General features: G+C 39.7%; 1 protein-coding gene across 1 annotated transcript; it reads right to left on the minus strand.

The window, feature by feature from the left end:
- Nucleotides 1–43925: 43925 nt before the first annotated feature.
- On the minus strand, nucleotides 43926–115378 carry wdr11 (WD repeat domain 11). Its single transcript, XM_042501875.1, has 29 exons — nucleotides 115188–115378; nucleotides 113960–114071; nucleotides 109578–109731; nucleotides 109198–109371; nucleotides 108683–108884; nucleotides 102317–102482; nucleotides 97759–97861; nucleotides 96928–97126; nucleotides 95758–95858; nucleotides 90311–90487; nucleotides 80586–80670; nucleotides 73024–73130; nucleotides 69690–69765; nucleotides 66637–66745; nucleotides 65752–65873; nucleotides 64152–64299; nucleotides 61473–61579; nucleotides 61073–61187; nucleotides 59715–59886; nucleotides 59411–59519; nucleotides 57448–57510; nucleotides 57056–57121; nucleotides 54569–54758; nucleotides 52657–52752; nucleotides 50923–51088; nucleotides 50462–50559; nucleotides 49283–49428; nucleotides 47704–47783; nucleotides 43926–45969 (listed from the first exon to the last, which is right to left on the minus strand). Exons 1-29 carry the CDS (start codon nucleotides 115271–115273, stop codon nucleotides 45767–45769), a joined length of 3732 nt encoding a protein of 1243 aa, XP_042357809.1. The 5' UTR covers nucleotides 115274–115378; the 3' UTR covers nucleotides 43926–45766.
- Nucleotides 115379–144179: the final 28801 nt, after the last annotated feature.

Below are 144179 nucleotides of genomic sequence, written 5' to 3' on the forward strand. Positions count from 1 at the left end.
CGCTATTTTTATGCTGTTTTGAGGTGTTTTCAGCTGTTTTTGGGACATGTCACTTTTTTGACATTTTTGCCTTACTATAGCCTTGCCTTTTCGGTCATTTTTTTTGACATGCATAATTTTGGTGTTTTTTTGCCGTTTTTTGCAAAATTTGTTATGGCTATGGCGTGTCTCAGCACGCTATTTTATGCTGTTTTGAGGTGTTTTCAGCTGTTTTTGGGACATGTCATTTTTTGACATTTTTGCCTTACTATAGCCTTGCCTTTTTTTCGGTCATTTTTTTGACATGCATTAATTTAGGTGTTTTTGGCCGTTTTTGCAATTTAAACTATGCTATGGAGTGTGTCTCAGCACGCTATTTTATGCTGTTTTGAGGTGTTTTCAGCTGTTTTTGGGACATGTCATTTTTTGACATTTTTGCCTTACTATAGCCTTGCCTTTTTTTTGTCATTTTTTTTGACATGCATAATTTATGGTGTTTTTTGGCCGTTTTTGCAAAAACTTTTATGCTGCTATGGCGTGTCTCAGCACTATTTTATGCTGTTTTGAGGTGTTTTCAGCTGTTTTTGGGACATGTCATTTTTGACATTTTTGCCCTTACTATAGCCTTGCCTTTTTTTCGGTCATTTTTTTGACATGCATAATTTTGGTGTTTTTTTGGCCGTTTTTGCAAAAAATTGCTATGGCGTGTCTCTAGCACGCTATTTTATGCTGTTTTGAGGTGTTTTTCAGCTGTTTTTGGGACATGTCATTTTTTGACATTTTTGCCTTACTATAGCCTTGCCTTTTTGGTCATTTTTTTGACATGCATAATTTTATGGTGTTTTTGGCCGTTTTTTGCAAAAATTTATGCTATGGGCGTGTTCAGGCATGCTATTTTATGCTGTTTTGAGGTGTTTTCAGCTGTTTTTGGGACATGTCATTTTTTGACATTTTTGCCTTACTATAGCCTTGCCTTTTTGGTCATTTTTTCAACATGCTATATTTTGGTGTTTTTGGCCGTTTTTGCAACAAATTATGCTATGGCGTGTCTTGGCACGCTATTTTTATGCTGTTTTGAGGTGTTTTCAGCTGTTTTTGGGACATGTCATATTTTTGACATTTTTGCCTTACTATAGCCTTGCCTTTTTGGTCATTTTTTTCAACATGCATTTTTTATTGTGTTTTTGGCCTTTTTTTGCAACATTCTATGCTATGGCGTGTCTTGGCATGCTATTTTATGCTGTTTTGAGGTGTTTTCAGCTGTTTTTGGGACATGTCATTTTTTGACATTTTTGCCTTACTATAGCCTTGCCTTTTTTTTTTCATTTTTTCACATGCATTATTTGGTGTTTTTGGCCGTTTTTGCAACATTAGATGCTATGGCGTGTCTCTGGAATGGGATTTTATGCTGTTTTGAGATGTTTTCAGCTGTTTTTGGGACATGTCATTTTTTGACATTTTTGCCATACTATAGCCTTGCCTTTTTGGTCATTTTTTTGAGCATTTTTTGGACATTTTTTTTGGCATTTTGCATTTATATGCCATGCGAGTTTTGCGGCCTGAGGCATGGAGTTTTTTTGATGTGGTAAGCACTGGAAGCAGGAAGGTGTTTTTAACATTCAAAGAGTTTTTGAGAATGATGACAACCAGAATGCAAAAATTTTTTGAGGTGTTTTCAGCTGTTTTTGGGACATGTCATATTTTGACATTTTTTGCCATACTATAGCCTTGCCTTTTTGGTCATTTTTTTGACATGCAAATTTTATGTGTTTTTGGCCGTTTTTGCAAATTCAGCTATGGCAGGTGTGCTTTGCTGCAAATGCAGATTTTATGTGTTTTGAGGTGTTTTTCAGCTGTTTTTGGGACATGTCATATTTTGACATTTTTTGCAATACTATAGCCTTGCCTTTTTCAGCATGTTTTTGGGATTTTTTTGCACACAATGTGCACATGGCGTTTGACATTTTTATGCCTGTTTTGAGGTGTTTTCAGCTGTTTTTGGGACATGTCATTTTTGACATTTTTGCCTTTCATACATTGCCTTTTTGGTCATTTTTTTTGACATGCATTTTTTTTTTGGCCGTTTTTGCAAAATTTTTATGCTATGGCGTGTCTTGCATGCTATTTTATGCTGTTTTTGAGGTGTTTTTTCAGCTGTTTTTGGGACATGTCATATTTTGACATTTTTGCCATACTATAGCCTTGCCTTTTTGGTCATTTTTTCACATGCATATTTTGTGTTTTTGGCCGTTTTTTGCAAAATTCTATGCTATGGCGTGTCTCAGCATGCTATTTTATGCTGTTTTGAGGTGTTTTCAGCTGTTTTTGGGACATGTCATTTTTTGACATTTTTTGCCTTACTATAGCCTTGCCTTTTGGTCATTTTTTTGAACATGCTATATTTTTGGTGTTTTTTGGCCGTTTTTGCAACAAATTATGCTATGGCGTGTCTTGGCACGCTATTTTTTTATGCTGTTTTGAGGTGTTTTTTTCAGCTGTTTTTTTGGGACATGTCATTTTTTGACATTTTTGCCTTACTATAGCCTTGCCTTTTTGCTCATTTTTTCAACATGCATAATTTAGGTGTTTTTGGCCGTTTTTTGCAACAAATTATGCTATGGCGTGCCTTGGCATGCTATTTTATGCTGTTTTGAGGTGTTTTCAGCTGTTTTTGGGACATGTCATTTTTTGACATTTTTGCCTTACTATAGCCTTGCCTTTTTGGTCATTTTTTTGACATGCATTATTTTGGTGTTTTTGGCCGTTTTTGCATCAAACTATGCTATGGCGTGTTGTCTACAGCTATTTTATGCTGTTTTGAGGTGTTTTCAGCTGTTTTTGGGACATGTCATTTTTTGACATTTTTGCCTTACTATAGCCTTGCCTTTTTGCTCATTTTTTCAACATGCTATATTATGGTGTTTTTGGCTATTTTTGCAACAAATTATGCTATGGCGTGCCTTGGCATGTTATTTTATGCTGTTTTGAGGTGTTTTCAGCTGTTTTTGGGGACATGTCATTTTTTGACATTTTTGCCTTACTATAGCCTTGCCTTTTTGGTCATTTTTTTGACATGCATAATTTTATGGTTTTTGCCGTTTTTGCAACAAACTATGTTATGGCGTTTGTCTCTACAGGCTATTTTATGCTGTTTTGAGGTGTTTTCAGCTGTTTTTGGGACATGTCATTTTTGACATTTTTGCCTTACTATAGCCTTTTCCTTTTTGGTCATTTTTTCAACATGCTATATTTTGGTGTTTTTGGCCGTTTTTTTGCAACAAATTATGCTATGGCGTGTCTTGGCATGTATTTTATGCTGTTTTGAGGTGTTTTTCAGCTGTTTTTGGGACATGTCATTTTTTTTTGACATTTTTGCCTTACTATAGCCTTGCCTTTTCGGTCATTTTTTTGACATGCATAATTTTGGTGTTTTTTTGGCCGTTTTTGCATTAAAAATTATGCTATGGGGTGTCTGAGTACATGCTATTTTATGCTGTTTTGAGGTGTTTTCAGCTGTTTTTGGGACATGTCATGTTTTGACATTTTTGCCTTACTATAGCCTTGCCTTTTTGGTCATTTTTTTGACCATGCATAATTTTGTTTTTTTTGGCCGTTTTTGCATCAAACTTATGCTATGGCGTGTCTGGCATGTTTTATTTTATGCTGTTTTGAGGTGTTTTCAGCTGTTTTTGGGACATGTCATTTTTTGACATTTTTGCCTTACTATAGCCTTGCCTTTTTGGTCATTTTTTCAACATGCTATATCATGGTGTTTTTGGCTATTTTTGCAACAAATTATGCTATATGGCGTGCCTTGGCATGTTATTTTATGCTGTTTTGAGGTGTTTTCAGCTGTTTTTGGGACATGTCATTTTTTGACATTTTTGCCTTACTATAGCCTTGCCTTTTCGGTCATTTTTTTTTACATGCATAATTTGGTGTTTTTGGCCGTTTTTGCATCAAACTATGTTATGGCGTGTCTCTACAGGCTTTTCATGCTGTTTTGAGGTGTTTTCAGCTGTTTTTGGGACATGTCATTTTTGACATTTTTGCCTTACTATAGCCTTGCCTTTTTTTGGTCATTTTTTTGACATGCATAATTTTGCTGTTTTTGGCCGTTTTTGCATCAAATTATGCTGGAGTTTCTCTAGCAGGGTATTTCCTGCTGTTTTGAGGTGTTTTCAGCTGTTTTTGGGACATGTCATTTTTTGACATTTTTGCCTTACTATAGCCTTGCCTTTTTGCTCATTTTTTCAACATGCATAATCTAGGGTGTTTTTGGCTATTTTTGCAACAAATTATGCTATGGCGTGCCTTGGCATGTTATTTTATGCTGTTTTGAGGTGTTTTCAGCTGTTTTTGGGACATGTCATTTTTTGACATTTTTGCCTTACTATAGCCTTGCCTTTTTGGTCATTTTTTTGACATGCATAATTTAGGCGTTTTTTTGGCCGTTTTTGCATCAAACTTTGTTATGGCGTTTGTCTGCATGCTATTTCATGCTGTTTTGAGGTGTTTTCAGCTGTTTTTGGGACATGTCATTTTTTGACATTTTTGCCTTACTATAGCCTTGCCTTTTCGGTCATTTTTTTTTTACATGCATAATAATTTGGCCGTTTTTTCAAACTTTGTTATGGCCGTTTTTACATGCTGTTTTGAGGTGTTTTCAGCTGTTTTTGGGACATGTCATTTTTTGACATTTTTGCCTTACTATAGCCTTGCCTTTTCGGTCATTTTTTTGACATGCATAATCAGGCTTTTTCAAACTTAATGCTGTGGCGTTTGTCTGCATGCTATTTTTTATGCTGTTTTGAGGTGTTTTCAGCTGTTTTTGGGACATGTCATTTTTTGACATTTTTGCCTTACTATAGCCTTGCCTTTTCGGTGTTTTACATGGATTTTTTTGCAGTTTTTGGCCGTTTTTTACATCATATTTATGGCGTTTTTTACAGGCTATTTCATGCTGTTTTGAGTGTTTTCAGCTGTTTTTGGGACATGTCATTTTTTGACATTTTTGGCCTTGCCTTTTTGCTCATTTTTTCAACATGCTATATCATGGTGTATTTGGCTATTTTTGTAACAAATTATGCTATGGCGTGCCTTGGCATGTTATTTTTTATGCTGTTTTGAGGTGTTTTCAGCTGTTTTTGGGACATGTCACTTTTTTTTACTTTTTTGCCTTACTAATGCCTTGCCTTTTTCGGTCATTTTTTTGACATGCATAATCTAGGTGTTTTTGGCCGTTTTTGCATCAAAATATGCTATGGGGTGTCTGAGTACGCTATTTTATGCTGTTTTGAGGTGTTTTCAGCTGTTTTTGGGACATGTCATTTTTTGACATTTTTGCCTTACTATAGCCTTGCCTCTTTGCTCATTTTTTCAACATGCCATATCATGGTGTATTTGGCTATTGTTGCAACAAATTATACTATGGCATTTGTCTGCAAGCTATTTTATGCTGTTTTGAGGTGTTTTCAGCTGTTTTTGGGACATGTCAATTTTTGACATTTTTGCCAAATTTCCTGTCATTTTTTGGACATGCATTATTTTGGTGTTTTTGGCCATTTTTGCATCAAACTATGTTATGGCGTTTCTCTGCATGCTAATTTATGCTGTTTTGAGATGTTTGTCAATTTTTGACATTTTTGCCTTACTATAGCCTTGCCTTTTGTGTCATTTTTTTGACATGCATAATTTTGGTGTTTTTGGCTGTTTCTGCATCAAACTATGCTATGGGGTGTCTCCGCAATGAATTTTATGATGTTTTGGAGTGTTTTCAGTTGTTTTTTGGACACATCAATTTTTGACATTTTTGCCTTACTATAGCCTTACCTTTTCGGTCATTTTTTTGACATGCAAAATTTTGGTGTTTTTGGCTGTTTTTAGAACATTCTACATAATGGCACATTTTGGCATGCTATTTCATGCTATTTTGAGGTGTTTTCAGCTGCTTTTGGGATATGTCATATTTTGACCATTTCACCATACTATAGCCTTGTTTTTTGGGTCATTTTTTCTACATGCCATATTATGGTGTTTTTGGCCACTTTTATAGTGCTACTACAACGAATGCCTAAACATGCTACAGTATCTGGCTTTCAACTGTTTTTGGGACACGTCATATGTTGACATTTTTTTTATTATAGTGTGGTAGTTTTGGTTTCAGTTTATTATTTTTTGGGCCATTTTTGCAATGTTCTATCCTATGCTATATTATGGTGTTTTGGGCCATTTTTTTGATAGTTTTCAGTGGTTTATCTTGACATAGCATGTTTGAAAAAAATTACCCAAAATGTATAAATATATAGTATAGTATGTAGTCCAAAATAGCACTAAGAAGTCATAGTAAAGTAAATCATTCAAAATAGCTTAAAAAAGATATACTTTAGTATGCCATCTAAGATAGCACAAAAAACTCATAACATAAAGGATGTTGTCCAAAATGTCATTATAAAGTCATACCAAAGTATAATGTCCTAAAAAGCACAAAAAGGCCATACTATAGTATGTCATCTAAAATATAAAAAAGTATTAGGATGTCGTCCAAAATGTTATGAAAGGTCAAACTATAGCATAATGTCCAAAATACTATAAAAAAAGTCATACCATAAATGTCATCCAAAATATCATGAAAAAGTCATACTACAGTATGCCGTCCCAAATATCATGAAAAAGTACAACTATCGTAAATGTCTAAAATAGTACAAAAAAGTCATACTAAAGAATGCTGTCCAAAATATCAAAAAGTCATACTATATAGTATGTTGTCCAAAATAGCTTAATAAAGTTATATTATAGTCTGTCATCTAAAATAGCATAAAAAAGTCAAAGTATAGTATGTCGTCCAAAATATCATAAAAAAAAAGTCATACTTTAGCATGTCTTCCAAAAGCGGCATTAAAAATAGATTCTGGAAGGCATCTGAATGCAGCAAAAGAAAACTGATGTCGATCCATTAACGGATTCATTTTTAATAGCTGCAACATTCATGTTCATTCATTCATTCTGTCGCTTATGTTTTTCACTGTACATTTAGATAACTCAGAACTCCTCTCCCTGATTAATATGCCAACGGAAACAACCCTTTTCCCAGTGTTTAACTAAAAATATATGGAAATGGAAGAAAATATGGAGAAATAAAATATAACTGGGGTTTTGGCATGACGTTAACCACTTATCAGGTCATTTTTCCTCTTGATATCCCTGATGTCTTAACAAAATATGGCCCAAAAATAAGCAAGAAATTAGAAAGAGTTAAAACATTTCTGAGATAAACAAAAGAGAAAAGTCAAAAACAAGATAATGTGCTGAGAAGTGCTGAAAATGTTTAAAAAAGTATATTTCTTTTTCTATATCGTAATTTTAAATTTATAATTATTATGTTTTTTTGTTATATATAGTATATAGTTTTTTTTTTTTAGTAAAGTATGTCCTCCAAAATATCATAAAAAAAAGTCATTCTTTTAGTATGTCATCCAAAATAGCATTAAAAAAAACATACTATAGTATGTCTTCCAAAGCGGCATTAAAAAAGCCATACTATAGTATGTAGTTAAAAATATCACATCATCATATTATCATACTTTTGTACCTCATTATAGTAGCTATAGTATAGTATTTCTTCCAAAAATACACAAAAAAGTCATAATATAGTATGGTCCAAAATATTATCAAAAAGTCATTCAGAATAGGGTTAAAAAAGTGATACTATTGTATGTCGTCAAAAATAGCATAAAATAGGATAAAAATGTCATTGTATAGTATATCGTAAAAAATGTCATATTATAGTATGTCGTCCATAATGGCATAAAAGAAGTCACACTATAGTTTGTTGTTTAAATAGCTCAAAAAATTCATGCTATTGTATGTCATCCAAATAGCATGAAAAAGTAGTACTAGTATGTCTTCAGAAATAGCATAAAAAGCCATAGAATAGTATGTCTTTCAAAATAGCAGAAAGAAGCCATACTATAGTATGTCATTTGTAATTTAGTATATAGTATGTAGTGTCTAATAAAAATGTTTTCATAGTATAGTGCGTCATAAAAACACATACATAGTATAATATTGTTAGTATAGCATGTTATTATAAAAAGTCATAGTTTAATATGTTTGGAAAAATTCAGTTTAGTATGTAATTTTTTTTCATTGAATAGTATGGTAATGAAAAAATAAAAGGTTATAGTATAGTGTGCTACCACGACGGCAGTGCATGTAGATGCAGCAGCTGCTATATCCTGAAATCATGCTACTTTTCTGCTTTATTTTTTAGAGTCCATGGCCTCCTATGCTGAAGCACAACTTCTACAATAACATGGGAAAAAGTTTCGAGGGTCTTGGACTGCATGCAGCAGACTGCAAGTGGATCTCCACCAATGGCACAAGCGAGTGGCTAGTCAGACCAGGGGGGGAAACAAAACCAAAAGTGCCGAACCAAGAGAAGGAGGAGAGCCGGTATCAGGGTGAAGCTGACCCTACTCGGACCGAGAGCTGTTTCTCTACCAAGCCTTCTTCTGTCACAGGAGAATAAAGTGGATGAGATGTGACTGAGGCTCACTTACAACGGGATATCAGAGACTGCTCTGTGCACATCTTATTTTAAACATTGTTTAAAAAAATGATCAATAAATCTGCCTTTGTCTGTCTTCTAATAAAAAAATCTATGTATTTTATTATATATTTGTATATCCTAGATTGTCGTAGTATAGTATGCCATTATCAAATCATCATAGTTAAGTATGTAATAAACAAATTGTCATTGTATAAAATTCAAAAAGTCATAGTTTAGTTTGTCAATTACAGAAAATCATCACGTTATACTATGTGATAAAGAAAACCAGGATAGTATAGTATGTACATTTTGAAAAATTGTCATAGTTTATTATGGCAATAAATAGAATTGACATGGTATACTATGTAATAAAAAATCATCATAGTATATGAGAAAAACATCAAAATACAGAAAGTCTGCAAAAAAGTCACAGTACAGTATGCAGCAAAATGGTAATAGTATTGTATGTTTATACAAAAAAAAATCATAGTATAGTATGTAATGAAAATGCAGTCATAGAATAGTATGTTGATAAAAAAAGCTGTCATAGCATGCTATGTTGTATAGTATGTGGTCAAGAAATGGTAATGGTATGGTATATCTAGAAATACTAGAAATAGTGTTAGTATAATCTGTGATTAAAAAAAATGGTCACATAATAGCATGTATTTTAAAAAATGTCAGTATAATATGTCTTAAAAAGAAAAGGCATCATAGTTTAGTATGTAATTAATGAAATGTCATAGCACTGCATTTCTAGAAAAACAATTGTCTTAGTATACTACATAAAAAAAAGAAAAATGGTCACAGTAGTTTGTTGATTAAAAAAGTCATAGTCCAAAATTTTGTATGGAAAATAAAAAAATTAAAATAAGAAATCTACATATCACATATCAAATGTGATTCAATTATCAAAGAAAAATATATTTATAAAAAAGTTATAATAGTGTAGTGTTTCCATAAAAATAGTATGTCATAAATAATGGTCATAGTATAATATATAATAAACCTATTGTTTTAGTATCGTATGTGACAAAAACATAATTCAAATATAGTATGTCGATAAAAACGCTCATAGTATGGTCTGTTATAAAAAACCTAACAGTATAATGTTATAAAAACAAAAATCAGTATAGTACGTCAATCAAAACAATCGTCATAATGTAGTCTGCCGATGAGAACAATAATCAATATAGTATGTCGTAAAAAAAATCTAATGTATGAAACATTGTAGTATGTCAATAGAAAATGGTCACAGTATAATATGTAATAAAGAAATGATCATAGTATAGTATGTTGTACACAACTTGCCACGTGCAATAAAAAAATAATAATTAAAAACTAGTATAGTATGTGAAGATAAATCATAATTAAGTATGTCACAAAAAATCATCACACTACAGTATGTTAATTAAAAAAATGTTTGGTAAAGTACGTCAATAAAAAAATAATCAGCATAGTATAGTTTGTTGGAAAAAAAAATGTTAAAGTTTAGTTTATGCCAAGAAAAATTATATAGTATGTCGATAAAAAATTGTCACAGATAGCATGCAACAAAAAAATTGCAAAGTGTGATAAAAAATGTCAGAATATAGTTTGTTGATATGAAAGTTAAGTATGTTGAAAAAAAAAAGGTCAAAGTACAGTACTTGATTTAAAAAATCGTCAAGGTATTGAACGTGATTAAAAAAAGTGATAGTACAGTATATATTAGTGTTTAATTAAAATGTAGTATAGTGCATAACAAAAAAATGTCATAGCATAGTATGTAAAATAATAGTCATAGTATATTTTTCAAATAAGTGGCTATAGTATAGAACCAGGAGTAGTAAAAATGTCATCATTGCATAGCATATCAATACAAAACTTTCAGAGCAGAGTAATTTAAAAAATTGTCACGGTCAAGTTTGTGATAAAAAAAATGTCACAGTATAGTAAGTCATAAAAAACATCTTCACAGTATAGCATGTAATTTAAAAAAATGGTCATAGTACAGTACATAATAAAAAATGGTCCTACCATAGTATGTTTAAAAAACTGTCCTAGTACTAGTCTGCTATAGCTTATCTTAACAAGCACTGACCCTTAATGTCCATGATTTATTCCGGCAGTGTGTTATTTTGTGTTCTTTGTGTTAATGAATTTATTCTTTCTGTTTAGCTGTACTTTTGATTACTGTCTGTTTCTCAAATCGCCTCTGTGCCATAAAAGTTTTGCCCTAACTTGCCCTGTGATACAAGTGCATTGTTTTGAGGTAGTAATGTATGGTAATAAGAAGCAGCACAATTGTGTGCAACTTATTCCATAGTACCTTGTTGTCTTTACTGATGGGTCTAGTTTTTTCAGATATGGCTTTTATTCCTAAATTGCATAAAACTGGGATTTCCATTGAAAGGATTAGGCTGGCAATAGCTTGAATTTTTGTTAATAACAAACTTTCCCCCTTTTTTTGTGGGGCTTGATGGGCTGATTTTTCTGTAGTGACTTCATGGAGACACCGGTTGATGCTTCAATCAGTACAAGTTTAATACGAGTAAGAGTATAAGTATACAATTATGATTACAATTACAAGGAATACAAGAACATTAAACAAGGACGACACAAACAAAGACAAATAAATAGATGAACTAAGATGAAGATGAGTACAACGAGCGCTCGGGTCAGTCCAAATAGAGACAAGACTAAAAGCGGACTAACTAACACAAAACATAGAAAGCTGGCTGACACAGACCACATGGAAAGGCAGCAGTATTTATACAATGCTATGACATAGATGGTAGGTATCAGTTACTAACATGTCAGGTACTAGACTTCTTTGAGAAATGAGCCATGTATTTGTGTTGCTTAATTTACTGGCACTGGTCCATCTTACGTATCCATGGTTCAACATAACTTGTAAGCACTTTGCCATATATAGGTATGTGCTTACTCGGTAGATACATACAACTACTACCTATGGAGGACGCATAATCATAAAAAATCATACTAACAGGACTGAACCCCATACCCACTCATTCCTCCTGAAAAATGTCATTAAAAACAAAACATGAAAACATAGTTTCGGTTAAAAATAAAAATTAAAAAAAGGCTAAATAGTTTTGTAAAACAGCTGCACACTTAATTGCATGAGTATATAGTGTAGGAGTAAACAGTGTATTTTTGGGGAACTTTTTTTTAAACTGTAAATGTGGTGCAGTAAGGCTGTGAATGTTGAGTTAAACTAAACTACAAAACCACATAATAAGCACAAGTGTGGCTGTTATTCATGTGGCGAGTTTTGGAACAACAGTCTATGGCACAGACGTAAAGCTGTGGATGCACGGACAAGTCATTGTTGGTTTTGGTTATATTCTGGGATTTGTTGACAAAAACAAAAATATAGAGTATCGCCTGCCTTACCCTTAAATAATGTTTATCTCTCTCTGATTACTCTGTCTCATCTGTAGGAACCTGCCAAATGCACTGCCAAAGCACAGAGAGCTATCTGTGAGCTGATAAATCAACCTGTCTCTCTATATGTCACAAGTCATAAGTCATTCCAATAAGCCTGGCTGGGCTGCTTTCAGAAGACGCTCCTAATCAGTCTGTGTGTGCTAAAGCTCAGCCTCTCTCTCACACCTGGACCAGCTCCAGGCTCTGTGCTTTAAAGAGCTGTCAGTCAAAAAGCTTAAGCTCCCGTATGCTGGCTCGGGGCACCACTTAACCCGCCCTGCAACAAATGCACCTGACTGAGCTTGTGCTGGGATGTCACCTCACCTCAGGGGCAAACAACACTGCAGCGCCTCACCCTGAACCTGCTGGCATGTGTGCCAGCCACTGTGTGACGGAGAGAGGGAGAGAGGGAGGGAGAGAGAGAGAGAGAGAGAGAGAGAGAAAGGAAAACTGGCTTTCTGTCATTCTTTATGATTTTTGAGAGTTGGATGTTAGAGTGGGAAAATGCTCGGATACAGGAACGCCTCGCACATATCTCCATGCACTCCCATTGCCCTCGCAGTTCTTGGCAGTCCACGGTGAAGTGAGATACCGAAAGAAAATAAAACACGGGCCTTACAGTGCTGGACCCAAGCCCCTCTCACACAGTCTGTACGCTGAGTGCTGCCAGAGCAAACATGGTGGCTGTTATTGTAGAGGACAATTACATACAGTTAGAAAGTATACTCCTGAGCCAGCGCCGGCCTGTTTTAAAACCCATGGTGAATAGAAGAGCAAACACTGGGAGGAGCGCTCTCTTGCACACAGTACATACCAAGTGAAAACACACAGCCACACATACACACACGTGTATCTGTGCATATGGCTTCAGCGAACCATGAACTCCCAAGCATCCACTTACACCCAGCCTGACTATTCGTCTAGCGACCCCGCTGTCCGGCATCCAAATGGCACAATTATCTGCAATTTATGCTCAGACAAAACAGATCACTTCTCCGCTAAATGAAATTCCCCATTAGGAAGAGCAACAAGAAGGAGGGGTTAAGGTTAGTAATACTTTCTCTGGTATGGCGCAGGAGAGGGCACAGTGTATGCCCAGAGTCATTCCCAGAAATCAAGCCATACAGATGCATCGGGATCGGGTGTTTTTTAAATTCCTTTAAGAGGAAAAATGAAGAAAAATGCCTCCAGAGGATGAAATTAGAAGTGGTTCTTCCATGAGAGGGCAGAAAAGCTCATTAAGAAAACCTTTAACTTGCTCTCCCTCTAGAGTCACAGCCATTACGCTCAAGCTAATATCTCAGCAAGAGACTTGAATGACTTTCTCTTAATGAGTGATGCGAAATTAAAAAGCCGTGGAAATCCAATGCTATGCTTGGATCCAACGGCATTTCCATTAGTTTCTCAGATATCCATTAATCATGTTAATGAGCCAGGAGAAGTCAGTGGCAAAAACAAGAGATCACTGAGACAATGTTTTGCAAATGTTGTTGCGGGTTATAAAGCGTCCTGGCTCGTCTCCAGCTCCGCTCCGACCAGGAAACAATAATAAGTGTATCTAGTTGACTCAATCTGTTTCATGTTGACATTGCAAACTGTGCTGAGGCGATTGTTTCGAAAGACTACAAGTGAATGTGTATTGGATTTCTTCCCAATGTCTTGTTTAAGTGTAATTTATGACAAATAAAACCGTTCCAAGTTAAAAGTCTTTTTTTCACAAAGCAGAGCTGAGTTGCTCAAGCCTCCCGGATACTTAACCAAATTCAAAGATTGTCTTGATTTACCTTTCATCTGGCTCACCCACTGCTTGCTGGGACACGTTCAGCTTTCAGCTTCTAAAGTAGGACCTATATTCCTGGATATATGAAAATGTACACAGACATGCATTGAGGCGCACACCTAACAGGAAAATTCCATCCTTGGACTCTCTTGAAGTGTTGTAAGTAATCAATCTTTTACTCAGCGCAATGTGGGACGTGTTGCAATTTACTTTTAAAGTGCTCCCACTTTCCTTCACCCTGCCTCGTCTGCAGTACCTCTACTGCTGGCTGTTATTTCCAACATTTCTGAGAATGACAAACCCTGTGTATGTCTGTAAAAGATGAATTTATAAGTGGAGGCAGAAAGAACAGCAGTGATGGCAAAAGTAGCAGCAGCAAGAGGGTGAGCTTTCCCAGCTTAGACAAAAATGGCAGTTTGCCTATAATTTAAAAAATAAAACATGCACTGTGGCTGCACTGCATTATGGCCTACATAGGTTTTGTGGGTGGAAAGTTTTGTATTTTATTCAATGCATTTCTCCGTCATTGTTCAGCATTTGTGCAAAAACGCGAGTCTCTTTGGCTACTTGGGGGCAGTGAAACAACCTGTAAACTTGACACTGACATCAGTTTATCTTATAAAGTTGATATGGCGAACTCGGTAGCAAACAGTTGTCTACATTACAAAATTAGTATTCATTTGGGCTTGTGTTGAGTTGAAGTCCACTATTCATTCTCCTTTTAGCCAAATCGGCAGAAGAAAATGTAGGCATTGTACATTTCTGCAAGCCATGGATATGTTACATTTCTATGTTTCATACATTTCATATCAATGTTTCTAAAGTGACATAGTTCTGATCACAAGTCTGACTTTGTCATGGGGGTGGGGGGATGGTTAATGGTGTGACACCTAGGAAAGGTGATTTTTTTTTCTGGCTTAACCTGATTTTTCCTAGCCATGACCAAGTGGTTGTTGTGGCCTAAGAAAACCACACGTTACCTGCAACATTGTTAAAATGTTAAGAAATGTAAAGTCTCAACATATCAGTTGTATAATAAGATAAAGATGTTACATATCCATGGCTTGCAAAAATGTACCATGACAACATTTATTGTGGCAACTGGATTGCTCATTTAATGTCTGTTTTGGTCTCCACCAACTTCTGAGGGAAATCTCTGGTTCTTAAGCTGCTAACGCTCCACTGTGTAAATCAGCTAATCATTAACATTACATTACTGCTGTTGGTAGTAAGTAAGTGGCCTACAAAATGTTTTTAGAACTTTTTCATTGAAAGCAGCTGCAGCTTGAAATAACATTGTTAGGAGCGCTGAGAGTGAAGCAAAAATGTTTTTTGAAAACCAAAAAAAATGGACTGAAAGATGCTAAAACACTCAAGCTCAAAGAGCTGAGGGAGCCAGGTGATTATTTCTTTGTGGATTTCTCACTGTAAGCAACCACTTTCAAATTTCACATAGTCTCTGGATCCATTGTTTTTATAAAAATATTGTCTATAGCTGCTTTAAAGTTCTACTAAAGTTGCAGCAGGGCCCAGCTATTACAGACATAGTGTTGTTTTATCAAAAGTGTTGTCATTTTCGGAGGGATTTTTAATTTCATTTTGAATTAGTAATATAATAAATATTCTGTGTGTATCTACATGGAGACCACAAAAAGACAGAGTCCTGTATGTGCATTCACTTACTTGGCCATTAAAGCTGATTGTTTCAGATTTTTAATTTGTAACACAACACGATTGTGAATTAGGATCACACCTCACTTGTCACAGTAAAATTAAGGTGAATAAAGTATTTTCATTAACAAAAGAATGTCGATGTACACATTCATATTAATGCCATCACCAGCCCCAGTGTGCAAACACACCTGAAGGGGCACCATCATACACGCATACACGTGGATCCCAAGGTCACCTGTGTATGACAGATTAAGGGTATAAATGGCTGCTGTGTGCAGCTCTAATGACCGATCTGTCATCAGTTTTCATTAAGTGCCATGGGTTTACCAATGTGAGACCACTCTGTCCGCACAGTCTGGATGGAGACGCCGAGCTGTGGATTGTGGACTTGAACAGAGAGAGTTGGAACGGCACAGTGACCTGAACTTCCAGTAAAATACCTGAGCTGCAAGGAAACTGGAGTTGCGTGTTTGGCATGTGCATACAGAGCCGGTGACTCGGGTCGCTGGCCCTGCGTCCTTACAGGCAAATTCCAGCAAAGTCATCATTTGGAAGAAAAAAATAACATGCTCCATGAATTCCAGAGTAGTCTACAATATGTGTTGCTTAGGCAATCATATGCTTGTCTAATCAGCAGGCAGTAATCCCAGATATGAACCAAGTTTGCACATACCAAACGATAACAACATGAGCAACACAAACATATATATTTTCCACAATGAGCCACTGGCTTAAAAGTAGTGGTGCAAAGCTGGAACCAGGGTCCAGGACAGGAACCAGAGCCTCCAGTGTGTCACCTCAGACAGAACACACAGCAACACGAGGGGATCTTTCTCTAAAGCCCAGGAACAGTGCTGACAATGTTTAGACAACTGCTTAAGTCTCTGTTTCCCGCTATAACTCACCCTGCCTCCTCTTTCCTTCTCCATCCTACACCACCAGGAAGGAAGATGCTGAGATGAGCGTCAGAGACAGAGAAGAAAGAAGTAAACACAGATGCAAACACAGATCTTATTTTGTCACTAGATGGTGCTGGAATCTCCAGTAATTTTGTAAATAACTGTCAGGAAGTGTGATTTGTAAATATGATTTAAGCTGACCGAGAGGAAAGTTTCCTATCCCTTTCAGTGCTTTTAAAAGAAAAAAACAAGCAGAAAGTCAAGGACATCTACAGATTATCTGATCTGAACTGAGGCGGAGATGTGTTTTTCCCACAGCAGTGCAAGATAACATTAGTTTCAGCGAGATTAACAGAGATTTGAGGAGAGCCATTTCCTTTTTAATTAAACATTAATATCACAGGCAAATATTCAAAATAAATGATTGATCTGGTTTATCACAGTTAAACAAACAGCACAGATAGCCATCTGGAGCAGAGACTATCCTAAAATGCCCTTTCATAACCGCGCTTATAAATAGCTTTGCATCAAATCCCTGAAAGAGCCAGTAAAAAAAAGGCAGGAAAAACAACCGGAGAGTTAACATGCTCCCACTTCCAAGAATAGGCTGTACCACAAGGTCCGGGATTGGATTTAGTGATAAGCCAGCCATATGAGCTGCATTCTCTATCTGCTCTGACCCGGCTGCATGTGAGCCGCAATAACAAAAGGCGCTCAGCAGTGGGCCCCAGGGTCCGTTTACTCAGTGGTGTAATGTTTGTGCTCTCATGGCCCTCACAGCAGCCGAGCTCAGCCCTTATCAGGGGCCCCGGCCTAGCTCGCCACGGCCCTCTGGAAGGCTGCGGCTACAGCCGCAATGTGTACTCTACCACTGCAAACAAGCCCGCGCACAAAGGAGAGAAAAAGCAAGCAAAGGGTGAGGAGGTAAAGAGACGGATGAAAAACAGAGGGATCTGATGCCTGGGGTCTTGGTTGCTTTCCATAAAGGGGCCTCCATCCCTGCTCCTCTGGAGGGAGAGAGAAGAGGAGGGTGGGGAGGCGGAGTGCATTCCTCTCTCCTCATGCCCTGGAGGGGTGTCGGCTTTGGCTGCAGAACGGGGAATGAAGGCAGGCCTAAGCCCCTGCAGACACGCAGGCCTCGGCTGGCTAATGCTCTGTTGGCTTAACAGTGAGCGGGACAGAGGGGTCTCAGGGTGCATCACTTTCGCCTTTTCCAAAGCTTTGCCGGACCAAAAGGCCTTGCTGGTTGGTCTTTCTCATTATACACGGATTTACTGTAAAAAACCAATTTCGATTGTGAGAATAAAAGTGGTGTTGTAAGAAAAGCAAAAAAACAAGAGGAAAGTGTTTATAGAAAACATGTCCTGCTGCGAACTGAGCTGAACTCATTTCAGTTGTTTGGTGACTCACAGTGCCAGTCCAGCCAGAGGAGAAAAAGGACTGTTCCATATTTTCCGTCCTTGTTGCTGCTTTTTGGGCTTTTCTCCTTGACTGGCACGCAGGCAGGCAGCAGGCTGGCATGGCTATTGTAATTTCCAGCTCTGTCCTTTCTCAAAACGCCTCAGAGAATAGTGCTTAATGTCACTCTTAGGCCAATTCAGCGTAATTGGAAATATCACATCTATAAATACCTTCCAACCACAGCAGAGAGAGAAAAAAAAGAATGGTTTTGTCGAAACTAATCTCTGCAGACATGTGGAGAAATCAATCATCTCGAAGTGATGATGATGCCACTTTGAAAAAGACTTCCACATCCAAAATGAAATCAAAATTTCCTCTGAAGAATTAGCCTCAGCTATGCGATGCCAGTGACTGATGCGGAAATCTTCCCAAAACCCACTGAAAAAACCTGTTCCAGCTTACTAGAAACCATCCCACACTGCAACCAAAAGAGGCCTTCCCTCTATCAAGCAGCCAACCCACAGCTCTCTCTGGTTTTCCCTAAAAACCAACAGCGAAATAGGATGCAGGCCTGCAGACTGTTTTGAATTGCACCCTTAAAAGGGACAGACGGAGAGATGGAGCGCTCTTTTCGGTCCCCGAAAGTAGAGGAATGTTAAGCATATCCCTAAGAAGATTAGGGGTCTCCTTGGTATACCACACAGCTTTCCCTCGATGTGCCAAAGGACCCGTGCAGATCAAAGCCACCTCGGACTTCCTCGTCATTAGCCATGGCTTATCCCCGAATGCTTTCACCCTCTGATACTGACCCCCCTCATTATCCCAGCACACCCATCACTTCTGCTGGCTTTGGAAACAGAGTGCAGGGCTCTGGCCCAGGATGTGATCCCCCCCCCAAAAGACCCCCTTCCTCTCTTATTGAAAAAGTTACACTCACTCAGTCAAATTCAGATGTAAACAGCACTGGCACAGAGGGCGGCGCACATGTGACAGTATTCAAGGGAACTGACACGCAACAAATTTAGTGTTTTGTGTCCACACATTTTCACGGGCAAAATCTATTTTCTAAAAATCAAGAATGAATATGTACGTCATTGAAGGTCTAGTGTGTGGGATTTAGGGGCATATATTGGCAGAAATGGAATAAAATAAGTATATACATGAGTATATTTTCATTAGCATATAATCACCTGGTAAAACCCTCCTGAACGCCTGGATCTTAAATTATCAGTTAAATTGTTAGTCTTAAATTATTCTGTGGGTTTATCCGTAAAAATCACTGGATCATCTTGTTTTGGAGAGAAAGACACCTCTGTGGACAAATTGGCCACCGCATATACCTCCTAAATGTCTGAATCAGAAACAAGGTGAATACACATTAGCAGTTGCTGGAATGGCAGCCTGTCTGCGACATGCCAAACAGGGTAGGAGAAACACTGATTTGTAACATTAAACTGCTTTACTCGATGTTTTTACAGGTTTTAACCACCTAGTCCTTTTGTTTTGGAGAGGAAGATACCTCTGTGGATAATTCGGCTCCTGGTAAAAAACCTTCTGAATAATTAATACTGAGGGAATTCTCACTCGGAGAAGTTTCAGGTAGTTGCAATGCTCACCTCCAGATGTCGCATAGAAGCATGTAGGAGAACTATGAGGGCCAAACCAAACGTGCAAAAACGTTAATGGCCCTATCTAGAGCCAGTGGCAGTCTCTGTGGAAAAAAAACATAAATGGCTAATTCTGAGGTAATGAACACAATGACTCTTATTTTCTGATGAACTAATGACAACATATTTATGAATATTATGTGCTGTATCTGCCAATAGATGCCTCTAAATCCTACACACCGGACCTTTAAAATAACTGATGGAAAAGATATTATGTGCTTAAGCAAACAGAAAAATGAAGTCTAAAAGGGAAACTAGTGAAGAATTGTTTGTTTTGATATTACTGCTTATTCTTTTTCCTATTTCTCTTCCTTTGTTTACAATACTTAATGTGAATTTGTTAACATTCCTCCATCGGTCCTTTGCCGTCTGGAAGCCATTAATGTCAGAGGGTTTGCTTGCCAAGAAGGTTATAGGCATATTTATACACTTATGGCTCCTAATCAAAACAAAGACTGGCCATCTGAGCCAAACATTTACAGTATATATTGTTTGTGAAATAAAAATACAAGCTTCAGCAGAGGCTGTGCGGATGGAGGGGATTTGTAATTAGTATTCAGAGCAGTCACAGGAAAGACGAAAATACTATTCACTAGCTGCCACATTGTGATCCATCAAAAAAATGAAGTAGTAATATATCGCACTGCACTCGGTTCAACCCGCCAACATCCGTCTAACCAGCCCCCTATCTCTAAAGTCAATACAGCTCGATTAGGCGTGAAGGAAGCAGGTTAAGACTGCCTTTGTTCCAACAGTTATGAATACATTCCTCCGTACTGTAGATTACCCAGCTACAACTCGGGAACAAGCCTGTCACACGGAGATGGATTTTCCTCTCCAAGTATAAAAGCATATAGTGCAGAGCAATCCAAGCGTTCAGTGTGTTTGCTCAGGGCGTGTGAGGCCCGGCCGTGACGGAGCTCGCTCAGGGGTTGCTGGGAAGGCCACCTGAGCAGCAGAGAGCCTGCACACCTGTTCTCTGTTTGGTCAACAGCGCAATCGTAGCCCGGTCACACAGCACAATGCTATCGCTGCCGATCTGGAGAGCAATCCAGCGCTTATCTCTTATTGGCTCTGATTGCAGCCATTCGGGCCAATTAGGCCTCCTGTTCGGCGAGTTCCTGCCCTCCAGCAGCGTGGCCCCCGCTGCACTGCTGCTGTAGTTCCTGGACCGGGCCGGGCCAGCCGAGGGCACTGAGGAAATTAAGATTTAAGCAAACATCACGGCACGTCAATTCCCACATATGGACGTGTTTGCAGAAAGGGAAAAGAAGGTGGAGCGGCTGCTGTCGTGACAGTGCAAACCTTGTCACAGCAATTAAGTAAAACTGTTTTTACAAAAATAAAGCTCCTGCTGAGTGGTTTGCACTTTATCATGGATGGTTGGTTTCAATTCACTATGAAGCCTAAAGGCAAAAAAAAAAAGGATTCTGGATCTTGTTTGGACTGAACTTGCAACCTTTCAGACACAAAATTGTCCAGCAGGCAGCCGTGTCTCGACAACATTATACTGTCTCTGAAATCTGTGTTGTGCCCACACAGTCACACAATGATTAAATTAAGCTCTCTCATTGCCCTGGTGAGGATCAGTCCCGCTAAATGAGGTTGTGCCAGCACAATTGAGAGAAGACAGGACGCTGGATTCCACAAAAGCTGCGAGGTGCCAGAGTTTGCCCCACCAGAGCCCTCCGGAGTGGATGAAGAAAGCAGAGTCTGGCAGTGACCCTCAGTTCACACCGCTGCCTAATTCTCAGGAACCAGGGAGAAGGAAGGGCAGAGAGGACTTTGAACACACCTCAGGATACACACACACTTGCTGTTTCCCTTGGATGGACTCACCGGTGTACGTCACCAATCTGGCGACGTTTGGCCATTGCCATGGTGACGATTCACAGCCCAGCCATTAACGCTGCAGGAGCACTGGAAATCTTGACACAAACCTGGCAACATGCACAGACTGTCCTTGCACATATCCCGCCTGAAAATCCCAAATTAGACGTAGAAAACAGAATCCTGCTTGAGAGCTGAGACTGTGCCAGTGTGTGACGCCGGCAACATGCCTGCTCTATGTGTGTGTGAGTGTGTGTGAGCGTGTGCAGGTGAGAATGTGCAAATCAGACCGGTATCTGAAAATAGCCAAGCGGGCATGGTTCATGGAATCAGGTTAATTATTATTTTGTGTCAAATAGTGTTGTTTAATCTTTGACTCTCGCTGTACTCTGCTGACACGTCCAATATCTGATAGCTGTGATGTCATAGGACAGACAAGATGAAGCGGCAGCCGCAGAATGTAAGAATTAAAGCAGAACAGCGCCTTTACACAGGACGCAGATGCAGCACCACATACATCACAGAGGTGTTGATAAAGAGGAAGGAGATTCATCTCACTTCTCGATCCTCACCTCTGCCTGGCAGAGCTGTGCAGTGTCATTCTTTGACAGCTCAGAGTGCTAAAGGAGAGCTCTGGAAAAACAAGACGCAAGCCAGAGACAGAAGGGATACTGGATATGAAGAGGGGATTTAGAGAGAAAGGAGACAGAACTCTATCTAACTCCGAATAATGACTGTGTGCACCGCAAAGGGTACATGTATGTGAGAGCATGCCCAGCAGAGCAAATGTTTCAGTTAAAACGACACAGATCGTGCCAAATGCTTAAAACTGTAGTAGCGCTTGGCACGTCCTAGGTAGTCCTAGCTTAGCATACACACTGGAAGCAGGGGGAACAGATAGCCTGGCTCTCTAGTTAAAGTGTAATATCTAATTTATCAAATAAAGACAGATATATAAAAACAACAACTGATGCCAACACTGTCTTTATTTTGTAACCAATAATAACAGATCGAGTGTATCAGTGCAATCAAAGGTCCCACGAGGACCGTGGAGTGTGCCACTAACAGGTCATGAGATTCATGACTTTGTTGGACCTCTGTATGACATTCTGTTACCATGACGGTGGCAAATCAACACTGACAAAACAAAAGCTGTGAGGAGTCAGCCACTGTCTCAGAGAGAAATTGCCAATAACACTAAAAGTGTCTTTCAGCGTTGCAGTTTAGAAAATGGAATTGTGTGGAACAAAAACAAGACTGAAAGAAATCCTGGCGGACCTATTGTCTGTTAAAAGCACAGATACGTCCACCAACAATGGTGAAGACAAACCGTCACTGTGTTGGCTGCTACAGACGCCTAATTAGAGTAACTAGATGCCATTTCCAAGTAAATCTTCTTCTTTTTTAACTTTGTATATATTTTCCCTTTTTAACACAACAAGAACACTTCCTGATATAAGACCTATATTAAATATATAAATAAAATATATAAATAAAAATGAAGAAAGAAAGAATCAGATACCTACAAAATGTCGGGATTTGCAGCAGAGTAGGGTATTTTCAGTGGTGCAACATTGTAATTGTGTTTCAGTATCTGCAACCACTAGGTTATGTTTTTGCATCCTTCTTATTCAGAGTCATATTTTTTTTTTTAATCACTGAAAGTATCAACTATAGGCCTTTATGTTTCTGATCTGTGCCATGTATCATCAACAAAAATATAAACGGATCTAAGGCAACATCCTCTCCTAAAATTTCTTCTTCAGCCCTTTTCCAGAATCCTTGAATTATTGGGCAAGCCCAGAAGAAATGTGTGTGGTCTCCTATTTTTCCACACGGTTTCCAACATTATACTACACAAGGTTCTTTAACATACGAAGAAATAATGAGACATATTAAAATATCTCATTTTCATTTCCTCTCAAATTCTTTTTATGACTATTTTTATGACAGCCTGTACACTGGTCTCTACATTTATCTTCAATTATAATATTTAATTCAATGTTTTCATGATGTTCCAGGTACTTTGTGAGTTGTAAGCCTTTTATATATATGAGAGACATGGTTTCTGGTTGGAAACTATTTTATTTGGGTTTTAACTGGCCATCTCTATTTCTATATTACTTGTTTAGTGTCTTAATTGACGATGCCTTCACAAATCCATTTCCAAGACAATATTGGGTGGATTTTAAATTTTTTGTTTTATTTCAGTGTACTTTCAGTTATCACGTTTTTTAAGAGTTTAACAAAAATGTCTAAACATTGAGTTGTTTTAAGAGTTTTGACGGACAGGTTTGTATTTCTGGGTCAGTTACAGCTATGATTCTGAAACACTCAAATGACAGGGAAGAAAAGTCTGAATCAATGGGATACATATGACTAACTGAGTGCTATGATCTGTGGAGTCATAGATCCACTCCTCTACTCATGGAAATTATTCTTGGATTGCCTTGACAGGCAGCCAAACCATGCCGCAGTCACTGAATATCAAACACGCAGGGCACGGGACATATGAAAGTCTTTATGGGAACCTATAGTGTGCCTCATTCTTTGCTTCACTCACCCCTTCCCTTTCGTTTCTCCCTGTCTTGTCATCCTCAGGGCTGTGTAAGCTCTGCGGTTTTGGCAAGCTGGTGCCGAGATCCCAGTAGTTCCTGTTGTGGAGAGAGGGACTATTACAACCCCACACTGCTACAGTTCACAGAACAATTATCATAATTATCATTTCACCGAATAGAGCTATGATGACCAGGGATGCGGCTGCCGTGGGTTTTGAATGTCAGCTTGACGTGCCTGATTTCGTTCCTATTTTGCAGTCTGTCTTTAATTTAGCGTCTTTTGTGTATTCAGTCGTGGGAAGCAGTGGCACAGAAAGAATACCGTGTGTCACTGGATGTGGCCACTGTGAGAAATTTATGAACCAACCACTTTCTAAACTGATACAAAAACATCATGAAAAAATAATACAAAAACAACCAGTGCATTCTGAGCTGTCAAATGACAATCCTTTTTTTCCTTCCCCTTCCCTCTTCACATGTGGCAGCGCAGGCTTACCAACGGCAGCCCATGCAACAAAAAATCCCAAAAACAGGGGAGTAATGAAGAGTGCAGGAAGAGATGAGGCGTCCGCTAGTCTCCCAAGCAGTGACAGGACGAGGAAAAAGTGAATTCAATAATACAGTAGTTTGTATGCGGCCAAGACAATACTCACATCCATCCTCCATCTCCATCCAGCTCCTCTTTTCTCTCAGCCACAGTGACGATCGAAGATGACCGCGACTTAAACTGATATGTGGAGCGGTGAGCATTAGACACCAGCATGTCTGCCATCGCGCAGTCAGTATGCCGCCAAGGGTGAAAGGTCACATCTGAGCACAGGGGATGGGAAACCGCTGCAGCCAAAAGAAGGGGGATGAAGGAAAAGACCAATGCAGGGTGGTTGTGTATTCACTGGCAAAATTAAATGAGAAGCAGTGGTTAGAGAAAGAAAAAAGGGATGAGATTGTAAGTAGAGGTTTAGAGTCTGTGTATGTTCATATTTCCTCTATGATTTTTGGCCTGCAGTCTGAGCCAAATCGTGCTTAATTCTTTGGAGGGATCGGCCTTCCTGTTTAGATATAAATTCAAAAACCTCAGACTCACTTTGAATGGGATTTCTCTGTGATGATTGGTTGAAAACAAGTGATGCAGTCTAACGCAAAGGGGTACAACACAGGAGCTTTGTATGGGGACAGCAGTGGAAAGTAAATGTTAAAAAAACAACACATAAATCTGTCAATTTGATATCTGAAGCATAAATCTGAACCCAAAACTGTGACCTGGAAGCTGCTCCTAAGCTGCAGTCATGAAATCAGTTCAACTCAAACTATGATATGAAATAACTGATGTCTATTCTCTGTTGGCTTCTTTTGGGTGCTTTTGCATGTTTTTCATTCTGGCTCTTTTCTCACTGCTAAGCCAGTTTTGATGAGGACCAAAGTGATCAACAGCTGATAGCCTTATCTCCTCTCTTAATGAGTTCCATAATGAGTCTGACCAAAACATTAATGGAGATGTGCACTGAAACACAAACACAGCAGACTTAACTACATGCCAGCTCGGTAAAAAAAAACAAGCCTACCGACGCTGTAAGCTCAAGAGGTGAGTGATTTCAACTGGTTTTTAACAGGCACTAAATAATTTGAACTAAGGCTGTCACAATAACGCGTTAATATCGATCACATTAAAAATAATGCTGATTGATCGCGCTCCGCAGTGTCCTTTGATCCGGTGCGTCATTGAAAGCCACAGTAGCTCTGGAATATGAGTTTTTGTACCATCGGAGTACTTCAAGCCTGAAATATCACCTCAACGCAAAGAATTTAGCAGCAAACCCGGAAGTCCAAGCTAGCACAGCCTCCGATGCTAGCGGCGCTGGCAGCCAGCCTCTTCAGGAAACACGCGACCAGCCAGATCAGACGCAAACTGAGCAGCATTCACGTGGACGCGGAAGCAGCGCGTGACGGCAACCTGGTCTTCTTGCAGTGTGTTTCTCGCTCGTGGTGTTCACAGTGGCCGCGCGCTTTTGCTATGAGTTCTGTATTTACACTTTCGTAAGCACAAACTCCATTCATTTACGAAGTCAAGGTCCTGCATTGCCAGCAACACGATCCTGCAAATATTTCAAAATAAAATGCCTTGCCAACATCTGATTGGACTGTGTTAACAGTGACGTCAGAGGGATTTTATTTTGAAACGGAAGCAGGGAAGTTTGAGTAAAACATTGTGTTTCCTCATCTCTGTGACTGAAAGACATTGAAACTGTAATAAAAGGTGGTATAGAGTCAGTAAATTATCAAAATGCCTTTTTCACTGTCTAAGTCTACCTGTGACCAACTGACCAAATCACTTTTAAAATGGAATTGCAATGGACTGCAGACCAGTTTCGGGGGTAAAGGACATGGGGTTATCAGGGGCTTTGCAGATAGCATCCTCTGACACAGGTTACAAGCCACCACAGAGATGCACAATTGTGTACAAAATCCAGCAGCTATATGGCACAGAAAAGAGGAAGATGTAGTGGCGGGGGATGAATATATTGTGCTGACTGTGGATCGCTAGACTTCAGTTAGCAATCACAGTTACTTCTGTGTTACTGCACAACTTCAGTCATATGCATTAACCACACTAAAAATGATTCAGTTATTCATTGATACACTCATCTGCCAAAATTCAGCTGAACTGACATTTTTAAATACTCCAAAGCAAAAATCGATGTATGTTAGCTTTTTTAAAAAAATCTGCATTCATATATGGATATCTGTTGATGGAGATTAGCCACACTGGGGAGGAATCAGCCCAAAATATTGGCCCTCGCCCCAAGGGCTTGCTGTCATCAGATAGATAGATTGTCGTCTGTAAATAATTCATCACCAAAAATGTTGGGTATAAAGTAAGACAAATGCCCATTTAAAGAGAAGCTCTTAAGTCAAAGGGCGTTATGTTACAAATCTGAAGTTTGTTAATGATCTTGAGCCTTAAATGTATATTAAGAGATAGTATAACATGTTTGAAGGACCACCCTGAAAGCTCTTTTGATCTTTTGGTCACTAATGTTGGTGCCTATTTGGTGTTTGACGATAAAGCCTACAACTGTCAGCAATTAAAAAATGATAAAACTTTGGAGGCCAACGTCCAATTTACAAATAGGTCGGTACAGGACCCTAAGATCTGGATTAAACAATATGCAGACAGTGAAAAAATAGACCATAGCTCTAAAACACCCATTGACAAGATATCTGCAGCATTTTTGCCAAAGAGATAGCTTCGCAAAGAATTACAAAACAGATCAATTCATTTATAATCTGTAATTACAAGACCTTAATATTACATCATGACCCCGGAAAATTCAGATGTTCATCATCCTGTCACTAAACACACTGAGTCAAAAAAGGGGCCACATTTTTGGTTTGGATATATATTTAAATATACACTTTTCTGCACTACATTTACATTACTGTGAGTGATAGCTGTGGCCTACACCTCTTAAGGTGTAGAGGAAAGTGCAGAGGAATCCCACAGTCAAGGAAGATTTATACACACACGCACACAAACACACACAATATAACACTGACACAAATCTAACGTCACGCTCACTATGCTTTCCTATTCCAACCTCTTCCACTCACTCACACTACATTTAACAGCGCACTCTCGCATACTTGTGGCAGCTGTAAGTCTCAGTGAAGCCACATTTCCTTCATTAAGATATATTTCACTGGCACACACTTCTGGGTGCAGCCTGTTTTAGTAAGACCCCAACAGACTCAACGTGGCTCATTTATCACCATTAGGAAAGTGCAAGGGGCCCAGGAGAGGTGGTGAAACCTGCTTGCACGGACTTTCTTATATTTTGACACAAAACACCATCACAATCAGTATTTTGCACAGTGGCTAAAGTATTTAGAACCAATAATGAAGTGGACAGCAGCACCATGGAGGAGGATTAGCCCTTAGCCAGTATTATTTTGTTGCAGAACTTTAAACTGTACAAAATTACCAGTGGAAAATATTTTAATATCAGCTCAAAGAGGCACACAAAACTCTGTTTTAATGATGTTGCTGAATTCCGCAGATGTAATCCTCTAAACATTATGAATCATGTGTAAACATTGTTTGACCAAGGGCTTTACTCGATTTAAAGCTGTTACCCGATCTTTACCCTCAAATCTTTTAAAAGCGAATGGCAAGCTGGTCTCCATTTAACCACTTAATTTAACTACATAATGGTTCCTCAATGCCTTAATCGCTGCAGTTCGAGATACGTTTCTCAGTTGCTCCCCAAGAAAACAAACTGACATTTGTTGCCAGGCGTTGAACTCAAATCCAACTGCAGAACAATCAGCTATGACTTTTCAAGTTTTCCTGTCGATTGACAGGATTCAGAGGTGTGGTGCAGTTCAAGGAGGAGCAGCCCAAAACATGTAATGTGAAAACCTCATGTCACGACTTGTGTCTTGTCTTAATTCTCATTATTCAAGCTTGGAAAAGTAATTTCACTGTTCGCTCTGTTTTCTTTTAGTTGAGTAGACCTGTTGAAAATTCTAAACTTGCTGTAACACCCTTGGCAGACAGTGCGTGTGTATGTGTACATGCATGTCAGTGTATTATGTGTGCAGTGTTTATGAAGCAGTGCCTCAGGCTTACCTCCAGGGCTGAATGTGAAGAATCCGCCCCCGCTTTCTCTGCAGACTGCACCCAGTGCCCTTCTTCATGGAAAAGCTCACCTGGCCCAGGTGTGCTTTCCATCCCAGAGGCCATCTGTGAGGCAGCGGCCTGCTGGGGTCGCCCAGTCAGCCAGTCCTGCTTTATAGCTCATCTCCTGGGCCTCTCTCCTCCTCCTGTCCAAGCAGCCATGTAATGAAGCCCTAATGAGCCTGTCACTCCAACTGTCACTTATTCTCACCTGATAGACACAAGGGGAAAAACCAGGGTAAGGAGGCGAGACAGGCGCAAAGCGGCAGGAAAAGAAAATTAAGACTGTAGAGCAAGCCAAATTGGAAAAAAATTACATTTGTAATATCATAGAAGACAAAAGATTATTATTAATGGATCACTTTACTGAAATACAAGAACATACAGTATTTTACAAGTTCCACACACTTACTGCATTAGGTGATTTTTCTTTTAATTTTTTTAAATCAACCTTTTCAAAGATAAAAAAAGTGATCAGTGAAATAAAGGGCAAACGAAAGAAAGAAAGAAAGAAAGAAAGAAAGAAAGAAAAGAAAGAAATTTGAAGTACTTTGTCATGAGAAGTACTTTGTCATGTTACTTTTGCAAAAGTACCAACACCACACTGTATTCAAATTTACACCAGTACAAGGAAATGTCCTGTATTTAGAGTCCCACATGCCAAAGACAAAAAATGTCCTAATTTTAAAATATTGAAAGATATACTATGCAGGAATTTCCAAAGAATTCACTTTAACTCACAATACTTTTTGCAAAAGTAAACTCCTACTTAGTATACCTTTGAAATATCATAAGTTAAAGTATTTTTTTCAGCTGCAAAATGTCCAATGACTGACATTTTATCATATATGACATTATAAGATTGTTAAGATTAATGCATCACTGTAAAGGCCTACTTTTACAGTTTTACTCCAGGAATAGATACTTTTAACTTCTCTATATAGTAATAGTAGTAGCAGCAGCAGTAGTAGTAGTAGTAGTAGTAGTAGTAGTATATAGTATCGTGGTTTCTAAACCTGGTTATCAGGCGCACTCCACAGGGTCAACAATTACTATGTAGGAAAGGAGAAATTTATTTAATAGAATTTATTTTTTGGAATATTACTTAATTTTCTGCTTTTTGTGAGCAACAACACAGAGATTAGTCTCAGTGAGTCTCAAACTGTTATTTGAATGAAACATTTTGAGAAGTTTAGAGTGGGATAACTCTTGTTGGAACAACTCAAAGATATCTGACATGTGTCAAGGAGCACCAACCAGAGACTGCTAAAGGGTTACAAGCCAAAAATGCCATGAACCACCGGTTTAATCCTTGATAATTCATTGTTACATTACTGTTGCTGTATTAATCTGAAAAGTTCTACACTTGTAGAATTAATGTTGTGGAGTATTAAGTGCATTTATTCGAATGAATTGTTGTGGAGGGAAAATGTAAATTAGCATGAAAAGGAAATGGTCAAGCAGCCTCAAAAAGTACCTCAAAATTGTATTTAAAGTAAATTTAGAGTAAATGTGCTTAGTTATATCCAACCACAGCAAATGAGGATACAGTAAGCTTGTATGAGGTTTATCTCGGCCACTGTGTGGAGCCAGTGAGCCGTCTCCTCTGCAGCAGTGAGAGAAAAAGTTACAGAGAAGGGAAGGGAAGGAGCGCGAACAAAACAGAGGAGGGGGAACAGTGTGCAGTCGTCTGGCAAAGCCAGAGGTTGCCTTATTAAAAGCATGTGCTGACCCCCGATTCCCAAGCTATGACAGACAGACCGCAGCAGACACACAGACATGAACAAAGAAGTAATGACCTCAACATACGAACGCATTCATGGTATAGATGCACACACTTGCAGAAACACATTTGGCAATGTATAGGTGGTGGTGGTGGGGGGGGGGGGCAGTCACAGGTGAGGTATTAAAATGTATTACACACCGAACGTCCACTTTAGAATTACAAGTTCTGAAATGCACCTAAATAAGTGAGTGTAAAAAAATCCTGACAGAGAAGCTCAGAGAGGATCATGTCCTCCTGTTTGGAAGCCCAGTTAATGACAACAAACACACTCTTGAGAATCAAGAGCGAAGTCAACACATTCACATGAAACCCCCGGGGGGGGGTGTCCCGTGTAAGAGCTTCACCGGCCCATGACGTGAGGAACTGAAGCGAGCCAGGAGCAAGCAAACAGGAGCAGGGAGCAGAAGAGCAGCTCATGATTCAGGAAGAACAGCACAGTTCGAACCCAGAGAGAAAATATACACTGCAGAGGCTTTCAAATGAAATAATAATATCTCTAAAAACACTAGAGCTGGGCAGCAGCTCCAAAATGACAACATGCAGAGACTCTTTTGTTCTCCGAGTGGTTGGCTGGGATGCCAAAGCTTTGAAGTTGACAACTGACGAATCCAGAGCGAAGAAACAAATTGGGGGGAAAAAAAAAATCATGACCCTAATAAAACAAATGTAGGTATTTTTTCTTTATTTAGACTTTACGTGCATTTCTGTGTTTCATTGTGATCTTTCAGCATGCTTTTGGTGTGGCCTGGCTTTGGAATATTAAATATTTATCCAATCCTTTGGAACACGTCGTTCAGTCTTTTCTCACTGGTGTGGGTTTCAAAAACACACATGCCGAGTAGTTTACCTCTAACAAAACATTTTCAGGGGAGGTTTGGGCGGTTGGTGGTATAGGAGTGTAAAAATACATCCATCTTTGTATGTCAGCACTGCCTTGGCACAATAGGGACTTCAAATGGTGCGAAGCATTAACAGCAAAATCAGAGCAGTGTTCATATAGGAGATACTGGCAGCCAGAAGAAGTGGTCTCATTTGTTTGTCTGGTTCTCCTTCTTATCTTTTGTTTATCGGGCTCTCAGAACTCACTGCCAGCGCTCACACAGACAGACCACTACACTTCCTGCCATCACAACGTATTTACGTTAGCTTTGATTAATAGCCTGTACATTTGCAACGAGACACACGCGTTGATTGAGAAGTGGAAAAGCATGACTTGTTTAATTTAAAAAGGAGCCGAATCCATCCCCACGCCTCTTGTGACTTTTCAGTTGTGCACCGTGCAGAGGCTAAAGTCTGCACCCTGCATGCTACATCTGCAAACAAGCCCAACCAGCTGCGTAGTGTATGGATCCTAAGACTCTTTAAACCGTCACGTCTCTGTTCATTTGTCAAAATTTACATGGAAACAGATTAGACATGCATTTCTGAACTCTGGTTTCCAAAATGGAGGGGGATGTTTTTTTCCCCGAAACCTTATTTTTTCCGCAAATGGAGCAAAATCCTTGTTTGTTTTGAGCACACTGTAATTATAAAATGTTTTCCAGAAAATATTATGATGCATTCAGAAGAATCATTTTTCACTGCAATGAAAAGAAGCGGAGAAAATGTATACAAAGTCTATTTATGGTTTCCAGTAAGGAAAACCAGAACGACATCTGCAAAAAATAATTTTATTGGCATCATGAAGCAAAGTGTGAAATCACAACAAGCCTGTTTCAACAGAAGCCTTGCTCAATCCCTTATGTAAACCCAGCATTCCCACAATTATGTTGCCCCATGATTGCAAGGGCTCACCTGTCCCCGCATGATTTATGCTGAGAAGAAGATTTGCCTGTAAACAATGTGCTGCTTTTACCTAGCTTTGGGGTTGGGGCTGTATATATTTTACCAATACACTGCGTTACTATGTGGCTTTGAACATGTAGCTACCAGAAATGTACAGTAAAATTAATTGCCGGGTATAGCTGTTACTGTAGGCCGTACCATGCTTCAACATGCCATGCAGGTTAACGCCTCAAACACACTGTTGCATAAGAAAGAATTTCGTCCCTGCTGTTGCTGCAGTTAGAGCAGCAGTGGCTGTTCGTGTACTGCTGGAGCTGTACTGGTCAGTGCAGCTGCACTGCACCCCCCTCATAGGGCTGCTTCACATTATGGTATTCCCTCATTCCCCATTGTGAAATTTGTTATCTATCATGCGACTGCCTGGGTTGCATTAAAGCTCACACCTCCCTCCATCCTTCCTCTTCTCCCTTCCTCTCTACCTCTGATGGGGGCCGATGCAGCATGGTGACAGATGGAGTTTCTCCCCACCTTCATGGATCTGGACTGATGTTTATTTGTGCAGCAGCCAGGCTCAGCGGGAGCCTGTCCTTTCCCTGTTAGCGCTCCCATATATAAGAGTAGCTGCATGTGACCTCCATCCCTGCATTTGCACTGTATGTCATATCTATCAGCAGAGAGTGAAAAGCCGATCAACATTGAAAAGACGTCAGCATACAGTCTGGGCTTATCTGTGGAGCCCAGTGGAGTCATACAGTAGGTATGTAGTAATGCACATTTATGATAACCCAAATGTGCATAGACCTATCAGCCTCTGTGGGCCAGATAACAAGTTGGCGCCACAGCAGAACTGATATCACATGACAGAGTGAGTGATTGTGAGAGACAGAAAGACTCTGTCAAACATATGACCACATAGATAACTCCCAGCTACACCTCAATCATTCACTCTCTTTATCAATCCCCCCACCGTTGCCCTCCCTTTGCTGCCCTTGCTCTCCTCCTCCAACTCCTAGCTGGGGGTGACCACAGCTCTATCCAGAGACTGCACTGCTCTGTTCCCAGTGTCCGCGTGATGGAGAGGGGTTATCGTCCCAAACACCTCCCTTTTTTTCCCATCTTCCAGAGAAAAAGGCCTGGGAAAAGGCACAAGGCTGGAGGGATTGAGCTGTTACCCAAGTTTGACTAAAGTGGAGCTGTTAGCCTGATAGAGAACGGGCTGTTTCTCTGTGAATGCGGCTGTCAAAAGCCTTACACTGAGACAGGGTCGAACGTAGATATCAGTCAAGTGAGTACCGTGCGAGAGGCTCTTTTACAGTGATGTATTGTGCTTGTTCAATATGGTATTAGTAGACTTTAACGGTAGTGTTAAAGCACACCCTATCCATCTGATGATGGCTGAATCTCACAGACTTGCTGTGACAAATGTTTGGGATTATAGCATTTCAAGATAAAATACTTTTTCACACAGATTCTGATGCAAGACTCTCCGCGGAGCAGAAAGAAGACAAATAGCAAGTTATTATGGATTTCTTGAGACCTCAGAGAAAAAGTGAAATACTACACCACTAATCGTGTCAATTGAAGGCATATACTTTTCTGTTGAGAAAAAGATGATGCCAGACCCAGCACATTTGGGGCCCTGGGTTTGCTTCCCTTTACTGCCCCCTCAACAAATGAGAAATCAATTAAAATAAACAACTAAGCTATCAATCGTTAACCAAAAAAACATTGAAAAAATATGGAAAGAACACATTTTTAGTAGGCGTTGACCCCCCCCCCCCGGCTTAGGAGAGAATTACTGCCCCAAGTGAAGGAGTTCAAGTATCTCGGGGTCTTGTTCATGAGTGAGGGTAAAATGGAGCGTGAGATGGACAGACGTTTTGGTGCAGTGATACAGGTGTTGTTTCTGGACTGTGTGGTGAAGAGGGAGCTGAGTGTCCATCATCTATTTTCTGCCCCTCACCGATTGGTCATGAGCTTTGGTAGTGATCAAAAGAATGACATCATGGATGTAAGCAGCTGAAATGAGTTTCTACTGGAGGTGGCTGGGCTCAGCCTTAGAGATGGTGAGGAGCTCAGACATCCTTAGGGAGATCAGCGTAGAGCGGCTGCTCCTTTGCTTTGAAAAAGGTCAGTTGACGTGGTTTGGGCATTTGATCAGGATGCCTCCTGGGTGCCTCCCATTAGAGGTTTTCCTGGTTTTCCAGGCCCCAGGGCAGACCCAGAACACGTTGGAGGAATTATATATCTCATCTGGCCTGGGAACACCTCGGGGTCCCCAAGGAGGAACTGGAACTGGTGGGAAAAGGGATGTCTGGAGTACTTTGCTCAGTCTGTTGACCCGGCCCGCATAAGCGAATGAAAATGGATGGATGGACAGACAGTAAATAGTCACGATAGCAAATTTATAAATTTCGCCTTAGCCTTTTTTTTTTTTTTTTTTTTTGCACTGTACCCCAGATGGCTTTGCCTTTTATATTTTCTTGTACTCTTCATACTCCACATACACTCACTTATGTTTGATATTTTTGAATGTCCATAAAAACTTTGGCATCTCCTCCATGTGGCCTTTTGGAAGATCCAACACTGAAAAGAAAAATATGCCAGTGTTCCTAAACTTTAATTTTTCAGAGTAATTCACCTTTTTTTCTTTTTTGTCACATCGCTCAACACGAGGGTCAGGGCTCTGGAAAAGCAAAGCTAAAGTCCAAGAATAACCACCTCTACATTTTCACACTCACACACACACACACACACACACACACACACATACACAGACACACATACACACAGACACACACACAAAGGTCGCCCAGCTGTGAAAAGAAGCCAAAATACACTTAACTAATCTGCTTGATCTAGCAATTTATTGACGATGAAAATTTCAAAGGCTTGAAACTTGAGCCACATGCGTCTCCTAAACCATAGCCAATGCAATTTCCACCGCCAGGCAGTGAGGGGGGGTTATGGTGGGAATGGCCTGACCAGTGCATGGAGCTTTATTGGTTGCATTCGCCTCAGCATAAAAACTAATTCACCCTCGATGACAACCCACAGCGAAGGGGTCGAAAGACGAGATGCATTCTTTTTACCCGCCTCCCTCAACTACCTACTTTATTAGCTTGCCTTTCTGCGACAGAGCCATTCATTCTCTGCCCTGCAATACCCTTTTCTTTCTGACACACACTACGCACATGCCCTCTTTTCCTCCTCACACACACACTTCTGCACACACTAACCAACCCAAACATGTTATATTACCGGCTGGGAATTTATATCGCTTTCAGAATGAAAAAGCAACTACGCCTCAGTCTGGGGCAGCGGGGCTCCATCGCTCATGTGCACAGGCTGCCCTTTATGGCTGCACAGTAGTGAGGCGCCTCATACACACTGGGTTCAGAAAACACGCAAATATGGGGAATTACAACAAGGCAGTTATGTCTACACACTTAAAAAAGGCCTCTTTATTTGGTTTTCTTGTATATTAATGAATGAACAGACAGACAGAGGATCCAGAGGTGGAAGACAGCAGGGTATTTGTCTTGGTTAAGTCATTTATTCATCCCGTCTGGAGCAATAACTCATCACAGATCAAAGCTAAGCTGCCTGTCATTAGTTAGCTCTACCTCCACCTCCCATTACTTAACTTTTGATAGGACCATAACTCTTTGTGGAAGAATAAAAATAAAGAGATAGCAAGAGCCACGCCAAGAATTTCACTTTCACCAACACCTTGTCCGACAGTCCGACCATCTCTCCCAGGGTTGCTCTGAGGGCCAGGAATGTGACCCTCCTCAGATCTCCCAGGGCTCCAATGAGCTCCACATTGCACAGGGGTTAGGTACCCGCAGGTCCAGCTGGGCTTTACTAGCAAGTCCTGCCTCCAGCAGCTCTGCAGGCCTATCGAGTTACCCTGATTGTGGGTCAGCGAAGCCCTCCTGGTTTCACTTAGAGCCCTGTTTCATTATTTCAGATTTATCATTGCCATGTTTGCCAGTTGCCATGTTTTCCCTCCATACGTCCCTATAAGTGTAATTCATAGCATCTCATAATGTATAAACCAAGACATTTTAAGGGACTGCATGTTGGAGTTGTTCCCAGGCTGGAGGGATTAGGGGCTCTCGAGGGGCCGCTGGGGAAAGCGGTGAAGTGTTGCCCAGAGGAGAGAGAAGCCAGTCCCAGTGGAGTGAACATTACTGGGTATTTACCGAGTCATTGCATGGCCTCAGGGTGCGGCCTGACAGCCACCCGTACTCTTCCAGCATGCCATCGTGCAAGGCAAGTCCCAGAGGATGGCACGATGGCAAAGTAGTGTCATGGATGATTTCCAAATTGTTCCAAATCTGTCACGCTATTTTCCCCTGTTGTTTACCTTACTGAGGCAGAACGTCATTATTGCATCTCATCTGCTGCTGATTTGCAAACAATGACCTATTGATAAATGTGAAGAACAGAAACTCACAAGGTTGTCATGATAGATTTAAACTGCTTGTGACTCAAATAAATATTAAAAATAAGCTATTGCACGACTCACTACATATGTGCAACTGTCGGACTTTGCATCTAATCTCCAAGGGGCCTCTAAGGGCCATTTATCTGTTGTGTTCTTGTGACGGAAACACTCTGGTGGGGGTGTGGGGACAGGAGACTTGGATGGAGCAAGAAGGGCAAGAAAGCTGGGATTCATCCCCCATTACCATAATAGAATTACCGTGGCGAACAAAGCAGGCATTAGTACGCCCACGGTGGCATTTGGAGAAGATCCATCTCTCTTTCCTCTTCGGCCGGCCCTCGCCGCTTAAAGAAAAAGAAAATCTACCCTTTGTCCCCCCCCTCCTTTCATGAGTCTTGCCAGATTGCAACAAGAGGGCTCAACAGACACACAAGCACACAGACTCACACAGCATGCATCTGTGTGTGATTGCGTGCGCGCGCTCACTCACGGCTGGCCATTGCCTCTGCATTCGGCAGGCAGCTTGACCTGCCCATCAGAAGGGATTACATCTACATAACTCCAACAAAACACTGTCAGCACCCTGCCCCTCCCTCATACACCCTTCTTTCCACTTCTTCTGTCATCCTTCTTTCCTCCGCACTCTGTCTCCTCATCACTTTAACCTTTCAATCCTTCCCGCCTGCTTCTCTTTCTTCTCCCTGTCTGCTACACTCCTGTCTAAGTCTGATGTAATACACTTTCAGAGTGCCAGCAGTTCTCCCAGCTGTGTTGCATCAAATATCACTCAAAGTCTCCTCAGAGAGATCAAGCAGGAGTGTCAGTGAACGGTGACCTCCAAATATTTATCACAAGTGTGAGCTTGGCACATCCGAGAGGAGGTTTCCCCGCACTGAGCGGTGGCTAGAAGGAATAGCTGAAACGCTGATTCCCAGATTAGGCAACAGGCAGCAGCGCTGGTGTCAGATTGTCTCGGTGATAGAGGGAACATGGCGCCGTCATGCACAAACACAGTGAGCTGTTTTGAAATGGACCTGCGACTTCTGGTTGGCTCTCTCACTGCATGACCCACTAACACACACCTCAGCCAAAGAGAAACACGCAGCAGACGCACTGGAATGTGACTGTTCAATGGGATGCGGACAAAGATTCTGCAGCCTAGTTAGTTTCCTATGAAAAACAAAAATCACATGTTTGAACCGACTAAATTAAAAAGATTAATTAGTTTACCAATAATCATGCATCATTTCTATTAATAGGGATGATGCAGTGATATAATTTGCCACTGAACTGCAGAACAGATCACATGTAGTTTTGAATAAGGTCATTGAGTGGACACAAATTTTCATCTTAATTAGCTGCATCTACAAAACATACTTCTATTGTCCAATCTATAAACAGTACATCTGGTGACTGGTCTGGGGAATTGTACATCCCCAAATTCTAAATTAGGGTTTTGGGGTTGGGAAAGGGTTGGACTTGAGGAGGAAGATGCTCACAGCCAGATACTTCCAACATCTGTTCTCCAGAGCTCTGCTGCCCCCTAGTGGAATCACAATAAAGGTATTAATCCTGCACTAATACTAATGTACAGTAAATGCCACATATGTTCATACAAATGATACTAATGTTCAGCAGTGTGGACTCAAACCACAGATTTGATGACTTTAGACTCAACTTGACAAAATCAAAAAAGACTTGCAACTTGAGTTAGATTTTTACACCAATGGCTCAACACTACACTTAGACTTGAGTCCTTTGACTTGAAAATACATCATGTCTGCCCCCAAGCCCAAAGATTCAAACTTTTTAAGTGTGCTACTATTAAAGTCCACAATATAGCTCACTTCCAGAATCAGCTGATGTGAACATCACAACACACATCTTTTCATTTCATTTAGAAATAAACAGAGGTGGGTAATAGTAAAAAAAAAAACTGCTTCTTCTCTTTATTCAAGTTTATTTCTAAGCCAGTAATCTACTTTTTACTTCATTACATTAGCCATTTATACCTGTGTTAGAAGGAGTGTAGTCTAAATTTGGGGATCGGGTGTAGGGGGAAGAGATGCAACGATGTCAGCTGCCTGGAAGAAAAAGCATCTTTGACCATGATTCGATAATGATGGAGCAAGACTCAAAACACCAGGCAGCTTTCAGCAACAAGCCCTGGCCACACTTTTCATTTTTAATTATTTTTTAATTATATCTTGCACACTGTAAGGAATAATTTTTTTGTCATATATTGTTACTCTGTTGTTAAAAAGGCATTACATTTGGTGAAGACTTGTCAGGATTTGTAAGTCTTGACTTGGGAATCGGGAAAGGGATTAGGCTTCTTTTCAACACTGAGGGGGACACATACAAAACAGGGGGCTCATGGTCCTCTGCCAGAAAATGTTGAGCATCAAAAACATCAGTCATCACTTATTTCCTGCATTCTGGTGAATTTCTGCACCAATTTTAGAACTTTTCTGTATTCTTTAACTACTATTGCACATATTTTTACAAGAAAAATATGAATGAACTGCACTTTTTTTTATTAACAGGAAATTTTCTAAATTTTCTTTTCTATTTCTATAGATTCACTTCTTGATTTCTTTGTGTCTTTGCTCTGTCACTGAAATTGTTACACCTTCGTCCACATCTGTTTACTCCCAGCAGCTGTAAACAACCTCCATTTCTATGGTGTGTTGCATTGTAGGACATCAGTGTCCATCAATGCCACATTCTGAAATTCTTTTGTTCTTCCTTTATTCTGCCATACTGTATACTCTTGACATGGTTAGAATTTGAAGAATACATCTGGGACAAAGTGCTTGTCTCAACTGAACACTCAGGAATTGCAGCCATAAAACAAAGCTTATGGCTCTGCACCCCACACTACAGATATGACTTTTCTGTGATTGATTGTCATCTCAGCTTTACGGCGTAGCGGATGTTTTCCTTTGAAAACCACCGCAGAGAGACTGAGCCAGGACCCGGTTCTCTCTTGGCAGCATAGCACGTGCTTATCCCCATGAGCAAAGGCATGCACGGGCCGCAGCATAACAGCCCGCCGCTTCTGAGCCTCCAGCGTCCCCCCATGGCCCTGCTCTCACACACAGGCAACAGTGTGTCCGGTTGGACTACACAGAGAGGAAACACACATACTCCGCTTGACTAGAAACAAAAACAGGCAGCTCTGCGAGAGAGCCGCACGCAGTAGGATAGTCTCTGTGCGCTCACAGGAAAGAGGCCGGGGCAGTTAAAGTCATGGATACACAGCTTCAGATAAACACACATACATGCACAAGCAACAATACAGGAAATGGGTCAGCTGCAGCACAGGTATCCTTTACATCCTCTACTGGCTCCCACTGTCCGCCGATGAAAGGGAATACCTCTGGTCTGTACAGCCCTGGGCCCGGCTGGCCGAGCATACAGCGGCTTATGAGAGGCCATTTCCTTCATAATCATCCCTGCCTTCCCCTGCTCTAATCTCCCAAAGGACAGTGGCAATTAGCCTGGGGAGGGCCTCAAAGTAGTAAGGGCATCTCTGGCATCTCTATTACCTCATTGAAGCACATAAAACACACACATTTTGTGGCATAGCTTGGATTTCTGGATCCCTTTTAGTGCTCTCGTGTCTGCATATAAAAGACGTGGCTTAACTTTTCCTCCTCCCTAATGTGCACGATGTTTGGTTATGCATTTCTTCATCTATCCACACCTTATTGTTTAGATAATTGTGCATTTATTAATAGGATCTCTCTGCAGTGTCTGCTATCTGCACACAAAAAACAGACACTAGAGGGTCTGGATGTGGTTTAAAGCTTTGTCAACAACAGCTTGGGAAGAGATCTTTCAGCCATGCCTTTTCAGGTTGTTGACATAGCAGCAAGGATTTACTATTATACGTGGCATTAATATCATCACATAAACTTCCTGCTCCCCCCAGTGCAACAGGTCTGTCAATCTAATAGAGTCTGCACATGCAACTGTCTGAGCGAATCATACGTGTGTTTCTCACTCATAAAACACTGATCACTCTCTGAGGATTAGCAGTGTAGAATTGTGTAAAAGCCTGTGCAGACCACGCTGCAGTAATCGACACAGGCAGCCTCATGCTCCCGTCACAATGCACTCATTGATTCCTCTTCGCTTTTGTAAATAACAAGCCCTGGCCGCAACATGCACGCGTGAAAGCCACAAAAGAGCTGTTTTAGAGATAGCAGGAGCTTTTAAAAAGATTATCCTGTTCGCAAGTCATTACCGGGGCCTCGATAAGAGTTTGTCATCGTGTGGTAATGTTCCATAAATCCTGTTGTTACCCCTATGCTGCCCCCCGTCCCATGTTTTACTCTCTCTTGCTCCTGCCTTGAGTAAATGGGAGCAGTGTGATGTTGTGGCGAGGCAAGGTTATGGTCTGCTGAACACTGTGACATTCATCTGAATGGGATCAGATAAGGCTGGGGGGCTGAATACTTTCAACGTAAACATCCCCTGGAGGCTCCAGCAAGGGCCCTCGGCGGCAATGATCGGCCAACCAGAGTGCAAACATCAGGGGGAACGGGGAGCACGACCAATAGCAGATGCTAAGAGGAGGGAGGGAAATCATTCTTAACCTATCTGAGGAGGGGGCTGGCTGTGGATATCAGATGAGATCAGGCCTGTGGGTTCCTTCCACAGCAGGCAATACCCCAAGATGCGGGCGAGGGGAGGTGATGTCGGGGTGAGACATACAGATATGACCTTTACATGTGTAGATTGGGTTTCCTGTGAAGTGGACTCGGAGCAAGAAAATGTAATAGTGCCACATTTACAGTAATATAGAGAAGATAAGGATGCGAAAATCTAACAGAGTGCAAGTTCAGTTGACCTTAGTTTCAACACAGGTCAAAAGGACAAGAGTGAAACGGCAATCAACATACTTAGACAAATAATTAGCCTCAAAAATGTTGCAGGCACCCAACCCAGATATAATTCCACTACCTGGGGTGTGAGCGCTCCAAAACGTCTGGGGAGGGTGTTGAGAAAACAATGGAAGGTGTGGATAATTACAGAGGAAATGAGGAATGAACTCAGTGGTAACCCTGAATGAGGAGGAGCAAAACAAAGTGGAAAACAACACAAACGCAGAGGAAGACACGGTGGGTTTTCAGTAAGTAGTGCGAGCAGGCATGGACCTGCCCATCCTGGATAAAGCTATCTGTCAGCACCGCAGGAGAACATGCTCATGGGAACTGGATGACCTGTACTGTCTCTACCACACAGGCCGCGCAGCTCTGGCTCTGCTTGTTGCACATGGAGGCCCCTGCTTGGACGGCTGCTTACACGGATGATTGAGAATGCAGCGAGACTACCGTGTATGATTGATTTGGAGCCGGCTGTTAATTCTCGACCGTATGCGGTGTGAAAACAGTGACGGCCAGTGATTTCCATCTGAGAAATGAGCATAAGTGCTCCTAACAGCTCTGGATCCAAGTTCACTTAATCTTGTGTTTCTGACTTTGAATCTTTATTTCAGGAGGGGGAAGAGGTGGAAGCCAAGCAGCAGATGGAAACAAGGCTTCCAGGAAATCAGAGGAGGTGGGGCGCAGGGAGAACATGAGTTGGCATGGTATCTGCCTGGTTTCCTTAGGTGGAAGAAAAGGAAGGACGGACAGAAAAAAGAGGGATTAAGTACATATAAGATGGGGAAGGGGAGTGACAAGTGAGGATGGGAGTTGTTATCAGTGCCATTTGGCGAGCTGGGTGGTAGCCTTGAGTATAAGCAGCGGGACAGAATAGAAATCCCGCAGTGAGGCCCTGCATACTGATGGCCTGGCTGTTAACGGCTGGATCGGCTCTCCGGCAGTTATTCATTAAGCCATTAAAGGAACACAATCAAGTCATTTGTGTGGCCCTCTGTTTCAGACTCTTTTTCTTCTCTTTTTGCAGGAGAGGGAGAGAGAGAAGAAACAGAATACACGTCAATGAATAAATCTGAGGCAAAGAAAAGAGTGAGAACGGTTACGACCTGGGCAGCGAGCTGAAGCCAGCTGTTGGCCCTCCTTCTGAGCCAAAAAAGAGGTAATTAATGGCGGAAGCAACTCATGCAGGAACCAATTCACTTTCAAGACAGTTTGATAAATGGACGAACATTCAAATTCAATCTACCTGGGTTGAAATTAAAGGAGGATAATTGCAAAGAGCACTTGCTATAACAGGTTCTTTGCTCACAATGTGGCTGCCGTTAAACCCCTTAAAACCTCTGAAAATTGGCTCCATTTCTTTCAAAAACATGGGAAGAAGGCGATGAGCAACTAAAAAATATATGGCCACAAAAATAACAAGGAATTAGTAAAAAGCACAAGAAAATTACGTGAAACTTGGCAAACAAACAAAATAATCAACCCAAAAAACAGCAAAGGAAAAACAAAAACAAGGAACGGACCTAAAAACTGCTTAAAAGTTATAATAATTCTCTGAAAATAATTTCAAATATTCATCCCCAAATTAGCAAGAAATTTGTAAAAAGTATAGGAAAATTAGCTGAAAATTAACAAACAAACAAAAACAATGAACCAACCAACCAACCAACCAACCAAACAAACAAATATAAAAACAAGATTCAATATTATAAGAATTCTATTACAATTCTAATTACAAAGAGAAATTTCTTTAACAGGTCTTTGCCTGAAAGTTGCTGCTATTATCCCTTCAAAACTTGAACAAATTGGCTTGATTTCTTTCAAAAATATGAAGAGAAGGCATTTCTATAAAAACAATTTCAACAAAAACAATTAATCAGCCAACTAACCAACCAAACAAAAAACAGCCCATCATCCAAACATCAAAAAATGAACTGACCAGAACAAAACCCCATTTCAATACTATAAAAATCATTTCAAATATTTTTTGGGAAATTGAAAAGAGCACTCTCGAACTGGCTGTCATTAACCCTTTGAAATTTGGGCAAACTGACTTGATTTCTATCAAATTTACCAAAATATGGCAATAAATAAGTAAAAAGTACAAAAAAATTAGCGCACGCACACACACACACACACACACACACACACACACACACACACACACACACACACACACAAAATTTCGACACACACACACACAGAAAATTTCGAAAAAAACTAAATAACTAGACTAAACAAACAACAACAACCTGCTTAAAAATAATAATTCTAAACATACTTCTCTTTAAAAACAAAATTCTAATTTCACAAATTTCTTGCAATTTATGGGACATTTCTTACCAAGTTGCTTATTGCCTTTTCCTATGTGTTGGGAGAAACCAAACCAATTTGCTCAAGGTTCCAAAGTTTAAATCACTGAGAAAGGCATCTGAATGCAGAACAGTGATGTCAAACCAGGTTTCAAAGGGTTAAACCTAAAAGAGCCACTTTGCCTCCAACTGAGGGTTCACAGCGCCCTCTTGTGTCAACATCTTCAGGCAGAACCACACACTAAACAATATTAAAGTTAACATTGATTTTATTGCCATTCATATATACATATATCTTTTCTTTCTCTTGATATATCACTTAAAGCATCAGGATCACTGTAAAAACAAAGAACACAGAACAATGAAAAAAAGGCTAAACTTTGTTAAGTTCTAAGTACAAAGAAAAGCAGCTAGTGTTAATCACACTGATTCCTAATCAAAACAGGCAGTATGGCACATTTTGCTTCCACAATACTGCATGACATGATTGGAGGAAGATACACAGCATTAGGTAAACTACAGCTGATTATCTGCTGGGTTGTGTGACTCTATGCCGACTCTTTACAGTATGTTAGCAGAGCTCTGTGAAATGGATCTACAGGAACAACATGTAGCCCCTTAAAATAGGCCTGGGTTGCCATAGTGACACTGCCTAAGGGTTAACACAGAAGAGAAACAGCACTGACGTGTTTATGAAACACAATAACACGCTGAAAGGTCCCGTGAATGGAGTTACTGTCTTGTTACAGGACAACTAAACACATTACAAGGCAATTAAACACTCAATCACTAAAGTCTTTGCATTGTCACAGGAATGATTTGGATGATCAGTAGATATTTTTAAGGAAAACGTGAGGCAAAAGCAGAGCGGAGGAGACGTGGCAGCAAGTCTAAAACTGTGCGTCAGGCTTTGTGATTGTGACGAGCAACAGTGGGAGCAGCACAGATTACAGTTTGTTTATAAATGATCCATCAGAAGTCTGATTAAAAATGAGTTACAACACGTTTTGACAGCTCTCCCTATGATACACACACCACAGAACAACCTCATTATGCAAACATCAAGGGACACAGGGAGCAAAGTATCCTCTCATCTTCATAAAAGTAGGAAATTAAAAATTCCATTTGGATCAATGGAATGGATTAATGAGCGACCAGCATCTATTTAACTGAACTGAACTTTACACAAGCTAATTAAACAGTATCACGCAGGTGGCAGCGGTCAGATTGCGCTTCCCTCTGTGTGTGCAGGGAGATAATACACTATTAAGTGTCTAATAAGTGCAGGGTGGCCAGGCTAACAAATTTGACAGCAATCCAACAGTTACAGCTGCAGAGAGTGGTGCAGTAGCAAGCTTTGGTCACTCAATTATACAGCACCACCTGCTGTGGATGTTGCGTCCAGTCTGCTATGTGTCGGTCTAGAGCAATACTAGGACACTACTAAGGAGGAATCATTCAAATAATGTGGTGTTTTTTTGGTTAAATTCAGGAGTGCAAAAAAATTTGGAAGTCAGTCATAGGGTGGTAATGGAAACCTTCTGTATGGGGAGTGCATTTTCAAACTCAAAAAAGGAAGTTATTATTTTTGTGCCACATTTAATCTCAACAGCGAAAAGGCAAATTAAACCTGTACGGCTACAACAGTACTTTAAAGTTATTAATACAGGCACACAAAATAAAGCCTAACAAGAAACCATTAAAAAAATGTAATGAGTTTCATTAAACAACCAACGAAAACAAATGTGCATTACTGCATTTGTTGGGGTAGTCGGGACAAAAGTGTTTCTTTTGGGGCTGGACATGCATACACGTACGTGCACAAACACGCACTGGTCTTACCAGACATCAAGAAATGTCACACTCATTGATCACAGACAGGCAGACTCCAGTGACAGACTGACAACTTCACACGGAGGAAACTCCTCATATCTCCTCTTCTCGCGGTGTGGAGATGATGATCATGATTCCCCTGGATGCCCACACAAAGTCATTTAACAATGGTCATGTTATTGAGTTTAGAATGAATCGCAGACCCCTTTTTCTGCACTGAAGAGCATGTCATCTCTTCCAAACCTCTCCTCTTCGGGGGTCACTCGGTGCTCTCCTGGCCCAGCTCCACTTCATCTTCGCCAAGAATGGCTTCTGGCGTGCCTCCCTCTCCCTGGAACAGCTCCTCCATCAGCTGTTCCCCAGCGCTGCCGGCCCGAGATGCCCACAGAGCAGCACCCTCCCGCAGGCCCAATGAACGCAGCAGCCGTGCGTAATCCAAAAACGCAGCCTTGATGAGTTTATGTGCAAACGTAGGTCAAAGAGAACTTGAAACAGCTCATGGGACAAAATTAACAAAAATTCAAATGTGCAACACATAACCACCTTAAAAAAATAGAAACCAGTGTTGATTCGATTAAGCTGATTAGAGGCTCATTTAAACAACATAAATAAAATCAAAATGTCCACAAGAAATGAAAGGAAACACCTGGATAACTGAGTGAGTAACTGAAATGAATGCAGGCGCTTCCATATAGGAAAAAAGAGATCACTGAGCAGTTTGGTGAGGAAAGGAAATAATATAAATGAAATGTGGTGATGTTTAGAGCACATCTGAAAGAGCCATATTTTCCTGCTAGTACAACGCCAGCAGTATCCTACATTCAGTCACACTAAGTTTTGGCAGTGCTTGTGTGGTATTTTCCTGGCTCCATATGGGCCTGCCTGCATTGAGCTGAGAGGTGTGGCTAAATAATATACGCACTTTTCAGCATAAAGCAATACTATAAGATAAATTACAAACGGCAGCATCCAAAATGACTATAAGGATCTCTCTAAATCAGCTCTGACATAAACTGGACATTTTATTGCAGGGATGTTAGGTCAGCCGGGGAAATTGAATGTTTATAGTCTCTGGGTCGATGGTCACCAAAATTGCAGGGATTAGCTGGACAAACACACCAGCGCTTGTGCCCAAACACTGCATCTGAGTGTGTGTTTGCACCCAGTTTATGTTGGTTTAAAAATAAATCTGTCACTCACCTGTATTTCTAAAAAAAAAAAGTAACAACAAAAAACAAACAATGGCGGATATGATGTCCCGTGCTTGCAAATCTGAAAATGAGATATTTTGATTTCTTGCAAGGCAGTTTGGCCACGCGCAGTCTAGTCTGCTCCTGGTCTGGACTCCATAAATCATAAATAACAAAGTGGCTACAAGCCAGTTCTAACCAATGAACAAGCTAAAAGGGGATGTCCTCAATTTACTGTACACATAACAATAACACTTTTCTAGATTAAATATTATTTTAGGATTGATCTCATTTTTTCTTTTTTTCCCCTCTTCTCTTTTTCTCTGTTGTCTTTTGTGTGTTTATTGCTACATGTTAGGGCGACACAATTGATTGAATATCAATCGCAATCACAATTTTGGCTTCTCATAATTAAAATTTACACAATGAACTATGATATTCACATTTAAATTGCGTGTCCGCTCATAGAAAACTCTGCAGCATAACAAATCAAGCGATTCCCAGAATGTTAGCCTTGCAAAGCAGCACAACTAACTTATTAAACCAACTGTAAAGCCCCATAAACTGCAGCGTGTCACCATATTGATCCAGCTCCCAAAGACAGACTGAAGTAACCAACGCAATCGCATGTATCACATGTTCATAAAATCAATTCCTTACCCCGCTGAGGAGTCAACGAGATTGTCTCTGTCACAGTGACAGTAAGACACTATGCTCTATCCTATAACTTTCACAGTGAACATATTTATGATCAAAACTGTAGAACTAGTACTTTTCCGAAGTCTAGGTTCTGAAGGTTCTCTTATGAGTCATCGGCATCACTGCGCTTTTGTGATAAAAGTGTGATAGGATGTGCTCCGTGGAGCATTTAAATTGTCCTTCATTGTGTAAAAGCTCTCTGCTACCCAGTGCACGTCTGAGTTAGAGATAGACAGGGTTAGCAGGGGAGCTAACTCTAGCTGTAAATGGCCCCCAGAGTGCAGTAATGGCTTTTCAAAAAGGATATTGGAAGAGTCGTTGGCCTCCATCACCCCGTACTTCAGACAGGCTTCGATGAAGAGGGCGGCACGATCAAAGTACCTCATACTGCCCAGGAGACAGAGGGCGGAAGAGAAAGACAGAGGCAGAAGGAGGTGAGAGCTATTGTCAGAAACCAGCCTCATCCCTGCCTTGATGTCTGTGATCCTAAAGCATACATCAGCCCTGTCATCCCGATGTCGCTCTAATTCTCTGCGAGAGCTTCTACTGCCAAAGGCATCTCATAACACGAGCTGTCAAAGAGGAGGATGAGTAGACTAACAGGGAATCAATGATGAGGTAAAAGAAACAGAGTCGGACCATACCATGCACTGTGCCATACAATGCTTAGTGTTTATGATGGGGAATGAATGAAGAGGGGGGGCAAAGGAGAGGAGGGTCAGGAAGAAAAAAGTTGCAGGGCAAATACATTTTATGAAGAGTCATAGTTAAAAGGGGAACCCTAATTTCAAGAATAAAATGTAAGACTGGATATTTGCATGCATGGTTTTCTGTGAGTGGCATTAGTGCAAGACAGAGAAAATTACAGGATCTTCGTTTCTCTAATTAAAATTTAATACTTCTTAGCCCTATTCCCCCCCTCAGTCTGTGCTTCGTGCAGCACATTTACACGGGATAAGCAAAGTTTTTATTTTATTGGAATTTACTGACATTATTACCCAGATATGATGCGCACAGCCATTTGTAACTCACACACAGAAGTAGCATGTTGTGTAGCGAGATAAGCCTCCTGCACCCAAAAGCTGTCAAAACTTTCAGTTATAATTGCCAACGCAGCCTCCGTAACGTTGATTCTCAACCAAGAAAGAGTTAGAAATGAGGCACAGAAAACCTAAATACGAACCCAAATCACAGAGGTGTTGATTCACAGACATCAGACGTGGCAGATTCCCGTGCAAGTAAGATCACAAACAATCTCCGCAAGTATTTAAATTGACCAGAGGTCAATATTAGTCCCATGTGAATGGAGCTTCAGACAATGAAAAACTGTTCTTATATATGTACAGATAGGGATGTGTGTGCATGTGGTTGTGTTTCTGTTACTGTGTTTATTTTAAAGGATCCCCATTAGTTGCTACCAGGGCAGCAACCACAGGACAACTATACACGAGGTCACATTACCCCAGAGCTCTATATCACTCTATCCCTAATAAACACCAGCAATTTACTGGAATTATTCAATGGCAACAACAAAAAGTAAAACAGATTCAGATTAAATTAATAAGAATTACATTTTAATGAAGCGCGTGTGTATAGGAAATATTTAAGTATATGTATGTGCAAATATGGTAAAGAGATGAAGTTCATGAATTAACTGACAAGTATCTGAGAGGGAGTAAAAAGTGATACATTTATACTTCATCCTACTCCTCTTTGAACATGTAGGATTAAATATTTATTGTTTATCAAAATCTATTCATTGAGTTTATATAGAGGTTATTGTCCCATGTGTATCTTTTGAAATAAATATTCTACCAAAATCAAACATCTATCAAACACCTGAATACATAAACTCTGCTCACCACAGCATCAATCGTGGGTCTTACCTGTGGAGCATCTCTCCTACTTTGTAAAAGCAGCCGAGGGAAAGCAGCACCAGGATGGCTTTGGATTTGTGGTTGACCTGCGGGGAGCACAGGTGCTCTGCCCAGCGCTTCAGCACATCTGAGCTCTCTGCTGGGTTCAGACGCACCTGGAAACACACACAGCAGCGAGACACTGAAGCTCCAACTGCTTCAAAGGAGCTCTCCTAATGGCAAATTGATCTACAGTGTAAGAACATGGTGCTGTGCAGCTCAAAACTAAAACGTGTCTGTGTTTCCAAGATAGTAATTCTAGTAAGAAATAATTAAATTATACTATCAAAACACTTGATACTTAAAATGTAGTTGCAAGGAAGTAAAAAATGTGTAATGAATCCATGCAAATACATTTTTATAACCTTACAAATTCCCAAAAGAAAACATGTAAAAGTCAAGCATACATGTAGACATTAAGTGCACACTTCAAGAAGAATTTCACCGATATAAAGAAAGTCCTCACATAAAACCAGGCTGTTTCTGCAGCAGACAGAAGCAAATACTACAAGAGGTAGAAAACCTGCAACTACCAGAATGCATTGTGCCTTACCAGACACGGCCACTGGTAGGTGAAGTAATGTGGACTAGTCTGTGTGAAACAATGGTGGCTGGCGATCTCATATTACAATAAACGATATGTGAATACGTGTTTTTTGTAAACATTTCAGGCGAGAAATAGGCAACTCAGTAAAATAATCTTGGTTCATATTTGATCAGCGCTGCTTAGGTTTTGCCGTCTTGTATCAGTTTTTTAAGCCCCCGTTTTCACTGTGCAGGATGCAGAATGGCGCCCATTTCCTGTTCACAATCTCTTGCTAAACAGGGCATTTAAATATGTTTCTGGAAACATTTTAGGAGATAAACAAGCAGTGCAGTAACATTATCTTGATATATATTCTGTCTAGTTTTACCGTTTGATCAGATTTCAGTCCAAGGAGGAATATCTAGGCACTGGTTAGATGGACGGAAGTTTACCACAGTTCATTTACACATAACACTCACATTGTTATGATACAAAGCTGGTTGAAAATTGGTGAAATATCCCTTTAACTCCCGCACACCTACATGCCCACACACTGTCAACCTATCCAAACATTACACAGTATCAGATGTTTCCTGTTGATGGACGCTGTCATGCTGAGTTACCTTAGCCAGCCAGGCAGCCCGGTTCCACTCCCCGTAGGTCTGCAAGTAGCGGCAAGCATCCGCTGCCTTGTCAATCAAACAGAGCAGCTGTACTCCCTCTGACAGACAGCAAAAGGAGAGAATTTGTACATGGAGAAATGATGGCCTATCGCTTGCAAACTCTGCCCAGACACCAGGGTGATGATTTCTTTACACACTGAATCCGCAGACAGAACCACACTCATTATGGATTGTGTTGTTGGAGTCCACACAAAATTTTATAAGAATCTACAGCTGCAACCTTTTCAAAACCGTTATAAAACATCATATATAAATGTGTCTGGTTCATTTAAAGGCCTAAAGACTAGATGAATTATCTAGAAATATCTTTGCAAGGCTGCAGACATCCACATTATGAATGAGGATGATTTTCATTACAATAAGACTGGAGCGGGTTTCCGTCAGACACGCAGTAACACTACCTGCGAGCTTGCCGTTGGCGATCATGTTGGTGGCCACTAGTTTGATGGTGGATTGCGAGGGGCCTGAAGAGGTGATGGTGGTCACTAGGCAGGCCTTGAGTGAATCGCAGTAGTAGCTGCTGTTGTCTGCACTCGTCTCCAGCAGTAACTGCACCGCTCGGTCCGTCTGAGAGCAACAACAAAGAGATGAGCATACAATGACCATGGCAGCTAAGAAACGAGCCATCGGCAGCTCTGTCAGGTAACCACCGTGCGAGCTGAAGAAGACACAGTAACAAGGGGAAATTATGTTTATTATCTTGCTTTTCATCTGGTGTAGATGAAGGCTCAAGCTCACGCTGGGGTCAGCTCTAGCCGGCCTCGGCCCGTCTGCCTATTGGTGGACTGCACCTCCAGCACGCAGCGTGCTGATTGCAGCCTGTGATTAGAGGGAGAGTGGTGACATTGAGAGGGTGGAGAGGTGACTCCAATCCCCACAGGCTGAGACACCAGAGAGGAGAGAAGCAGCACTTACAGTCCATCTTGCTTCATTAGGCTCCACAGCACCAATATGACCTATTTACCATTATGGTAATATGCACGTATGCCCAGCTATGAAGGTGTGAGTGAGTGTGTGAGAGAAAAGGGTAATGTGTAGTTTGAGAGCTGTAAGAAAGAGGGTGAGAGATTGCCAGGGTGTCTAAAGGTAAGAGACACTTTAAGTAAATGCTTTTTAAGACCTTTTCAAGATATTTTTTAACCAAATTCAAGACGGATTGTTAGAAAATTATCTTTTTCTTATTCAAGTGTTGCAACTAAGAATAATGTTTATATGTGGTCCTGTGCAGAGGTAGGTTTTATGTAGGAATACAATTATTGTCATTGTCATTTGAATGCAATTTGAATGTTTTCTCAAAGTACTGCATTTAACATATGTCTATGCCCAGTGAAACACTTATGTGTGAATGGAATTTCTAAAGAATTGTTACATCAAAAAATGTGGACTTCCACACAGCAGACCTTGACTGATTTTTCACTAAAAGCAAAAGCAAAAATAAAATTAAATAACTTGTTTGCAATTAGGATCTCACAAATATTATAAAAGACTATTTAATGACTCTTGGTGTCTAATATTTATAAAGTTGAATCAAGGACAATTAAAATTTTCAAGGACGGGCAGACACCCTGACTGCACAATTTGTTAGGGCCGCACAGTTAATCGAAATATGATCAAAAGGGCAAAATGGCCAAGTGCAATATCCCACTGGCATGAGCTATTTTTTTGAGAAAGTAAAATATGTCACAACATGCCATTATAAATGAAGCACTGTGGTGTTACAAATCATATTCCAGATGTAAGGGAACATCCTTGTCATCATTGTGTGCTTTTTAGTGAAAATGAAATGCAAAAATGATCATTCCCACTAAATACACGCCTTATATCCATCATATTATTTACATTATGTTGTTTTTTTTGACATATCATGCATCCCAACAATTTGTGCCAGATTTTCTTTTTGATTACTAAAAGGATGTGACAGCCAAAAAGAATTAGGCCATTCATGTATAAGGGGGGGATTATGTCACAGGAATGCTAACTATTGTGATTCAACCCAAAGAGACATGAGGTCATTTTGTGTATCTGAAAACTGGAACATCTGAGCTGAAACTTATATCTATACGATAAAAATGCAACATGTATCTGTAACCTCCTTACAGACACCGTGTGTGCAGTGTGGCTGGTGTAATACCCACCTGACCCAGCAGGAGGAGCTGGTCAGCACATTTCTTGGTGTGTTCATAACTGGAGCGCTTCAACTCCTGCAGGTGAACGCGATCCAACTGGAACTTCTGTTGAGCAGTAAAGGTGAAGCCACATGTTAGTTTATTTTTTTACATACCGCTTCCATAGATCCATGGTCACATGTGCATGTGAGAGACAGAGACAGATAGGTTATTGGACATGATTAATGATGATCAAAAAGATATAGAGGAAAAAAAAAAAGAAACACAGAGTGCAGAGATGGAGAGTATAATTATAAAGTCTTTAAAATATTCAGGAGTTTTCACAGTGTTTCTGGTGCCACAGCACCCCGCACTTATTATTGGTGCCTTTTTTTGCTCATTATTTTACTACATTCACATGGGACTACTACATTATGTTCCCTAATGGGAGATCTGACTTTTTTTCCTCAGTGAGCAAATGATGGGCATGAATCATGAAAACAGCAAAAGATATTTAAAAGTATGGGAGCTCGTCAGTTTTTTATTAGAGGGGGAGAAAGATACAGTGAGGGTAGAGATAACAGCATAGTATGAAATTAGTTACATGGGTTGTATGTGTGTCTGTGTGTGTGTGTCTATACATAACACAGAAGCTTGACTGTTTTTTTTTTTATGATGATTATGTCTGAGTCACAGCCGTGGGCATAAATCCTCACAGAGAAATGAGTTTAGTAACTGTATGCTCTGTATTGGAGTCTAGGATATTAGCAATTATTGTCAAACTGCTGCCACAGAAGCTGTTTTATGACAACAGGATCCAAATGTAGCTGCACACAGTCTGGGTAGCACTTTGGAAGTCTTAACTTTGTGATCACTGCATGGCCCCTCATTAACAGGGAGGAGAACTTTCACAAAATCTGAGTTGTGCATTAATGCATAAACTTAAAGGGGAAAAAAAATACAGACTTATTTGAGACTTTTCAATAAGACATCTTCTTACTCAAATTAGACAGTCCATTTACATTCCGCTACTTCAAGCATTAATGCTAGCTAAAAGCTACTTGACATTTTTCTAATCGTCTTTCATCAGAGAAGGTACTCTCGCCTGCTCCCGAGGTTATATTGATGTAGCCTTGTGGTAGAAAAAGACCAAACCTACCGAAGAATGTCTGTCTTCACTTTCACAGCGTGCCAACTTTTTAATTACTCTCCACAGTTGTGTTTCAAACTATTCCTCAAGAAATATTTTCTGCAGCCTGGACACAAAAACAATGTGTGGGTGCATCACAACTACAAAACAAAGAAATAAATAAACCTTGAACGAAAAAAAAGGCACATTCACAGTGGCAACATTAAGGTGGATGCCTTTTATTTTCAATGGGTTGTGTGACCGCCATGTTGATCGGCTGAGTGATGCCGGTAGACACAGCAGAGGAGGACCAATCAATGGGCATCTTCAGAAGAAAGTTTCCCAACACTCTTGAGAACAAACTGGGTCAATAATTAAAGTTGGGGATTCAAGGTATTGTTTATAGGAGCCATCAGTAAGACGCATTGATCCGAGCAATGACACAGCGCAAACAAGAGATTTATTTTTGGTTTTTTTTTAATTGAGCGTGTCCCTGCGTGGGCTCATTGGAGGAAATGTTGGGGAAATTAAATGCAATGAGGGCGAAATAAAAGATAGGTTTGACCTCAAAGGCTTAAAAGTGTAACAGAGGAGATACACAATGTCATTGATAATGGGATGTTTCTGTGTGTCCGGGGTGATGTTGCTGACACTGTGGATGACAAGGGACAGCCTGGCGGGGGTTGTTTGTCTGACTTGAGGTGAGTAACTGTCTCTGGATGGCTCCTAAGGGAATTCTGAAATATTGACTGCTGGGATCATTTGTTTGTCTCTGTTTACCAAAGACAGAAAAAAGCGTCTTGTTTCACTGACCTGGAAGTAGGAGCTCTCACACAGGACGTCGTGGCAGATGTCAAGGTGGTTCTGAGGTGATGGCTGGGCTCCTTCATTTTGGGTCTGACCCTCTGAAGTGGACACGCTCAGCTGGCGAGCCTGGGCAAACGACTGGAGGTAGTGCGACGCCACTGTCCAGAAGTGCAGATCCGACTCATCCCCGAACAGCCTGCGGTTTACCACAACAACGCATCAGCTGGGCCCAGAGTGGATAATGTCGTCTCTGGAGGTTAGTCATGTCGTACAGTCTGAACCAACACGCTGCGTGATCCTTCTACTAGTTTGCTCACTAATGACCACAGTTCCTGCATCTTCCAGCCCACGTCTCGCTCTCCCAGCTCCCCTCCACCCCCTCTCTGCATCCTTCTGCCTTCACTTCACTTCCCTCGGCCTCCTTTAAACATATCTGCACAGGCACACAGCTGTTGCTAGGCTACCTTACCACATTAACACTGGCATAGAAACTTGGCCGGCCGGATGTAGAGACATAATTGTGAGCTCTTGCTGTGAGCACACTCGTAGTACCCACTGTACAGAAAGGGTCTTTAGGACTTTCATGGAAATCACAGCTTTAATAACAGCGTGCAAACTGAGGGGAGATACTGCGTTTCAGCTCAGACCGGCTGCTCTAGATTTGTCAGATGCTTGAGGGAAATGAGAACTGGAGCAGAAATGCGATTAGAGTTGCTGACACCAGCTCTCATATCATGCCTTTTTGTGGAGAATCACTGAGGTAAAGTTACTCCTAAAATAAATCCGGATATTTAGGCAGATTATTTGGCCATTTAAAAAAAGAAAATTATTCAACTTGCCTCAAAATATTACATCATCTTGTTTATCTTTTTCCCCCTATGATTCATGTGCTAAACTAAGTAAAATGTAACAAATATATTAAAAAAAAGTTACATTTTGATATTCCACAAATAACAACTGTGAAAACATAGTCAGCGTAACATTAAGCACAGACTTCCGTAGAGAAATCACTCCTGATCCATCGAATTCTGTCTTGCTCAGTTTAATTACTTGGTGATCAATCAGTGAACAACGAGACTAACAAGTAGCTTGATTGCAAACCCAGTTCCACTTTAAATCATTGTAACAAATAGACCCACTCGAACGCCTAAACTTAACATTCACACAAACAGAGATTAGCAGAAAACACATATTGAGTCAAAGTTTAACGTGCTCTGTGTTTACAGTTACATTATTCTTAAAATAATAGAGGGGAAAGATGTTTGTATCCTGGAAGAATGTCCTCCTACTTCCAGGACAGCAGCTGTTTGTTTGCTTTATATTTTTTTACTTCTTATAGTGTGATGCAGGAATGAGTTTTAAAACCCTGAAATGAGTTGGTGTTTTAGCACTCCCAATTCCCTCATCTTGAAGTCAATGGGGTTGTTTTTTTGACTGGGTTTTTGGTTAGATGCCTGAAATAAGGTCTGTGGTTAACACAAGCCTAAGAGACTTTCATATTTTGTTTAACAGCATGGGTCTTTAACAGGGGGTCCACAACCCCTCGGGGGTCCTCAGACTTTTTGCACAGGGCTGCAAAATTATTGTTTGATTATTTTTTTTCAGTTAGTTTTTTTTATCCAAACTGAAATATGTCTGAAAATTCAAATTAACATGAAACCAACAAATTATTAGCAAAGATAAATCTGCCTTTTTGTAAAAAAAAAACCAAAACAAAATAATCTATTTAATTTAGAGTAAACCAAATTGATTACTGGGTAACTGTTACCCATGAATCCTTGTCAAATAAATTTATGATGTAGAAACATCTATGAATCAATCAAGAATCACTATTTTAGTAGCTTAGTACTGTATGCACCACATATTTACACAGGTATGTTTATACATGGCACTTCAGGCTGCCTATCAATGGGCTCAGTTTAACATGGAACTCAATTTCATATATGCACATATTGCTCCATCTCTCTTTCAGTTAGGGGGTTTTTGGCCTTAAAAATGTTAAAGACCCTGCTCTACAACATAAAAAAAGGTTAGTAAAAATTCCCATACATGAATTTTAGGTCTTATAAAAGACAGTTGCAAACAACTGGCTTACATAAGACAGCAAAACGCCATCACACCGAACACAGCTTTACAGCCCTGCGGTGGTTTGGACACTGAAGTCATGTAACTGTAATAAAGTTCTTTTACATCCTGACGTTACCTCTGTAATTGTCATAAATGGTTGTTCACCACTGAGCCTATTTTCTACAATAATGCAAATTCCAATAGAAAATCCCATTGGCTTTTTAATGACAGAACTGAGTGACACTAACTTTCACAAAAACCCTTCATCCCTGAAGCATTCAGTGAGTTGTTGTGAATCTTTGACATAGGTACTCTGTCTGAATGTCAACAAAACAATCATGCCAGGGTACCAGTAAACCCCTGTGGGCACAGTACAGTATGTGCAGACAACAAACGGTTGTGACCTCATGCTGATTTTTAACTCACCGTGAGACCAGGAGGCAGCGCTGCAGCAGGCTGAGCTCGGGGTCCTGTAGCACACTCTTCATATCACTGGGGAGCCAATCAGAGACAGACAATCAGAACACAGCAAGAGCCAATTACACTTCTCAGACACAGCAGGCCCAGTGTGGCTGTTACGGCAGATTCTTCTTATCTGTCAAGCCGCAGACTACATGCTCTTTGGGCCTGCTGTCTAAACACAAAAGATCCTGGGACTCCTACTGCAAGGCAAAACAACACAAACACAAACTGTCACTTGGCAAACAGACACATGCACTAACATCTGATTGTTGCTGTTTGCATCATGACATGAATATAAATATTCTACATTGAGCTGCAGTGTGTAACCATTATCATTAGAACGTGCAATAACTCACTTAGACAAGGAGTTGAGCTGCTCCTGGATCAGGCCTTTTATCTCGTCTTTCTCATTGTAGTCTCTGAAAGACAGGGATCAAGCTCAGTCAAACAGCTCCCGAAAATAAAACCTGACCTGATATTAATATGGGAAGCAGAGAATCTGCTTGTTAAGAGCAGTCTATCTGTGGTGTCAGACAATAATTGATAACTCTATTCCAACATTTATGCTGAGGTCAGGTAGCACCCTGCGAGCGCCGCTAATACAGCTGCCTGACTTACCATAAGGCAGCTGTGTGTGTTTAATAAAAGAAAGAAGTGTCACACTGAGGGCTCAGTTAAATGGGGCATAATTACATCAGGTAATAGTTAAACACAGATGTAGCCGTCTGAGAAAACATAAATAAAACTCCTCTCTACGGGCGGCCTCTACTGGCTCCCATGTCCACTTGTTTACAAAGAAGAGTTGCTTACACTCGCAATTTGGTGATCTTTTTTCTGTGAAGGTAATAAAGTGAACGCTTGGTTGGGTGGGGGATGGCATGGCAGGGGCACGGGAGAATACATCAAAGCAAGTCTTATTATTTTATCGATCTTAAGAACGATTCAATCTTTCAAATCTCATCACACCCAAATAAGTCTCTATTTCAACTATTACTAGACAAACTCGCCTTGAGACCATTCCTGCTCACAACTAAATCTAGTTTGCAAATTTAATAGGGATGGCACCATCAAATTGTGAAACTGAAAAAAAATCAGCCTGAAAACAGGTTTACATAACAAAAATACCGCTAAACATATAAGATGTATTTGGCAGCTAAATATCTCTTTATATTCATGTATTGACGTTTAAATGACATACTGTATGTGGTGTGCAGAGGTCAGTCTATTACAGATAAGTGTAAAGAAAGACTGACAGCCTGTCTTCGTTCCAAGTTCAATAATGTATAGTACGCAGGTTGAAATGCAGTTTAACCTAAAGCACCTCTGCTCAATCACTGCTGCACGCTGTGTGGACATCAATAATTGAAACTCCTGGCCCGTCGATGTGCTGCTCTGCTAACTTGCTCCCAACAGCTTGCTTTAGGGATACGCATACTGTACGTGCCAATATTTGCTTTTTATTTCAGAGCTGGTGTACCCAACTACAATAAAAAGAGGATTGGATTTGGATTAGAATTTTAATAGCTGTTACAAATATGGAAAAAATGCACTGGTTGGCCCTGATACTGATTTTGAGGACTGGCTTACAGCATCTCGAGCAGTAAAAAAGTTTGCTAACTTATTATTTTTTTAATCACTTTACAAACATTTTAACAAAGTCATTACTTTTCAACTTTGGTCCTTTAAGTGTGCCATTACATATTTACTTTTCATTGAAGTTTTTGGGTTTATCCCACAGTCTGAAGACATAGTAGTTTTATTTTCAGTTTTATCCCCACATGTACAAAGAATTTGTTGGGAGCCAGACAAGAGAGTAAACACAATTCAACACTGTCATCTTTTAAAGAAAAATATTAATTTAAACTAGTTGGGGAGTTAGCCTGAATAATAATGATTAATGGCTGCTGCTACAAAACGTGAAGAGAAAAAAACACAAATTATCGTCTCATTTATCTTTAAGTCTCTTTGTATTCAAACTAAAAAACACTCTAATCAATTGATTTAAGTTAATTATGAAATTCAAAATCTCACATACCAAAAAATACTAACTGATATTTACTGGGAATTAATGGAACATTCTTTGAAGATAAAAACTCATTTTACCGAGTCTTAGTGGTAAAGTTAGTGGACGACAGTCACATGAACTTTTCATTGCTTTATAATTCAATGCCTATTCAAACATGAAAAAAATATGAACCATCCCTTGACCTTAGGTGTAGACATACGGTTAGCCCTTACTTTTTTGATATCATAAGTGAGGGGATGATTTTATGATTGATTGGACACATATACAGTGAATGCCTCAGAGTTGAGACTTACACTTGAGTAATGTCCATGGTGAAGGTTCCTGACCAGGGCTGCAGCAGCAGGAAAGCCTTGAGAGTGAGGGCAGCTCTGGGCACCAGCAGGTAAGGACACCACACTGGATCTGAACATTTTTCCCACAAATCAGAAGGATCACAATATTAGGTCATGGCTGTTAATGCAACCATGAGCTGTATTGACATCATATGTAATTATGTAGAGCAATTTATTATCGGATAGATATTTAATAAGCACATCATTTTTTAAATAATTAAGCCTGCAATTTACATTCTTTCACACATTTTGTTCCCTGGCTCACCGGTGAGGTCTTGTTCATCCATGCGGTAGCTGGCAGACTTCATGGCCATCTCAAGCACTCTGATACAGCCATCGTCAGAGGCCAGCACCACCTTGTCTGACGTACACCAGTCAATGTCAAGGATACGGTAGTTCACGTTGCGCCCAATCCGCATGCTGCTCACCATTTGGACCTGCAAGAGAGGCCGGCAGTTCATCTCAAACTGTCACCTGAAAGCTATCAATTTTTCTGCAAAATTTTAAAGGAAGAAGTTCACAATATGAGATGATTATTGGATTCAATAAAAGCCTGTTGGATTCTAAACGAAGGATAGATGCAACTGTAAACTAATTTATGTTGCGTATAGCAGGATAGAATGGAAGACTCAGTGAAAAGCAGCCTTTTCAGAAGGTGTTCCATAATACCTCTTTCTCTCGGGCTTTTTATAGGGCATGGGAGTCCATACAACCCAGCTGTCAGCAGAGCACTGAAGCATTTCGGAGATCTCTCCCGCTCTTCCTCTCCTCCCTTATTCTCTCCTGCGCCTCCCTCTCTCTACAGTCCTATAGTGGGTGCTCACTTCCCTCTGCAGCTTAATCCATCTGTTGTCTGGCTTTTACGACTGGAGTCTGAAAACTGTGTCTTATCTCGGCTCCCCTCAAGAAAACACCTTTCTCCACACAGACAATAGCGCTCCGGTGGGACCCTATCCCTCCTCACCATGCTGCGTTATTCAAACCATGGCATCTATCAGTGTCCACATCCATCTCATTTTCAATTATTAAAACATTGCTGCTGGGTAGGCTAACAAATTTTGTGGCGTGGATACAGATAAACAAAAGAATTCCAGTCTGTGACATTAGATCTAGCCCAAAGGATTCTTAGATGAGGTGAAACGAAGACTGTGCGGAGGAGGGATTTGTGGATGATAACGACGACTTCAGCAAACAAAGTTAAAGAGGAGGCCAGGATGCATGTCGCTTACAGGAATCAGGATCATCCATCCTGCTATGGTTGTACTTATGTATGGCAGTGGAAAGCTTTTAGGGCTTCTGTATGTGTACAGAGCACTGTAATGATTCTTCAATGTAACGGGGCAATTACAGCAGAGATACTATTACCACAGCATTAGTTTGAGAGATATTATACTGCTTCAGTGATTACAGAGCTACAGAGACACATTCATTCTGCCACAGTAAATCTGTTTAAATGTAAACCACTGCTACGAACTTGCAGACTGTTGCAGATTCTTTCCATTTTTATGAGTTATGCAGCACAGTCAGGTGATGCATGCTGGAAGTTTATTACCAATCAATTTTGCCAAAATGACATGCATAATGTCAACGGCGACTGTCTAGGGCAGATGTGCGTAGACTTACCTCTTTAGTGTCCCAGACTTCTGCTCCATCTGTGTACATGACCAGCAGCTTCTGGTTGCCCTTGCCCGGGGCGAAGCGGATTTTCTTCACCCAGCCACGATGTGTCGGTATTCCCCTGAAAGCATCAACAACATCACTGATTGATTTTTTTCTATCCTACCCCACAGTCATTTCTTTCCCCCTGGTTTTCATTAAGTAAGAGACATCAGCATAGACAATCAATCAATTAACATTCTGGGCAGGTTTATTTTTGTCTCATAAAAAATGTAATCTAAATCAATCAAATATGTAAAAGCCCAAGAAAGCATCAATATATGCTTTGGAGAAATACAGGCAGTAATGTAGCAAACTGTAGGTATAATGCAATAATTGGCCTAAAACTTAGTAGTTAAGCTTTTACCTGGACAAACGAGCTTTGAGGTCCCAGAAGTTGAGATTGCCGTCAACATCCCCAAGCACCAGGGTGTCACCTTTCCAGGCAATGCAGGCGATACTGCCCATACTGCCCTGCAACACAAGAGGATTATACATATTTAGTAAGAGGAGCAAAAAGGGAAACATACGGAAGAACAGCTACATATTTGTCCCCTGTTCAAAGATTCAAAATAAAGGAATGCATTTCATTTGTTTCACAGTTTTGAAAGTAAAGCTTGATGTTAAGCAGCTTGCCCATGTACAGTAGATGAATTGCTATTATTTACAAACAAACAAAAACATTAAAAGAATGTCACTACCAGTGTTTCCCACAGAATCAAAATCTATGAGTAGCTGTAGCTGATGCCTGGGGTACAGCAAACTTCATTTTCTGTAACCTTTCTGTGCCCCTTTAAAAAATAAATAAATAAATTTCAGTGTTCACTCTTTAAATGCGGACATTTGTCCATGAACACAGTGCAGTTTGAGGCGTTAGAGTGGTGGGATGGATAATTGATCTTTAGACCTGGACAGAGCTGATTAATCGTGGCTGGATGTCACAAATGAATAAATGTGTCAGAAACCCTGACTACTATCTACTTGCGTCACCAATGAGTTACTGTAGTTGCACTCTTTAAGTACTTTAGGTAAATTCATCACAAGTCTATGATCATCCTCTTCATAATTAGAAGACAGACATAAAAAATAATGATGTTATGAGTAATGGTAACAAGTCTCCTTTTCGATACAGCATCCTAAAGTGTAGTTAAAAAGTGTAATCCCAACAGCATAAAATCTGTTGTTTTCCCGCCCATAAAAACATCATACTCTCTGGACTGAGTGGTAAACAAGAACGACATCTGAGTTTAAGTAAGGCTACACCCCAAGACAGAGTGGTGAAGTGAAGACATTAAGTGTCAGCTCACCTTCGGTGTGTACACAGTGGATGACAGGACAGAACTTTTTGGGGAGAGTTTCTGTCAGTTTTTTCCTGACAGAGATTTGAAGATCTTCTATCATCCTGAAAGAACTGTAAAACCTTTGGGGTATGCAAATCTTAGAGCAATGAATCTGTAGCCGTCACGAAGATAAGGCTTTAAAATCCCCAGGTAAACCTCCGCTTTCTGTCTGCGCGTTGTGAATAGATGCAGGGAGCGAGCGAGCAAAACACAGGCTGTCTAACAATGCAATCTGCTGCTCAGAAACGGACTTGAGAATCTGATACACTATGGGGGCTTTCCTTTAGAAATACTCTATAGAGCAAGATGAAGTTTGCCATCTCGAATGAAAAGAATGTGTGAGTGATAATGTGTTACCGCTCCGTGTTTATTGACCAAAGATGTGGGTAATCAACAACAAACAACAGAAGGTGCCATCTACTCTGTAGCATGACTCAGCTCGACAAAATTAAAAGTCACAACGAGATAATGAGTCCGAGAAAGTTCCTGAAGAGAAAGTCTTGCAAAAGACATCTCAAACAATGGCTTTAATTTCATGGTACTCTGTGGGAAATGCTTGGGCAACTAAACACCTTTCTTTAATCAACAATCAAAGGGTTCTTTGTTGGTAGTGACACGTTATATAACCAGCACATCCCGCAGTTATCCAGGTGAAAAGAAATCCTCTCTGCAGTAATAGCTTGTTTCTATTTATCATGTTGCTGTCAAAGCAAATTAATGGTTGGGTTACCGTCAGGTGGTTTACAGGTTTATACAGTAAAGAGTGTCTCTTCTCCTGAGCCCAAGTCACGCTCTGAACCAGTGAAGACAACATGTGCAAAACACTATCTGGGACAAACTGATGACACACTGATGACACACTCAAAATTACACACATCCATTTGGCTGTTTGTTCTCTAACAAAAAAAAAAGGTTTACTCTGGCCAAAAACATAAAGCTGTAGAAGCTGTGGCACATTAGATGGAACACTTTTTGTTGCGGAGCCAGCATGTATATCTTCCCCAAAAAAACTTGAAGGACATAGAAGGAAGTAATGGCTTTTACTTTACAGAGAAGGATGTTGTGCAGACGCTGGCTAACAACCAAAAAGAAGTGTTTCTTTTGAACTCCAAAATTGTTGGCACAATGCAGATGTTTGATCACAAAAACAGGGAAGTAACTGATGTGAAACACTTGGCTATCATCTTTTCATTTTCTTTGACATTGAGAAAGAATAGTCAAGCTGTAAAAAAAGATTTAACCTTTAAACATAAGAGAGAGGAAGCTGGAGCAACAACAAAAGACGACGGGGAAAAGACAAAAAAGGGAACTTTTCAGTTTTCTATCTAAAAAAAAGGGACTGTACAAGGATGGATGTGGCGTGTAAAGGTGAAACACAGTATAAAGGACAGTGTAGGTTAAAATATGCTGAGAGGAAGTATTGATTACAATAGTTGTCAGATAACACAGATAAAAACATATACAGAGAGAGCAAAGGAGAAAGTCAGAGGTAGAAAAAGTTATAGAAGACATACTGAAGTCCGAACAAAGTAAACAGGGAACAGAATAAACAGATTTAGATCTCTGTGTGCAGAAAGGTTTAACAAAAATAAAACTCAATGTAGAGTAAGATATATGACACCAGTAGCAATAGCTTTGTGCAAAGGATCAGTGAGGATGACCTTGAAGTACTGGAGACATAAAAAAGACACTCTCTCCAGACTTACATCAGGGGGAATTCGTGCACCATCTTTGACTGTGTTGCCCTCCACAGTGATGTGGTAGACCTGCCCGTCTGTGTCAGTGAATACAAAATGCTCCCTGGCTGAGATGGCCTGGCTGGTCTCTGACTTGCTCTCTGCATCCTGGAGGAGACTGCAAGGGGAGAAAAATGTCAGTTTTTTTCCCTCACTCTTTCCAGTGTGACATATTTTGGCTAGACATGGACATGTTAGTATTCTGCAGCTGACAGCGGCAAGGAATTACCACTATCTTCTAAACCAGCTATTCCCAACTGGGAGTACTAGTTCCCTAGTGAATACTTGGGAAAACTGTAAAGAAGCCCATGTAATTTGGAAAAAAAAGATGTGATTTCATTAAAAAAAAAAAAAAAAAAAAGGTCCACATAATAAGTCTGCTTCACTGGAACATTGTGTTGCAATTAAATGTATTTGAAGTAGTCAGAAAGTGACAAGCAAGGTCTTAACAGCAAGCTAAAAGAAAAGGATAAAAGGTTGATATTGTTAAATAAAAGTAATGGATAAATTGTGTATCAGTGAATAATGATAACTGGTTAAAATAGTTAAGTATAATTCAAAGATAAAAGCTTGAAAAAGTTAACAAAAAGTCATGGATACCTTTTTGCAACAGTTAGCTAAAAGTCATAAAGGCTTGAAACAGCTGGCTAAAGTTAATGGGTACATGGCTGAAATACTAAAGTTAAAACAACTAGAAGGCGTGGATAAATTATTTAAAAAGTTAGCTAAAAGTAATGGATCAGTGGTTGAAATACTTTTTTAAAAGTCATGGATAAAAGGCTGAAATAGTTAGCTAAAAGTATTATATAAGAGCTTGAAATTGATAGTTAAAAGTAATGGGTAAATAGCTGAAATAGTTAACTAAAGGTTATGGGGAAAAAATGTTGAAAGTGTTTGCTAAAAGCAATGTGAAAAAAGTTTACTTTAAGTATTGGGAAAAAAAAGGTTGAAATAGTTCATAATATGTAAAGGATAGAAAATTGAAATAGTCGGTTAATAGTGATGAATAGCGGGTGAAATAGAGAGGTAAAAGTAGGTGAAATATTAAAACAATTATTAAAATGCACAGCTAAAAAGTATGGGTCAATGATGAAATAGCAAAAAGTAAGGGATAAAGATAATGGATAACATTAGAGCATCAATATCCACTTTTATATAGTCAATACTTGTGTAAAGCATCCAGTTTAAAATTACTGAACAAGTCTAGAGCATGACTGGTGGTGTTTGGGGTATCTGAGTTCATCTAACAAGAGTGTAAAGGTTTACATCAGTCAAAAGAGGCACTGATCTAGGTTTTTGTGTCACTGGAGAATAATGCTGGATTGCTCACTTTATCAATCAGATAATCAATTAAACCTGATGAGGTGTAAAGACATTGTTTCTGAATTGGAATGATTAACTGTTAAATTAAAAAACAATCAAAATGTTAGTGCGATGATTGCTGTCTCCTAATGTGTCTCTTTTTAATCTGATTTCAGTTTCTCTCATAATAGCTCTTACTCTGCCCCAGGGCTTTATATCCTCGCAAAAGGTTTCCAGGAACAAAATTCTGAAGCTTTATAATGCTGACCTTATGACTGAGGATTCAACACTGCTCTGCTCGGCATCTGACACCGTCTGCCGAGCTATGGCCTCCCTCGCTGCCATCTGCTTCTTCTTCAGACTCTTCAAGTTGTGGGATGGGGACCATTCCTGTTTCAACACACAGGGTTGTAGTTGCAGCAACAAATGCAAACAAAAACCCAGATACAAACACATTTGCTATCACAATCCTCCAAACTATTGCAGTGCAAAAAGTAAATAGATAGAGACAGAAGGAAAGGGAATGATTTGCACATACAGTAGATGCTCACATAAATGAAAGTATGGCACGCAGGAGAGCTGTTTTCCCCCAGCCTTCCTGTCTAACTGCTGGAGCACTGTGGCTGCAGTCAGGTTGACTCGAGGTTGTAATCAATATGGAAATGAGACAGCAATATGGGGCTGGGGGAGGCCAGCATGTATTATTAAGGTTACTGGCGTTTTTTATTTGCACTGTGGAGGATTTTACAGCCCCACTGTAAAGTTTGTCCAGCATAACTCTTCTTTTATGAGCATTGCTCTGGCCTAATGAAGCCACTGTTCTTTGCTGAGCTGGGGGAAAATTTTCAGACTAATCTTTCAAATGGCCCACACAAACACAAGAGGGGAAAGGGGTCAAAAAGTAGAGACTGTTAACAAAGGGAAGAGTCAACAATCAGTGTTACTACAGCACTGACAGTGTTCTGTTAAAGTAAATATTTAATCTGGCATCGAGCATATCTTAACATGCCCCCCAACCCTACAGAATAATGCCATTTCTGTTATTTCAATTTAAACAGCAATTGTACTTTTTTCTTTGTGTTTCATTAGCATTTCAAAGTTGAGGATTGGTAAAATATGTGTTTTTTTTAATAGAATGTAGATTTGTCAGTACCAATGCAGTAACAGTGGGGAAGTTCTTGGCCATCTCTCGAAGAAGTGTCCCCGTCCTGATGTCCCACAGCTCCAGGGGTTTGTCTCTGAACACCACCACCAGGTATTGTCTGAGGATGGATATCGCAAACACACACATTAAGTCTCAAAACATACATTGCCCACTGTATGGTTTATTTTGGTTTTTGCATCCAAAAAGGGTTTCAAAATCTGGTCCATGTAGCTCAGATGTTGAGCTTGCCACCTAACTGTCAGATTACCTGCAATGACAGTGATATCATGAATTCCAGTTAATGTGTTTCAGAAAGTTCTCTTTGTTTTGTTTTCATACAGTACAGTAAAGATTTAGATCTTTGAATGTTTAACTTTTCCTCAAGAGCCTAAATGCAACTACTCCTACAACTCCTACAAATTTTTAGCCCATACTGTAGTGAACTCAGGCACACAACTTTTAACAGCAAGAAACACACACAGCTGGTACAGCTTTTTCTCTGTTGAGCTTAAAAGTAGTCTAGCTAGTAGTTTCAGGGTATGTGGGTCTAACACTGAAAGTAATAATTCAATTGTTTGCACTGCATGCATTTTTTAGTTTAATTTGATATGTTATGTTTGGTCTATGCTTTTGTTATGTGGTTGAATGTTGTGCTTTGTATATAAATTTCAGTAAAGGTAAAATAAAATCAAAATCAACTCAAAATGAACAGTGTGAGTAACAACACTTTGGGTCACAAATCTGAATATTTTATTCATTTTCTTGCACAACTGAATAAAAAATTCAGACTTGTGACCTAAAGTGAGTCAGTCTGAATCCCTAAAGATCTGGCCAAGTAACAAGCTCTACTTGTTAAAAGAAGCTACCATGTGAATGCTTAAAAACAAATATCTTAACCTTCAGCTGCTGTAGAGGAGAAACACAGAATTCAACAGAATAAACAAAAACACTGCAGCACTGGGCAGATCCTCACTAGGCTTCAGAGCATGAGAGCATGTTACCCTCTCTCTCCCTGTTACTATAACCCTTCGGCCTTTGCTATTATAAGATTGCGATCCATTGCAGCTTGGTTAAAATAAATAAGATGATATCGATACAAAAAAGACAGATATGATGCAGTGTCCAGTACTTCCATATTTTTTCACCTCGTTTTACCCCATGATGTGATGTGTAGAGTGCAACCCCTCATATATTTTACTGTTCATCTTGCTGGACTAGCTTGCTTTTAAAGTGAGAGTAATGCAACTTTTGCTGAGCAGCAGTCACTGCAGCTACAAGTGACAGTTTATGGAATAATACTAAAAACTAAACTACTGTTGAGCATTTGCATTTGCTGAAGTGCTAAGTTAGCTCAAGTGGAGACGACTCAGCAAACTGGTACACTAATGTCTATTACACAGCAGTATTCACAGAAGGTTTGCAAACAGTCAGTCGGTGTGTTACATACGGTAGAAGTCAGCTGGCACACCCTCTATATGGAGATGCATGCAAGAGTGGCGACATGTAAGCTAAGCAATGAATGTACTGCTGTGGGTATCAGTTGAAATGTATGCTATATTGAGAGTATTTTCACTGCTTTACTTATCCGTCAGACAGACTGTTTTAACAGGGAAGCCATTAACATCTTCAGTCCCCATCTAGACTCTTTTTGAAACCACCAAACTCCATTGACAAAAACAGTAATTTTAGCTTGCTGAACATGGGACCTGCTGGTCTACCACTGCTTCGATTAGCTAGTTTGTGTTATTGTGTAACTTCAGTAAATCTAAACTACACCAAAGTTGCATAATAACACAAACAAGCAAACTGTTCGAGGTGGCTGTAGACCAGCAGCATATGTGTTCCACGATGTTAAATCGCTGATTTTATCAATGAAGTCAGGCTTTGAAGAGAGCAATATAACAGTTTCATTATCTGATTGGAAATCACTGTCTGCCATTAAGGTAGAGAAGAGAAAATGCTCTTAATATAATGTACACTTAAACTGAAACTGACCTCCACAGTAGATTGCTCAGCTTCAATGTCCTGCCTTCCTCTCTGAACTGAAGTATGCTGACTGATATCTACTGTTTGTTTAATACTGTACTTTATGGAAAAATGCCCGATACAACCCCATTTCAAAAAAGCAGATTGAAATGAGCAACAGTGCTATTTATCACTGATGAATTCAACTTTTCATTTGTAAGTGTAGTTAATTATCTGCAGTTAAGAAGCTTGTAGGCTATTCCATATATAATATTTTAATGGCCATGGCTTGTGTACTGACCCTTGTGTTCATTGCTTTCGCAGCAGCCCACTCTTTTCACTCATAAGGGAACACTTGTTGCTTTTAGCAAAAGAGCAAGAGTACAGTAGTTGCCTAATGTAGGCAGAATAATAAGAGGTGTCACTTTCCAGTATAATACATGATATTCCTAATCATATTCATAACATTTGCACAAAGCTAGGACTCTCCATGGTGGCTTGGCATTGTCAAAATATGGTGCCCTTGAAATGAAAGTAGAGTTTCCCGTCACATCAAGAGGAGCAGAGTGTACAGGCGACAGCTGCTGTCTGATAACCTTATGTATATTTCAGTTTCCCCCCCAAAAAAGGGTGACTTTAAATGCATTCTCTTTTATTTTTCTGAAAATCACAGTCCTGTTAAAAGATGTATAGCAATGAAGCAATAATGAATCATGGATGATCCAAAACATTGCACAAAATGAATTTGTGAATTTAAAAAACACAACACCACAATTAATGGTGGTCTGTGCTTTTCAGATCTTTTTTCAGATTGGGACTCAAGTCTGGGTGTTACAAAACCTTGGAAAAAAACAAGCAAAAGTAACCCACTCCTTAAATGAAAATGGATTTTTATGTTCATAGACAGAAAGAGATGTCTGAAAGGTGAAAGGTGAGATTGCTCCGGGCGGGCAAGGTGAGGGCGCGTGTTGGTGCTAATTGTTTATATGTAAATGCACAGCTCGTGTTTAAGTGTGTGTGTCTCAGGTAAAAGCACGACAGACTGTGATGTTGTTAGCATTTGGTTTTGTTGATGGTGGGGAGAGCAGGCTACTTACTTAAGATGAGACACTTTAATCATCTCAATGGGTGGCTCATCGTTTCCTCGCTCGCCTCTGAAAGCAAAGCATCTTCCTGGAAAACACAACGGACGTAGAGAGAAAGTGAGCGTGAGGTAGACGATGTGATGATGGAAAGCAGAAGACGATATCATTTCCTCACACCTGTGAAGAGACTGATTGATCTCATTTCACTTTAGTGCCAGGGCGTCCTGGTTTCATCTCTTTGGCCTGCATGGGGAGAGCAAACTGCCGACAACTTACTCTCGCCAGCTGCTCTAATTCTTGCCTTTCATTCGCAAACTTTCCACCCACCAAAGTCGACATTATGCAGAGCATCAAGGTGCCCCTTTAAACAAAACAAGTATACCCTTCAGGTGTATCCTGTCATATTTGCCTGAGGAAGTGCTGATCTGATTTTCCGTGAGGACACTTAGGAAGCTGTTTAAAATGTACGAGTGACAGAGCTGTCTGTGGTGGTTTGAGGCGGGGGGGGGTGACCTCCAACAGTTTTGTTGAGACGGCAGTTGGTGTGTACCAGAGGGAATGAAATAGCTATGCATATGGTGTCGAGAAAACTTGGGAGACCTGTGGCGCACTAGAGGCTAATGGAGCCCCCTTCATCATTTCTACTTTTGTTTCCAGAGTGTCAATTATCACACTCTTCAGATCATCAGCCTGCAGGCTGTAATCACACACACAGGCATCTCAACGCCCTGAATATAGCAATAAAGACACAAATGGGGTCACAAGGGTGTGCTTTCCCACAGCAATTTCGGAACTTTACACTCTTCCTTGTGGATAATCACTTCAAAGACACCACAAAGTACTGAGCTAATAACACCTGCCATGATCATGCATGTACAAATATTATCATATGTAATCATCATCTGTAAACATGCTACGTATTCCTACTGTGAGGCAAACTGAGTTCACCGCAACTTCTCAACACCAACTTCTCCAGTTACTGCAGCACGCAGAACGTCTTCTAACAGTTAAAGAACATGTCCCTTCAGAACAGCTGCTATCATTGCTGCAGAGACCAGGTTTCACCACAATTGAGAAAGATGAGCGAGGAAGATGAGTTTTCATCAGAGAGCCTACATCTCATCAGAAAATGCTTCAGCCGTAAAGGGCACAAGGTGGCTGCCATGGTGGATTAGTCTTATAGGTGAAGGGCAGAATCTTTAAGCGCACAAATTACTTTGCTGTGCTATTTGAGGGCTTATTTATGCAAAAAAAAGGCTAATTTCCCCTGAATAAATGAGACATAGGAACATAAGCTCAAGTAACAGAAGCAAAATTGTGCAAATTTGCCAGCACACTAACTGAACGTTGTCCAGGATGTTCAGATGTAGCAGCAGTTTCAATGCTCGATGATGTAATAATCATTTCAACATTTATCATTAAAACATTATTTGAAATATACTGTAAGTTCAAATGTGCTACTCTGAACTGAAAAACTGTACTTCGCAACTGATTTCCTCTGAAAAGCGTAACATGATTGTTAAAATCGCAATGTCTTGTTTTCTCATTCCTAAATGTAGTAGAAGTTGCGACTTATGATTAAGACATCTTGTAAGTTCTTGAAAGGCACTTTTTTTGTTTTAGTTTTGGTGGAGCTTAGCAAACTGTTTCCGCTTACTTCCCTTGTCATCTTGGTGCCATGCTAGGCTAAACACGTCTCAAACCCATTGTATCTCTGTACTGAACACACACAGATTAAATTGATATTGATCTTTTCCATCTAACTCTTAGTAAAACAGCAAAAGGAAAGTTCATTTCCAAAAATGTTGTGACAAAGCGCACTCGCGCACACACACACACACACACACATGGGTGCATCCTAGCTGTGAGGCATGACACTGGGATTCCCACAGTCCTGTGAACTACCAGTTAAATTTGTAGTTAAGGACACCTTGGAGATCTGGCACAAAAAAAACAATTAAAGGGGGCCTCTATACTATCATACTTGAATTTGGGGTTTCTAGAACATTTTCTAGACCATGCAGACATGCTTCCCTGGTCAAAAACACTGCTCTGCTCTGATCTGTCAGTATTTTCAGGTCTTCTGTAGTTTACTGCCTCTGCACCGCTATTACAGCCAGGGAATGAACGCACTATAGGAGCACTTTCTACCATTAAAAATCACCATCAAAAGCTTCTAAACACGACATATTCCAGTGGAAGTACGATCAGAGATCAGAAGAAATTAACATTCGCAACCAAGTTTACAAGATGTTAGAATGTGGCTACATGTAGCAGTGTCCGCGACGTAATGTAAACACTTGCAGAAGTGTGCTTGGAGCAGATGGCTGTATAAAAAAAATCCATCAACAGTCTGAAGTTTACTCTTACATATGTTTAACTCATTATTTAAAGCTTGGTCACATTTACTATGAACATCTGACATTGTAACATTATATATGTATGACAGAAAAAAAAAAAGAAAAAGCATAAAAGGTTTCCTTTGAGTATATATGTGTTGGAAAGTGCTGGGGCCTGTAACCAAAGCTGATGCTGTGGACTGTTAACTTTGATGACTCTGGCGCTTTAGAGAGAGCCATTAAAGAAGTGACTTCCCTTTGTCTTTGTTCTCAATGAATCAGGGATGAAAGCTCTGTGAACCGACCATTTAAGTGGCCATATTTTTTGAGTCCATGCAAATTTCTGAAGGCAAAATTTAAAATTCATGACAAAAAAAAGGCAAGATTTATGAAAATGATGAAGAAAGTGCTCATCGATTATTTAAATCCAAGACAGAATATAAATTAGTTCTCATATACGGTTTGTCTAAACTGAAAGAGAAGATTTTTTTTTTCCATTGAAACAATCTCTTTCTAACCACTCAGTACCTCACCCTCAGGTTACTTTTGTAATCTTTCTTTTTCCAATCCCTTGAGGAGGTTGAAACATACAATGGTCAGCACTGGTGCAGTAACTCCACAGACCCTTCACTGGGCTCCGGCAGCAGGGATACAAGTTGCTCTCCAGGAACTCAGAGGATCTCATTTTCTCTCAGAGCTAAGCATCCTTTGGTGTTACCCTAACAATGTTCAGTTTGGACCTAATTTGGAGGAGTTTGTAAGTATCCCCTAGAGGAGAACTAGACAAGTCTCTTGGAGGACCACATAGACACAGACAAACAAAAAGAGAGAGTAAGAAGATGAGAGTCTGAAGTGTCTATTTTCTTTGCTATTTAGGCTGCAGGAACCCTGAAAATAAAAAGAAACCTCAAGAACAAAGGACATTATAAAAGTTTGGTTGCTAGCTTTAGGTACAGGTGATAATGTGTGTGCACGTGTGCATGTGCATGTGTGTGTAAGCCTCTCACCTGTGGGCAGGTCCACATGCTGCAGTTCATTTCGTACCAGGCCCATGTTGTTGGGAGCAGAAGTGGCAAAAGATAGGAAACTGGAAAGACTCACCCACTCAATCCCCCTGTGGAATAAGCGCGTGCACACACACACGCACGCACGCACGCACGCACGCACGCACGCACGCACGCACGCACGCACGCACGCACGCACGCACGCACGCACGCACGCACGCACGCACGCAAACACACGTTTTAGTTAATGAATAATATTCCTATCTAATACCTGCAGTGTTGCTGTCAAACATTCCTCCACTAGATCCTAGCGAGTGGTAAGGTAAATGAGACGCCTAAAAAGTCTAAAAAATCCATTCGGAAGGTGTAAAAAATGCACAGCAAATCAAGCTAGCGAGTGTTAGATATGAATATTTTTGAGAAGTGGGCCCAGCTCAGGGAGCACCGACTCCACAGTAATGAGATGGTAAATAGCCACATGATTAATTAGTCGATTTCCCCACTAAATGTAAATGAGATGCTAAGTAGTGAGGTCTCGTTTGGCATGGCTGTGCTTGGGCAAGGGCTGCTGGGCTCATTTCCATAAAGCACCTCTACTCTCTTCACCATGGAAAACACACAGCTTTGATCTAAACGTTCGTCACGGCACTGGAAATAACAGCATGGCTCTATAGGAGCCGATACAGGAGGAGAGGATATCTAATAGAGATGTTCTCGAGACAAAGCCCTAAGCTGATGGCATTATTTGAATGTGAATGTCTGATTCAATGAGTTCATGTATGATTGTGTTAGTCTTTTATTTTTTACATTTTTGGTCCATACTGTGCATTTGATGATGGTCATTAAAAAAATCATGACGGTTCTCTGAGTACATTTGTCTAACACAAACCATAAACATTACAATGACACATCCTCACCCCACTAAAATCCTCCCCCTGTTGCTGGTGACATTAATACCTGCCCTGCTCTATCTCAGCATTTCATTAATTTCTGTGAAGATAACTAAATGCAACTGTATCTTTTTAAGGTTAGATTAATGTTCAAGATGCATTTTTTTTAAATCTCAGGAGGCGCAGTGGGGACCTGAACACAAGCTGTATTCACAGAGCCTCACTCTCTACTAAACAGCCTTGCAAGCAAAAAGGATTTCTCAAAAAAAGTCTTTAAAGAATTATGTTTGTAGATATATAGAATCATTTGAAAAGTTTCAACAAATATCAGGAAAACTCATCTCTGATGGAACATTCACAGGAAATAATCTGCTCCAAATTTATCATAATTGCTAATCTAACCTAAACTTCCTGCAGTTGGGCATTTTGGGTAAATTGTACAGTTTATCAGTTGTTCTATACTGTTACTGTTATGAATTTAATATAATATGAAATATCCCTAAAATATGCCACCAGTTTACTCAATGAAGGACAGGGGTTGGGAACCATTGCATACAGTCCAGCAAAATACCAGGATTTAAAGGTTTTAACCTCGTCTTTTTTTATATACCACGTCAAGTCCTGTTTGTCACCTTGTTTTCTTTGTCTGTGTGTGTGTTTGTGAGTTTGTGTACGCATGCATGCGTGTGTGTATTTTTGTCCTGCACTTGTATAGCCACCACTGTTTGTATTTAACACAAATAAAATGAGGGTTCCTACCACATCAAAGCCATGTGCAACTTCAGGCAACTACAACAGTGTGTAAGAGTGTTAAATATTATTTGCAGTATGAGCAGAAGGTACAGTTGGTTGAGTGAGACAAGCAAGACAAGTAAATGAGGAGTCAGCTGTTAAGTGTCATGACTGTAAAGCAAATTCACAACAACTGACACCAAAAACCCGGCAGAGAAAACCATTGCCTCATCATTCACCTTAATCGACACATATTCACAGCCTGAGGTGGCTACAGAAATGTATGTTTGTGTTGAATAGCTCATTAAAGTTTTGCTGGACTTTTGCATATGTGGATCCCAACTTCTCTCATTAAACCCAGCCTGGCTGTGTTTGAACGGATAGTGTTTGCTCCCAATCAATCTTTTAACAGCATTAATTGATTCAATCTCTTGCTTAATTAATCCTGGTGAAATAGTTTTGTTGCTCATTAGAGAGTACTAACTAATGAAGCGCAGCCTGCTCTTTGTTGGCACTTGGCTGTTGCATCGCAGGGCACTTTGTCGTTTTCTTAGTGTGGACCGCATCGCAGACCATAATTAACCGATACACTTTGCAGAGGCACAGCAGGATGAACAAATTTAATGTACGACAAAACCAAACTAAACCAAAGCAAAATTTAAGTCGAGTATATCACCACAATTTATCTTAAATAGATGAGTTTTAATTCTTAATTAGAATAAATGGCCTAAACTACTACTTGATATTAATGTTGTTTGCTAAATGAGTAAAATATTGAATGGTGTTCTTTTATAAAAATGCAACTAGATATGCAATGTTGAGTAAACCTATCAAAAAGTTCTAAAAACCAAATGAATCCATTAATTCAGAAGACCTAATTAAATGAGCTGGTCGCTTTTTAATATCTACTGAGCACACGTAGAGACAAAGGAGACTGCATACCCTCCCTTGGGTTCCCCATTTGTCCCTGTGGTAACACTACTGCAATTCTTTTTGTGATCCCGGCAGATAAAGATATTCTTCTCACAATCACAATCACTGTTGCCAGCTGGCATAGAGAACAACACCAGAAACAAATACTTAAAGATGAATCATTGAGCATTAAGTGTTCACACACAAGGCCATGGCATTAAGGCAAGACATGATGCATCACAAAATTGTAAAAATATATTTACTAAAATCTCTACAAATCTCTACAATGTATCCTTGTAATAGCTTCAATTTGTACCAAATAGAAATGTATGAGAGAGTTTCCTAACTAAAGATCATACAGCAGATATCAGTCAGCACGCTCCCAGCTTGGAGAAGCAGACCGGAGTACCACCACAGAAGCTTAGCAATGCACTGCTATGGATGCGTGTTAGCAATTAAATAGATTTTATCCACTTAAAAAAAAGGCCTACCTAAAAAAAAAATCAACATCAGTCTAAGATGACACTATATTAAGAATAATTTCATCACTGTACTTTGCCATCAGACAGCCCTTTGCCTTGGCACTACATTTTCTCCATAGTATAACTTCCATATTCTCTCGTGAAATTGTGGCTGTGTGGTGCACTTACACAGGTCTGCTGTTTGGGTCAGACTTTCAGCAATTTACAGTCTGCAGGTCGAATCTGGCCCCCAATAGGTGACGGTTGGCCCCCTAACCATTTTCTAATTCAAAATAAAAATAAATTGATTTCCACTGGGAATTTTTTTTGTATTTTCAGTAAACATAAGGTGCAAGAGTGCATAAAATAGCTTGTTTATCAAAAAAAACTGCCAGTGGAGGATCCCCTACACCCACTGACAGGTCCTAGCTAAGCCTCCGATTGATGTCCTACAATCCTACAGACATCCTAAAGTCTGAGAAATGTCCTGAAATCCTAGATATGCCCAAATATCCTACAAATGCCCTCAAATCCTGGAAACATCCTAAAGTCCTATAAATGTGATAAAACCCAAGAAAATCCTAGACATGTCCTACAATCCCAGACACATGTATGGGGCTGCTGAGACTGGCTCCTGGCCTCTTGTTATTTTGCAAAAGTGGCCCCCAAGCAAAGCTTATTGAGTATCCCTTCAATATATACAAGAAAATTAAGAGAATACAGATTATAACAGCAGCTATGAAATTGTGTTCACAATGGAAACAAAAGGATACCTTTGTGAACCAGAGTGTATATAAAGGCAGAACTTAAGCAGAGGGAGACTGAACGGGCCAAAAAAGAGAGAGAGGAAACTTCTGTTGAAACTAGAGGCCAAGAAAGATACATTTGTAAATTGTAAACACATGCTCACAGACACAGAGGGCTGCTGCTGCCTGTACCTGGTTACAACAAAACTTCAGCATAATTTTGCCTGTTGGTTGGGTATAGCAGTTTTCTTCAGCAAGTGTCTCTCTCACTTATTTGGTGGTGCTTTTACATATTCTGAAGAAGAAATGTTCCCTGCAAACGCCAAGTATCTCAGTTTTTCAGATTGAGTGTTGATATCAACGTTCAGTACAACTAGCCACTGCTGTCATCTTTTTTTTCTTTTTTAACAGCCTTGAAAAAAACAAGGAACATCATTTTTGAAATCTTTTCAAAAAGTTAAGCTTTCTTCAGTGAGATTGTGCAACAGCACTTTCTGACCGGAACAGCTGACCTGCGGCTTAATGCACAGCACAGCTGGGCTTTTGCACAAGCATACAGACGTTCTGAGGTTAAGAAAATGCAGCACTAAAGGCAAAAGCTATCTGACAGTGAAAATGCTTTAATATAGCGTCCACTTAGACTGATATTGATTTTTTTAGGTAGGCCTTTTTTTGTACGTTGTTAAAATACATTTTGCTGCTAACTCCCTCCACAGCAGTATATTGCTGAGCTTCTGCAGTGGCACCTCTGCCTGCTTCTCTAAACATTGAGCATATTGACCACTATCTATTGTATGTAAAACACTGACTATCAATAAGAACTTCATACAGCCCCACTTGTGAAGTGTTGACAGTCATGTCTCTGGCTCCTATAATGACAATAATGATCATGAACAACTCTTTTTTATTTATTTCTATTTTTAAATGTTTTGTTACGAGCAGAAGCAGAAAGCATCCTAATATAGAATTATGCTCTTCCTGAATGCCCCCTTTGATGTTTCACTGACACCTTCATAAATTAGCAACTTAAACTTGAGGGAATAGTGTTTAGAGATTAAAGGAACACTGTGAGAGAAGTCTAAACTTATGGCTCGACTTCCACCATAAAAAAACAGGAATTTATTCCAGGTGACAATAGAGAATGATATTTATATGCAGCAAGCATTTCACCTAAAAATCAATAGCCCTTGCTCCCAGCAGACATTTGGACTCGTCATAGCAGGAAAAACACAAGTGTAACTAATAACTTCAATGACGGCTCTGTTATGCTTAGGTGTTCCAGTGAGTCAGCATACACAATACCAGAGCCTGGCATTAATGTTATTAGTTACACATTTGACAAGTCCAAATGTCTCCTGTGAGAAAGATGTATGAACTTGGTAAACAAGCTCTAGGAGTTCTGTTGTGTCCTTGTGGAGGTCAGTAACAAGTCATTTCTTCTATTTGTTTGCGTTAACAAGACAAATACAACACTTCACTTACTCACTTACTGTGTCTAAGTGTTACATCAGCAGCTTTGGGTAGATATGCAACATTGGACACTGATTTTACACAGTCTGCTTCTCTCTACCTCAAATAAACACGAACACACACATACAGAGGAAAATTTAGGCCTTGTTATGCCATTTATTGGGTTGTTGCGATTAACTGATTTGCACGGTACGCAAAGCTGGTCCCATTTTTCAAGTGCATCTAAGCTCCCACTGCGTTCACCCACACTTCAGGAAAGAAACTCACCCTTCAGTTACTTGTTGGGATAAACGTATGGAAGCAGTATTTTCATCAGTTCCTCGAGACTGTAATTTTTTAGAAATATGCGCTGGCCCGAATGCATAGTTTGTGATGCGAAGATTTTCTGTTAACTTCACCTCTGTACATCATATGTATCCAGATTTTCTCTTAGCGACATTATGGATTTGTGGCCTTCATGATGTAATTTGTGTAAAATACCAATGCTACTACCAACTTGGTGTTTGGACTTTAGTCAAAAAAGTGACACAAAAATCTTAAACTTTTTTTAAAGCTAGATAATGCACACCAATGTCTGTTAAGATTCTTTTTATTTTGCTCTTGTGGCTGTCCTTATTTCTTCAAGTCAAGACTATGACACTCAGCAGATGTTGAGATAAAGCTCCCATAAAGCAGGCTTAGGAACACAAGCTGACAAGGCACTCTAATTATGTGATTGCCAATTGCCTCTGCAAACTGTAATGAGCCTGAAAACAATCAAGAGAAAATCAATCCGCCTCGAGCTGATTGACTGGCCGCTGGGGTTCATCCAATGTGTCATTTTACAGATATTTCATCTCATACGCACGAATGCATACTGACCCAGGAAGTATTCTGCCCTGTTGTAAATTTAACTTGCCTGGGACCAGCCCTTTGAATCAGCCCACTCCTTTGAGTTCCAGTTGATCGATTTGTCTGGCAGTGTGATATTCAACAGAGGTTTCTCAAATAAAACTAGAATCACCACTATTGGGTTGTATTTTGCAAACTAGTCAAGTTGCATTTACAGTTTATATTTATGTCTGTAAAAACTATTTTGATGTCACACTGAAGTTGATCTTTGTCCTTTTCGATATAAAACATCAGCACTTCATCATAACATCCTAGTTTTTACAGACATAAATATAAACTGTAAATGCAACTTGACTAGTTTGCAAAATACAACCCAATAGTGGTGATTCTAGTTTTATTTGAGAAACCTCTGTTGAATATCACACTGCCAGAGACATATGTCACAGTCAACATCTTACAGCGGATATGCATAATGTCTGAGTCTTATGAGCCAAAAACCATGTTTTTAATGAAGAGTAGCAATTAACGCGGGACCTTTTGACCGTCGCCAAATGTCTTACTCAGTTACTATGTATTATGAGTACAAAGTGAATATATGGTGGCTTAAAATTTGACGTAATTTTCATGATTAGAGCATGAATTGTTGAGTTATGGCCAAAAACATGTTTTATGAGGTTGCATTAACCGTGACCTTCGACTGCCAAATTCTTATCAGTTCTTTATTGAGTTCAAGTGGATATATGTGCTAAATTTGATGAAACACCCTCGGGGCCTTTTTGAGAAATTGCATTCACAAAAATGAGATGACAGCAAGGCCAGAGTGACCTTGACCTTGGTCCAGCAAATTGTAACTGACTCCTAGTCTAAGTGAGCATTTGTGCGTAAATTTATTGAAACTCTAAATTCATTCTGGCTATATCGCTTTCAAAAGAATGAGACAGATGCAAGGTCACAGTAACCTTGACCTTTGACCACCAAAATCTAATGAGCTCATAATTGAGTCCAAAAGGATGTTGTGCTAAATGTGAAGAAAATCCCTCAAGACATTCTTGAGATGTCGCATTCATAAAAAATGGGACAGACAGACAACCCAGCTACGGCTAACGCTGGTGCAGTGGTATAAATAAATTCAGCCAGTCAGCCAATCATCACTCTCGACTAACACCATTGTCAAGCTGTTGTCAAAAAGCGCGATGCAACCAAAGAAGAACAGTGTACAAGATAGACGCTGCTGTTAAGGCTGTTCTAAATCAACGTGTCTTCTCTCCCTCTGCTCCCCTTTTAAAAGCCCAGCTAGACAGGTGTGTTGGCATGGCTACACATTATTGAGGACATAAAAGACCTTAGTTTCAGGCTGCCTTGGTCTCTAGTGATTGGTAGGGGAACATCTTATCTCTTTCCCCTAAAGAAATTGGTTAGGGCAGACGCAACGTTAGACTGAGAACGGAAGCAGGGTGTAAAAAGTTGACAATTCTGTCTGATATTAGGCAAACATTAAATTGCACAGCAACAAGAAATCTTACCTGACTTCACAGGAGTGGACACTGAGTTCTTTGTGGAGAAGACCACTTGTCAGGTTATAGACCAGTACAGAACCATTACCGGTGCCTGAGAAGAAGAAGAAAAAAAGAGAGCAGCGCATAAGAAATATGTGACAGACTTGACACAGAAAGACGAGAGGTCACAAGGCATACAGTTACTTATCTTAGCAACGTCTACCCTCCAGCTGGATCACAGAGCCGGTGTGTCAGTGTGACACTCCTGTGTGTTCCCTGTCACTGCAGTGGGTGTGGATCGCGGCAGCACATCAAACCCTGTGTCACTCAGCTCACCGCCTGAGAACATTGCACTGTTTCATCTGCTGCTGGGAAAATAGTGCAACAGCTCTATCTTCCCCCAAACTCTACCTGATTAAATACTGCAGGTGACATTTGCCACCCTGATCAGATACTCTTAGATTTGACTAAGTGATGTGTTTTTCACATTTGTTCAAACTGCAACAGAGAAAATCAAACCAAAATTTACTTAAAAGTTGTTATTTTATGTTTAGCAATCTGGGGAAAGTTTCTAGCTATTCAAGTTAAATTAACTTGAAGTTAAATGAACTTTTTAGCATAGGTAGGGAATGTTTTTGTGGTCTGGTTGAAATTCATCTTAGTGGCTTGTTCAAGAGTATCCCGGCAGCAATGAATGATTGAATAATTTCCCATCTCCTGTCACATTTTAGCTCTGGGGTAATTTTTAAAGGTCCCCTATTGTACAAAGTCAGATTTCCATATTGTTTTTATTACAGAGCAGGTATACTAGGTCCTATAAATACTGTAAAAGTATTAAACACTTAGTCTACAGAGAAAGGCACCCACGATCCATTTTCAGAAACAGTGCCCTTTAACTAGCTGTCTGGATTTCTGTGAAGTTGTGATCTCACGAGTATTAAAACACAAAGGTAGAAACTGCAGCTACAGTGCAATTACATTCATTCCCGAGCTGCAGTGATGGTGCAAAGATGACGAGAGTGCAGATGTGGAAGACCAGGAAACCCTGACCATTAAGAACAGGCTGGGTTTCATCGGTAGAGAGGGGGATTAAGAGACAGACACTAAAACGGAGCATTTCAGACAGAGCATGAATACTGGTGTATTCAAGCAGACAGTGCGTGGAATATAAATTAAATTTTTAACATTTAAGGATGTAAACATTTTCTAGCAGAAACATAAAATAATAGTATGAACTTGAAATTTAGTAAAATACGGGACCTTTAATGTGTATTTGTATTGAGCCCTGATTTGCATGGGTGGTTATGTCTAATAAATATTTGAGTATTTCAACAAAACAAGCAATAAAATCCTCTTTTTTGCACATTCAGCCTGAAATCATAAAAAGCTGACATCCTATTTACATTATGGTAATTTCGTTTAAATGATTACAACAGCTTTTTCATGGTTTTATAGAATGCCATGGGCTAATTTTACATTAGTGGGGAAAACAAGCAGTTGCAAAAAGCACAAAGCAATTGAGGTTATAACCTAAGCAAGGAAGCTGAAAGACGCAGCAATTAAAATAATTACTCAGTTCTGAAGCATTGCAAAGAAGAAAAAAAAACTGCAGCAGATGTGAAAGCAAATCAAAAGTCCATTCTCATGATGTTTGTTAAGTGTTTAAACACTTTTTTTGCGATGAACACAAGCAGGTGCAGACACACATTTACGTCTTTAATGGTCCTGAGTCTGATTAAGCTACACTGTTGTCCCTCTGCAAAGGACTGCTCAGTCTGCACTGGCCTTCAGCAAGACGACCACATGCTGACACAACATCTGGAGGTAGTGATAGGCAGTGTCGCAAAGGCATCTGTGTGTGCGTGTCTTCCCCTCCTGCTCCCTGTTCAGCTGATAGATGGCAGGTGGAGTTGGGTTGTAGGATGTTCCAGCAGGAAGTCAAGCAAACGGGATGTGGGTGGATGGAGATAAACAAAGATAGTTCTGTCCCTGTGTTGCCTTCCAGCCAACGTTTGCTTACTTTAATCAAGATGATCATGAAAACGCTGCCCCTCCATATGGTCTGGAAACTGTTGATAAACCTCAGTTTTGATTCTCAGGCAGTTACTTCAGATATGATAGCAAATAGAAAACAGCCTCCTAACCCACAATGTAGGACGCTACAATCAAAAGACAAATTCAGGTGAGACCATTCGACTCAGATGGACCAATCAAAAAGCTGCAATCTATGAGTGGCATTGTGGATGCTGCTCAGTGTTTGGCAGTTGTTCAGTCATCCTTCATTTGTTTCTTTTTCAAAGACAAAACAGCACTCTGTCACTTTGATGCTCATCGGCTTGTTTAAAAGCATTTTTTTCTGTTGTGAGTTAGAAAATCTAGTTAGACATAACAGGTTCTAAAAAAAAAAGGAATTCATTTTTCATTTCCTTTGTCTTTCTTGCCAAAAGTTGGATTAGAAAAATGATACTCTCATATCTAGCTGTAAAACATGACACTACAGACAGCGGCTGGTTAGCTTAGCTTGGAATAGTTAAGCTTATTTCATTTTAGCTTAGTTAAGCTTATATTAGTGTAAAGACTGCAAACAAAGGAAGACAGATAGCCTGGCACTGTCCAAAGGTAACAAAACCCACTTACCTACCTTATTAAGATAACAAATAATTATGATATTGATGTTAGTGTAAAAGTTGTGGTTTTCCGAAGTGTTTTGTGCTTGACTATTTCTTGGCCCATCCCGAGGACTCCCGAGTTTGCGCGGTTTGTTTGGCAAAGTCACACTTAAGCCTCCTAAAGTCTGAGATTTTTAGCAGTCTTATACGTTTGGTGCAAGCTACGCTGTGCGACGTAAATCTAACAAACTTTGGTATGATATCAAGTTTGATGTATGCAGAATCAATGCACAAGATTAAAAAAATCATTAGCATGCATCACGCACCTACGCCGCTGTAGTGGTAAGACAAAAATGTATTATTAAATCAAGCCCTCGCTATATGGGAATTTATGTGTCAAAAAAGCTAACTGTCGATGCTAACTTTAGCAAACAAGGTTAAAACGGAATAATGCCAACCTTCAACACAACAACTCTACTTCATCAATATAGTCTGAGGAAAAGATTTTAATTATTTCAATAAATTCAACTTCTTGAAGGTGCTACACACTTGGTAAGGCAAGTTTTTAGTATATCTGTAGTACTTGGTAATAATAAAGCATATAAAAGTCTGCAACTGATCACAATAGTTTGTTTCTCATTCATGGTGTATGACATCCCATCTCAATTCCCCAATTACAAGACTGACTTAATGAATTTCATTGGAGCAGGAGAAATCCTTCCCAAAATGATAGTAATCTTTTTGTTGCATTAAAATTAAATTTGAATCCAATCCTAAATCTAATATGTTTCGACAGCGAGCACAGCTCAGTGATGGCAGAGCCGGACTATCCTGAGTTGAACCCAACTTTAGAAATAAATTGTGGCTTGAATAGACTCTTTTATGAACTGCAAATACCTGATATTTCCTTTGAAAGACCACTAGAGCTGAGAATGAGAATCAGTCCATTTGATAATTGTTTTGCTTTCTGAGGTGCATGCCTCAGTGGCTGCCTTCATATCAGTGCCTACGTCTCACATTTTGCAATTGACAAATTCATGTTTTTGCTGTGTTGCTACTTTATTCTCCTCTTAATGCTGTTTCTTTTTGCAGATCCAAACAATGAAGCAAAGAATAGCTGTCGGGCGAGCATGGATTAATAAATTAGGCACGCCACCTTCAGATGATTAGGAATGGATGTCAGTTTGTCAGTGTTTGTGTACGTGTCACTGAAAAGGAAGGCTCTGGGCCTTGTACCTATCTGTAATGGAGCTGTCAGGTCTCACAAAGATTACAGCTTTTTAGACAGGAGACCAGACAGCATCGCTTCTGGGTAGCTAGGTCGGTTGCACAGTTTCGGTAACCTTCCCTCCGGAGGCAGGGAGCACAAAAGACTGACAGAGGGGGGGAAGGGAGAGACGGAAATAGAGAAAACAGAGACGGGAAACTCAGCCTTCTGTCTAACTGTAATGAAACTGTGGCTGGCAATTTCAACCCCCAGTGCTTTCACATCATCAGCAGTGAGCTCATCGCTTGCTTTATTTTCACCTAGTGGAAGGTGTAAGGAACGGTTTCCCTTGGCTGTTCCTCTGACTGGTGTCGCATCACAGAGACTCAATGAGTCCCCCTTTTAACTCAACTACACATTGGGGAGAGACCTAATGTAGACTGGAACAGAGGCCAAGAAAGAGACTGAGCTGTATCTGCCAAGCACTCATCCACGGATCGCTCTGGATTCAGTGATCAGGTGTATTCTCTAGCTCTTGGTAAACAAGAGAGGTGACAGATGCCAACGCTGCCAAAACACCTGTCACAGTCCCAACCTTGGCGTCATTACTGAGAAGGTGACAATTGCAATTGTAAGCCAGGAATTTATTCAATTGATAAAGCTTGACATTGAGGCCAAGTGCTAGTTTAAAATGTATACGACTGTATGCAGGAATTGTTGGTTACTGTTTGTAAACAGTATTGCCAGTGAATGTGAAAACCAACCCAAGATTCACTTGTTGGACATTTTTATACCCTTGTCTTGGATTTATGCTTCTTGAAGTCTTTTGTTTGAGTAAATACATTGTTTGTCTTTAGGGAAAATCCTGCATATTATACCTTTAAACACTCCAAATACAGAAATGGCTAATGTTATTGTAACCTCTACATTTTTGCAGCAAAGCACTCACGAACAGTGCTAGGGCTTTAAAGCCAATTTTACAAAGTGGCCAAAAGTGAAATTACAACACCTGGTTCCTTCACTTGATGCCATAGGGCCCAGAAGGACATTTTCCTGTAGACACAAAAATGGGAGAGAATTTTTCATTGCATGTAGTTGCGTATAGTCATATATAGTGGGCATGCACCGTTACATGGCAAAAGAGACATCTGTAAATCAATGGATACATTTTTATGAGCGTCACCAACCCTGTGATATGGCCCATTTCCCATCGGGATTTGATCTATTCCGTCCAAAAACATTTTGAAAGTCTAGAAGAGCAGCCTGATTAAATCATTTTTATCCCTCTTAAATACAGCAGAGCACTTAATCAGAAGTTAGCCCCTTGGTTGCTGTAGGTCTCTAGCATACTTGGCGCCCACGATGTGGATGATCTGGGTTAATTAATATGGTGGAAATCAAGCTTTGTGGCTTCATGTGCCACTCACAATTTTCACAGAAACAAACAGGGCCCCACCGCCAACACTGTAGCCACTGTGTCCTTTATGCATCCGAGGTTGCAACCATACAATGTATAACAAAGATGGATAACAGTTCTCCAAAACCCCTTGATTTCCCCCAGGTGGCTGCCTGCAGTATAAGTCATAAACCAAACCCTCAATTTTAGTGGATCAGACAAGGACCACACTAAAAGAACAAAATACATCAATTTTTTTTTTTTCCAAGAGGGTCTCAGTCATGTTAGGTAGTTTTTATCCCGCTGCTGTATGTTCAAGTGTTCATTTCTCTGATGGTTGGTTATAGCTAGTTATTTGTTTGCTCTAAAAACAGCGATGTAAAACATGACTGACAGCTCTGTGTGCCAATCAAGAGCTTGCAATTATTGGAGCTGCTTGTGATTGCTCAGATGGCGGAAACTTGATGCTGTGAAGATTGCGACTGCACAGACTCTGGCTTCAGATTACACCACAAGAAAAAAAAATGGCAGCGGCTGTATCTGGGATATTCTGGCTTCATTTTTTGATTGGTCATATATAGATCGCTCATAACTGTGCTCATACAAGACATTGTCTATGAACGAAATATCATTGGAGCATCCTAAATCTTTAAAATTGCCTGGACATTGCCTCCACCCGTCAACAGAGATGTGCCCTCCATCCAAATCTTCAATGCAATTATCCAGTCCCCAAAACTTACTATTCACAAGCTAGCTCACAGGAAGTGGAACAAAAGGCACATTTCAATAATGCAGCTAGAGACTGTTTAACTACTTGACTCTGAAAGCTGACTGTGGGGACCTGACAAACGATGTGCATAGAAAACTCAATCGCCCTGTTCTAGTTTTAGATTCAGAACGCCACTGGGAACCAGCTGTGCCAAGTCAACCCCACACCATCTGCGACATGATGAGCTCCTACTGCACCCGCTCCAAAATTCATACACTGATTGAAAAAAAAAAAAAAAAAATGACAGGTCTCTGACTGAAAAGTGTTTTCGAAATGGCTGTTCTTGAGAGTAGTGGTTGTTGTTTTTTACGTAGAGATGCCTCTCACTCTAAACCAACACACCAGAGACATACCAATAAATAACAGATGGTGAACAGCAGTGGTCAACACTTTAGGCCTTTCAGAACTACTGTAGTCATTAAGTGTCAATGTTTTGTTAACTTGGGAGATCTCTGTGTCCCACCACTGTAGACGTGATGCACATGTGAAAGCGACAAAGACACCCAGTGCAAATGCTTGTAAGATGTGTAGGTTGAAGGTGTTATTATTCATCTGCTTGTCTGTAGGTCTGTGGGAGGCAATGTATCTTTGAGGTATGATTAATTTATGTGGGCTATGTCAGGGGACTGAGTGTAGCCTATTTTTCAGCTTGACAACTAAACTGAAGGTTTGCTGTGTTGGGCAGAGAACAGCAGTACGCCTGGGCCTTAAATGGAATTTGGTTGCACAGGCAGGAGTGTGTGCGCACAGAGACCAACACACATAAAGCAACAGACAGACAGACTAAAATTAAGACACATTACATACACAATTCTGCTCTTAATTTCCCATTCAAATTGAGACTTTCATAATTATATGCATTATTACTGTGGGGGAGATAGGGTAGCTTTTGAAGAAAGTGGCTGATCTAAAACAAATAAATCCAAGTTTTCACTGCCGCTCTCCTACTCTCTCACTCTCTTTCATCTATTAGCTGTCTTTGGGAAGTAATAACAGAGGCTGATCTTTCAGATTAAGTATACACCCTTTGCATCATTTGCTGAGACCTCACGGTCGGATTGAAAAGACTGCCACTCACTCACTTTCGGTCTCAAAAAAGTCAAGATCACAGCAGTCATTTGTATATTCAGGCATACTGATGTGTGCATTTCAAATGAGAATGAGAAATCAGGATATTTTTAAATTTGCAGTGTGTCAAGATGGTTCAAATAAAGTGTCAGCGAGTTAAAGAACCTTTCAACTTAAAAAAATGTTTTGCTGTAACCTAAATACCCTCCAGTAATTGGACTACAAGGAGAATACTAAAAGATGACATTTAAAACCTAGTTGAAGTAATACTGTAAATTGCGGGCATGAGGATTCTGGAGGATCGACTTTGACAGGTCCCTTAGGCAGAGCATATAAATAAACATATTTGATAATTGTGTTGCTGTTCTGAGGTAAAGATCTGCTTGACTTCATGTCTGCCTTCGTGTCAGTAGCTGTTAATTTCCTGTTTAATGATGAATCGATGTTTGAGGTCTTGCTCTGTTGCTATTCATTTCCAGTGCTTATTATGTCTTATTTTTCAAACCCAAACCACAGATGCACATTGATAAAGGGCCTGGACACACAAGCGATTAAAATGTGTGGCTGCAGCTGCATAATCATCCAGCCCTGTGCCCTCCAAAGTGCTCCTCTCTGGCTGGATGTTTTTTGCTCTCATCACTGGGCAGCAACATTTCATAAATCAAACCAGACAAGTTTCTTCTTCTCAAGCCCCAAATCTGTAGTTGTTACAGAGATGACATGATGAATGACAACCACCAAGACAGAGCGAATGGTACGGTGTTGAAATACAGATGATTTACAACCGTAAATCCAGCTCTGGCTACAGACACACCACCAAAAAACCTTGTTGCAAAATACTGAGATAGAGCTTTTTATATAGAGTAAACTCTGTAAATACTAAATTTATAAGTATGTTATTTTTTTTGTCAGTGGGGGAAGGTAACCCAGTTTATTTATTTGGGTGCTGCAATAAAAAGTGGCAACCTATAAGTGGCGCTGGGCAATACGGAGAAAATAAGACATCACAATATTTTTACCAAATACTTTGATATCGGCATTGTGATGATACCGTAGAGTTGACAATTGGTTCTTTCACAAAATATTTAAATAATGAGATTTTTTAATAACTTATCATCAGTAATGTGGATATAATGACTAAATGGGTAAAGATGCATAATAGAACGGCTAGAACAATGTAGGAAGTTTAGAAAACTGCATCACTTTAAAACTAAGACAACACAGAAAGCACTCACGATATTCCAATATCCAAAATCTAAGAAAGTATATGGTCTCTTATCACGATATTGATGTAATATCAATATACTACACAGCCCTACCTCCCAGGCTGAAAAATTAAGCCAATAAGGAAATGCCAAAACTGCAGATCATCAAATGGCCACTTGTAGCTGGCTCTAATACAGAGTAAATCCCCATTGACTGCCATGTTAAAATGCCAAACTTGACAGCAGAACTAAAGATGTTTATAGTCTGGTGCCAAAAACAGGTTTTGGTCTCTAAAGCTAAATTCCCCCTTCTTGACAGCTGTTCAGGGGGTGAATTTAAATAAAAATTAATGCACAATCTATATTTAACCAAGACTCAAAACTTTGAGTGCATCTTTGTGGGCGGGGCTGCTTGAGTGACAGGCTGTCTGTGAGGCATCGCTACATTTCATCCAGCAAGAGAGTGGAGCATTTCCAAAGCCAAATTGCCAAACTTGAGGCTTAAAACAGAAGTTCACAAAACAATGGGTGACATTAGGTAGCTACATCAACTATTTATTAAGTCTATAGTGATGAATTATACATTTAGATGGACTTCACATGGATATCTCCACTTCATTAAACTTCACCCTTCTAACTCTATTACAGGTCAAATAGTATACTTTTGACTCAACTGCATAGTAATATCTCCCACATTTAAAGGAGGCTACCATGCATAACATTAAGTAATTCCACTCTGTACTTTAACCTAAGTGAAATTTAAAAATCTTCACTTTTACTTTTGAGAGGGGCTATTTGCATGCTGTAATGCGCTGCCATGCTAATGTTCACAAAATACTAAAGCCTACTGACTGCAGAGTGCAAGTCAAAAAACTAAAATATGTCCAAAGGGGATTTTTCACTGTCCTTGTCAATTTTCATTGTCTAGAACTGCAGACAAATAAAGTACACGATATTTTAGTGTTTAACAAAGCATTCATTCAGATTTAATGCATCTTATAATATGTGATAGAATAAATATTTAGAATCTGTTCTGTTTTTTAGGTGTAATAGCCATTAATCTAAATAAGCAGCACACAGCATCCATAACACATTGAAAAAGTACTAGTTGCCAAGACTCTGACTGAGGAAAGTCACAAAAACATAAAAGCAACTCATGTATTGGGTTTCTCTATCATCTGCAGCACTGATGCAACTGAAACAAAACAACATACTGCTACCTCCAGATTACACAGAAACTAAACTTAAAAGCAGACCTTGGTTCAGACTTTGAGAAGCCCCGATGTGAAATAATGATGTTGAGCTCCATAACATTTGTTATATTTCAGAATACTTTCTCTGTGGTACAGATCGCAGCTCCTTTACACGGATTTGATATTAGTGTAGAGGATGTTTCATTTGGGAACAAACCCCCCCACCCCTGCCAGCGGGAGTGCCTCACTCTTCAGTGAGTTTTCTGTGTGCATGTGTGTTAATGGCGCATTATTAGTGTACCAACCTGTAGCCAGCAGGGGCTGGTAGTGGTTGATGTTTTTGGTGGTCAGAGGAGGACACATGCGGATGGAAAACGGTGGCAGCGGCAGACCAGACAGCAGGCCAGTCAGCAGGAACTTCAGCTGGACCTCTTGCTGGTTGGATGAAGGAGGAGGAGCCTCACCAGCTATCATGGTCTGACCTGGAGATGAACCACAACATTCGCTACTTAATTATTGGAGCAATTTAATAATCACAGCAAATCAAGCATGCTTAGCATTTCTACAAGAAGATCAGAAGGGTACAGTAAATGTTCCCTTTCTTTCCATTTTTCCCTGCATTTTAGCCCAATGTATGCAATATGCAATAAAATCAATATTACAACTTGATGTCTGTTTACAGAACAACAGAGAATTTATGAGAGTGAAGCTCCAATTCGAAACCTATTTCATTCAAGTATTTTAATATTGTGCATGTGTTGATATAACTGTGTCCAATATAACATTAAGGCATACACAAAATCAGTCGAGCTCATCCAATTTAGACGATAAGTCTGGCAGCTGAGTAAGTCTGCATTACAAAAATAAGGCCTGCATCACAGCTTTACTTTAATGGTTCGCTATAACTTTTCATACTTTGCTCTTCAGTATTTTTATATAATGTCTGTGGAGTTGCTTCATTCTGTAAATGTTTGGGGAGGAGGATTTAGACAGGATTTAGACAGCTACTCTGAAGCAACCATTCTTATGGATATCTCATTAAAACCACTGGCAGCAGTTTATTTGTCTGAGACAGAACGTTGTTCACTTGTTTGCAAGAATGTGCATTAGGAAAAGGTTACACTATTTCGGCAGAGCACAATCAGACATTTTTGAGAGCTGGCGTAGCTGAGGCTCTACAATAAACAAATATGTCAGAAAAAATCAAATATGAGCAAATTAAGCAATACTTAAGACACAAGCTAACAAACTGCCAACTGAAGCTCTTCAACATACTGACAGCAACATCAACTATTGAACAGCATCCCTAAGTAGCTCCTGCTACAGCTCCAGATGAGGCTGCACATAAATGAGACAGACACGGTGTCCTGATTTTGTGCAGGTGTGAGTCATTCTGCATCGAGTGGCACAGTGTCATTAGAACCCTGACGGAGGCATAAGTGCTCATGTGTTGAAATAAATCTAATCTTTTGTAGCTTTGGAGAAAAGAAAGAGGTTATCTCTTTTTCAGAATTCTAGGCAGCTATTTGTGACAGAGCTCATTAGCCTGCTTACCAATAAAACTTTCAACTTGGCTTTACCGAACTAATCCTAAGCTGTTCTTTGGCTGAATTGGAAAAGCTTACACAATCGCCTGCAGCTAGAGCCATCAGAAAACAACCAATATTGTTTGTTTGATTAAGGGCAGTTGGGTTCAAAAGGATTTAGTGGTGAGGTGAGACAATTAAGTCACAGATCCAAGTTTCTACACGCTTCTTCTCCTTAAAGGACCACTATGTAGGATTTAGGAGGATATACTGACTGAAATGGAATACCACATAAGTATATTTTCTTAAGTATATGAGCACCTGAAAATAAAAACTCTTGTGTTTTTGTTATCTTAAAATGAGCCATTTATATCTATATGGGGGAGCCCAGTACTGACAAACCAAACACTGGCTCCAGTTAGGTTCATTTGGGTTTTCGTATTTTTACATTTTTGGGTCAGCCACCAAAGAAGAAGCCCATCTGAAATGAGCAGTGCCCAAGTTACACTGATTTGTAACATGAGGCAATTTTTTTAGTGTGTCTAGCAGTTTAAATCACTGGGTATGTTTTTTTTTTATTATTTTTTTTTTTATTTACAGAGTTAGAGACCTCTGTGGAAGATTTGTGTCCTGAACTTCCTGAACGTCTGGATGTTAAGTTACCAGAGAAAAAATGTGACCACACATTAGCATGCCTTGGACAAGCCGCCCACAGTGCCAAGCAGTGTTGGAAATATATTATTTGTAATGTTAAACTTCTTTAATCTGTGTTTTTACCAGTTAAAACCACTGAATCTGTTTGTTTCGGAGTAGTAGACCTTTGTGGATAATTTGACTCTTGGTAAAAACCTCCTGAATGTTTTGATCATAAATTAACCTATCAGAGAAAGGGGTGAGCACACTATAGCATGGGTTTTTAGCTGTTTAAATCACCTGATGCATGGCATTTTAGAGAGGAAGCGACCTCTGTTGATGATTTGGCTTCAGTAAAAATGTCATAAACCATGAACACAGAAACAAATCCAAACGGGAGAAGTTTTAGCAGGTTGCAATCTGCAATTCACTGTCACCAAATCCCCCTAAATCTTACAAACTTCACCTTTAATTCTACTTTGCTGGTTTCATTATATTTCCAGTGCTGGGCAGTCATAAAATGTAATACCAGCTTTCCCCTTCAATATAAGCCCCAGGTCCTTTAATATTTTCAAAGACCAAAACACGCTATTTCTCACTGAAGCATGGATTTTTATGGCATTGCTTTTCACAATCAGACAGTTAATGACCACATTTTATACGTTCTAAATGGGCAATCATCTCCTTTTGTGTATTTGCTGCAGAGCTATAGGGCGCAACAGCCTTGGTGTTATAATTGGCACTGGTTGAAAAATCTATTCGCTTTTCATCTCATGCACCATAACAGTGTTCTATACATTGGAAATGTAATGTCTGTCTAAATGAGCGTCATTGCAGCTTGAAGACGTAATAAAATAAGAGCATCGGGGCATAACTCCAAACAAACCAATGCATCAATAAAAACAACCCATACATACAACAGATTGCCATTTGAAGCAAATGAAAATATGCAATGAAAGTATATGAGGTTTTCTAGGAGGTTGCTGTTACCCTTCTGATGCTCCTCTTGTGTCAGCCAATCAGCATGAGATTTTAATAACAATCTTTCTTTTCACAAAATTTTAGCAACCTGCAGGCCAGAGATGTTCCCTCATCACAAGAGCTTTAGTCAGCAACTGTCTGACAGAGCTTTTCCTCTGGGCAGTGGCTGGCTCCAATCTGTGTGTGTGTGTGTGTGTGTGTGAAGGGAGAGACAGCAAAATCCTTCTCTCTTATGCCGGCATAACTACTACTGCTCCACCTCCCCAAGGCCCACCGCTCTCTGGCAGTTTGACTCTCACTGAATACAACTGACAAACATGAAAAAAAGAACAGAAGAAAAAAGATTCCTGCATCTCATTACTATTTTATACCCATATTCATCTTTTGACAGGCTGTTCTAAATCAACAGGGAGGAGGGAGAGAAAGGGTGAGTGAAGAAGAGTTGAGAGAGAGAGAGAGAGAGAGATGGAAACTCATCTTAAGCAAAAGGACGAGATGGTAAAGAGACAAAAGTGAAAGAGAGAAAGGGCCAAGAACCCAGGGGACTCCGCTCAGACTGGGGAGTAATGCTGGCCTTGTGTAGTGTGCAGAGCAGAAACCAGAAGTTGTACATTAAAAAGCAGAAAGTGAAGGGCTGCCCCAAGGCCCACACAACTAACCGCGGTACAATAAGTGGTATAAGATGGCCTGGTTCACACAAACACTCACACAAAGTTTATGTTCACACACTCACACACAGCTGAACCCCCTTCATTCTTTTTAGTTTTTAAATTTCCTGTCAAAAATGAAAGTCATCTTTCTATGGGAGGGTGAAGAAGGTTCAAGTGATTTACCGTGAACAGAAAATGAAAACACCCCTTTTAACAGTTTTTGGATTATGTTGACCTGCGTTTTAGAACTTAATGCGTTAAAACAATGTATTTTCCTACTTATCTACACACACACTCTAAGCCATCTCAAAGTGCAAAGTAAACTATAAAAATGTCAAATTTTTGTAATGTTAAACGTTTATTAAATATAAACTAATGCAGTAATTGGACGAGGTCTGCAAAAAGATTAAAAATGAACTAACATATCGATACATTGTTTCAATGCTCATTTTGTCACAGTATCGGTACTATTGTTACTACTTTCTCACTCTTTTTTTCTCAGATACTAGGTTGACAAACACCGCAACAGTGCCCCCGTAGCCCAGCCTCCTCTTACAACATTGCTGTCTTCTCAAGTCGCGTCTCATTCGTTCGAGTTGGATGGAGCCTTTTCTGACAGTTTTGTTTACTTGCACTTTTGTGTACTTTGAATATGTGACAATCTCAGATACTGTTGAACATGTGCACTTCTGCAAAGTATTATTTTCCTTTGGATAATCTTTTAAAATAATTGTTAATGTTCTCTACAGTCATTCTGCAGTTCTCTGCTACTAAGAGCAGAAAAGCTGTTGTCACGTTGTAGCGTTTTTATATTTATGTTGTAAATAAAAACTTAACATTTCATGCCCTCAATGTCAATGTCCCCTGTGGTTACAAAAATGGTATCGGAAATCGATTTTTTTTGCAAGATATTGTCTAAAAGTTAGAAATTCCATTATCATGACAACACTAGTTGGAGATAGGGCTGGGTATTGTTTTAAAATACCACAGAGATACCACAGAGTGCTTCATTTAATACCTCATTCAATACCTATCATGTGAAAGGAAGCATTCAGTTGTGCAAAATGCCTCCAGACACCACAGATGTGTAGTACAGCCAAACTTTTGACGTTTTAGTAGCATCTTGGCAAGCTGAATTTTAACTCTATAAAACACACTGTGCTCCTCTTAACCTCATCACAGACTGTATGGTTGTAGCTGCTGCAAAATTGCCAATTTTTTTCTAGATCTGGGTAAAAAAAACAAACTCAAATGCAGGTGTTGTCTGACTGGAGAAGTTATGATAGTACTTGGTACTGGGTTTTATGGTTCATACCTTAAAGGGAATTACCAATACCCAGCCCTAGTTGGAGCTAAGGCCAAAGCTGCCATGGGGTGGTTTGCAAAGAACAAAATGGGTTTTCTGGAGTGGCCAAGTCAAGGCCCCCTGACTCCCAGTCTAACTTGAAGATAGCTGTCCATCAGTGAAAACCGAAAAAAAAACCCAAAACAAAAACAAAAAACAGCTCCCAGCTCAAACTGTTCTGCAAAGAAGAGTGAGGCCAAATCTCCAAATCCAGGCGTGCCAACCTTGTGTAGAGCTTTCCAAAATGACTGATAGCTGTGGTTACTAATAAAGGGGCTTCTACCAAGTATTGATTTAAGAGGGTGTTTACTTATCAAATTTCAGTTTTGTTCATTTCATGCAATATTTTATCTCATTAAAATGATTTTATTTCATTCACATAGTTTTTTGTCCATCTGGGTCATGGCCAAATCAATCTCAACATAATGACCTAAGTTTGTATGTATGAATTTACAGACTTACAGACAGAAGAAGATGTAAAAACTTTGAAGTAGGATGTGTTTTCTTTCTACTATTTGTGACATTTTGCGTAGAAACACTAATTGTGGGGGCGCTGAAGACCCCATCATGTGTGGTGATGGCCAGATGGTGTTGATAAAGAATGTGTGCAGTCATACCAATCATGCTGTTGAGTGAGAGATCCTGAATCCTTTTCTGGTTGGGACCCAGCGGCGCGCCACAAAATGACACTGGGGAGTAGAGTGGCGAAAGACCCGAGCTGACACAGACAGGGAGAAAGAGATTATTAATTAAAGACATTTTGAAAACACTGCACACATCAGTTATTGAGACCGAGTGAATAGGGAGAGATAAATGAGTATTGCTTGTGTGAATGATGAATATGATCTGCCTTTTAATAAATAACTGGACCAGAGGGAGACAACAGCGTACACAGAGGAAGACATGTCGACTAATTCTTTGTATTGATTAGATGCTGCTTAATAAAAAAATATAGAGATGATTCCGAGAAAATTCATTTTCATGACAGTGGCAAACTGTTATGGAGCTTATACACTCGGGACATGACCTATAATTGAACAGGTACAGCAGAGTGAAATGTTCTACTCTAAATAACTCATTTTAATTTATCTCTACAAGCTCAGCCTACCGTGACACCAGCTCAGTCAGAATGTAATAATTCATGTCAGTATATCCAACCTGGTCCAAGCCAACTTTTCAGGATTTGTTTGAGAACAGTGAGCACAAGAATATTAAAACAACCAGAACACAGCATCGGATTATCAATTTGTGTAGCACACAAGACTGCTGCCAACATTTCAAAAGTCCCAAAATAGAAACCACATCTGTCTGAATCTACAGCGCAAATAAATTCAAACAAGGCTATAAAATCATCACAAAGAGGCAAAAAAGCAAAAGCATGCCATCCCTCTTTAATTCCGTGCTGCAGATTTATCTTGTTTGCCCAAAAATAAATTCAGGTTTTGGCTGCTCAGAGGCAGAAAAACCTCTCTCTGCCTCACACGGGAAGCCAGCTGAGGAGAGAAATACAAAACTGTCTCCTCGACAGCAGCAAGGGAGTGCTCCATCAAAGGGAAGCAGAGCTCATCAACGAAAGCTAAACTCTGTGCACCCCCCCACCTGCGCTCCTCACTAAGAAGACTAAATTTAGGTCAGAGGATTATGTCGTTTAAAGTCAGTTTAAGTCACTTTACAAAGTATTCAAACTTTTAACCGTTACCTCTCTCTGTTATTTCAGGTCACCACCTAAAATTATGTAGTTTGGCAGAGTTATATGTGTGTCTGAGTGTGTGTGTGTGTGTGGGTACCTTGGATTGACAACAGCCCTTCCGATGTGGGCTTTGAGCTCCCACAGCATTACTCTGCCGTCACTGACCATTAGCGCAGCGTTGTTTTCATTGACGGGGCAGATGACCATGCGATATGGCCGCACTGTTTTGGTGACTCGGATGGCATCGCACTGAGAACGCAGGTCGTACATGAGCTCGTAGACATTCTGCTCGGGGTCTGAGGGAGAAAGAAAGTAAAGAAATATAAGGAGATAAGGGTGGTGAAAAGGTAGCTTAAGACAGAGTGAGGGAGCGGAAAAGTAAGAACAGTTGTTGGAGATAAAAACAAACGAGAAGAAAAAGGAGAGAATATGAAAGAAGACATTGAGTAGACGTTAATAATAAAGGGAACAGAAGCAGAGAGAAGAGGGGAAGCAGATAAAGGCAGGAGAAAGTGTGATTGAGAGGCCGGTGAAGACAATTTTTGAGTAAGTGTGAGAGGGAAGAAGAGTAGAGAGATATGAGGAAGGATTTAAGGAGATAAGAAGAGAAGACAGGAAATAAGCGAATAAATGACTCACAAAAGGAAATGATAGGAAAAAAAGAAAAATGAGAAGCATGGAAGAGATAGCAAGAAGTGAGGGAGAGAGCGAGTCAGCAACAATGGACTCCCACTGGCCTATAACACTAAACCAAAGATAAATGAGACAGTAAGAGGCTAAATGCCCGCTGGAGCATAGAGAAAGGCTACAGGCTGACTGCAGTGCAGTTTGGCTGAATAGATGATGACTGGGAGTTGGAGGAGTTTGTACAGTGCAGCTAGCATGTGCTGTATGCGTGTGTGCTCGTCTCTCTGGAGAGGTTTCATACCCGTTGCTTCCTCTGGAGTGGTAGTGGAGCGACACACTCGGAGAGTGATACACCCGTTCTCATGGAGACAGTAGAGGGCGTCCCGCTGAGCGCAGGGAATCACCTGCACAGAGAGAGATAGAGAGCCATGGAACAGGTGAGGATGCGTGTTCATGAGTAAGCCAACTGTCTTTTGAAGACTAAATGTTGAACAGGTGGTGCTTTAGTTTTCTCTTAGTACTGAATCAATGTGTACGCGTGTTATTTTGTAATTTAATACAAACACAAATGTAAAAAAAAACAAGATGAATCTATAAGTCATTATGTGACTCTGAAAAAAAAAAAGTTTTCTGTTTTTTGCACACAGGGATGCGCACACTTCGTCGCTAGTCAGCAGCAGAAATACTAGTGCATTTACCTATATTACTACCCTACTATAATTGAAAATAAAAATAAATCAATGCAATCAATAAATCTGTATTTCTGTCTCTTTGTCTCTGTCTACAGGTTGACCAAGAGAAGCGATTATGCTTGTAATTAGCTGGGCACACTGGACTCTGTTAAGCCTGGACAAAAACAAGTGTTTTTAAATGGAGATGAATAAATACACAGTTAATAAATGCTATTTAATAATGTTGGTTTGTGAAAAATCTCTCAATCATCTCTCAATTCTGACTGTTTTCTGAATGTTTTCTTGTTTTAATACCCCTTTTCCACCAGTATAAACATGAGGACGATGTGTACATGGTAAAACCTGCCAAATATAGGCATCCATTCCCACTGTGTACATGGCTCTACAGAAGACAAGTACGCCTTTCTGTGTGTTTTCCTCTGTGTGTTTGTGTGTGTGTGTGTGTGTGTGTGTGTGTGTGTGTGTGTGTGTGTGTGTGTGTGTGCTTGATGCCATGTACAGGCCTAAAAACAAGTTGGTAAACAGCAGAAAGCAGCATGCGACCTGTGATCTTTACAGTGGTTACTTCTTTTTCATATATCTCTTACTTATTCAGTCTCTCTTTCAAACTCGCTGCAAACTAATTTAAATGGATGTTTGAGCGCTGCTTGGGCAGGGACAGACGTTATTTTGTGGTGGTGCATCATTGCGTCTCACCATTTAGGGGGCTTAAATTGGTGTCGTGTTTCCATTGAAGGCAAATGGAGCTGGAGACAATAAATAGCTGTGACTACTGCAGAGTCATTTGACCTAGGTGTGTATGCCAGTTATTCCCATTGCATTAAAAAGCCAGATGTTAGCAGGTGTTAGTGTTTTTTTTGTGCTGAGGAGAAGGGGCTTCAGCTCGGGTCAACTAATAAAAAGTTTAAACTTTTATTTAAACGTCAAGGAAATTAGTTGTTAGGAACATCCCTATTTGTTAATCATCATAGTTGGAAACAATAACAGCTGCAAGTAATAGCTGTTTTCATAACTGAGCAATCTGTTGATTGTCTTTTTGGACAAATTGATTGATCATTGGTCTATAAAAAATGGCCAACAAAAGAGAAAAATGTCTATCACAACTTCCTAATGCCAAAGGCGATATCTTCACATTGCGGCCTACAGTTTTATTAATGGCCTACAGTTTCAATAATTGTAAAGTGTCTTTTTTATCTTATCATTTTAAACCAAAGTTTCATGAATTGCATTGGATGTAGAGCTACTGAACATGTACCTGATAAATGGAAAACTCAGTGTACATTGTCTATGTGCTAACTGCCGAGTCTGACAGTGTGTGGTTTAGATGTGTCTATATTTCCCCGTCTTTCCTTGGCTCGTGGAGCTTCTACACTCCAGCCTGGAATTTTGCTGAAGCTGTGTCATCAGTCATGCAAATTGGCTGTGTGACAAGCACTTTATAACACTTAGAGAAGGGAGGTGTTGGCTGGACAGAGCCTGGGCAGCTGAGTAATACCCCTCTACTCCTGCTCTGTGACTTTAGAACTTACTCCTTGACTTCAAAGGCTTGTTCTCCACCTTTGTACTGTTTAACCATGGATACATTTATTAAAACAAGAGCACTGACAACCAAAAATAAGTATGATTTATGGAAGATCAATAAAATATAGAACAGAGCACAATTTCACACACAAAGAAAATGTCAGCTGACTGCAGTGATAAACTGGGGATCAGTTGACTGGCCCATGCAAGCACATAGAAGCACATTTCAAGGTTATATATATGCAAAGGGAATATAATGGCTCAAATAGAGTAGAACCACCACAGTGAAAACCATGAGATCTACTCATTGTAATGACAAGCCGCCGCTATGGTCATTCATTCACAGAGAGACATAGAGTTGGGAGTGAACGCAGAGTGAACAGAGGCATTAAGAGACACTTTCTGTTCCATTACTGGCTCTGCAGCCGTGACAAATCCTCTATCTAATACCCCCACAGCATTCATCAATTTCCAATTAGAAATCCAGACTCCAAAAGAAGGGAATTGTCACCCAAAGGTCAACGGTGCTGCTGAAAGTGACGACAGAGAGGAACAATAAGTTAGACAATATGTAGGCCGGTGAGATTTCTCTGCTGTAGCTAAGGACTGCATGGCCCTGCTGTGTAGTCGACAGACCTTGATGAGGTGAGTGCTGAGAGGGAGGAAGAAAAGTAGAAAACTTTATCATTCACGGCAGGGGGAATTGGCTTCCTGAAAGAATCATCCATATAAAAACTACAATTACCGCTTTTCGGGTGTATGCCTTCACCAACCTGTCAAGCAGTTCACGTCCATGTCTGTCTAGACTTTTATAAACTATGTATGTAAGGGAGCATTTGAGGAAATTTAAATTAAAGGTATTTAGTGTAATTGGCAAATCAGCAGTTATCACTGTATTGACATGTATAATTCCAATCAATAATTTCTGGTGAGAAACATAACGTACATAAAGACTGCTTTTACAGAGGACTGATTCACATGCAACTGAGGGTGCTCATAATCATGATTTTTAGGGACAGTCGCAGATCAATAAAGCAGTATTGGCTGATACCATGTTGTAGTTGACTAAAATTTTAGTTGGTCCAGTGACCTTATTTAGAACAAATATCAACCATCCACAATTGGTGGCAGATCAATCAAAACATCCTTAGGTGGAACAAAAATAACCTTTAGTTTAATATCAGCATAACCAATGAGCTTGCGACGGACTACCAGAGGAAGAGGATATAACACAAAGCTGTGGCCATGACGGCTGACAATGCTTTAAATATGGATGTAGTTATAGTAGGATATAGTTTCACATTGGGCACCCAAGATTAATGTCGACAATCTGATAAAAGGTCTCTCCTTCTGTTCACAAGTTATTAAACTGAATAACGGTCAAAGAAGTGTTTTTGAAGAACATTTATTGTGAAGTTGACTAATGTGGCTAAGCTAAAAAACAGCCATGTCAGAATAAGCTGGTTCTAATATCAGCTTTGGGTAGCAACAACAGTCCCATATAAAATCACTTTACTGATGTTTCAACAGTATCATACATATCCTATTTTTTTATAGTGCGCTATGTTGTGCTATATTAGCAATTCAGACCAAATTCTTTTTTATTCTTCTGGCTGTAGCCCAATGCCAGCTTTCTATATAACTGTCTATCAAGGTACAAGGAGGTCCATGTGGTTTTGATCACCTTGTGACCAATCATAAAAAGGGTTACGCTTCCTTCTCTGGTTTCTGCCCCAAATGTTAAAAGTCAGATCAATTTGTGTGAGCAGAATTCATCTTCAAGAGCAGAGTTAACCTGTGAGAGAGTGTATGCGCTCCAGCGATCACCGAGCAGAGGCTCTCTCTTGCATGGTAGCTGCATTTACTTGCTCCTTAGTTCTATACACGCAGGTGCCATTCTTTCTCTCTCCCTGTTTTGTTTCTGGCTCTTAAAGATCTAGTGAACTATGTGCACGAGGACTCAATATCCATGAGTAGCATTTAACATCTGCCCCGTGAAATAATATAATTTGCTAATGAGCATGTTTGGGCCTGCGACATATGACAAATGTGACGCCATGTAATTAGTATATGAATTCTTGAGTTATGGCCAAACTGATTTTGTCAGGTCACAGTGACAAATGTCAAAATTTGAAGAAATTCTCTCCCTCCTTTCCTGAGATAAAGCACTCACAAGAATGGGACGTACAAACAGACATTAATCAAAATGCCTGTGGCCACATCTGTTACCAGCATGGATGGATAAAAAGACAAGTTTGGTAAAGCCCTTCAAGAAGTGCAATAAAAGCAGAAACTGTGCACTTGGTTCATTTGAGGGAAAGGAAAGATGGAGTGTATATGAGCGCGACACAATAGCCACCTTTTATTTATCTCACCCAAACCAACTACAATGTCAGTGCAAATGTTTTGTCTTTGTATGTATCGCCAAATGTAGGCAGGAATGTCTCTAAATCTCATTCCAACCAATTAGAGAAATGGCCGAGAGCTGACGGGTTCTGACCTTGAAAAATTAATGCAATTGGAACTTCGGCCAGCCTCTTTCCACCAAAAACTAGGTTAGATATAAAATTTAGACGAACTTAGATCCTTTCAAGCTTTCCAGAAATCATTTTTCCAACTTTGCTCTGGATGTATGCAGTGCCTCACCTGAGTGAAGGGCACCCCGGAGCGCTCGATAGCCACCACGCCCACCGTCTGGCTGAGCTCCAGGTCCAGGATGAGGATCTCTCTGGGATAAAGCAGCAGCATGTGGTTCCTCTTGGATGGCAGGTAGGACAGCTGCAGACAGTCGTTCAACGTAACCGCCTCCGCACTTCAGCGCCACAAGCCAGAGAAAGGACAGGGTGAATCACACACAAAGAAGGAAAAGGAAATTAATTTCTATGTCAGGGATTTTATCTGGAAAATATTTGTTTTTTCCCGTAAAAAAGTAAGCTAAAAGCCTTAAGCACATTTATCTATTCATTGATGAATTAATGTATTCCTACATTTGGCCACTGTTTCTCATACTTGTTTTAAACTCAATACACTGCACACCAGACATGTTGGAAGATGCTAAATGTACATTTACATGACTAGAATGAAATCTAGTTATCAGGATGTATTAAAGTCTTATTTGGCAGACACATCAGACTCTGCTGTAACAACACTCGCATATGAAATATGCAAATACACCAATGTGATGATGGATGAGGAGGTCTTAAAACAAGTTTAATAAAATACTGTCTCATTTCTAAGATCAGCTTGATCTTTATTCATGTCCTCCCATACAGAAGGCTGAATAAATTAGTTATTACTGTGGTGGCCTCTGCGAGTCAAAAGCAAATGAGGGAGAACTTAAAAGTGAACTTGGCCTAATGATGGGAGGTTGATGAATTAAGCAGCTATTGGCAGTGTCAGACAAAAATCCCTTTCACTATTTTTAGAGTCCAAAAAATGTTGAACTAAGTCTGTTTGCTGTAAGATCTTTCGTGTATATAAATTAATTACAAATGCTATCATCCATGGCAGTAGCCAGGTCAGATATCTCTATACCACAACAAAGCAGTCACAAATACTTAGCGGTTCAATCAAGAAGGAACCGAGGGCTGATTCTCACAGAATTTATGAGCAGGTCCATGACCATAACTCACTCCTACAGCTTCATCCCGTTAGGTCACCGTGAAATCAAATAAAGGAGGAACAAACTTTATAACACAATGGAGATCATTATCATCTTGGGGAGAGCGCAACAGATAAAGTGTGCCCTATAGGGGAACCTTTAGGAGCTGCTGAGCTAAATCACAGTTACCAGCTTACTGAAGTCAGGCGAGGCAGAGATAGAGGCTGAAATGTCTGAACCACCAAAGGCAAAACATCAGAAAGAAACAGTGAAAGAGAATTCTGTGTCTTAGATGCAAAAAAAGAAAATAGCGACGGGGCTACAGAGAGAAAGAGGAAAAACAGAAAAAGAGAAGAAAAAGTCCTGTAACCTCAAACCCTCACAAAATATTCTGCTGTACAATCTCTAAATCATCACACGCTCTTTACATCTCTCTCTCTTTGTTGTGAATTAGGCATGAAGGTTGCAGCCATCTGTGTATAATACATAGTTATACTTTGCTCTGTGCACACGTGCGCGCAGGCACAAAGTGTGAGGAGAGTTTAGTAGCACAGCAGGCATCAGAGGACTGAGGTTCTCGAAGAACTCCTGCTTCTATCCTTTAATTGTGTTGAATAAACACAAATGACCCAGAGGATATTAAATTCAAACTCAGTGTTTATACATTATGTACTCACTTCGGTTGGAGCTTCTGATGTCTAGACAATACAGAATAAATTCAAACAACTTGTTACTGGCAGGCAATGGTGCGTAAATCATGACTTTGGCTTGGATTTGCACATGAGCACTAAATGTGTGCATAATGAGGTTTTATAACTGAGACACACCAGTCTTGGCAACGAGAAAACCATCAGCAGCTGGTAAAGGCAGGAGGGACAGAAAACATTTCGACAACTTCCACAAACTCAGTAAACTCACTTCAGTTGGTCATGCCCTTCCTGAAATTCAAATATCTGATCTCTGGGGATTTTATTAAAATAGCTTGGTACATTTTGTGGTTTGATCAGGTGTTCTTCTTAATGTAAGTTTATTATTATTTGATTTTCTTTTACAATTTTTTTAGATTCTCCCTTGTCCTTGTCCTACTCTTACTGTTATTTAACCCTCAATATCATAACATACTTACACTGAACATAAATGTAAACACAACACTTTTGTTTTTGCTCCCATTTTTCACAAGTGTATGTTAAAGATCTTATACTTTTTTAACAAAACACATAATACTTATTTCTGTCAAATTTGGGTAACAAATTTGGGAAAATCCATGTAAATGTGAATTTTTCCAAGATGATGATTAAACAGGTGTGCCTTGGGATGGCTAGGATAAAAAGGTCAATTGAAAATGTGCCGTTTAATCACAAAACACAAATCCACAGATATCACAAGTTTTGAGGGAGTGGACCATTGGCATGCTGACTGCAGGAATGTCCTGCTGTCCTGTTGCTCATAAACTGATTATACCTTTCACTACAATTAGACATCTCCAATGTTGTTTCCCTAAATTTAGCAGTACATCTAACCGCATATGAAGTTGCTGGATCTGGAGGTCCTGGGCAGGTCTTTGGTTGTAAGGCTGGTTGGGTGTACTGCCAGCATCTTGGTAACAACATTGGAGACAGCTTATGTTAATGAAATGAGAATTCAATGTACCGTCAGCAGCTCTGGTAGATATAACTGCAGTCTGCATGCCAATGGCACACTCCCTAAAAACCTGTGACATCTGTGGCACTTTGTTAAAACTGCACATTTTAGAAGTGGCTTTTTATGTGATCATCCCAGGCCACCTGTGTAGTAATGACGCTGTTTGATCAGCATCCAAATATGCCACACCAGCCAGGTGGATGGTACTTTTAACAAATTGTCGGTCAAAATTTAAGAGAAATTGAAAACAAAGTCTTAGATATTTAACTTACACATGTGAAAATGGAAGCAGAAACAAATGTGCTTAAATTTGTGTTCAGTCTAATTAAAGTTCTTAAGGTTTTCATGAGATCCAACCCTGTTTTTGATACCATTTATGGCCTCAAATGAAACCTCTATGTATAGTTCTTTTATTTTTAGAGGCAGAGTCCATCATTCCCACACCAGATTTAAAATGTTTTCAAACACACAAAAAGTTTACAAGCGATGCTTGTATGTTACCAAAGTTATCATTACTTAGTCACTGTTGAGTGATGACTCTCTTTATATCACTTCACAGGAGTATTAAGTTACTGCAGACAAAATATCCTACTGCTGATTCACATTAAAAGTGTTATTGGTGAAACACAAGGTGGCTTTTATTGTAAAGCAACCGTGTTGCTGTGGTTAGTAAATTTTTATGTGTGCGAAAAACAAGACCACTGCCATTTTCTACATTTTCTTTTTGTCAGCAGATCAAGAATCTGCTACAGTGAGCAGTTAGATGGAGAGTAAGAGTACTGCACACCTATTACTGCTCAACAAAGTAAACAACCTCACCATCCTGCTGGGTGGAAAACTACTCTCGCAGTGTGCTGCAGGAATTGATGAAAAAAGGCTGATTATTGTCTGACTGACTTCTTTATCAAAAACAATGTGAGTTTGTTTGGTAACACCACTGACAGATTCACCAGTTGCTCTTTTGGTTGAACAAACTGCAAACTAGCAGCTAAAGGAGTTTTTGCTGCCTCACATGCTGTAACTACGGTAACCATGAGCAACTAAAATCGTAAGGATTAGTAATATTAAATTTACATATATAACATTTTTTGACAATTTAAAAAGTATACAGTTTTTCCGTGTGTCTGTGCATGAACAGGCGTGCTTGACTGTGAAGCCACTGTCTATTATCATGATAAAGAAGCCAAATCTGTGCTGGCTAGCAAATAGATTAATGGATGTTTAATGAGACACTAATGTTCGTGATATATTACTGTATTCAACATGTTTCTGATAACAGTCTGGAAGAGCAGAGTTTTGTTTAAAACGCTCATCTATCAACCTCAGGCAGACCGAGCCAGAGAGGAGAGATACTGTTACTGAACATGATAAACACCCAAAAATCCGACACACAGACAAAAGCGGACTGATGGAATACAGCATTTCCAGAGCAATTACACGCAGCATGAAAGGTGAGGAAAGAGGGTGTCAAACACCACCTGAAGACACAAAGACTGAACCGGACATGAGGAGAGAGGCGAGGGAGAGAATAAAGAAGAGTAAGATTAATGGAGTGTTTGTTATTAGAGCTGTTGAGTAGGTGGACAGAGGCCGGGGTGCTGCTGCTATAAATAAGCCTGTTTGACAGTCACAAGCGCACAGGCAGGAAGTTGCCAGCACATCAAACAAACCTTTGGTTCCTGGTCTGCCACAACTTTTTTGAAAGTAATGTCTCAGACAATTTCACAAGTTTGTCACTTAGCAGCAAAAAAATAGGTTAGTCACAACTGTTACATGCTGCGGTGCTAAAAAGATGTGAACAGTATGCCATGGCAAGAGACAAATACGTTTTTGATTTCATCTGTATTGAGCCTTAAAGGCCTGTGTTCACGTCGCGTTTTTTTTCTCGCTTCTTTTTTCAGTTGTTCCTTATGAGGAGCAGGCATCTGCGACTGCATGGGGCTGCACCGCACCCGGCACCTTTTTTAGAATGCTCAACCTTTTTTGTGTGGCCGTGTCCGTCAATTAGAGTTAAAAAATCTCTGAACTTTTTAGAAAGGCGCTGGTGATGTCACTGCCGCTTTTTAGCTTGGCTAATGTCACAACAAAGACAGAGACGCCTGTCTGTGGGAGCAGATAGGCCAGCAGACACTGGATGCTGCGGATGTGTGTTTTGCTTTTATCACTGTACTGTTGTAAATCCGTTGATACCTGTGCAGTCAACCCTCTGTTAAGATACTGTCATGTTAGCTTACTAGCTAATGCTAATGTTGAGATATCGTTGTCATGAAAACAAAACCCACGCAGAGCGCGCCGTTAAAAAAAGAGCTGGGAGCCCCCTTTTATGAAGCTCTCCCCAGCGACCTGTCACCGCTACTCTGCTGATGAAAAACACAAGGTGGACACAGGCCTTTAATTACACAAGTTTGTCAATTTAAAAGATAATTTCACGAGTCAAGAAAATTGCAGTTTTTCCAAAAACTGTTGAAGTGTAAGAAGCTAAAACCCCTGTGTGTTTTTTACTGGCATGTACTCACACAACTAACTGACAAACCTTCTTATCGCTTAGCTGCAGCTCTCAACATGGCCAGACTTGTAGTGATTTTCACCTCTTTTTATGCTTTTTTTTCATCATGTAATAAAAATGAGCCAAGGACAAGGCCATGTTGGTAACATATATTGTCCAAGATGGGCAATGTAATTAAGCAGTATCACACAAACCTATATGGTATTGCAAGAAACTGTGATTTCCTTGACTTTTGACAGACATCAGATGTGTAATTGTGGCACATTTCAACTCCTGAAGTTGACTACAGTTGATATTTTTTCTGAACATCTAATGTGAAGGAACTTTGCCTCTCTATAATGCTGTCATTGGCGGCCTTGATTTACTACCAGACCTTTGCATAATTAATACGACAGCTCTCACCCCAGGAAAGCTTGAAATTGAACTTGGTCAAATCGATCATTCTCAAATCTTGACAGAAAAAGACTCAACTGAACACCAAACTCTACATTTAGTTTAACAACCAAACAAGCTCTTCCAAACAAGTCCAGCTCAACATGATTCAAAATCCATTATTATTCTCACATATCAAAACCTGATATTTTACCCTGTTACAAAAACATCATCCTATAGATCCCTCTGTCAGATCATTCAGGTATTGAAAAAATTTTGCTTTTCTTATTCCTCCCAAACAGACAAGCTGTCACAATTCACTTTCAACAGGTCTGTTAGGTTGCTGAAAAAAAGAGGGTGAGCAGCATGAGTAACAGAGAGAGAGAAAAAAACTGTATAACTGGCGTTAAAAAAAAAACCCTGATGCAGACGAACTGATTCAACCTGTTGAGAGCTCATTCAAAAACAAATAGCACACCATTGTGCTCCCATTTTACACTCATCTATGGGATGAAAATGTTGATCACTCAAACAAGACGTGCTCAGTGCCTGGATATGTTGTCTGGCAGCAAAGGACATAACATCATTGCCACATGCTGACAGGTTCAGGTTCGCTACAGGTCAAGTAACCATGAATACACTTCACAAGGTAAATGCCCCTCAGCCTAAAAAAGTGTTTGATAAATTTGGTCTCTTCAAAATCTGTTTGAACACAAATCCATTAGGTTGACCCTGAGCAACACTTTTCAATCCCATCTGCTGGAGGAGAACTTTCACAAACCTTGCTTCAAATGCAGTTCAGGTTGTGGGAGATTAAAAACTGTGAGAGTCTGAGAGGTTTTGAACAATGGTTTAAAATATGCCTTAAATAAATGTAAATATTGCAACTTACGTGGGTTTTTCATTGGTGATGAGCACTTTGACCTTGTTGAGGGCCTTCTTGGCGCCGGTAGGAGCCGGGGCAGCAGCGGGGGCAGGTTTGGTGTGGGCAGGGCTTGCATGAGGGCTGGCGATGTAGACCTTTTTGCCAGCGCTGCCCGGAGGTTTGGAGTGCGAAAAGTCTGTGATAAAGACTATTCCTTCACTGGTAAGCACTGCCAAGAAAAATTTAAAAATCATTATTAGGCTGTATATACTTGTCATAGCTGTCAGCATTGTGTTAACTTTGCATCTTTCACTTGAGAAAATCTAAATTTCCCTTTACCTAGTATGGAAAATGAGATGTTACCACAATTAGCTAGACTGAATGCCATGTAACTCTCTAGAGGTGGTGTGGTGGTGAAGGGTAAATTTAGTAGCTCCAGTACAATATAGAGACATGTATGTGTGGGCAAGAAACTGAAAAAGTGAACTGGTGAATAAACTAAGCCTGAGTCAGATTTTTTGGACAGAGTGTTGTTCACCTACACGCCATGTTGGAGGGGTCAAAGGGGTCAAAAGAAAAGGAGAGGATGTTCTCAGCATAGCTCTTCTTCCACAGCTTGGTGCCCGTATCTCCGTTCCACAGAACGATGTAGTTGGGAGGGTGCACGGCTAACAACAGATCACGAGACGCATCCTGATTCCATAACCACTCCAAGTCTGGCAGAGAAAGAGCAAGAAGGAGAGGAGAATGTGGGAATGGAGAGCATGGAGGCGTAGTGAGCGCCAGGAGGAAAGACAGAGAGTGATGGTGAGAGCATCTTAATGAAAACAAATAGCCAACAATGGAGCAACCGTTCCAAGTTTCTACTTGGCAGAGCTGCTAAATCCAAGCAAATATGGGGGGGTCTTGGATGTTCTCTTACCCTGGATAGGTTTGGAGTGCTCCTGGATCTCACAATGGGCCGTGCCACTGACCACATCCCACACTATGATCTTCCCAGAGGCATCTCCTGAAGCCAGCCGCAGACAGTAGGGAGAGCTCATGTTGTGGTAGTAGTTCTCCCTTGACCATTTCACCTAACAAAGACAAAACACATACTAACTGAATATCTTGAAAGTATCCTAAAATCAGCTTGGTTTGTGCAAAGCCAAGGACAGGAGGGCTCTGCAGCCAGCCATGAAAACCGTCCCGAGGGTCACTGGTGTCCATCGGTGAGATGAAATACCTGAGCAAAGCCAAAAGGATATTAAAGGACAAAAACCTTCCCCATCATCTAATGTCTCAATGTGGCTCTTTCTGCTTGTACTTTCTTCCTTGCAGTATAACTAGACTTTATATTGAAGAAAAGTCCCTGACAAACTTATGTTAATTCTGTAATACACGTTTTCTTATAGATTCTCCACAATAAAAGTCCACCTATTAATTTCTGATGAAAACGTTTTTATTGTGTAACAAAAAAGAGGGAAATGTTGGGTTTTCATCAGCAGTAACTTAACAGAGTCCTGTTCCACTAAACATGAAATAGTAAAACAAAGCCGAAATCTACAGTACAAACAGGGCGCAAGAGAGAAACTAAATTCCAAACCACAGAGATTAGGTTCGAAGCTATAAAAGTACAGAGAGCTGAACACACACAGAGACTTTAAAAGATCTTCCTCTCTGTTCTCCTGCACAGACAGAGGTGTGAGTTGCATCTCCCACCCAGAGACAGTATATAAAGATGGATGACATGAAAGCTCTCCCATAGGGAAGCTTCTCGATCACACCCTGGTGTTCGGCTGCAGTACAGGCCATTAATCCCCCCCCTCCGTGTTAGTGGACAGAACATGGGCCAAACTATTCACTCAAGTACATGCCAAATAAAGTTTTCCCACAGATGGTTTGTATCATTTAAAGTGGTTCTTATCACCCTGATGTTCATTCAAGTAATTCTGATAAATTTCTTTAGATTAGGTATTTAATTCTACAAAAGAGGGATTTCTCGCCATGATTGACAGCTATGTGTGCTAATTTGTGACACACATCATATTTAATGATGCTGATGCAGTTGGACGGGTGTTTTGGCAAGAACTCCCCCATTGTGGAGATCACTATTATGCAGAATCTGGCTCCATATATGTCACCAGTGCAAGATGGCAGCAGCTGTATCCTCAATATTTTAGATTCGCTCTGGCATAGCAATGTGGGGATGTGTTGTCCATCTTCATATACAGTCTTAGCTCCCAACACACGCTTGTCTCAGTGAGAAAACAGGGGGTCGTCAGGGGGTGTCTGCGGTGAAATGTCACTACTTCACGCTTGGAGGCCATTGGGCGTCCTTTTGGCCCCACTACAGAGGAGGTCCATCTGTGGTGCCGCATGTTAAATTTGACAAAGCACGGCCAAATTTTCACGACATTTGACTCAGTGTAGCCAAAAGTGCCAACGGAAAAGGTCCCCTGTTGTACACTGCTGAGTCAGCGCTCCTCACTTAATGCTGCTTGGGGTAAAATCATTACACTATGTCAAACTGTCCCATCCACTATGTGAAGTGTGTGTGACTACAGCCAGCTGCTTACTCAGACCCAGGATGAGTCTGGGTGAGACGGAGGAAGCTGCCCAGAGGAAGAAAGGCTTTGTCTGCTCCGGCTCCTAGATAATGTTATCTTCTGCCCTCTGCTTAGAAGTGGTGAATTTACAGATCACGACAACCTAATACCACGCAGTCTCGGGCTTTCTTTTGATTTCTACAGTCAGCGAAAAATGTTGCACACTCCTGATGTGTCATTAGAATAGTTAGCACACATTAACTTGGAGGGCTGACTTGGCTTGTTCAATGTAGTAAAGTTACGTTAAGTGAATACCACTGTCACCCTGAACATCCCGCCGAACCTCATTTAAAAATCTGGCAGTTCCATTTAGTGTTACTTGACAGTCTCAATGAAAAAAGGAATAATACTCAAAAATCATTTTGGATAGCCAAATCCTACTCGAGTGAAAAAATTCGGGTACGTGCCTACTGTTCACACTGCTGCAGTCTGGCGAGCAATACAGCAGCATCTGCGGCCTTACCAACAGACTACAGAGCAGCTTCTTTTTCCCGAACTGTAAGACTGCTGAACTCACCCTCTGTTCTCCACCATGAAAATTGCTGTTTTTTCTTGTGTCGCATAAAGGGACAACTTGCATTTTGCTGTGCAGCCCTGTGTCGTAGAATTACAATGAATGAACCTTGAGTATCTGGCAGTCGCTATGGAAACATTGCACGACTTCTGCATCTTGCTATCTGAAATAGAAGAAAACTAAAGAAGAGAGACCTAACAGGAAAGGAAACGCATAACATTGAAACATAGCCAATGCTGGCTCTATACTTTAGACAAATGATTCGATGTACAAGCTGGTTTTAAATTATTGATTATGTATGTGCGCTTGTTCCCGAATGGGCATGCTCTTTACTGTGGCTACTTCTTTCCTTTTTTCTTTTCTCTTTTTTTTCAGCAGGCTCTCTTGTGTCGCACTGGGTGGTGAGGAATGGCAGGCTGCGGCTGCGGTGCTTTACAAGATTAAAGTGTTCTTTGGAGTGAGGAATGAGAGTCTCGGATTGAGCCCAGGCACTGATAATCACCTCAGAATTTATTGGCCATTATTTACCCTTCTACAAAGCACACAAACATATATACACATATACGCCAACGCGCACAATGGGACTATCCATCAATGCAGAAGAAAGCTTTATCAGTGTTGCTGGTGTTGGCTTACACAGCTGAATGTGTCTGGCAGAGAGGGACGAAAACAATGTGGCTCAAGGTTACAACATGCTAACATTAATACTGGGTGATGAAATATCAGCAGGTGTGTGTTAGTGTTTCACCTGAAAAGTAAAAAATCAGCAAAAAAAAGTCACATTTATGCAAAGGACATATAATGACACACAGTACGTGCACCGGAGGCATTTAAGACTTACAAACAATATTTCACATATGCTGGCTGTAAGGGGAACTGGTAAGATGTAAGTTTTTTTTTAACACTTTAGTCCTTATTGCTTTTTTTTCTGTCAATTCACAAGTAAAACATATCCACAACATCAAAAATAGTAATTCACTCTACAGTATTATTTGCTTATTAAAACTTTTGTAATAAAATGTGAATTATTGTAAATAAAGTTATAGAGTACCGATGTCTTTATTTCAAAACCTAATCCATTTTTCACATTTTTGTTCAGCTCATATTCTTTCACTTTTAGAGAATAAGTCAGTGTTTTTTGATCACAAATATTACTTTTACGACATCTAACCACCGTCTATGTCTCGGTGGGTCCATTTCAAGCCAGTTACTTGTAATGGCCTTCCTTCAGGCTGTGAGTAGAACTGACCAAGAAATGATCTTCCTCCAGCAGCACTTTTAGTTATATAGCCCAGATATAAAATGTAGCACTTCTCGGAGATTACATATCTAATATCCTATTCAAGACTGAATTCACTCCATCCCACAATTGCTCTACTTTTGGGCAGTTCCGGAAGATATATGCATGATTTGCATCTGTATGACTACATCTCCTCCAGCACACCTGATGCCGTAGAAGTTTTTTGCTTTTTATGTTTGGTGCAATAATTAGTTTTCCAAATAAGTTCTCTCTATTTATGTGAATTTATGATGGCATTCTTCTTCTGAAACAATGATGCAAGATTTATGTTTTTGCTTCCAAAAATCAGTTATGCAATAAATACACAAAGAGGAAAATGTAAGAAAAAAAGGAAATAAACAAATGTTCAAGAAACTGTTAGTCGAAATTATTTCTGTTGACATTAATCAGACCAAAGTGTCACAATAATTATTTAGCTTAAACTTAAAATGTTCTACACTAAGTAGTCAGTTTTATCGTGATGGCCTTTTTACTTTTACAGGTTTACTTCTCAACACATTAATTCTATCTTGCAGCCTGTGGAAAAGGATGGTACATTAATTGATAAGTCAAATGAGGGACAATTAACTGGCAACATTTTTTACAATTGCTGTTCCAACAACTTATTAAAGCAAAAGAAAACCAAACATTTGCTGTTTTCCAGTCTCTCAAAATGAAATGTTTGTATTCTCTCTTCTCTTTTTTCTTTGTCAGTGAAATTCCTTTGGTCTTGGATGGCTGGATATCATTTTGGGCTGTGGGAGATTGTGATGATATTTTTGAAATGTTATAGACTAAACAAAAATATTTTAAATTGGGAAAAAAATAAACAGAGTAATCTTAAATTAAATTAATCGTCAGTCGCAGCAAGATGGAGATTTAACAATTAACAATTCAACAGCTAAAAAAACTTAGAAACTCACCTTGACCACATTAGCTTTGTGCCTCTCCAGCACCTGGATGGTCTGAGCCGTCTTTGGATCGATGATGAGAATACTGGAGTGACATCCCTGAGCTATCAGCCCCTGCCAACCCCTACAAGAAAATGAAAGCCGGAGAGAATGATGACATGAGGAGGTTGACAGAAAAAAATGTGAGTGGTGAGGTCAGTGTGAGGGAGCTGAAAGTTCCCTCCATGTCAGGATAAAAGAGATGGTTTGTACGTGGGACACTGAGCCACATAAAGCAGATTTTGACACGTGTATTGAAACACTTTATTTTATGAGCCAACATCAGTGCTCGTCATCCATCCCACGATGTCTACATCTATCTTCATCATTCATTGTGCAAACAACTTCTGCATGTATTTATGGCCAGAACAAATCCAACCTGCACAGATATCAAAAGTCAATGTAACATCATAATTTGGAACTCCTGTACAGACTACAGCTGTTTTTTGTTTGTTTGTTTGTTGTTGTATTTTGTAAACACATACTTTGATAATGAGTCCTGATGCAACAGGGTGATGCAACTCATTACTAAAAGAAGCTTCTAACTTTAAAGCAAAACAGGGGAATAATAACAGAAATAAAGACTGGCTCCAGGCTCCAGGTTACAGTATCTACAACATAAAGCAAAATTTATCTAACACATGATTCACATCCCTTCAGTATGAGATGAATAATATCCAGATCATTTACACTTCCACTGTTTTCAACAAAGAAGATTAATGAAAGTCTATTCTTTGCAAAAATGCCTAACATACAACTGCAAGCTTCACATATGTGAAATTAAACTTTCATTAACTAGACTACACTGACACCATTATGGTAAATAGTAGCTTATATTTCTGGTTGCTTTTAGCTTGTTTTATCACAGATCAGGCAATGCAATCATTTTACGGACGTCACACTGCAGTCACAGTCTCTGAAGGACTAATATGGGAATATAAGGGTTAAAAACCTTCAGGCCCAGCCAACTGTCAATTCACATCACATGACACAAGACACCCTTAATGCTTCTTTGCTTTGTTGAGAAAAAATTACATTATCATTCAAAATTTTCACTGTCATATTTCCGGGCCGCAGTGACAGGACCAATATAATAAAGGTGCACACACGATGTAATTAGCAGGCTGTAAATCACCTGTCATCATCGACCCACGATTTTCCAGCTGTAAAACGATGCTAACGGCAGAGAAGCAGTACTCACCAATCTACAGCGGTTTTATTCTGCAAATTGAGAGTGCCAGTCAGCGTCCGAGCCGCGAGTTTGATGTTGACAGTGTACGGAATCATTATTGTTGGTCGGTATTTATGCTACATTAACATTTGTTGACGAAAAGCTGCTACAATTGTTTAGCTTCTGTGGCTCGGCTCTGTAGATAAATCTAACAGGAAGTAAAACGGTGTGTTGAAACAGAAAGCCGTGCGGGAACAAATCCCAGCGTCACAAGGTTCCACAACAGAAACCTTACATTTCTGCGGAAAGATAATGTCAAAAGAACTCACTCAACATGTCATTAAAATAAAATAAAATAAAATAATAATGATGATTATTATTATTGGTAGTAGTAATAGTAGCAGCAGTGGTATTGATATAATATATATATAGGATAATTATAATATAAATATAAAATTATAATACATTTTAAAATAGTACACATATATATAACACACAAATAAACACACACAAATAAATGTGTACACAAATAAATGGAAATTGTTATGATATCATTTGATACTGATTTATTATTTCTCTAACATCCAATAGTGCCAACAGTTAATAATAATAATAATAATAATAATAATAATAATAATAATAATAATAATTATTCCTTTTAATGTGTTGCTTGTCTGTACTTGTAAACCATCTTTGAGTATTTTGAAAGATGGTTTACAAGTACAGACAAGCAACACATTAAAAGGAATAAAAAAAAAAAAAGTTAAAATCATGAATTAAAATCACACATTATAAACAGCTCTGAAGAGATGGGTTTTGAGAAGGGATTTGAAGCTTTGACAAGGTAGAGCAGGCACGGATCTGTTTGGGGAGAGAGTTCCAGAGGGACGGGGCAGGCTCTGTCACCCCATTTAAACCAGTGTAAAGGTGAAAATAATAGGATTGGATTTTGATTTTTTCGACATACTTTGTTTTGTTTTTTTTAATATCAACTTGTGTAAGGGTTAAGATTGTATATGTCTATAATTATCTAAAAACCAGGGCACTGTTTAGTTTAAACTGAATGTAAGAAAAAAACAATCTGAAGATAATTATATGAAATAAGTTGTCTTTTTTCAAATATCAGGTAAAAAAAAAATTCATACTAAAAGTATAGTTTGATATCTTTAAATGTAGGAACTCAAAAACTCTTCTTTTTCATCACCAGAAATGGCATATTTATTCAGACAGTGTTTGTATCCCTTCATTTGAAATTGTAGAATAGCTTGATGGGTGATTCATGTGTCATGATAACCAACTGTCCCGCCAACTTCATCGTCATTAGTTTGCCCCCTGTGTGATTGCCATTAGACACTGATGATCTTATGCGCGCTGGGTTCATAAGAGTCTGAAATAGAGGAGATAACCTGCATGGTTTAGAGTGGGTATGATGCGAGGAGCAGTGTCTCGCAGGACGGTGGTGAAGTCATATTCTAATCTGATGGGCTTTGAAGCAACAAACAAGAGAAAGCAGTTTGAATGGCTTTAGGCCACCACAGCTGTGCAACTTAAATATAACAAATGTTGGCAGTTCAAACCGTCCAAATCTTTCTGCCTTTTGTTTCATGGCACTTCCACCCTGCAGTGACACAAGCTGGCACCCTGGTTGATATTGTGAAGCGCACAGTCATACCTCCAGGGGACGAACACCTGTCCTGGATTATTTTTGATGAAACTCTTTGATCTCGTACACAGTCTTTATCACATAGATTCAAACTTATTGTTGCAGTCAGATCTTTTTGAGTTCTGTCACGCATAACTCCCACTATTAAAAAAATAGGCCAAGTTTCACTCAAGACTTGAAACAATACCTTGAGCTTTTTGTTCCCACATAATGACACACTATGACGTTCAGGCGGAAGTTAGCCTTCAAGTTTGAGATTCTCTCTTCTGGTGAATTGAGGCAAAGCTTGTGGTGAAACACAAAGAAAAAAAGAGACAAATAAGACACATAGTGAGGAACTGACAGTGCAGAAAAATAAACAAATAAGAACATGGACGGGCAGTTTTTCTGTTATAATTGAGTGACTTTCAGAGAGATGTTCCATTATCGATCGATAAAAGCATTTGATGGATTCTCGTAAAACTTAAACTGGCCTTTGAGAGAGACGTTTCTTTTTTCCCCACTACTGACCATGACTTATTGAACCAGGGATGTCAATAGCCAACTATGAAGCACATTTCACTCATTTGTAGAGGTGGTAGAGACATGGGAGGTGGAAAAAAAACATGTTGTAGAGTCAAAAGCTTTTACAATCAGAAAATGTTCAGGTTAACAGCTTCTTCAGTCAGCACTGTTCATAGTGGTGTTGGGGGGGGAGAGATCATAAAAGTGAATAACGCTATTATTTCAGGCTATTTTTACAGGGAGCTGTCTTATTGTTCCAAATACTGCATTTACACTCTGTTTTATGTGGCGTCAAATCAAAAACAATAATGTTTCAACAAAAAAATGATTCTTATTCCCTAGATATATTGTAAACTAAGTCAAATATATAGATCCAGGTCTACATTGGAAAGGAATTTCAATCAACTCATATTTCCTGTGTGGCAGACAGAATGATTAACATGTTTCATGTGAGGTTATTGAAATTCTTTTTTAATCAGAATTCCCCGCAGCTCTTTTCTGATTTGCATGTTAATTGTCGATTGGTTTACCCAAGATTGCATCTCACCTCTGTCAACATTATCTTCTGGTCATGCCTTTCTGCACATTCAATGTACACACACACAGAGTCTGTCCTATTCATCATAATTACTGCAGGCCTGCTGTCTTTAGGAAGGCCGCGGAGTTGATAGAATTACTGTTTGATACTATTTCTCACTTCTCCCCGCGGGACTCATCTTTAAACTTCAGTCGGATGTGTATCCTGTTTTCCAGATGAACATTACCAAAGATGTGGATATCATTTTGACAGGTTATGACTCAAACACATTGTTGATAAATGTGATACTGCAGCTTCAACAGCAGCACACTAAATCTCTTTCCACAGTTTAAAAGTAGAGTATGTCATGCTTTTCGACTATAATGGTAAAAGTTGACTTAAAAGTTATTTAATTAGCTTTAGATTGAAGAATGAGAGAAAAGTGTCTGATGGATCTAATGTAAAGGCATTTCACGTTTAAATTACACCTAATTAACAAATACATTAAGCAGTATGAGGGTGAGACACTATAGGAATATGTTTTTTCAATACTTGTTTGATGAAAATGAAACCTCTCTGTCTATGCCAGTGCGTGCACAGAAATAAAATTCTTATTGATCTTATCATCTGAATGCATGAGACTACTACCAAGCATATTTCCCAAATGTCAAAGTGTCCCTTTAAGACTGATGGGTCTAGGTTGTTCTGGACAGCTAATGGTCTGAAAACATGTATATAGTAACAGTGACATCCCTCTGTCCATTATGTCCAGGGACTAATGTCAGTCCATGTTTCCTGCCACTTTTTTTTTACTATTTACTGTCTATTATCTTCCATCAAACTACATCCTGCATTTCTGTTATAGAGCATTCCCTTAGACACATCCATCCACTGTTTTAAGCCTTTCTGTTTGCCTCATACAGACTTTGAGTCTAATTTCCACTTGATTATAGTAATTTAACTGATCTTCAGATGTGTTGCAGTCACATCTTACATCAATATACACTACATGATTTATTTTGGATAGAATTAAGCAGTTGTGTACAAGGTTTACTTCAAAGGAATATTCCTCCCGCTCAGCAGGCCTATTTCAAACACATGCATTTTCCCTAAAACCTTACTATTAAAACACTGACACATTATCAGCCTCTGGCACAGATGAGTTGCACATCTATTCAACTACATTTAACTCTGCTCATGAATTCCATTGAAATAACCTCCCAGATCCTTCATTGGCCACAAAGCAACAAGCGTAATTGAAAGCAAGTAGAACTCCAATGAGCTGTGAGGCGAGATTTCTCTGGATTCGCATGTAGAGTTCAAACAGAAGCAGGAGTGTTTTAAATAGAAAGGTTTCAGCAAAAAAGGCACGTGTTTTGGAAGTACTGAACATACGCCTTGATATGTAAGATTTGGTTTATACTGTGTGGGAGTTTATAAATGGATGTTTTGATAGAGTTGCTGGTAAACACAGCCCCCCCTGATTTCAATTCATCAAGAATTTCATCAAGGACTTCAATGAAACATGGAATCGATAACTGATACACAGATGAACATTTTGGGGGTGAAATATTCCTTTAAACTTAACTGTAGCTGTATTGGGTCATTTTTGACCAGTGGGGGGAAAGAAAAACTGCCAAACAAACCCATAAAAACACAGGTGTGGCATAGTATTATGTTATTAAGTTGTTAAAACCAAAATGCAGCATGAAGCAACAAGAGCATCCCATCACAACTGTGTTGCCCTCCAGAGAGACACACGGCCTACAGGCATTTTCTGATCCTACGCCCCCGATGGCAGAATAACTTACTTGTCAGTGCTTTCGAAAACTGTTACAAATAACAATTGCGGAGGTTAAACCTTTTGCATACCAGCATGGTTAGAGTTTGGTTTGGCTAAGGTACATAAACAACTTGATTAAAAGAAGAGTTTGACATTTTGGGAATATGTGGTTATTTCTCCGCTAGATGAGACCGATGTAAACATTGACCACATTCTTCGACTGCTTGACGAATGCAAAACTCATTGTCCTTTTTACTCTGTTTTGGTTTCTTGTGCTTCTTCAGAAAAAAAAAAATTGCAACTTAAGCTTGCTAGATGCAGAACCTTCTCCTCCAGTCACTCGCTTACCTCAGTTCTTCTGTATCGTGATGGAAAGAAAGCATTTAGTCAGGCTACCCTCACAGGACAGGCATTATTTGACAGAGTGAAAGGTAATAAATCAGTCCTTTATTTCTCTCTCTTGTTTTTCTTCCTGCTGCCTTTAAGGTTCTGTGGCTGTGTGGCCAAGGGGCCTGGGCAGCGATGTGTAATGAAGGTTCTGTAATGAAAATGGAGAGCAGGGATAATCACACTTTGGGCCACGTAAAAACCCAATTAGAGCCAGAGTGCTCTGAGAGCACTTGACTGCCGGCTGTCAGCCGAGTGAAATATCCCCATTATTTCCGCAACCCATCTGTATATCCAGCCTTAGTTTAGATGTGTTTATGAGCATGCTGAAATGTTTTATTGATTTTACTGCATGCATTGTTTATTAATGTACACAAACTCCCCTCCTTTGTTCCCCACTGGGAATTACATAAAAAAAACTTGCCTGTGATGAATTCAAGATGTTAAAGTAAATGTTGCTGGTTGTGAGAATTCCCATACCTACAGTATGGGAATTCTCTAGTTAAAGAATAACATAAATATTTGGAGGGTGGTTATGTAACATTAAAAAGAATTTATAACAAAACATACCATCAGGCAATACACTCAATACACTCAAGGGTTTTGCTGCTACAAGCTTACTTGATGTATTGGTTTTTCTCATCTACTTATGTATTTTTAAATGTTTGTCATGGAGTTTGTGTAATGTTAAATATACGTTTCCGTTTGATGTATTGTATTATAACTTTGATGTGCAGTCCCTCGGCAGGTCACAATGTGCTTTTGTTACACTAAGCTGTAGCACTTACAGTATCATTACCCATCATTCTCACCTGCTGCTGTCAAGCAGAGAACACACAGGTTGCCATCAAGGGTTGAGAAATCTCAACCACCCATGGCGGTCTGTAAACCTTTAAAAATCCATCAGATCCACTTGATAAAGTCAAACATTGCTGTCATAATAAAAACGGCTGATTTCTTTCATGTTACTGAATTTCTCTGGACAGCTTGCTTGCACAGTGGACATATTTCTCAATTTCACATTAAAAATACTGGGCAGGTAATTTGTCAGACTTGGATCACATGACTCAGACTCGAGTGAGACTCAGGCAACAATTTTGATGACTTTAGACTATACTTGACAAAACCAAAAGACACTTGCAACTTGACTTTGGGTTCTAACACCAGTGACTTCATTTGGACTCAAACCTTTTGACTTGCAAATATGAAACTGCACGCACAAGGATTAAAAATATGTTATTTAAAAGTGTGCAACAAATCAATTTATTTCAACTTACAGTAACACAATTCATCTCAGCGAGTTGACACTTAACTTCCCAGATGCACTTTGCTTGAACCAATCTGACACCATCCAATCAAGTTGAAGGATGTTATGGCGTACCAGTTTGAAACAAAGATAATATTGTTCACATACAAAAACTATGCAGTGATCATCAGTACACAAGTCGTGTGTGTTGAAAATTACACACACAGACACAACAACTACCAAATTTGCTCAACATTTGAAGTTGCACAATGAATGCTTAGCTAATGTAAGCTTAATAGCTAAGTGAAATTTTTGCTTTCCTTTTAGGAAATAAATATTTTTGTAAACGGAATATACTATATGTTGTTAACATGCTATTACAATTGGTGAATAGTGTAATAAGACTTGTTTAACACTCAACAAAACTCAAAGTTTAGGACTTGGGATTTGACTTTGGACATTTCAGTCTTGACCTGAGACTTGGGACTAGAGTGCAAAGATTTAATTAGTACTTGCAAGGCAATGACTTGGTCCTACCTCTGGAACTGAAAGTTTCAAAATTGCACATGTCCTAAATATTTTGCAAAACATGTGTACAATGTTTTGCAAAAAAATTAAAACCAAAACCTTACATAACAACAAAATAAATCTGGGTTAAAACACAATGAAAGAGTAATACAGATGTGCTCTCAGAGCTAAAAAAAAAAAAAAAAAAAAAAGGCCAAGGCTTGTGTGATTCCCTTTATCATCATCATCATCATCATCTCTCCAAACGTTTAACTGACACACAACAAAATCCAGCTCTGTAATGTGTGTATTTATGATTCTCAGAAAACAGAGAATTAATGACAAGCTCCCACCAAATCTGTATGCTCTCATTTCTGCCATCCTGCCTGCCATCCTCTTGATCTTCACATCAGCAGAATTCCCCGCGCGAGCACAGTGGGCATAGCAAAGATGAAACAGAGGCAACAAGGGCATGAAATTCTCATTGATTTCTCTAAACCCACAGCAGTCCATATGGGAGTTTCCAGTAAATGTTTTACTGTGTCACGTCTCCGTTCACTTGAAAACTTTGAGATAGCAGAAAAAAAGTTCTCATCACCAGAGACCTTTTGTTGCTCATGAAGCATGTCAGACTCACACGAACGGACCAGCCCTTTGAATCATGCGTCCAGAATGTGTTAACAGCTCTCTTCCATATTTCACACAGTCTCGATTGACGGTTACAGCACAAGATGTCAGGATGAGTTATGATGTCACACTTTGAGAGGAGAGGTCCCCACAAGATACCCCTGATTTACTTTCATCACCCAGGCAATTGAACATCTACCATATGAATATTAATGAAAACCTCAATGAGTCGTAAAGTAAAGGCATTGTCATCTGTGTAATTGGCAGCACTGTGTCTATTACTTCTGCTGGCATGAAATTGATTCTACATTGCTGGCTTGTAAAACCAAAATGAGTCATCACTTTATGCTCAGGCTGCATAATTTCTTCACACTGGGAAAATGATCCATAATGGACACATTCTATTTATCATAAATACAGTAGTATCAGGAGCGATATGAAAGACATAAATGACATAAAACATAAGGGTTATAATACACACTATTACCTTGTACATATAGATGAGGAGGTAATTGATAACCTCTGGGAACTGCCATTAGATTGCATGTGAATACTCAACATCCATTCCACCGTCACTACAGAGAAACAGGCTTGAGCATAGGTTTTGGCTGGCAACACATATAATGAGGTTCATTGTTGAGCTTTATCATTTCACTAAAACCCACAGAGAGGATGCTGCCCCTGCACTGCATGCATAGATACATTTTACCTTCAGAACTGTCAAAAATGACCCATACAGGAAGGTGATTTTCATCAACTGAGTGCAAATGAAAGCCATGTATTTGTACAATATCTCTGCTGAGCAATAAAAGTGTCACATCTGAGCGCAAAGTAGGAGGTGAAAATGAAAGGGCTTTTATAGGATAGCGCCAGTGGATTTACATTACTGTGTTTTTCACACAGGGAAAAAAAATAAATTTGAAATACACATTTAAAGAGTTCCAAAGTTCATCCTTGGCCTTAAAAAAATCCTAAGTACTTATAGGACTTTTAACTTTAAGCCAGCACGGAGTCTATAGAGTGTGTGGAAAAAACAAGTTAATATTTGCATTTCCATGACAACTGCACAGATAAAGTTGGCTCATGAAGATCAAATGATACGAAAAGAAGCTCACATACTAAATAGACCTTGGTCAACATTTGAACGTGTGTATAAAGAAAGGAGACAAATTCAATTCAGCTGCCAGAATGAATGTTGGCAATGTCGTTTCTGTAAACCATAGACATGTTACATCTAGAAATTTCTACTGAATGTTGAAACATAAGGTTTCTTGAACTTTCAATTTTCATTTTTTTTCAGTTGTGACAACACTGTGGTTAAGGTATGATGATAGGTATAAGCACAAAAATGACTTGGTTTAGGTTAGGAAAACATATTGCTGGGGGGTTAAAATGCCTGGTTTGGTCACAACAAAAACATCTGAAAATGTCCACCTCATAAAATGACCTCCTTATAAAAATACCTTATTTTGTCACCACAAATTTGGCTTGAAATTTCCCAACATCTCGTTAAAAAATACCTGCTTTTGTTGCTATTAAAATATCTGGAAATGTGTATCTCATTTAAAAAATATCTGCTTTTGGTACTACAAACTCAAAATGACCCAAACTTTCATTGACAAATACCACCTTTCCACTACAAATATTTCTGGCAATGTCCCGATGTCTTGTTAAATAATTCCCTGCTTTTGCTACTTCATATACAGCTCAAAATGCATATGTCGTCAAGAAATACCTGCTTTTGTCTCTATGAACTAAGCTAGAAATGTCCTAACCTCTTGTTAAAATATATACATTTTTTCACTACAAACAAGGCTGGAAATGTTTGGACCTCTGGTTAAAATATATCTGATTTTGTCACTATAAACATGGCTAGAGATGTCCCAACCTCTCGTTAAAAAATACCTACTTTTGTTGGTCTCAAACAGTGGTGTGCTGCTGTCTACTGCTTGGCAACCTTCTCAGCTTGGTGTCACACCATCCACTATGTCTCCTCCACTCACATACATGTAACCTAAACCACATCACTTATGTGTTGTTTATATGATAGGCTACATATGAAGCATTTAAATATTACATATCCATGGTTTAAAGAAATGTACAATACTGACATTTTATTCTGCCGAAGGGCTGGATATACTATAGCAAAAAACTGAATCAACCAGTTGAGAAAACATTTTTTTTTAAAAACTGCTGATGCTTACATGGCACAAAGGTTCACTGGTGGTTTGCTGAATATGAAAATGATAAAATATATATATGTATATGTTATGGCCTTCACAATCACCAGATCTCAACTCAGATAAACAACTATGAGAGATTCGGGGGCCAAAGTCTGTTTTTACCCTTTTATTTTTCTACCATCTGCATTTATTTCTCTAACATCAGTGTGTGATTAATTGCACAGAAGCAACTGAGAATTAAAATTAATAGACATTTAGAAAGCCGTCCAGTTTTTCTGTATGCTCATGCGTTCTCTTTCTTAATGGTGGCGATATGAGTGGGATAGAGCTTAGTTAAAATATGCATTATACTGGTCATTAAGCCCTCTCTGAACCATTATCTAAAGACTCAAACCATTTGAATATTAGAGGGAATGAGTCAATAAACCACTAAGCACTCAGCAATGAGAAACTGTGTGATGAAAATTAAGACATTAAGGAAAAAACCCAGACAATTCATGACCATGCATTGCACTTATACCTTAAACCAACATTTGTCAGCCTCATTCTCCAGCGACTCTGGGAAGGATATTTAATGTAGCAGTAACACAGTGTCACATAAACCTGACCCCGGGAGAACCATAAGTGGTGGCCGCGCTCGATGCCTCATCAACACAAACCACATATGCTGATGTGGCTGTCAGTGGTACTCATTACTCCTCTTGCTGTGGCCTCCCTCTTGATGTTTTATTAAGGTCTAATAAATGACAAGGTGATGAAACGGTCAGACACAGAATGCTGTTAAAAAAGACGAGCTTTTCCCAAGAGGAGTGTAAACAAAATGAATTAAACCTTGGGTGTGTGATGTGTCAATAAAACAGTAAGACTATATTCAACATGCAGGGCAGACGAGGCTTCACAGCCTATTAGTTTCACTGAGGAAGAGTCGCGTGGGGATGGTGTAAAGGCCTTGAGAGCACTTCTGAAAGTATTTCACCAGCTTAATGTGATGATGAAGCCTATAAATCTACAGCAGCATGATGAGCTTTAGACATCTTACAGTCATGCAAATCATATTTGTTAATCACTAGCATATTTCTCTGAAATAAATCCAAATTTTGCATATAGAGGAGAGAGTGCAGCTGTGATACATTCATTTACAGCCTTGGGCACACACATATGCACTTACACTAATATGAGTTTGGATGTATGGATGTATGGATGTATAGACAGATAGATAGATAGATAGATAGATAGACAGACAGACAGTGTTGTTCAACTGATGTGTGAACTTCATATAAAGTGACATTTTCTAGAGTTAGTTTCTCTTAAATACCTAAAAGAAGAATGTATAAGTGCGTCCCTGGCAACTATAATGGCAACAATAAAGTCTCAGTTTCCAGGGATACACTCACATCTTTGCCAGATAAGGTGGCAAGACAAAGACAGCAAAGGCAAAGTGAGAGATGTAAAGAAAGAGAGTTTTCAATCTATCTCGATGGCATCTCATTGCATTCTGACACTCTGGCGCTATTGATCGCGTGGGCTTTATAATAATCAAGAATATTGATTTTATGCACAATTGAATTGAGAGTAAATATAATGTTGGGAGTTAAAGTGGGTTGGAAGGCAGAGAGTCAAGGAGAGGCTCACAGAAAATGAAGGAAGCTCAAGGTTGATGCCTGTAAAGGAGGGGAAAAAATGCCAGAAATCCACAGAAAGCTCAGATGCTCATTATCACAACTTAGCTGCACAGCGAGACACTGCTGCACTCTCTACACTCCACTCTCTTTCTCTGCCAACGTAAATTCACCCAACCTATAAAGCATGGAGAGTTACAGCTGAACTCACCTGTGCACCTCTTAATTGTGCAATATCTGTGCTCATATACAAATTATGCATACTCGTGTTCACTGGTGCATGTATGAGGCTTGAATTAGAGGCACTGCATCTTGGACCAGCAATGAGTTGTGTGCTAATTATCCCAGTTTCAATTAAGCCAGATTACTTTCCAAAAGCAAGGATGCATGACAGCTCAATGTTAATTGACCAATGCCTCAGTGCAAGTGTGATTGTGTATGTGCGTCGACGCCAGTGAATGAAATACTGATGTGTGGCAAAGATGGGCAAAGGCCACTAGAAACAACAGACAAACAGTGGAAAAGTTTGCTTACAGTCCCTAAAGTAAAAGTAAATCTTCACCTCAGGTTGTTTGTGTAACTCCTCTATCTTGTGCGCAGACATGTTGTCTTTGCCAGGTCAAATCAAGATGAATAGAGCTGGAAGGCTGAATGCATTACAGTATGGACAGACAGAAAATAAAGGTTTGGAAAGCATTCTGGACTATTGTGCATTTGATCCCTGACCAGATGAGAGCTTCACTCTCCTGCAGGCCGGCAATTTCTATATGTTTACGACACAGTGTGTTTTACTCTCTGACTCAAATATTAAATCTCTGCTTTAACCGCTATACTCTGCATGGCTGACAGCAACAGAATTACATAATCATTCTTCAAAAAAATAATCTGAAGCAAATTTTCCAAAAAATACAAAAGTATGCAAGTATGCATAACAGATTGAGGAAACTTGAGGATTATTATCTTATCTTATTATCTTATCTTATCTAATTCTGAGAAAAGCCATCATGTGGAAAAATACTGTTTGTTTTTCAAAACTAATAGGATAATAATCTCATAAATTCTCATTTTCTGAATTACTTTGATTGTTATCTTACCATTATTATCATTATACTTATTATTATTTTATTATTATCATTATTATTATTATTATTAATGAGAGTTGTATCAATAATTATATTGTTAATTCAGAAAAACAGGGTATTTTTTTCTTTCTGAAGTGAAGGCATTATGCTTTTGTAAAGAAGCCTATATTGTGTCAGATATTCTTTGCTAAACTATAATAATTATACTGGTATTATCTTGATCATCATCTATATATCAAGCCAAAATGTACAAATAAGTTCAACTAAGAAGTCCTACAAATTAAACAACATAATACACATTTTAAAGAAGTCTTTTCAAATCACATATTGTAGCATTTCCTAATCTGACACCCCTATCAGTAATACTACATAATTCCAAAATGGTTATAAATCTACAATGAAAAAAAAATCAGCTTTATTACGTTTCAGCGTTATGGTTAAAGTTTGTCTAGGTTTAAGCAAGAAACAACTTGGTTAGACAGGAAAACATCATTGCATCATTGCTTGCATTAAAGTAAGCACCTTGTTAAGGTTTGGAGATCTTCATGGTTACGATACGAATCACATGGTTAAGGTTAGGGAATAACTGCAGGAGAAACCAACTTTGTCTGTTGGTACAGGAAACAGGAAACTAGCAGTCAGCCTTATGTTTAAGCCTGAAACTACAGTATATTGTATTGTCCTTCCATCCACACCTCCTCCATCTGCAGACTTTGTTGCTCGATAAAAACGGGACTCATTTACTAACCATTCATGGAGATTCTGACATTCACCATTTTTGCAAAAAACAGTACACTAACACTTTAATTCACATCAGTTATGTTAATGGGAACCATACTATCTATTTGGTTATTCATCATGGTAGATAATATCATTGGCAGTGCAGGCGGGCAGGTCAAAAAGTGACAAGGCAGCGTGCCGGGTAAGTTATTTATAACTTACAGAAACACTGTGTGAAATAGTGTCTTCATCTTCTCTTCTCCTCTTTTTGTCTCTCTCAAAAACACACACACACACACACACACAAACACACACCTTGGAGAGCACCAAGGTCCTATCTCTGCTGTCCTGATAGTTGTGCTACTACAATTATGCATAAAGTTTGCAGTTTGCAAGTTGGGTCGTAGATTAAGGCATATTTTTAGCACCCCATGCATCATTCTGTGTTATTTTAATTCCACTCCCTATCTTATGAAATATGCCTGCCTCTTTGGCACTCACTTTCCTCAGAAGCACCTCCACCTCAAAACAGAAGGGTTTTTTTATGTTGGGAGTCCAGTGCTCCACCCTCTCTGGACCGTCAGTTGGACATTCTCGACCTAATTCTCTTAACTTCTTCTTCTTCATTTTTAGATTCAGAATGTGCACACGGCCCTGCGGTGTTATGTCCTTTAATGGGGATTTGCAGGGTGCACCCGTATGTTAATAAGGATCAACTCAAATCACGTCCAACATACAAGGATGTAAACAATTCTGGGGTTTAAGTTGACATCATGAATCTATCAGAGACTTTTCTTTTGACCTTTCTTAACAAAAATACAGTAGAAACTTGAATGAGGTCCCAATTTTAGCTGATTTCCTTCCTTGCTCTGGAAGGACAACAGTCATAATTCATACAGCGGCTAGTTAGCTTTGTCACCTGAACATAAACTTGTGTTGTTCTGGGTCATTTGTTGAAATGTCACTGTTCTTGGGAGGAAAGTCTCAAACTGTGAGGTCTATAACAGAAAGACAATATCTGCAAAAACTAGCTCACTAGACTGGTATCACTAGGATTTAGGCCCATGCACTTAGTGCCAACACAGGAAGCAGTGTGCCCTTTATGTAGCTAATCGGATTATAAAGTTTTGGAGGACAGAGTGGCTGACGGGGATCTAGCATATCTGACTTTCATGGAGGAGATAGGAGTTTGCTTTCCATCACAAACCTGCTTCCAACATTTACCTTTTGACTGTGAGCATTAGGTTTTTCTAACCCTAACCATCTGCAGTAGCCATGCAAATATGCTATAGAAAACAAGAATTTTAAAAACATCGGTGCTGAATGCAAAAAAAGTTGTCATTAAAAGTTATTCAGGATCATTCTAGATCATCAGTCATACTCCCTACAATCTTTGCTACTATGTAAATCACTGACAACTGACAACTCACAGCATCATGCCTTGATCCTCCATAGTTAACAATTCAGTCATCAAACTTTAAATTCATCTTCAAAACAACCACTTCACTTATTCACACAGCAGAAAGGATCCATCCCTCAAGCACCCAACACTCGCACTATAATTTCAGTATGATCTGTATCATATCATAGCTAACTTCTCCTTCCCACACATCAATATTACACATAAACAATTTCAGCTTTAAGGATGTTCTGTAACCAGTGTCTTTGTTTATAAAACTTTTAAAAGCTATCAGGATGAAGTGAGAACTGTGAAAAGAAACAGAATACTGGATTAAAGAAGGAAGAATTTTTAAAGAGAGTCAAAAGAGGAAGTACAGAGGTGAGAATTCAACGGCATATGAGAGTGTGATGCATTCAAGACTAAAAGATGACTTAACTACCTGATATGGATGATGAAAAATTACTTTGATCCCTCTTACAGGAGCAGGGAGGTCATTCAGCTCTTGGAGAGCCAAGAGTTGAAATTGGTTAAAGTAATGACCAATATTATAGACGTTTTATAACACTGGAATGAAATCAAAGTCTGTCACACCCTTGTTTTTGGCTTTGGCGACCTGCCCTGACCAACGCTAGCCTTTAAAAAATGAGCAGTGGCAGCACAGCAGCAATGGTAAAAGTAGATGAGCTTGGGTGCCGATGGGTAATCAATCATCCTCACCTCAGTGCTAAGATGAGAGCAGGTTCCACTGCAGTGAACGCGAGGCAGTGACGAGGAGGGAGGAGAGGGGAAGAGACACCAGGGTGGCAAGAGAGAGGAGGTTAGTGAGATAAAGTGCAACAGAGTGGAAAAGACAAAGGCGAAGTTTGATCACGTCCCCACAGGCAGGGAACTGAGACCTGACCCACACAAAGGGGGGACACTACAGGGCGAGGGGCTTAGCAGGGCCTAAGATCTTGGTTTAAACTTCAGCCTCAAAATTTGAATCCCAACACCGTCTCAGATATTAATATTAAAAAAATAGGCTCCTACTTAACAGAGTTGCGTTTTCATTAAATGTGAAGAAAAATGTGATGTGTATGTTGTTGTCTAACAAGTGATAAATGTATTGAACTTTGCAAACAGATGATTACAGCTCATGTCTGTTACAGCTATTCAGGAAATGATTTGTGTCACCCAGCTATTCATCACCTGTCAGACCGTCACCTGCTCAGGGGCTTAATGACTTCATAATCAGGTGGGAGACTAATAAATATGGGTGTGTATTCACTGTTAAAAGGTCTTTAGCTATATAGTCAATGAAGTGTCTGTGTAATGTGCAATAAATCGACAAATGCATACATTCTTATTCAAATGTGTGTCTAGGCAGCGCTATGATAATTGTGCAGAACAAGGCATTGCTAAAACCTAGTTCTCTTCCAGCATACCCAGCCTACTATAATATTGTACTGTAATGTTGACTAAACCCACTTTGATTGCCTTAAAAAGGGATATTTGAACAGGAGTACAGTTTAAGCACCCTCAGCCATGAATAGATTACTAAACTGGCCTACCAGGCACAGACTCAGGGGTCAAAAGTGTCAGGGGCACCCCTGGCCTTCACTTGCAAAGAAACTCAAAGCAACCACTAAGAGATGCATAACAGCTGCAAAGACACAAAGACACTCGCAATGACTACAGAAAGAGGCAAAACATTCAAGACACAACATGACAACGAAGAAATGCAAAGCAACTTTGAAGAGACTCAAAATGAGACTCAAATACTCAAAATGGCTGCAAAGAGACTCAGAATTACCACAAAGAGACACACAATGACTACAGACTCAAATGACCACAAAAAGATATTGATTAGACAAAAAATAACAACAAGACTCAAAAACTCAAAATAATGACACAGCAACACTAAATGACCACAAAGAGACAAAAACTTACAACAAAGAGATGAAAAATGACCAGAAAGAGACAACAAGACACAGTAGGACAACAAAACAACTCAAAATTACCACAAAGAAACACAAAATGACCACAAAGTAATGCAAAACAACTTCAGAGACCCAGAACTACTACAAAGAGACTCAAAATGACCACAAAGAAGCACAAAATGTCTCCAGAGAAATGCAAACCAGCTTCAGAGAGACACAGAATTACTACAAATACTCAAAATGACCATAAAATAACACAAAATGACTACAGAGAGCCACCCGGTTGTCAAATAATCGTCTGAGTTCTACAGTCAAAGTCGTTCACTGCATTACATGATTGTTCAACACTTATGCTGTCGCAGTGCTTTGGTGTGAGATTGTCTTTGGTGTCATTAGAACATGAGACTGACAGTAAAAGCATGTGTCACATGCCAGGAGCATGAGAGTTGGCAACCCTGAAGTATGTTAACATGCAGAACGATACACTCAGCGTGAAACACAGTCACGCAGCAGAGGGGAGCTGCTTCCTCTGGAGCCGTATTGCTGATCATTAACATATCTCCCTCTGCCACTCCGGTCGGACCTGGGGATGAACGTCCCTGTGTGACCGGCAGAAGCTGTGCTGCCTGCAGCCTCTATCAGAGCCAAGCCTCGCTAATACCGATAGTTTGTGAATCTTCCTATTGCCACTGATTAACAAATGGAGAATTATGTCTTTGCGGCGGCACCCAGTCCAACATTGTATGATGGCTCGTTAGCTGTCTATCTTGCTATTTTTCCACTGCTTACAGAGAATGAGGAATAACGTGACAGTAACACAGGACCCTCAGCGTGTCCACCGTTTTTGCCCTTATTTACTAAAGTACAACGGCCAACACGAAAACAGCTACATCGTATCCTTAGTCATACTGACCAATGGAACCAACTCTTATCACTCACTCTCTGAAAACCCCATGTGTAGCACTGCGACCGCATGCTGCGGTCCAGCCAAAAAACAGTCTAGACAACTTAAAAGTCTGTGTGTCTTGCTCCTACGTAGAAGAGGTGGTGGGGCCTTCTGCATGTCTGGGCCCAGGGCCCCGTTGTCTCATAATCCGCCCATGCCTTCAGTTTGAACTGCTGTCAAAAAGAGACACATTTTTTTGCTGACTCCTCCTTGCTCTCTCCTGCTTTCCCCGTCTCTCTCTCAACCAAAATGTTTTTATTATTTATATAGGTGTTTTCTTTTCAGGAGTGTTGAATAAAACATGACACCCAACTTAGCAGTGTTGCTGATGTACTTTCTATACAGTTTTCTGTGTATTGCACATTGAAATGTGAATCTGTGTGCACCTCAAGAGGTCACTGCCATCTGTACTTTTGAAACCTCACTATGGAGAAAACATCACTGGAATAAATAATGAGAAAAACATTTGGGCTGTGTAGACTTCCAGTAAATCACAACATGTTTCAGCCTCAGTAGGCTACATGGATGTGTTTGCCCCTGATATACTGATTTTTTTGTAGATTTATAGATGTTTTAATAAAAATCAGGGGTGCATAACCTTCTAAAAGATAGGGATTGAATGAAAACACATTAAGACAGGATGTGGGCTGACACTGTCAGTACATATTAACACATATATGCAGTATTTTCTCCCTGAATGCTGGGTTGCTTTTAGTAGTACCCATTAACATGCTGGAAAATATGGCAAAAAAGCATTTTTATATGAATATTTTATGGCACAACCGCTGTCATTCAAAAAAGTTTGCAATTTTAAATAGCTGTCATGGAGAGATGAACAAACTGAACATTTAGACAGCAAACATGAAGCAGTTCTGTTGAAATGTGCATGGGACCGCTGATAAGCCAAAGAAAAGGAAACTGTTTTCCCTATGCCGCCCATACTGTATACATCAGTAAATCCATGTTTGACTTTCATCTCAGCAGAGTGCTTCTAAAAGTGAACTTTGGAACTTTTTAAGGACCAGGCTGCAGCAGGGAGACATTTCACAGCAGCATGGTTTCACAGTGAGCTCGGCTGAGTCAGACATCTAACTGGTGTCAATGGGAGATGCAGCACTGACCTTTTAGTCACTCAGTGGGTGGGGAAGGAGTTCACAAAGACATGGATCTCTCCTCACTGCAGCTGATAAAAAGGAGCACACATTATTAACTGATTATACAAAAACAAAACATTGTGGGAAAATGCTACAACCAACAGAATGTGTTTCAAGCCATAGTAGTGGCAAGGCTCTGGGGCGGGGAATGTCATTTGGTTGGTGCGCTTCTATGGACAAAAATCATATGGGTTGCCATGATATTTTGTACAGATATATCCACACTGGATGAAACCAATTGATTTTCCTGACTTTTCCTATGACATAGACAGCAGGTCAAAGTTTTACATATCCTGGGAAATGTCTCAGCAACTACAGGACAAAAATAATACAAAATATGGTACAGACATTCAAGGTCTCCAGAGGGTAGATACTGCTTTCTTTTTACTCACCTGACTTTTCCAATAGTGGCACCATGAGGTTGACTTTCGTGTTTTCTGAGTGAAATGAAGTTTTGAATGTATTTGCAACAATTTCAATCCCTCCTGAATGGTGAATTGTAATCCTCTGACTTTTAATCAGTCTGATCTCACAGAAATTACCACAACCAGTTAACACCAAATTAAACTTAAACAATGTTAAACTGACATGCTGGCATTACAGAAACAATGCCACTGGAAAGTCATTTACAAACAGTGTCAGTTTTAAACAGGTGGTTAATGTTGTGAAATGGTCTTGTGTTGGGTAGATTCTGGGAGAAAAATCTTGATTAGATTTAGAAAAGGACTGTAGTTTCAGTCAAGAAAGTGTGTATGAGGTGTAAGGAACTTGTAATGTTGTCTAATTATATCAACATGGCATGGTAACAATAAGTAAATAACTGTGTAAAATACAAATAACTCAACGAAGACCAGTTTCACAAGGGACACAAACATTGGTTTTCTGAGTGAAAGTCCTGTGATTGTTAGATCCAATCATAGACTTTTGCACTCTACCTATTACATTATGTTTTCTGGGGGAATCTATGTGTACACCACAACAATGAATCCTAATTGGTATTGTTTCCTATGTGCCTGCCCAAAATTTTACCACAATACATGCCACCACCACAGAGTTAAGGGGTTGTGGTAATTTCTCGTATTTCTGTGAGACCAGCTTGCTTTTCATTTACCTCTAACTCAATAATTAACAGCAAAACTCAAGACATAACCGTCTGCCTCAGCTGTACTTTTTGATTATTGCTAATTAGTAAACATACAAACATACAAAATTAAGAGAACATGGTATAAACATTATACCTTAAAACCAGTACAGTCGTTTTTTAGCCAGTGTCAGAAATAAAATCTTTTTTTGTCATCTATGCGCACCATGAATTTAAAGTAGTCTAATATTTCTTGCCAGCTGAAGCACTTATCGGGAAAAGCACCTCATATTTAATGACGTTTCTGTCTCAAGTGTTGCTCTAATTGCTTCTAAAAACAAAGGCGTGTTTCTGTGACCACTTATACATATGGCAAAAACTTTTTTTGAGTACTAATGCTATACTGCAGTGCACAAACTGAACAACCACATATACCCTCAAAAGGGGGCAGAACAAATGCCAAAACTGTGTGTTTGTGATAAAGCTGGCATCCTTCAGTGGAAAACAAATGTTAATTCAGCCATCCAGATGCTGGAGAGAATAATGTAATACTGAAACTGTCTCCCTCTGCCAGAATGTGTGGTGCTATTTTGCTTTTTATGTGTCCCCACTGTACGCTCACTAATGGCCACTCTTAATGCTTTTGCTCTTAATAGCAGAGTCGTTTCCCATACATAGGGGAGCAGGATGGACCTAGGACACTGTGTGGCCGCATCTCCTCTAATGAGCAAGCAATTTCGCCATTGCACCAGCTAGAGCAGAACAAAGAAAATTAACAAAAAACATTTTGTGCGCTGCAGTTTCTAGGCTGAATACATTTTCATGGCTGGTACTAGATGCAGAGGAAGATGAAAGAACAAGGCCGGCATGTTTTCATGCATGTGTGCATGTGGATACATCTTTGACAGGGGATACTGATGAAGGATTGTGTCCTTGCCAGTTTTGAACACACTCTGAGAGTGATGTCTTTCAATCAGCTACTCGCAACAGTTGCTCAGCGAGCAGAAACAAAGACAGGCGTTACAGAGCAGCTGTGAGAGGCCATTTGTAGTACTCCAGAAGGCTTTGCAATAATTAACACTGCAAGGTTAAAGTCATCAGAAATATCCTATTCTAAATTATGCATGCATGCTTAATTTAAAGAACAAACACAGCACTGTACGATGTAGGAGATTATCCATCCCTGCAAAACGTGTGTAATTATTATGCATTATCAGTTTTTGCAGGAATGTCTCACTCAAAGCAAACAAAGCTGAGGCAGAACAGAACGTGTCCATGAATGTCTTCAGATAGTATTCATGGCGGGTATAAGATGGAATTTCTGGATATGGTGCAATTTTTGCTGTGCTGCCATCTGCAACTAAATGATTACTGGCTGCATCTTCTGTCCGGACACACTCACAAGATAAGAGAGCTCGAGGGAAGAAGGAGAAGGAAAACACATGGAGGTTTATTCAACATATCAGCAGTCAGGTAATCCGACTGGCAGTGGAATAAGAAGATTAGCAATACACACTGATGAGTGTGAACTCGCAGGAAATATTGCTGAGGTATCTGCACTGAGTGAAGCTGTGAACCTGGACAGGCTCTGCACCAGCATCCAGATCAGGGACTTAATATTGCTCGATGGAAAGGTGGCAGGCGGAGAGTTAGGTTTTACAAATTTTCTTACTCTTTATTACACGGTTGGATTACTGAAGGGCACAGGCAGGGGCCCAAAGTGTAAGGGGGGGCACCCTGGTGTGCACCTGCAAAATGTCAAATGTCAAATTGACAAGTACCAACCAGGAGGAGTCATAAAATAACAAAATGACAAAAAGACACAAAATTACTCCAAAGAAACACAAAACTGCTAAAAGATGCATAACGACTACAAAGACATGCAAACTACCACAAAGTCTACATGTCCTGCTCCTATGTAGGAGAGGTGGTGCGACCAACTGCATATCCCAATATGCATAATATCCAAGGGCCCATTGTCTCATAATCCGCCCATGTTTATTCACCTAGGCATGTTCAAGTGTGTCATGACGGGGTATTTAAAAAGCATGCAACAATAAAATACTCCCTTTTGTTTCTCCAACCAGCAAGTGCTTTGCTGCATGTACTTCAGGAAAATGTTTGTTACTGTATCTTCATAGCTGCACCTTGATTGTTGCAAGCCTGTGCCAGTCACGTTTGCTCAGCCCCTGCTCATTACAAAGTCATCAAACACTGTTGCTTTTGCAGAGCTTTCGGCATAAGATCCAAGACCAAAAGTCACTTTTTGCATCCGCGTGATATGCCACTGGATGGCATCAGCTGAGAACACAGCATGACAGACACAGTAGCAGTGTTATTGCATGCTGGTGGACGGTACCTGCCATGGCAGAAAGACATGCACATGGCCAGAACCTGTTCTATCTGCATGATATGCTACAGGACAGCATCAGGTTGAAACACTGCTGGTGACAGCTGGGTGGGAGGTGGGATGGATGGATCCAACAAACCCCAGACTTTTATGCAGGAGACCAGTGTTCGCTTCTTGTGTGAATGTGATTTTTTTTCTACACCTTACCATGTGCCTCCTTCCCCTAATCCTAACCATCCATGCCCTTGTAGCCTTACCCAACTCCCCATGCCAGCATGTGCATTTGTTGATGTCCACACATTAGTTGCCATCTGCTTTTGTTGCTTAAACATAATCTATGACGGCTTGGGATGAGAATGTGTTGGTTTGCCATAGGCCAAGCTGTTTACTGGTGCTTGGGTGCGTTGCAGATGTGTTTATTTCCATGCACCCATACAGCCTGGAATGTTATTGCCTTCAATTAGTGATGATGAAACTGGGGAGCTGAAGCACCTTTAGTGGATCCTTGATTACAAAACACATGCTGATGTGATATTCATGCATCCAACTAGAATGATGACAGACTAAACAACACAAGTCAAACCTTAGTTTGATATCTGTGCTTGGAAGAAATCTAGCACAGCCTTAAACTGGCACCTTTGAGGATACATTTACGTGGGAGATGTTACAAGAAAGACAATGAGGCTACAGGGTGCTAAAAAAAAGTAACATGTTTTTCATACTGATTAGCAGAGGAGTTGTTTCACTTGCCAGATGACATAGTACAAAGAAGATTCATAGACAGGAAATCATCTGTAAATCACTGTTATGATTCATGAATATTTAATAAAGCCTCATAAGCAGTAAAAAGCCTGAGCTTGAGTGTAGAGCCAATACTTCGTCTGCTTTGTATGATAATGAACATAGGTGCTCTCAGCAGCCAGAAACCCATCGACCAGCCTGGAGGCATCATCATTCACTCGTTCTTCACAAAGCCTCTCAGATGGATGAGAGGCATGCCGGCCTAAATGGAAATGACTGGATAAACAAACCTATCTCTTCCTGTTTGCTAAGCAAAAGGAAGGAATCTTCTACAGCTAACAGTGCCCTCTCCATTAGGAAATGGACTGAGGCAAGCAAATTAAGAGACATTAATTCAGAGCAGGTTTGATGTCTCATAGCCTATTACTCTACAGTAACCTTCTTAAAGGTTAAGCACGGTGGAAATGGTCTTTCTTCTTAACACTATTGTAAGGAATACCATTATAGAGGAACAACAACACGGAGGCAGATGGAGTGGAACGGCAGCTCATTACCACTGATATAGAAGTAACCAAGGCAACAAGTAGACGAGCGCCTCCTCAATTAATTCACAATTAATTGGTAATGATAAAAATTTTATCCATATTTTGTGGATGTATGTCTGCAGGGTAAAAATCTGGGGAAAACAGCATTTCATTAGAAGCAAGTCCAGTCTTGTGTACATCACTGGACTACAAGGAAAATTTGTAGAGCAAGTACAGCTTGTTATGAGCACTGGCTTTCATGCCAATTGACCTTCCTGCGTGGGAGGCATAGCTTGTCAAGAGTTTTTATTTTGATATACTATATGATTGAAGTGAAGTCCTCTAACTTTGTAAATCAAAAGCAATATATTTTATTTCCCTGCAGACAGAGAGTGGGGCCAAGTCAGTCCAATGGACGGAGAGAATTGTTTTCTAACTTTTTCACCTTTCCAGGAGAGCACATAGCAAACACTGGTCTGCCACCTTTATTCCAGCAATGTCACTTCCTCGGTTTCATACCTCATTCCTGAAAGCTACCCAATATGAGCACAGTTACTCCTTTAATGGCCGTTATAGGTGATGTATGGGGAGACACCTGCAATCCACATGTTTCCATCACCCCAGTGTGCACAGAGGTCACAGGCTCTCTTTTAATGACCTCTGGGCTAGTGCTTTATGGTTATATTTTAGCCACAGAGGAACTAGTCAGTGTTATTTGTTGTGCTCACGTAAAGCTGCCAGGCAATATTTTTTATATTAAGAGTGTGTCACATCACTCCTTGTATGTGAAAGTCACTAGTCAACGTATCCTTATATAATGGTTTGCATGATATCTTACGAATTAGCGCCCCATGAATGCTGTTATGTACTCAACATAAAGGTACAAACCAAACATAAAGTGACGTAGGTTAGGTTTAATAAAAGACACATGGTTGAGGGTCTTTAGGTTTAGGCAAAAGATTTGAGTTAAGAATTTGTTATTACAATGGGGACAAGGGGGAATGTTGTTCTTATTAAAGTTGCTGCTAACCAACACCCTAATGCTCCCAAGGAAGTGCTTTGAGTAACCCCTAAGCCAATGCACTAAAGAGGGTGCTGGTGGCTTTCTCTATATGCTCCGGGAGTGTTCAGATTCTGAGGAAGCATATCAGCTAGGATTTATTCAGACTTCTGCACGTGTGTCCAACCTAATTTTTGGAGAAGTCTGTGCCTGCCTGTGTCCTTGAAATAAACTTTGGTGGACATTATTTTGTCCTGGTCGCTGGAGTCACAGAAAAAGATGTGTGTTAAGGAACTTGACAGTGGATGGTTGTAAACTGTGTCTAATTTTTTTGATGGTGTGAGTTATGTATGTCCAAAAAAGTCAAGAATTCCTGTTCTGTATTGTTGTAGAGGTCAAAGATGTTGTTTGCATTTAAGTACTTAAACTTAGTTTTGGGGCTAGGGGTTAGGTTAGGGGAAGGTTTATCTTAAAATATCAAAGTTCACTTGGTGTTACACCAGGTTTGAACAACGTTCTCCTGGCCATGTGACTGTTGCCTTCCCTTTCACACGGGTTATACATGAATTACTAGCTCATGATAACGGGGGATATACGAATTGTGGTGCATTAGTTTTTGTAGATGCATATATACGCATATACAGACTCCTAGTAGTGACGAAACGATCAATAATCATTACTCAACTCAACAGTTTCTCACAGCTTTTTGGAGCATTTTGGTGCATCTCACTATTCAGCCCGCAACTTTACTGTTTCACTCTCACTGCTATCTTCAGTGTTACTTCCAGCTGCAGCTAGGAAGTTAGTGTCTAACTGATGAACATAGTGAAACATTTTATTAGTTAAAGAGACAGATATTTCCCTCAGGAGTTTGTGAAAGCCAAAACAGCGCTAAAAGAAGGTGAAAAAAAAGTTGCTTTATGCCTCCTAAGGGGGTATATCATCACCTGTTTGCTACACTGTTCCTTTAGCATTTCATCTCAAAAGGTAATGTATGTTTAGGCCTTGTACCACTGCTCCCAAATGGTAAAAAAAAAAAGCTGTGTTGCTATAAGATGAAAACCTGCATGATGCTGACTATTGCCATTTCAGAAGCCCTTGTAAGCAGACAGGAAATTGATAGTGTCGGAAAAGGGGACTTGCATTGTCTTAGGGCCTTATCTATTACCATCCGGGGAGAGTCTGAAAGAGCAACACTTCAACAAGTACCTGCAAGTGTATATCAGCAACAAATAGGGCTGAAATAAAAGTATTGACAGGAAAGAAAAGAAAGAGAAATCACGCAAAAGATTAATTGTGTGGGCCAGGATATTGCTTTAACAAAGAGGTAGGTAGTACAAAGAGTTGGAAGTAGAGGAGGAGAACTTATCCTGGAAAGCTCAGCAGACTTATTGATTTTGAAAAACACACAACCTCTCACAAACTTTTCTACATTTGTTCACACTAAATGAGTAAGCAATGAAAAGTGGCTTTTACCTTAGGCTACATCTAAGAAAAATCCTTCTTGGTTTGGATACATGTGCTTTCTATAACCCATTTACCAGTATAACAAAAACTGAGACCAACAGCCAGATTGACCTCACTGTGAACTTATCTCTTATTGGCTTGTTTTCATTGTTAGCATAAATCTGTGGTTTCCACACACCAAAGCAGCTGTACTCAGATGTTCAATTAAAATCAAACAATATCAGACTTCCTCAAATATACTGGGCGGCAGTATTGTAATCAAGCAAGCCTTAACCGAGATCAAGTCACGACCAAGACCAAGGCATGGTGAGACCGAGTCAAAACCCTGACCAGACAAGTGCAAGTCCCGCAGTAGACCTCTTATGATAAAATGTGAAACATGCAAACCTTAGGGCACTCCTCAAATTGACTGAAAGATCTGTGTTGGCATAAAAATACCCACAGAAAACAAATTAATATTCCTCATAATTCATTTCTTTTACTGCCATTCAGTATATATGGGTGTATGTATAAGTGTACCATTAGAAATGTCTTGATAAAATCCAAAGGCTTTGCAGAGATGAGTTTTATGTGTAGGATTTTTTTTGTTTTCTATGAGCAAATACAGGAATAAACATGAAAGAGCAGAAATCTCCTTAACCTTCTTTATTCAACACTCCTTTTTTGCAAAGACAATTTAGTGATATCCCTGATGTTGTGGTCTTGACCAGTCTTGAAATAAAATTCTAAGAGCTCTTTGTCTGGGACTAAGCCAAGGCCGTAAAAAAAGGCAGTCAAGTTTAAAAGAAGACCTGGACCATTAAGAAATGGTCTTTAGAAAGATCTCAAGACCAAGACTTCTCCTGAGTGCTGAAACTCTTGTGAGCAGGCCATTGTTTCCCACACATTAATTTATTTGTAGCGGGCCACCACAATTAAAACCCTGTGCTGAAATATACAGTATATACTGTACAGTTATTCTTATACTCCACTCCCAGACTGCAGAGCGCTCTGTTGTTACTTATGGAGCAGTAGAACACGCAGGCACAGTGAAAATGAAACTTAACCATTCATTGTGCTGGGTCTAAAAGTTTGCTTTCACTCACTCTGCGCTCTGCTTCTCCTCTCATCCATCAATCTAATCAGCTCTGACCGCAATAACCAATTCATTATCCATGCCACGTCCAAATTTTGAGAGAGGGCACTGAATGATTTTTTTCTTCAATAAAGGGACACAAGCACACAAGATAAAGAAAAAAGAACGAATAAATAACACAAAGTTCCTACTGCAGGCTATGTTTGAATCTGTAAACCTCCGTGCTATAACCACATAATCTTAGCTGACCGTTTGGCCCAGATCAAATCTCTGATTTGGATTGCTTAGTGCATTTTTCAGTTGGATAAATCTGCTGTAACTGATTCATATAGTCTAAAAAGATCCTTTGGGATGTTTCTAAACTCGCTATTTATTATATCTTTGTCTCATTCATATTTCACTTACAGTAGACCTTTCTTTACTATGTCCTTACCTAATCCCCAGATTGCAGTGTTCACGAAGTTAAAGTCATTTTTCAGAGAATTTCACAGAGTAGAGAAGACAGCAGCATCAGCATCCTCGAAGTGTCCCAAGATGGCCTATGTGTTCCTACTCCCACAGAAGCCAGGTTGCTGTCATTCTTGATGGAGAATCTTATCCAGGCCAGCTGTAGCCCCTCTCCTCTGCCGGGCGCCTTGTGGGTTTGGCAGAATGGCAGTGCCAATGCCCATCAGCGCTGAACATCAGTCAGTTCATGCCCCAGATTCACACATCATCTCCACTTCAGAGGGCTGGCCGACTGCTTGTATGTCTCTGTGTGTGTGGGTATCTGTCTGTGTCTGTGTGCATAAAATTAACTAAGCGAGGCAATTAGAGATTTCATGAATATCATTTTTGTGTGGAAAAAAGGCCCAACGCAAACAAACCTGATACAATTCTGCCACCTGAATAATGCAGAGGAGATGCAGTTATCTCTCTTGAAGTGAGAAGGCAATTTAATCTGTGAACTCATAAGGTTGCAGGTCCATAAACATACGCTTCCTGTTTCTCTCAGTTGGCCCCCTATAATTATTTCTATTGCACACTGTGCATGGTTATGGCTATAGAACAACACTTATTAAATAGGGGCAATCACAGACTCATACAGACAGCAACTGCTCACAAGATGACATGAAAAGTTTTCAAAAATACCAACAATTGGAGAGAACCATGGTTTCCTCAGTGGAAGCAAATGCTGTAATGTCTTTGACAAACTTAACTTCACAAGCTCTTCAGAGAAAAAAATAACAGGCTGTGATTCATCAACTGGAACTAGGAAAAGGGACTGAAAGCCAATTAAATAGATAAAATGAATAAATAAGGAAAGAAGGGAGACAGTTTAAATATTTATCCTGTCTGCTGAGTCCCTTTGCTCAACACATCTCGCTTCAGAACTGATGTGTAGCTTTCATCAATGATCTTATTTCTTGAATGTCATCTTTGCTTTTCTCTTTTGCTGATTTGTTTTGAATGGTACACATCACCAGCAACAGTGACTGAAAAAACATAATTTATCTATAATTCATCATAAAAATATGTGCATCCCTCAATGTGATATTTACCTTTACGTGTGAAGTCGTGTTTCCTGAGAGAAAGCGAGAGAGAGAGCGCTTCAGGGAGCCTTGGGGCAGTGGAGCTGGCAGGCTGAAATGAGGCTCTTTCTTTCAGGGACAGACATTTTTGAGACATTTTTTGCGCCTGGGGCAAGATGAGGCTTTGTAGTGAGCACAAGACTTTTTGGGGGTTTATTAAAATACAGTACAAATCAAAAGAAATCTCCTTTTAGGCTCTTTCTAGTCATGCTTCGTGAGCGGGGACCATTAAACACACAGTCGATTCTCCATCATTTTTTTGTAACCTCTCAACTCAAGTGTTTCCGAGGTCGGGCGAATTTATGGCTGCCTTCTCAGGCCGCTTTTTATCTTCTAAGAAATAGTGACAGTTGCATGAGTGCTGAATGTGCTCCGTGTGTCTTAGTGAGCATAAATCAGACTTTGGTGTAAGAAGTTGCAGCGATCATTGTCATTTCAAGGATGTGATAGGACCCATTGTTGCTTTGAGTGGGCGCAAGTCAGTTCACCAGTTAAAGATATATTTATTTTTGCTGCCTCACTGGCCGTGGGAGGTTAGCAGCATTAGACAGATAAATTTACCACTCAAAGCAGCGTGGTACGAACCACCAGTGCATGATAGACTGTAATCAGTGAGTGAAAACCTTTTAAAGCCTTTCTACAGGCCCAAAGTCTCATCTCAAACCCATTATCAGCGCACTGATGAAGTCTGACATGGAGGTTATTTCACCTTTTCACCATTATACTGTCATTACTTCTAATGTCTCAACCCACAGGTGTAGGACAAGGCTAAGTGTAGTGTTTTAAAACACAGTATCAACAATATGTCACCCTGTATTTCACTGTAGGGGCATGTGTCAAATCAACCCTTTAAAGCTTTAGGAGAATATTTTTAAAGGTATGCCTATAGTTTGACATTTCAGGAAGAGTGCTTATTTGCTTTCTTGCTAAGAAGATATGAAAACTGGCACCACT

The sequence above is a fragment of the Plectropomus leopardus genome, chromosome 15, assembly GCF_008729295.1.
Source record: "Plectropomus leopardus isolate mb chromosome 15, YSFRI_Pleo_2.0, whole genome shotgun sequence".
In the NCBI taxonomy this organism is placed as follows: Eukaryota; Metazoa; Chordata; class Actinopteri; order Perciformes; family Serranidae; genus Plectropomus; species Plectropomus leopardus.

Bases quoted from the DNA above. Each gene is read 5' to 3' on its own strand.
- wdr11 (XM_042501875.1), bottom strand. From the start codon at position 115,273: ATGATTCCGTACACTGTCAACATCAAACTCGCGGCTCGGACGCTGACT. The intron at 61,188-61,472 runs GTAAAAGCTTAA...TGATGCTTTCAG, and splicing joins CTCAAAGCTCGTTTGTCCAG to GGGAATACCGACACATCGTG. The intron at 47,784-49,282 runs GTAAGACCCACG...TCTCCTGGGCAG, and splicing joins GTAGGAGAGATGCTCCACAG to TATGAGGTACTTTGATCGTG.